This window comes from Oreochromis niloticus, linkage group LG12 (assembly GCF_001858045.2).
Source record: "Oreochromis niloticus isolate F11D_XX linkage group LG12, O_niloticus_UMD_NMBU, whole genome shotgun sequence".
Taxonomy (NCBI): Eukaryota; Metazoa; Chordata; class Actinopteri; order Cichliformes; family Cichlidae; genus Oreochromis; species Oreochromis niloticus.
Window position 1 is genome coordinate 8,909,557 of NC_031977.2, and position 144,179 is coordinate 9,053,735.

Below are 144,179 nucleotides of genomic sequence, written 5' to 3' on the forward strand. Positions count from 1 at the left end.
CCATTGCTGTCTGAATAATGAAGTCACCTAACCCTCTTGGCTGCAGTCCAGGAATAAAAAAAACTACTGTCAGCATCACAATGAGAACGAACGAGGGTCCCAGGCTCAGGTGACTGATGTGATGTCCTTGTCCATCCAGCACCCACCAGGCCCCATCGTTGCTCTCCGCCTCCAGCCCCCACTCAGTCACACACATGGTCCTATACCCTCCTGCTCTCCAGCCCATCACTCACTGTCACGCTGTCATTCGCTGTGAGAGAAAATGAAAATTTGAATGCAAGGTAACCTTTCTTTTCACCTGCTGCAGCATATTCAGGAGCTGTGGTCTGACGCTCGAGCATACAGTGCTCAAATGCTCACCAGGCACACTCACCTGTAAGACAATCAGAGGTTTTTCTTGGTTATGTACACCGAGCTTAATCTCAAACTTTAATTCACATATGTTACTTTAAATGATAATCCACCCAAAATGTGTTGTTTGAGGTGTCACTCATACCTTGCCTGCTCATGCAGAGCTGAGGCTTGAATTCAGAGAGTCACTGAGGTGAGATGATCACGGTCACTTCGCACTATAAAAATCTAAACTGCTATGTCTAAAAGTTATTTTAGGTGTGATAAAAATACCAATACCAATCTCTTTTTATATGCATATGTAAACTATACTAATTCAAATACAGCTAAGCAACATGCAGTACTGTAGCTCTCAATTCGTGCTGTTCCTTGGAGCCTGCTGTAAATCGACCCGACAGGCACAGAGCTGTAACCCACTGAATCCATTCCTTCTATCAGGTGTGGTAACATTATTTTGCAGGTGTTAAGTCAGGGGAAATCCATATTGCTAGAGTTATAACTTCCTGGTTCAGGCTATTTCCTGACATAGGGGCAGTGAAACATTCCAGTGACAATGTATTTGTAACCCGTGTCAGTGACCAGAATAAGATATGACCTTAGAAGGGCAGGAATGGTCTTTGTGCAGAGGACATAGAGATGATGCATTGCTTATATGAAACGATTAGAGGCAAAGAAGCATGACATGGTGGCAAGTGCAGATAATCTCTCAGGGTAAACCAGCTGGAAGAAAAAACTTAAAATAGCTATTTGGAATATGGATGGATCCAACAGACACCTACTATAGCAGCTTTCTATAAGTCACAACTCTAAAAAAAAAATAAAATGTTGGCCATTTCAGCTCCTTTTTCTTTAAGACTGTCCTACCTTAACCTTCCTAACTGACTCTCACTTGGTCTGACTAACCCAATGCCACTAAGCTCTTCCTCTTCAAAGTCATGAAAATGAACTGTAATTTCTTAAATGTATCCATACAGCAATGAAAAAGAATAGAATCTGAAATATGAAAGTGGAGGGCACAAAAGTAAACAGCAACATTTTACAGCAGGATGTCTCTTTTCTGCAAATGTTATGCTCATTACCTGCTTATTATTTCTACCAACAGTGGATTTTTCTCTATACATTCATGTTAAAAGATGTACATGCAGGAAATACACTGACACACAGACCACAGTGGGAAACACGCTGTCAGGAGATACCGACCTCAATGTAGAACTAAAATATTCTTTCCTTTAGTGATAGTGTCTCTTTACACTGTCAGTTCTTTGTACACTTACATACAGCAAAATGGCTTTAATACTCAAAAAGGCAGCCTTATGAGAATATGTTGATACTTTCTTTAAACAAGAAAACAGGCAGTTTTTTGTGTAAGAAAAAAACTCAGCTTTTTCAAATTGAGTAGTCATGCTCCTGCTGCTTTAGCTAAGTGGAGAAAATGAAATTTATAGTAGACACAGGCAGTTTGCTGTACTATAGCAAGTCAAACACAGTTTTAATCTTACTAGAAGACACAAAATCTGTCTGCTTGCCCTCAAACTCCAATTTAGACACAGTCAGAGGTTGAACATCCAAAACTGGCACTCAAGTACTTCTTGAGTCCATGAATATTCATATCCATATGAGTTATTATGATGATAGACATGACTGAAATCTATTGTGCTGAAAATAACATGTAATAGACTGGGGGCTATAACCTGATTTAACTGTAAATAATAAACACTGTAGTAATAAAAACTGTAATAAAAACTGAAGGTTGCTGGTTTGATCCCTGGGTCTATCCTCGGGCAAGATACCGAATCACTGAGTGTGAATGTTTCTGACTGTTAGCTAGAAAGCACTTAGATGTAGTAAAAAGGTGGGCTGCTTGGGTGAACAAGACATGTGTAAAGCTGTTTGAGTGCTCAACCCAACTCTACTCAAAGAAGGAAAACTCTTTATAAGGACCAGTGCATTTACTATTTTCATCATTATGTTGCCTAGCAACACCTACCAATTAGCTAAAGTAACCTATTTTATTTGTGCACCTGTAATGCCTTAAAAAAGCATGTAGCATTTTAATCTTGTGATAATAACATAAATAGGATAAGATAAGAAGTACTTTATTTATCCCGAGGGAAATTCTTTTGTCATGCACATGCTCAGAGGAGCAAGAATTTTTGATATCTCGAAATTGTGATGTTTATAGTATCGATATAGCGTTATGTTACATCATTTGCCACATTAACTTATGAAGTCAAATTTACTGAAATAACAGTATAAAGTTATTTATTTTGTCTCCTTCAAGTATACTTTAGATTTTAGCAGCAAACTGTTGATGATGGAAGGTTCTCAAACAAAAAAACATGTTCAATAAATTTCCTGTATACGTGTTTTACAGAGAACCCTGTAAAACACCATGTATTTGTTACAAGCTACTTTTCTGATGCCAAGGCCATATAAAAGCCAACCTCATATAACTGGAAGCTGTACGAGAGCAGTGCAGACCTTTCTAGTGCTGGTGTAGTCAAGGTATTATAGCATGTTCTAATAGAGACACAGTAAAACCATTTGAAAAGAGACCAGCACCTAAGTCATTCCCAGACGGCTGTCACCTTTTTGCTTACATTGGAGAAAAATGGTAAAGAGGTTACCTGCTGGGCACAATCACTGGAAGGCTTTCTGTGCTCTCTGATAACCAACTATCCTGTGGGTCATTTGAAGCAATTGCATTCACAAGGCTAGAGACCCGATGGTGGCTTGAGGTGGTTGTAAGAGCGGGCACAACAGAAGACGTGATTTTGCAGCCATTGATTGCTTCTGGCCTTCCAATATATAGTAGTAACAGACAAGAAAGTATCAACAGGAAGCCAAAGTTGACACCAGTTTCATAAAGCAAAAAAAACATCAAAGAGGTGATTTGTCATAAAAATGATTTTATTATCCTAATTGTTATCGGATTAAGGATATCAATTTTCCACTGTTTTTTCCCTTTACAATATATTACTATCATTAGACTGTTTTATACATTGTTTTATATATTAATAACTTTCAAATAATTTTGTACATGCTTTTGGGACTGACATTCCCTGGTCAGATGAAGCAGAAAAATGAGACAAAAAGGCACGTGATTGCTCGTATCCACAGTGAGCAATACAGTCCAAAGAAACAAAGAACCGTCGTGGTTTATGTGAGTGCAGTTGAAATGTCCCCCGATCTAATGATGGGCAGCCCCTTTGAAGCCTATTACATGTCTTGCCAGGGCAGCACATTAAGTCCAAAGCAATTTTCCATATCACAGCCCAAAATAATCACTTTCATGTGGCAACTGACAGCAATTATATCTTCTGATTTGCTCCGATTCACTCAGGGAAAAAAAAAAAAAAAAAATCACCCATCCACCCACGCTTTCTCATCTCCAAAGAGCTGATACTTTTACAGTAGAACAATATAATTACTAGAACGTTGAACCACCTTCAGGGGCTGCACTCAGATGACTTGCTCTATACATGTACAACTGTAGCTGAATATCAGAGATGTGGGCCATTTCAAAAGGTGCAGCCTGCCATAAGGTCTGGTATGAATGTGCAGCTCAGTGGAACACACGGATTGATCATATTCTTCTTTAAAACTCAGTATTGGAAAGCTCTGTGGCCTGAGGGAGACCCAGTGTACTGTGTAGTCTGTGGTGTGAAATACCACACACCAGCATCACCGGCGCTCTGCTCTCTCTGAACTGTCCACAGTTTAAGATCTAACTGTGACTTGAAACGCTGCCCAAACTGTCTCAGAGGTCTTTCTCTGGTTTCAGTGCCTGGGATGCTTAATCCAGTTTCGTATCATCCACTTCTGACCAGAGCATCTCTGGACCACAAGGCGAAGGCCAAAGTTGGCGTCTTTGGACATTTCTACCTCTAAGCATCGGCCAGTGTCCCTGCTGATGATCGGCCCATTCTGCAATGAAAACATGGACAAAAATAACAGCAAATTTTTAAAGTGCTTTTAAGGAAAAAACAGACTGCATGCACACGTGCAATCATCACTTTTAAATCCGTTTACACGTTTTCTTCTTACCTGTGTAAAGTCCCAAAGCCTCTGGGAAATCCTCGACACAGCATCACATTTTTTCAGACTGGGAGTACGTCCTCTGCCATCATCAATGAGGCATTTTGTATCAGGCAGGAAGGTGGTGGACCCCAGGGGACCAAGCTGGAGAAGCCCCTCCGTAGAGTACCGAGCCAGCTGCAAACCAAAGGGAATCAAATATGTTACACTACCTAAATTAAAGAGCGCAGTAGAAAACACAGCTTTATAAAAAGCAAACACTTGACTTTTTAGAGGGCATCTGTGGAAAGCGCAAGATGGAAATGTGCTTCATTGAATGTGATTGAATGTGATTTGCAGTAATGTGCTTTACCTACTCTGCTCTACAAAAGCAGACAGGCAGAAATTACAGAAGCAGAAAGGAGAAAATGGGTTTAAAGTTTGATTGGCAGACGGTGTTTTTCCTTCACTGTTATCTGTGTCATCTGCACCGGTCCTGTCTGGAGCATATGTTTGAAACCCTTAGCCTAATGTTTGGGGCACATAATACCACATGCCTACATGAGTGCATCTTTCCCACTTTATCATCCAGCTGTACTCCCGATTAATTCCAAAATGCCCTAGATTATATATATATATCAACTTTAGGATAATTTTCTCTAAATTGAAAGGTGATACGTACTGCCTCTCAGCTTTCTTTGTAAGTAATTTACAGCCTGTCTTGTGTTTAATTAATGTACAAATTAAAAACTAATTCCCACATCGATATCTTGACAGAGAGCATGCTGGGTAGGCATGATGACACAATAGTAATATTGGAAAATAATAACAATAATAATGGGAAATTAATAGAAGTCAAATGAACTGCCATGGCCATTTTTGGGACCCTGAACTCCAGCGTATTTTTTTTCTTTCAGTTTTGATTATAATCTTTTGATATTTAGAATTCTTAGCTTATAGTTTTTTATTCTTGTTTCTGTTATTTTTGAATCTTCATGTTTTAGTTTACTCCAAGCTTCCCCAGTATCTGTTTGAGTCTTGTCAAGTCTTCATTTCTGTCAGTGTTTAGTTTCTTCCTGTTTTATTTTGATAGTCACATGCCTTGTTTTACTTCCTCTCCTTGTTGTTTTACTTAATTTCAGCTGTGTCTTGTCACCCTCCTGTGTCCGCTGTGGATTTTAGGATTCTGTAAATTGTAGACCAGCTGAAATAAAAGGCAGGCTTTAAGTTGTTCTGTCTGTCTCTGAGTCTGTATTTAGGCACTATTCTTGCAACCCTTGGCATGAACAGAACTAAATTCAAGTCATAATATCAACACAGATAGTTTAATAGTTACTTTAAATGAATTGTAATCAACCACAAACTAATTAAATAGCCATCTTAAAGCATTTAAAGCTCTCTCACTATGACGATACATTATAGTGATTGATTTGTCGCATGGAAGCTGCTGCAGTTTCTAGAATTTAGATTTTAGCACTGTTCCAGCTGTTAATTGCTAATAAGTTTTGTATTTCATATACTAAAATAGGCTCTAGTTACTTTGCATTGAAGCCACAGTGCAGCTTATTTATGGTACAGTTTCTCTTAACAACCAAAATTTGATCCCTCACTGTGTAATCCGGTGCATGAAAGCCTCTGTCGTGATACGTATCTATTACGCAAGGATACAGTAGAGATAACATTTATAATTTATGGGAATGATCCTCTCTGAAAAATGAGATCTCAAAGCTAGGGAGGTCTTCACTATGACAGCCAAGCCGCTTTGACTACCCTAAATCGTCAACATGCACGATCTGTCATGTACAGAGTAGGTAGTAACATGTTACGTACTTTATATAACTTACTGTATTTATGTAACTTACTGGAAGAATCGGTGTAATAACAGGAATCAAGATTTCTGAAAAACTTATTTCTTTATTTTACTTTATTCATGTGAAAATAACCCACAACTGCTCTACCAATGTGATTTCAATTATTCATTATTTTCTTTAAGAGCAGCTGCTCTAATGGTCGGGCTTGATGATGTCCATGATAAAAAACCTAAAACATAAGTATTGTTATAAAACTGTTAAGGTAAATGGACTGGTTCTTATATAACACTTTTCTACTCTAAGCACTCAAAGGGCTTCATACAATTTGCCTCATTCACCCATTCTTACAAGCACTTCTTTTTTCTATGCTTTTTCAACATAAGTGCATTAAATTTATAGCTCATATGTCAATACACATTCATACGCTGATGGATGAATCAGAGAGCAGTTTGGGATTAGTATCTTGCCCAAGAAAATTTGGCATTCAGACTGGAACAGCCAGGAATCGAACCACCAACCTTCTGATTAGTAGATGAGGTGCTTACCTGTAAAATGAATCCCATAAAGACTAAAATTCTAAACCTGGTAATGTTTTTGTAGCATTTTGCTTTGTATTAAGGTGCTTTACTTTACTTAATTTTAGCACTGAAATTTTTGCATGTTTGTCTGAGTGGAGGATTTTATAGAGCATGGATGGAGAAACTAGAAATGCACATGCTGTGTCTGTGGGTGATTGTTCATGTGAGAGGGGAGATCCATGTGGATTTTAATCCAATTTTCTGTCATAAAGAAGCACTCAGAACAAACAGGAAAACAATAAAGCACCATATCTTGGTTCACTTGAGGTCTACTGGAGCTGGCTGAGCTGATCACTGCGATACATATTTCATCAGCATCCTAGTAAAATATGCATCCAAATATGTGTATGGAACTCTCATTGTACAAGCGATGACATTCACATGCACATTTGAAACTCATTATTATTTATCTATTTGAAACTCACAATGGGAGACACAGTTTAATGACCTTTAGGCAGAGGTCATTATTGCAGATGGTCTTATTAAGAATTTTCTGTAGACCTCTTGGGTCTTTCAAGGTTTTAATGCTCTAAACAGATTTAATAAAGGTGTAAACTATGACTCGGCACAAGAAAAACTCCATATAATCCCCACTAATACCTGTTTACAGCTTAGTCTGGCAGCGTTTTATATGCTAATACATTTAAAATGAGTCCATAACAAATAATTAACGCGAGGAAATGATTCTGCCAAGCCAATTAACCTGTGGCTCATGCAGCAACATTACACACTCCATTGCGTTTCTGCAATCATCAGAGTTTTGCGGACATTTTTTGGAGGTCAAGCTAATAGCAAGTCTTCTTTGTCACGGTGATAGTGCAACTGTGGAGCAACTTCCTTGCTGCACCACAAAGTCATACCACAGTTTGTCTTGTGGCCAAGTCTCGAAACAGAGCGTGTGATTTTGTTAACATACACCAAAACCCTATTAAAATGTGCTGGCGAAACACTGCGAAAGCCTTTAAAATAGATCTGTTAATTTAAAAAAAAAAAGGGTCACGCCAACTCTATCTGTTGTTTTTTATACTGCATGAAAAGCTTCTCTTTAAGTTCATTAACTGCCTTTAGCCATCTGAAGACAGCAGGACAGATATGTTGATAAATCTGCAGCCTCTTATCAGAGAAGTGTATCGTTATTACACACAGCTGTCCACTCTGTTTCTTTTTATTAAATCACATGCAAATAATACTGGCCGACTATTGAATGAAACACGCACATCACTACGCACACAAGCCTGCTGACAGCTTCATACTCTGCCTGTGTTTGTGAGAGAAGCCAGATTACCAGAGGATCGTGATACAGCAAAGAAAGCAATACTAAAATTTTATCAGTGGACAATAAAATATTGCATCATTTGCTTTATGAAGCTAGATGTGCGCACACGCTAGTAGTGTAATGGGGCCGGCTCTGTGGCTCCACCACCATCCTTGCACTGCTGAACAAAAGTGAGACATTATCCATGATTTAGATTTCCACAGGGAGAGCGTGCAGACACTCACATCTCTGATGCACAGCAAGAAGTTATTCTGATCAATTCTAAATTTTTTTATATCTTAAAAGGAGAAATTCTATAAATGACAACACTGAACACAGCTGCCTCAAAATAATGTCAGTCATCAGTGTAATCTAATGATGCAAAGAAATCAAATTCATTTCCATTTGTTTATTTCTCCCTGGGGAGCAGGATTAAGAGTTGATTGAGCTTTGCATTACTGACCCCATGGAGCTCTTTGCAGGGGAGGCCAGTGAGGTGGTTTGCATCACCAAAAACGAGAGCAGTTTGCAGGAAAGCTGGGAAATGTTTGAAAAATGATGCATGGGTAGCTTTTGCATGCATATCTTGAGAAGTGGATTTGGTTTCACTGTGCAAAAGAAAAATAAGCACAAAAACAGGACAAGGGCCTCCCACCCACAGCACCATTTGTTCTGGTATCTATTCAAGTAAAGGTTGTGCTGAGAAGATGCTTTCTCTTTTTTTCCCAACAGCATCCTCCTGCATATTCATATAATTGTTTCCTGGGAGTGCCCCAGTTTTCCAGTGTTTCCTTCAAATCCTGACCACATTTAAAATGAGTTTCGGATTTAATTTAATACCAAACTCCCAAGAGCTGCATGTTCTCCTCTCTTACCGTTAAAGAAAAATAAAACGCAGCATATTTAATCACATTCTGAAAACTTCTTCACTTTTTGTGTGTTTAAATCTAACCGCAGACATACTGTATGTCAGCACTATAAGTGATTATGTTGACTGATCTTTTCACATTTTTAAATTAAAGCTTGCATATTATCTGTTTGCGTGTTCATGTCATCTCATACTCCCCAGCTTCAACACTCTGACTCTGTTTGGAACCTGCATGGGGTTCAAGAGCTGATTAAGAGGACAGGAGGCAACATGCTGCCTTGTTATGTTTCATTCATTTTAAATGACTGCTGCACATGGATCACTGCTTATACGTATACAGTGTACATTATAGCAAAAAAGTTTCAGTCTGTTGGGGAGGCAGCTGTTCATTCCTGAATTCATTGTGCAGCATAACAACCACCGCCAAAATACAGCAGAATCAGAAAGATCTGTTCAGCAACAAGAAGAGAAACAGTCCCGCAACAGATGGCACGGACCCCACAGAGCCATGATCTCAACATCATGGAGTCTGTCTGGGATGAAGAGACCTAAGCAACTGAAGTTGTCTCAGTATCCAAAAGAACTGCTGCAAATTCTCCAACCCAGCTGCAAAACCAGAGGACTTTGAGTACCTTGACAAAGTGCATGCATGTTTATCAGCGACAATAAAGGCAAGTGATGCTCACAGTACATATGAATTAAACTGAGATGAGCAACATTTAAGGGAAAAATATAAAAAAAATATGCAACAAATAAACAAACAACAAGCAAATACACATTAGTGCAAATATATATATATATATATATGTATTAGTGCTGTCAGTATTAATCTCATTAAAATGACGTTAACGCCATAACTGCATTAATGCAGCAAATCTCCATTAACGAGTTACCGCGGATCACCCCATGCGTGGGGCTGCATGGTGTCAACGCGTCAGCGCGTTTAGCTCATTTAGCTCGTTAACGCGTTAATGCTGTCCAGCATCGTCCAGCACTAATATATGTATAGATAGATAGATATAAAATCCAAAGCCATCAATAAAGCGTATGACACTGCGATGCTGCTTTCATTTCAAGATGTTCAAGTGCATCCATCTCCTCACAGGTTTCTCTTCAGCGTATATATTTTTAGTAGCCTAACTGCTGCACATTCCTTTCATATGTACAAAACCCTAAAAGATGGATGTTGCTGCTCTAAAATTCACCACGTGGAGCCTTGAACTGAGCATTTTAGCTTTTGTCATCAAATTAGCAAAAAGAAAAAAATCTGACAAACGGAGCAAGAAGAGGGATGAGAAACTGAAGGACTTGCTCATACAGTAGCAACTTATCAAATACAGGGTAGCCATGCCCTAAAGCATACCCTACTTTATTGCCTATTTTGCTGTAAATGGGACCATAATTCACACAATGAGCACTGGGCTGTATCTAAGGGGTGAGGGACTTGAAAGTAGTAGGTTATTTTGATAACCTCATTAGGAAAAACTTTCTTACTTTACTTTACTTTTACTTCTTACTTTCTTTTGGTGTAATAAATAAAGTAAGGAGCACGGTCATTTTCTCACTGACAATCCAATCTGTCTTCCTTTTCAACAAGAAGCTGCTGGCCATTAGATGGTATGTAGAGTTTGTAATTATTTGTTTTAGGGCTTTTTTTCTTTGCTTTTAAATAATGACAGTGTCAGATAGACAGAGGGGTGGAATGCTATATATATATCTGTAGCATATAATCACACCCACACAGGTTAATTATCACATATTAAGGCCAATCTTGATTATATAACTTCACCTCTGTTACTTTTAAACTTTCATTGTTTTAGATAACAGGATGTTTAGCATTTGGCACGCTAACTGCCCGACTGCAGAAACTGACAATGATTGTTTAATTGTTGCTTAATAAGATGAACAGAGTGCCACTTATGACAGCAACAAGCTAGTCACATTGATTGGTTGTTAGGCTGTTATTATTAGTAAGCATGCTGTTAACTGACGATGTTGGCAAACTTCAGACAGTATAGTGATTACAGTTTGCTACAGAGGGCTGTGCTAATCCTTTCTGGTGTATCTACTGAATCCAGATACTTTTGGACCGAGCAGGTCATTGCATTAACACTGACGCCAGTAGGAATAGCACTCCTATGCAAATAAAGTCAAGAAATATTTTCAGGTCGAGTCACAGAGATTGAGAAGCTGTAGTTCACGTGGGTGCAGAATTTGAAGCCGAGACACCTTCAAGTCATGTTACATGGTAGGGGCAGAAGATTTCTGAAGATTTATTGTGGCTGCAGGAGCAAATGATAGGTAAACACATCATTTAGAGTGAACAGGTTTTGAGAGAATACTTTAAATATTTGCAGTGTCCAAACATAACTTAATCTTTAAAAAGTGAGAACACCGTGTAGTGAGTATTGGTCTTTCAAACTAGCATTAAGTTCACAGGATGCTACTTCTCCCTCTATGTGTATTCTGAGGTAGACCTCTATTTAATTTAACCATGAGAATATTTGTAGTATATGCATCCCGCATTGCTTAAAAACCTCTAGAAGGGATGTGTGTGGTGGTCTATATTAATCAGCAAGAACCAATGGGAAGAACACATTTCTATTTATAGCATGTCTGTGCCTCACACTTACTATGTAAAACTTGACTTGGATGCTACATTGCCTAAAGGGGAGACTAACTGCACCACATGCTCTTTATGTTTAGTGTTAAAATGCAAAATGTTTTGATTTCTGCTACAGAATTTTCTGTAGGTTTCTGTATGTTTACCTTTTGCAAAGACACCCAATTACAGACTTAAATGAGTAAGAATCAGTATAACGCACTGACAAACAGTTTAATTAATGGCATTACTGACTGTTGAATATCTGTATTGAAGACAGCAGTCAAAATAAACAGGAAATAGGGAAATATCTGGGCTGACCTGGGAGGACATGCCGTGGCAGGGGTACAGGATGGCTTTATCATCGTCCTCAGAACCCTGGTCCAGGCAGTAGCCGCTGGCCTTGCTGTTTCTCACCTGCAAGACAAACAAAAAAGACGTTGTTTCTATCAAGCTGCTGAGAGCTGCAGTATTTTACATATCCAATATTCTTAAAAACAAACAAACAAACAGCTTGTTTCAAATATTCTTCACTTGAACATTTGAGTATTGGGTACAGGAGCAAACACAAAATTGTTCAAGTACATAAGCATCTGAGGAACTGTAGAACCACACAAGTTTACTCTATTCTACATTCTATTTGAGTCTATTTGATTCTAATGGTAGTGTACCCTCAACAATAGGAACGTGTTATATGTATACGGTTAGCATGGTGCCAGATTTTACCATCTCCTGCACTCTGGGCCCTCTGTATTTAAATGCAGCAGAAGTCTCAATGAAACTATTCTCATTTACACATTTTACTGTATGTTGGATGTCTGTTGTCTGAAAATTGGAAAAGTATGAAACAGTGACTGAAATTAAGCTTGCAACACTTTTCCATTGCATGGAAAGTCCAGATATAATTCTTGGAAATGTCTTTTGACAAAATTACCATATACATAAGTTGAGGTTTGCCATGATTTTGGCTGTATTTAGATGTAAAATTATTAGTTTGAGTTATGTCTGGAAGGGAAAATGTTTTTTTTTTCTCTCTCTCTCTCTGATTAATTCACATCGGTGTGGCTAGTGGAGAAAGTTTGCCTACAGGTCTTTCTGGTTGAATGCAATCTTTGCTTTTCTAGTTTTTGAGTTTGCTGCAGTTTGACTAGCTTTAAGGAACAAAACTAATTGTTTAAGTTATGAAAAAGTGTGCAGTTTGTTTAAAATATGTCATTTTGTCATATGTCAAAGCTCTGAACTTGATCTAAATGCCTATGCTCCTATATTTGTGGGATTATCCATGACATTTCAATTCAATTGTATTTGTATATAACCAAATAACAACAACAGTCAACTCAAGGTGCTTTACATTTTAAGGTAAAGACCCTACAATAATAAAAATAATCCCAAAAAATAAGATGACCCTCTATGAGCAAGCGCTTGGCGACAGTGGGAAGGAAAAGCTCCCCTTTAATAGGAAGAAAGAACCAAGCTCAGGAAGGGACTGGAGTGATGGGAGAAAGACAAAAGGACAAAAGTGCATACGTATCAAGTACATAAGGTGTTAAGTACCACAAGGTATATTTTTTTAAAATCAGGAATTTAAGAACATATTTGAGAAGATATTTCCCCCTAAAAAATAGATTAATAGCTTAACTCCATACTCCACCTCCACCCACCAGTGGGGTGCACCTCACTGGTGTATGTGAAAGGAGAAGCTGATAGAGACAAGCTCGCTGAGTATTATCGAGCAGTTTTCTTACTGCCTCTCTTCTCAGCCTTTTCGGTCGGCTCCTGTCTTTCTTTTCCATTTTATTTACAGATTAGTGTAGGTGGGATTTAATTCTCCTTTAGGCACAGTCTATGCAGTGAAGAAGAGAGAGAAAGGGGTGCGAGCACTGCAGATAGTACAGTAGCAAATGCTCAACAAGACAATAGTAATGGCAGCTCTCTGGGACACATTTTAATTTGTCTGTTGGATGGTTATTGTTGAACAACTAATCTTACTCTTCACATTTTTTAGTGTCAATCTAGAAAAAAGTCTAGAAGAAAGTGACTAAACCAGGGAAAATACTTCTTTAGCATTGATTTCAATGAGAAAACAGCCCAAAGACGATCCCTGTGAGCTGAGAAAACTGGGGAAATATGAAGATTTTGTACAAAATGTTACCCCATGAAAATGGCCCAACATTATATAATTTAATAAATTACTGGTTTCACATTTGGTTCAAACCAAAATAATAGTATCAGAGCAGCCTTTCAAAACCTATTATTATTTATTATCTATGAAGGTAGATAATAGTCTCTTGAATGTGAGCCACCATTTAATTCCTCTGTGCATGTCACAATACCTCTGTGATACTAGATCCACTGTGGTTTGTTCACACAGCAGTCTTCACAGAGGCTGTATTTTCTCAAAGCGATGGCTGAGCTTTGATAGATATTATCGGGACGCGACCAGTCCCAGTTCAGTCTCCCCCCCTGTCCTCCAGACCTGCAGATGATGCATTGAGCATGAGCTCCATGTTCGGTGTGATTTGAATGAGTAAGGCTTCATTTCCAGGTTGCGACATGTCTATCATGTAGTTTTGTCAGGGAGGGTTCCACTCGGCTGGTCTGGTCAGCACGGCCGAGCGCGGTGCTGATGCTCGGTGACAGATGAGGCTCACTTCTGCTCTGCCGGCTGTGTGGCTAGACAAGGTAAATGTTACCCAGCTTGTCGACAGATCTGAAATAGTGCCACTTAAGTTAATGCCACTCTGAGGAATCCATCTGGGTGCCAGAGCCAAAACAGGCAGTAGAGGGAACAAAAGGGGGAGTAAATTCATAGGGCTTTGATGAATTGTGAATTCTGATATGCAGCATATTGATTAGGCTGTTCTTTTGTTCCCACCTATTTGCCTGTCCATCTGTCTGTGAGTGGGATTTTGTAAAAACCAGGCCAGATTTGGTAAAAAAAGAGAAAAGAAAAAAGGTTTTAATAATTCAGTCAGACCAGCAGCTTGTGAAGAGGCATGCCAGACAACACCCTAGGCTGTTAAGGGGGCCCCCAACAGTTGTCCTCAGTAGGAAACCTCCCCAAGGGCATACGAAAAATCCCATCAGTTCCAGAATGGGAAAGTGTGTCGCATTGCTTTAATAAGCATTATTGTAATGTGAGGTTTGCAGTTACTACTTTGTAATTTAAACCCATACATAGATGAATACTGCATTATTTATGGTTGACTAATAAATGATTATGATATTTGATCAGACTATTAGCCTTGGCAGTGATCTGCTCTTTTTCCCAATGCCCTTCTAGTTTTCCAGGCGTCCATTGCTGAAATTGATATGAGGTAAACAATGCGTCTCAGCGAACCTCCAAATAGTGTCGGAGTCAGGAGCGTGTTCAATTCTTCAACCTGTTATAATCCTGTTGTCTTCCCCCCACTGTGCTGCGTGCATAGCCAAGCCCAATCAAATTAAAATGGAAAACTAATAAAGTATTTGATTAAAACTCATTATGAGGAACTGGTACAAATCCTGTGTGGTGATGTTGCAATTCCTTAGCAATATCATACACTTACCTTAGACTAGCTACACTCAAATCATTTGTTTTTTTCTAAGATGTACCACTCCATCACATTAAAGCTATCGGTCATCATCACATGTCACAAAACATCCTAATAATTCACTCCTTTATTTCTCTGATTTATTTGTAGGATCAGCCTTCCTGCCTCAGCTTTCACATCCTCTGCAAACTCCAGTGGTGTGAAAAAGTCTTTGCCCCCTTCCTGATTTCCAAGAGTTTTGAACATTTGACACACTTACATGTTTCAGATCATCAAACAAATTTTATTATTAGACAAAAAAAACCTGAGTACATGCAAAATTCTGTGTTTAAATGTTGATTTCATTGATTAAGGGAGAAAAGTTCAAACCTACCTGGTCCTGTGTGAAAAAATAAGTGCCCCTCTTGTTAAATCATGAATTATTTGTGATTAACCCCAGTGTAAATAACACAAAGGCACGTCTCACATTTGCCAAAAAACATCACGATGATCCCCAAGACATCTGGGAATATCGTATCTGGAAAGTTGAACTTTTTGGAAGGTGTTTGTCCCCTGATGATATGGCAAAATCAGTGTTTACTTTCAATCATTTGCTTAATAAATGTCTTCCTCACCTCGCCATATGTGATGGTGTTGTTATAGATTCGCATCTCTGGGTAGACGTGTTCAAGGTACCAGCGGAAACTCCGACATTGCAGCCTTTTCCTTAAGGCCAAGCGCTCCGAGACATCCCCGAAATCAACCCCAGGGTTCTGTCAACAAATGGTACAAAAAAAGACAAACAAAAACGAAAAAAGCCTCTTAGCCAGCAGGCATTTTAATTATCAGAATGAAAGCTGCTTGAGAAGTGGAATATGCGAGAGTGTCGAGGTGCTGAAAAGAAAAGACCAACCTTTTAGTTAAGAGATGGATAGATGCACCTGTCATGAAGGACCTTCATTGTTCTTTCATTACACGTGATCTGTGCCGAGCAAACTCTAATCAGCTGCTTAATTATGAGCCCTCACGGCCATGCCGGCATTACGGAGGTGGCTTCTCAGATTGATTGGGGGAATGCCTAACAGCCGCACTACCTGGCACTGAGGCTTGATTCAGACGCATGCACACACACATGCACACACATGCAGCCATCTACTTTTCAGTCAGTCCGCCCCCATCTGTGTTGGAATCCACAGTCAGCTGCTGAACGTGCTTCCAACATCTGTTAATAATGAATTCTAGATGGAAATATTCACTTTTTGTAGCCACCATAAAGCGACACTAAAAAATGCATTCAATTTCAGTGAGATGTTGTTTGGTGTTTGGACTTGGCGCTGGCCGCTCTGGTGAATCATAAAGCCTTCCCCCACCAAGGTAATTGTGCTCTCAGCAGGTACCTTAGACAATAACGAAAATCAGTGATTGTGTATCGGGGGAGGCTGGGAGGAGAGAGAGGGGGGCAGATGGAATAATCGTAGTTAGGCCTTTCTACTGTACACAAAATAACTCTGCGCCACAGGACAGCCGAGGTAATAACATGCCATGCCACTGTGCTTGTAATTACACTCAAGAAGGGATGTGGTCTGATTGACTACTTTGTCAAAGGTGCTGCCACCCCCAGCTCCTGCATTTCGACTCAACATTTCCAGGCAGCATGCAGGCATCAGCAGCGTGCCACACCAGTGTGTGACTAGCCCACATCCTGTAATTATTTTGTTAGGGACATCAGTGAGCTGTGTTGGACGGCTTTTTTGAGGCCTTCACTGATGTCCTTCACTGACTCTCATCTCATTCTGCATGGCTGAAGAGGCAATTAGGATTCAATATTAAACTCTTTATTAATGAAAGTAGCTGTTTATTATTTTGCAGGTCATCTCCGTAGACTCTTGAAAGCAATTAAATGAAACTGATCCGTATGAAACTAGACTGATTGGAAATGAGGCTCATCTCCTTCATTTGATGTACCTCTCTCATCTGTTTGGAAAGAGCATCTACTGCTTTCTGCCTGTGCTCTGCTGCCAGTGTGAAGGTCAAAAGTGATGAAATCTGAATTTTGAATTTCTATTGACTAGTGTCTCCAGAGGCCCGGGTTGCATGTCTGAATGAGCAAGTGTGACGGGAGGAGACGGGGCAAAAGAGAGCTTGTGGATTTGAATGAGGGTGTAATCTAAGACAGAGAAAAACTTACATTCATGGGAATGTTCCAGGCCATGTAGACGTGGGATTTGTATTCATCCATCCACACCTCAGCGGCTCGCAGGGCATTGCGCTTGGCGTAGTAATCTATGTCATTGTTGTAGGGTTTTTTGGTGCGCTCGATGTGGGCCACTCTGGCGCACGGGAGGACTTCCATGCTCCCACCACACTGCCACACCTACACAGCAGAAAGAAAGAGTTCAGATCAACAGCTACACAGCTCCCTCACTCACTATGTGTTAATAGACCTCTCTGCATCGAATCATATCTGTTATTAATCTCTGTCTCTCTTCAACAGCATGTCTTTCATCCTGTTTTCCTTCTTTCACCCCAGCCGGTCGCAGCAGATGGCCCCGCCCCTCCCTGAGCCTGGTTCTGCTGGAGGTTTCTTCCTGTTAAAAGGGAGTTTTTCCTTCCCACTGTCGCCAAAGTGCTTGCTCATAGGGGGTCATATGATTGTTGGGTTTTTCTCTGTATTTATTATTGTGCGATCTACTGTACAATATAAAGCGCCTTGAGGCGACTTTTGTTGTGATTTGGCGCTATATAAATAAAATCGAATTGAACTGAATTGAATTATAGAGGCCATTTCAACTACAGGCATTGAGGTTTAAGGATAATTAATTTAATTGATACAAAAAATACTGGTTTGCTGGTTATTACAACTTAGTTTTGACTTATGTAGAGCTGGCTATTATCCCTTATTCCCTTGCTCATAATAGATGTCTATATAATCTGATTTCTTTTTGGAAATACAGAAATCATCCCTCACTGGCTATAAAACTCAGATTCTACTACAGAAAGGTATATTTTGTATATAGTATGAAAAATGAAAAAGGAAACTGTGTCGATCAAAGGCTACAATGTTGGACAGAAATGAATTCCACTTCAGAGCAAAAATATTCATTAAAATATGAAGATAAATGTTGAAAACCCACATGCAAACAGCCTTGGTAGAAGCACAAATGAGGACTAAAATAAATGCATTAGATTTTTTTTAATGACTTCTCATAGTGGAGTGAACAAGGTCAAACAGGCATCTTCATTAATTTGTCCATGGTATCATGGTCATACTTGAGCTTGCTGCAATTTATCTCCATCAGTGAACATGCATAAGATACATGCATCGACACATAGAAATCTGCTACACATTTAGGGTCACAATCTTTATCCACTATTCAAAGTGACAGAGTGCAGCATAGGTTATCATTATTAAAAAGGACAAACATACTTGCAATCAGTTTACAGCTATGTTATGTCCTCATCTTCTTGTTTCTAACATAGCACACGTGTTCCCAAAGATGCATTTAGTTGTTACATTATGTCCATTATTTATTTATATTATTTGCTGAAGTGAGCGACAAAATGAGTGATAAATGGATTTGTAAGCCTCCGGCTCATATTGTAGATACAGTCTTCATAGAGGTACCTATGACAACTGGAGAACTCTGATGCCACGGAGAGCTGTGCATATGACACTGAAAAAGAGGGATATACTGCTTGAAGCCAGGCAGTGAAAAATGCTATCTTTAAAAGCATCAATCACAGCTCAGAATACTGATTGATCGCAGACTGTGTGATGTTGTGACCCTCGACTGACATACTCAATGGAAAGCTACAGTGGCAGGCAGTCACATGGGAGTAATGCACCCATTTCTTTCAGTGCCAGAAAAGATTTGAATTTTAAAACCCTGTAAAAACACATCTCTGCCATGGTGTTACAAAGTGCCTAAGCAGTTTCTCATGCCGTATCACTGGAAGGCCACAGCATATGGTATGTCCTTCCAGCCGTACAAAATATCACCGCCTCCACCACCCACAGTCTCTTAATGACAATTGCCACAAAGCGTAACAGATGTTCTCATTCATTAACTTCTCTATGACCCCAAAACGATACCCCCTGCTTGGCGTTTAAGGAAAATGCTGCTGCAAAACTATTTTCTCAATTAAGTGCAGATCTGAGATGATGCCTGTTTTCTGCACATCATGCTTATTGAATGTCATGTGAAAAGATGTGAATAAATTCAGCGTCTGTTTTTTGGTCATGTTCAAAATAATGATATATGATTCAAACTCTTGATCTGTCTTTCCTTCCATGATTCTTATCGTAAGACTAGAAGAGTACTACTGAACTCTGAAGGCACTTCATGATGCCATTTGGAAACCTCAAAGTGCTAGGCAAAGGCTCTTCCCCCAATGAATAGAGTATATTAGTATGGTAATTTAAATATATTCAGAGATTCCTGCTCCCAGTGATTTATTATTAACAACCTGTGACCAGATGCAATCAAGAAATGTTTGACGTGTGTAGCTGGATGTTTATATGTAGGCCAGATCATCAGTGAGTACTGCCAAGTATTGGGGAGATATGACAGGATAGTTAGGTAAAGGACAAGTATGGATTTTTTTATATGAAGTTCTTAAAGTATGTCTCCATTTGTAAACTATCTATCAACCCCTAACCTCAATGGCAGGATACGCAACTCCAGGCTTCGAGTGCCGGTGTCCTGCAGGCTTTAGATATCACCCTGGGTCAACACGCCTGAATCAAATAATTAGTTCGTTATGAGGCCTCTGGAGAACTTCAAGACATGTTGAGGAGGTAATTTAGCAATTTGAATCATCTGTTGGATCAAGGACACATCTAAAACCTGCAGGACAGCGGCACTTGAGGCATGGGGTTGCCTACCCCTGCTCTATGGGATGGTAGCGTCTCTCCCGAGATTGTCCCCACATATTTTAATCCATCCATCCATTCATCCATCCATTCTTCCATCCATCCATCAATCCATCCATCCTGCCATCCATTCTTCCAACCATCCATCCAACCATGCATTCTTCCAACCATCCATCCTTCCATGCATTCTTCCAACCATCCATCCTTCCATCCATTCTTCCAACCATCCATCCTTCCATGCATTCTTCCAACCATCCATCCTTCCATCCATTCTTCCAACCATCCATCCTCCCATGCATTCTTCCAACCATCCATCCTTCCATCCATTCTTCCAACCATCCATCCTTCCATGCATTCTTCCAACCATCCATCCTTCCATGCATTCTTCCAACCATCCATCCTTCCATCCATTCTTCCAACCATCCATCCTTCCATGCATTCTTCCAACCATCCATCCTTCCATCCATTCTTCCAACCATCCATCCATCGATCCATTCTTCCAACCATCCATCCTTCCATATCTGGGTTTGGGCCGCAGGGCCAACAGTCTAAATAGCATAGCCCAGTCTTTACTCAACTGGCAACCTCTTCCAGCTCATCCAGGGGGATGCAGAATTGTGAGAGATACAACCTCTCCAGCGTCGAGGACATGCTCAAAACCCCTTGCCTAGGAGGCATCCTACACAGATGGCCAAAGCACCTGAACTGGTTCCTTTTGACCCCATCAGCATTTTTACCAATCCCTGGATTTGTTCATTAAGGGAAAAAAACTGGCTGTACAATATAATGTAAGTTACGTTTTTGTTATTCTCAATAAATCTAATGAATTGTTGTTTGAATAAACCAAAGAGATGTGTCTAAACAGCTTTTTTCTTATAAAATATTATTCAAGCTGTGGTGTATGGTGCATCATTTTGGGACTAGTTTAATCCACATTGTTCCTTTGATATTCTGGCAGCAAGGCGGAATACGTGGGCTTGACTCAAAATAAACTACTGTACAGTGTTCACTGTAATGAAGAAACATGTCACCCAGGGAAACTGCATGACTCAGTTGTTCTTTAATTGTTTACAACAACAGAGCTTAATGGCACAGGCAAAAAAAGATGTTTTGGGTATGTGCATTCTTTTTAGTGGGCTAAATTCATTAGTGGCTTGTGTAAATTTCAGAATAGGAAATATATGGAAAATTCTCATTTTATGAAAGAATGGATATGTCAGTTCACATTAAAACTACAGACACCCCGAGTTTACACGTTTCCGTAGTGCTAAAGGAAGTCTGTGAGGTTGTGCTTAATTGTATGTTAGTAAGGGCAATCACAGCATCTGTCCTCTCACGCTGAAAACCTCAGTTGCTTCATCTGTATCAATGGTGAAGTAGTTCGCTGGGGCTGACCTGAGCTTAAAAACCTCTATTGACTGACTGACCCCTCTTCTTCACTCCTGATGATCCACAATGACCTTGGCCTAAAAAATCCATTAGTGCTTTGGAGCAGGGTTTACCTGGTTTGCTGCTGCTCATGACAAATGCTGTTTTTCTGCAACAGTCTTCACGGTTGGCGACTTTGTGTGGGTGTGAGTGCAATACCGATTTAATGGGAAGCCTTTAGTCCCTGCAGATCCCGCCCCTTGCCTATGGAAACATAGTAAGCTCTGTGTAATGATGTCTTTCTTTGGTTTCCTGCTTCAAATCGATTGTGTGTGAGTAAAACTATCAGTGTTTTAACCACTTATGAAGCACTCGTGGATAATTGAAAATGTGTACAAGTGAGATTGCGGTTAGCAGCTTTCCTGGCACTGAAAGCAAACTGCTGATCAATATTCCCTCAACCACTTGCAAGGGTCAGAAAGCTGTGTGCTAACTAGTTGGCTAAACAGACTAAAGCTTTATTGCATTACTTTAAACTTTAATCTTTAAGCTTCAAGTAGAGTTTCTTGTCCAAAATAAATGCATTTGTTTGTCTATAAGGAGCGGGAGACAAATTATTTTTTATTCTTTAATTTCCATATTACAAATAAATACATAAATAAATAAAATACACTGAGTACCAGCTGTTTCTCTTCTTTGCTTAAGCATGGCAACAGTAATATACTCCACTGCTCATTATTTCCCTTGTAACAGCCAGACCTTTCATCTTATCTCTATAAGTAGCTCTCATTTTAATTATATTACTGTATATTTCACAGCAGGATTTGTTGCAAATTAAAAAGCCATCTAAACTCCCACAAACTATTAGAAAGTATGTATATAAAAAGATTCTGTTTAACTTGTGCACATTTTTCTTTAATTATTGCAGGTGTTTCTAATTTATAGGACTGAAAAAGACACATTTCAACAAGAGCAACAAAAAGAGTCCTGATCAAATGGAGCTGCTTTATGGTGTTTTAAGCATAACATTTTCTGTGCTTCCTCTATGGTGAAACCTGACAGGCTCTGGATGTTTTCTGCATGCATTTTATCTAATGTGGTTTACCTTTATTGGTAATATCATTTAACCTTAATTATTATATTCATTATTGTTTAACATTATAATTACAATTTATTTAATCATATCAAATCACATTATCATGACAATACAAGTAAATGGAAAGGGAGTAATATCGGTGCCCTAGTTTGAAGGGACCTTTCAAGCACAGGTTTCTAATAGAGTGAACTTCATTTGATCCAACGGCTGCCTCGATTTGTTTTCTGCACAATTCATTTCTATCTGGACTACAATCTTCTCAAAGTCATTTTGATCCTCTATCAATTATTTACTGCATTTGTCAGTGATGATATCTGCTTGTTAACTGCATGCTAATAAAGTTTCCTGCTTCTGAGATTTAATGGTGATAACATTTCAACAGATAAAGGTCCAACAGCTTTTTCACAAGGTGATACTTCAAATGCCAATAAGACAATGAAATATAATTTGTCTGAAGCTAAAACAATAATTGTGTTATTTACAGGGCTAGGCCCAGGATCTTATGATTCTGGAAAGCTTTTGGGGCCATGTCTTTTTTCATGATTCCAAGCTGAATAAAGTTAATCTACCTGGAATCTGACTGGATGATTTAACGTTTGGATGATGATGTATTTACACTGTAGCAAAGCTTAGACTAGGTTCTGGTCCATGCAGTGCTAAAGCTTTTTCCCTTCCCCCATAGGCTGCTTGTTGGGTCTCATTCAAATAAAGTACACTGTCTGGGAGCTCACCTGGTTTAGAAGGCAGCCAATATGCCAAAGGCTACTGAAGGGGTCTGGATTCGAGTCTGCCCTGGATCTTTCATTTCCTTTGTCTCATTGCCCCCACTCTCTCCCTGCTCTCCTGTTTGCTGTCTGTACCAGCCTGTCAGATAAAGGCTGAAACTCCCAGAAGTAAATGTTTAAAAAAAAAAAAAAGCCACTACCCCTTATTCCGAGCAATACACACAAACTCTTGGTCTTGTCTTACTTTTGCTGTCCCTGTTTGCATCCCTAATAACCAGATCTATTGGCTGCTGGTTGTGCAAACAGTCTATATAGCAGTTCGTAGTTTGGGGCTTCCGCTCTGTTCTCACTTCGCTGGACTGAATCAGCCTCTACAATGGTTTTACAATTCTCCCTACATGTAAAATGTGTACCACTGTTGAAAGTCAATTTCACTACAAAAGAGAACATCCGCTTCCAATGTCACTTTTATTCTCTATAGTTAAGACACTATGTGTTGATGTGAAAGAGCTAATCACAAGCCACTAACCACAAAGCTGGTGGTGAAGATGGGGAGGGGGGCAAGGGTACATTTCTTTCTTGATTTAACAACGAACAACCTGATCTAAGGCAGCTGCAGGGAGTCAGCTCTGCTTGTGAGGATCATCAATGCTGATGTGACCTTTTTCAACGCATGAGGAAAACGGTGATTTGGAGGAAAAACAGGTGGTGCTCAACAGATTGCTGGCTAAAACAGTACGTGTTACATTCCAGGACTGCTTATGACTCCATCCTGCTGCCTGTAGGCTCATAAACAAGGCTTTAGTAAAAGCATTCACAAAGCAAATCAGACCAAATGGCAGATATTTTCCTCCGAAGTATAAAGACATAATAAGGATGCCTGTGCACTCCTGCTCACACAGGAAAGCATTAACACCATCCAGAGAGTGCCTCTGCTCATGACAGGGTCTCATTTTGTGTTGCTGTACTCATTTCATTATTGTTGTGCCATATTAAGCATCTTTTTTTTTTTTTAAATGCGCTGCTCTTCTTACTAATGGAATCGCAATACCTAATAATTTAAATAAATTAGCATACAGTAATATTCTCCACACAGACACGGATGTTTGGTTTCATGTAGTATACGGTGAAAACAGAGCTCCAAAAGGGTAGCAGTATGCTGCAGTTACAGGTTACACCTTTAAATATTCATAACTGTGGAAACATAATAAAATCTAAATACTAAATAAGACTGTTTTAATCTATGACATCCCACCCACAGGTTCTCAGGACTAGATTTTTGTGAAGTCCATTTGGAGGTGACCCTTCATAAAACTGCATTCTGCATCATTAAGTGAGAGCACTTAACACAGAGTACTTTGATGTTGTGGTGATGTAATTGCTAATTTAATTTAATTGTCTCTGTACATGCTGTTAGTTAATTGCAGCTGGACCATTTGCGTGAAAAGCTCTACGAGGCTGCCGAAAACATCAGCCATAAAGAGCATAACAGCTATTAACAGCCATAAACAGGCTTATATCAGTGCCATTAAACAATACAGTCAATACACAAGGAAATGCAGTGCATGGAGGCTGATGGTGGACATGTAGACAGAGTTTGGAAATGAGCACTTGCTTTAAATGGAGCCTGCGAGCTACTTCAATCAGAGAGCTCAAGCGGTGCTGAGTCATACACAAATAACATGCCTTACTCTCTTCACGTAATATGCCGAACACACCCTGAAAATTTGGCTGTTTAAGCTGTAACACTTCCCATTTCTTACCCCTTACGTGGCCTGCATAGCTGACTGCTGTTTCACACCCTCGCTGACTACAGCATCACCCAGTAGAGGATAGCTACTCATCCCCAGTTTCCACAGTAAATGCTTATATGCATCACATTCAGAGGGGGAGTGATGAACCTGTAGTCTGATGCCAAATTCTGCTGCTGTAATAAATCATTTCATATATTTTCATTACAAAATGCGGCATCATCGGTGTGGCTAGGTTGGTGTTTCTTTGTAAGGGACCTGATCAACATTTGTACTAGTCAGAACGGAAACTAAACATTGCGGCCAATTCAAATTCAGAGTAAGTTCCAGTGCTGCTCATTGGCATATACCCAAACCACCTGTGCCCAAGTGATTTGGCTTCAGAGTACCAGGCTCAGCTGATTCCCCGAGGTTGTTTTGAGGGCTAACATATCATGCTTGTTCTGCTTGGCTGCTCAACCAGACCAGGTAATAGACATGTGACTTAAACAGTGTAGGTAGCAATATGCAAACCACATAAAAAAACTAAATTGACAAGTTGTGGATGCTGGAAATAAAACAGGTCTTTTGATCAGCCATATCAGTCCCTCTCAAGTCTACCAAACAGGCATGTGATTTGGGGGCTCGCTCCAAATTCCATAGAACTTCCGTACTTTTGTAGCACTCTTTTAAAGTGAGTTCGATTTTAAAAGCACTCCCCTCAAAAAGCTTTTCTTGTCTCTAAGTTTACACATCTGAGATAACCTAGATAAAGCTGAGCTTCTAAAAAGAGTGTAGATATTCATGCTGAGTTCTTTAAAAACGGGGATAACTCTCAGAGTCTCTAGGAAGGCATTCATGGTTGTTTGGACACTCGAACATAATAAGAATTGTGTCACTGTGTGGAAAGAAAAAAGGAATAAAGTGAGCAAGAGAGAGAGTTAAAAACCCTGCTTCATTTCTCGGCTCCTCACACCTGGACGATCACCATGTGACCCATCCAACAAGTACTTCTTCTGGAATACGCTACTGCCTCTAAGCCATTTGAAAATAGCCGCTGACTTTTCAGTCCCACCAGTGCAAGCTTTTCAGAAACGGCAAAAATGACATTAGCCATCAGACTTTTTCTCCATCACTGGTCAAAATGGAGAGCAGTGCAGGGAGAGAGAGCAAGTGTGCGGCTGAGAATTCAGCCTAAGATGATGAAAGAATGTGCCGGGGTCATGCAGACTTTATATTATGTCACATCTAGCTTGACAGCTAACACAGACAGGGAGGAGAATTATCCTGCAGTAGCAAACAGAAGCCTCGGGATTGCCCAAATGAGTGTAGCACTAGCTCGGGGGTCCGTAGGGGTTCATCTCCGTGTTTCTCAGCTATTCTCGGTGCATGACAAAAACATTTCCCGGCAGATTTGAGGGAATATCAGTTTTTAAATGTGATATTTAGATGGCGCTCATGAGCTCTGACAGTTTTGCATTGATTTGAAAAACAAGATATACCATTATGTCCTTTTTAGCCACACAAACACACAAATTCTTCTTCTACTGTGACATTTTTCACAGAGTTTCTCCTTGATATACATACGATGAAATTATGCATATGGATTTTTGTGTCCTACATTTAGATGCAGTTAGGATTCTAGGCAGCAAAACGGACGGAGATGCCCTCCCCACTACTCGGAACTCACTTGGAGGCCAAAATCCTGCATGAGGTACTTTTTAAAAATGCTCATTAAGGACAAGACATGCTGATAGCTCAAATGCTCGCAATGTGCTTGGAGCCTGATCTTTTTCTATGTGTACATTTTTGTTCCTTTTCACTAGTTTACAAATGTATCACATTTACCGTTTCGTCCTATACACTCGACATATGTACATGCTCACGTACTTGGTGTAGTACCCGAAAAAAATCAATGCTTTAGTTAATGGTTTCTTTCTTTGGAAAGTCACAGCCATCACATTATTGACACTTTGGAGGCACGTTGCTAGAGGCGGTATTGAACAGGAACTTTAAGACCAATTCACAAGTTAAGAAAAGAATAACGGGCTCTTGCTTAAAGTGTGAAATTGCAAAGTGATATAATCCAGCCTCTAACTGACAAGTCTACCTGCCTACTTCTTCACCAAATTTGTGATTTTTTTTTCCTCCTCCATACGGAGCTGAAGATAATCACTACTGTGTCGTTGCTACACCGGCAGCTGAGAATTGGGAATAAACTTTTATAAGAGCTTGTCCCTTTACGTTCAGGTGGCTGCGTTTATGTAATATTCCTCTCAGCTATAGTGTGGTGACTTGTGATAAAGGTTGTGATACACTGATGCTCAGTGTATGTGAAATATTTCCACTATAAAAAGCTTGGTTTGTGGGAAAGCAACAATTCAAAAAAACGAACCTATTGACATCCTGCAGTGACAGCTGCGTTCAGATTTTGCACACACATGAATTTATCATCTGTACTTGAGCACACATCCAAGCTGAGTTTGCTCTCCCATCAGCATTTAACATTTATCTAAAATCCCAGTTGTTAGTCTCTCACAAAATCACAACAACACCAGAAGGTCTGTGATTTTTCTGGATTAAGATGCATCATGCAGTATAACATAACAACAACAACAACCAACTTAACATGTATATTTTTCATATAACGTCCATTTTTTCAAAAGCAACTCTAATTATATGTTTATTAATTTAACCATCTGTGACAAAATGGCTTTGATGGGTTTTTTTGGTGGGTTTTTTTTTTTTATCCTGAGGTTACCTGTTTGTGTGTGTGTGTGTGCGTGTGTGTGTGTGTGTGTGTGACATCAGTCTTGAAGGTTTTTACACAGTACTGTTTATTTGTATCTTTCTAGGAACATGGCAAAAACATGCAGCAATTGATTAAAACATATATGGAAAAACAGTATGTAATGCAAAAACTAAGTTTGTACACTTCGAACAAGCTTGAAAAGAATATTTGCTCGGACCACCTTAATTCTTCAACACAGCCTGAAATCTCTCTTCCTTGTCATGTAATGTAATGTAAGTCTTCAGGGATAGTTCTCCAGGCTTCCTGAAGGACATTCAAAGCTTTTATTCGGATGTTGGGTGCCTTTCATTCAGATCACTGTCAAGATGATCCCACACTGCTTCAATAATGTTAAGATCTGGGCTCTGGGGAGGCCAATCCATGAATGACTGATAGTCTTCCATTGTGTGTTTTTCTATGTGTTTGTATTTCCATAAATTTCTGATTCATCACTTCATAAAACCTGTTGCCACTGATTTTCAGTTCAGTTCTTGTGTAATTTCACATAACTCATAACTCATTTCTCCTCGTTTACCTGCCATGAGAATTAGTAACAAAGTGGTTGAAGACACAATCTAAACTCGGTTCTTTTCTAAACAGTCTATGCGTAGACACAGCACTGGTTCATCCCTCGAGTTAGCTGCCTTTCTATGTATAGATCAGTGTTCAGTGGCTTAACAAACAAAACAAAATAATCTTCTGAAAATGGTCAGGTACAAGGACCGGACAGAAAATCAGTTAAATGAGTTAAAAAGCAGCCAGTGTTGAAATAAAAACACTGAAAGGGATTCAGAAAGCTTGGAGAGAATTATTGGCAAAACTGCTTTAAAGATTATAAGAACGTCTGGCTCCTTGGAAGCAAAATGATGGGAAAAGAAATGAGGCGTTCAAAAGTTTTGCAATGTCCTGTATGTGCAGAGATTTTGTCAGTGAAATTGTATCACAACTCTGCACACTACAAACATAGGCTATTACAAATGTGTAGTTGAGATCAAGATCTTGAAGATGGGTGTGATGAGACCAATCTGCTCCTGGACTGTAGCGGGAGAGTACCACAAAGGTGGTTTCACCACTTTGGCAGGCATTATATCTGTCTGCCCATTACAACTCTGCAAGCTACAGTGCGGTATTAGATGATGAAAGGATGTGCTGAGGTCATCCAGACTTATAGATATAGCACATCTATCTATCTATCTATCTATCTATCTATCTATCTATCTATCTATCTATCTATCTATCTATCTATCTATCTATCAGCATTTTCATGTCTCTTACCATTTAATAAATGACCCAGAGGTATACACTTTTATTTTAAGCTTAGAGGGAAAAAACTCCTTTAGAGGTCACTTAATAGGTTAATTGACGATTCTACTTTGACATTTAAGTGTTAATTGCCTCTTTCTTAGAGGGCAGGGAAGGATAAACTGATAAAACCAGTGGCATGGTTAAAAAAGTATACAGGCCTTTAATCCCTGCAGTCTGCACAACAGGCTCCGGTGCCAGCACATTTTAGACAAAGAATTGTATTCATCCTCAGAAATGTGGGATGGATTCTTTTGCCGACCTTTGTCATGGAAATTCTTTGAACTTCACGTGGAATTTTTTTTTACAAATACCTCAGAAGAAAGCTGTGAAATTGCATTCTGTAACCTCTTGGGGAAGTAAGTTGCAAGCACTCAAGCACTCAGTAGCATCTGGGGAATTTTACATGTCTATATTCTCAACAGAAAAGCTCTCAGCCTCAACCCAAGGGATGTCTTTTTGTAGTATATTATTGCAAAAGTCCACCCTATTTCAAAGAAATGTTGATTGAGGGTGCTGGCAGACCAGACGGTGTATTTACAACTTTTCTAATGACTGACATTAAGATTTTAAAATATCAAGGGATTTTCTAAGATGTAGTTTTCTGTCATATGAAGGCAAAACAGCTTTTAAACACAGAAAATTAAGCTTATATTAGCTCAAACTTGCAGCTAACCATTTCCCTTATTTAAACAGGTTGCAAATTATAGAAAAAAATCTAAACCTTTGACCCCTGCAGAGCTGCTGGCTCTGTTTGGGTTCACTTATCCTCTAAGGGTAAGGGGTCACTGCAAATCAATACAACGTTGTTCTGAGTGATCACTTTCATTCTATGAAGAAACATTTCTATCTGTTTGGGAGTAGTCTCTTTCAGGAGGTCAATTCCCTGATCAATAGGGCATGAGGGTTTACTGAGCGGTTTGGTGAGTATTAAGACATGCTCAAGTCTTCACAGTCAGCACATCTCAACCCAACTGAACAACTGTGGGAGATTTTGGACCAACATGTGACACAGTGCTCTCTGCTACCATCATCAAAACAAGAATGGGGGAATATGTTCGGAAGACTGTTGTTGTTACATCCAGTAGAGCTCTACTGAGGGAGAGCCAAGATTGGAAGCATAGAACACAATGGGTGGATTTTCTTTTAATTTGTCACTCATTCATCTATAGCTCTGGTGTTTATTCAAACCAATGCTAATTTCCAGACCTGAAAGCAGTTTCAAGTACCAACACCCTGTTATCCTCAGATAACAGAAGTCTAGCAGGGAACATAGTACTCAAACAGCACGACACGCTTTGCTCTCTTCACACTAGTCCAATATTTCTCTCATGAATTGTAACTTAAAATGATCTCACTGGATAAAGCAGCATGCTTCAATTTCACATCCACATTTGAAGAGTTAAATGTGTGTTAAGTTATTCATAACATATCAAACCCCATCAGCAGAGCAGCATGTGTAACTTTGACACTCTGGCACCGACTACAGCGGTGGCTAATTAGCATAAATGATAAATTCCCATTTTCACAAAATTACATTTATTTAAAAGGTTGACAAGTATTCAAAATAGCAGTGAACAACGTGTAATAAGTTTTTTCCTTGAGCAGCGGACACTTTTGAAAGACTGAAATCTGAGCACCAAGCAAAGCACACCCAGATTCATTCCCTCTGCCTTACCTGATGTTAAGCCGCGCCCTCGAGCCATAATTGGATGTTCTTCAAATTTCACTGATGTGTTGCACCTTGAGTGAACTTTCATCTGTATTTGTTTGTTAAAGGTAATTCAGGTTAATTAATAGGAGACTCACAGAAAGTTTCACTTAATTTCTTGCAGAGAATTACATGAGAAAATCAATACCTCATTTAAGCCATACGCAGGGGCGGATCTACAGGGGGGCAAGGGGGGGCAACTGCCCCCCTGCTGTAGAGCCGGGAACTTTATAGCTAAAAATTGTCTTTGTTTTCTTAGAAGAGATAATGATACAATAAATAGTTTGAAAGTGTTTTTGTTGATATTTTGTTGACTCCATTTACATATAGGGGATTTTCACATACTTCACTGAAGAGGTATGTGCCACCCTGCCTAGACTTCTTGCTCCCACTTTGCTCTCCCATGTAACATTTTTTAGATCTGTCACTGGCCATATGACTAGTATCATATTTATGAAGTATCCACAGCAGCTCTTAGCGTCATTTAGCACGAAACAACTGGAAATACTGTAGCTCCCCAGAGGTCAGAAAAATCCACTTAACATGAAGTATATTTATCACAGCATAGTTTGGTCGTTCAAGAAGCTCACAGTCACAAAGAAGTGTCAACATGCCAACTTTATACTTTGATTCATTTTCAGGTACTCACAGGAACCTCTACATTAATAAGTATTTGCTGTTCTTTTTTAAAATCTATGTTAGTGTGATAAACTGCCCAACTAGGGTCACAGAGGATGGGTGAGCAGCTTGTCACCAAACAACTCCCAGTTTTTAATCACCAATCAGTCTAACATGCATGTCATTTGACTGTCAGGAGAAACTGAGGGACCCAGACAAAATACATGTAGAGTCCACAGCCCATCAGCAAGAACTTTTTTTTTGCTGTGAGGTGACAGTGCCATCGCTGGCATCGTGCCTGCACATCTATAAAATGGAGGCTGTTGATGGAGAGACAGACAGACGCGTAGACCCTTTTAACTACGCCTGTCAAAAGCTAATTCCACCCAGTTGCTGCCCTTCCTCTTTGATATGCCGGCTGATTTGCTGGTGCGGCCAAATCAGTGTGCGCAAGTGCTCGTCAAATACTTTGGCCTTGTCGGATCATTTCAAGTTTTCAGCAAGAGTCTCAGACATCTAACACAAGCAATTACGTGAACAGATTAACTAATACTGAGATAATGAATGGGATAAGCCAATCTGCCTGTCAAGTGTTGCTGTTGTTGTTTTCTGGTGATGAGAGAGCATTTGGATACCTCTCTATATAATTCGATTGTCTTCAATGGTGGGAGGATGCGAAATGCACAAATCTTGTGAAATAATCTTAATTACCTTGTCAGAATGTGTTCAAATTAGGGTGGGGGTATCTCCAGTCACTACTGAAGGAGGTTTTTAATGAAGTTTATGATTCACAGGGATAATAAGTAAGCTGACAGGGCCTGTCTAATTACTTATCCCTCTGGCTCTGAACGCCAAAGTGGCAACTCTCTGAGGTATGCTCACGCCCAGGAAGCCAAGTAATTTTTCCAAAGCCACTTGAAGCAGAGGAGTATGCTCGATGTCATCGTTAAATGCCAAACATAACATATGTTTCTCAAACATACACTCTATTGTGGTGTAAATTATGGACACAGTCTGGATCTATAAGACACCAGGAGACAAGAAGACCATATCAATCTTAAATTATGCATGCACCAAACATGTCGATGCATAAATCCAAATCATCTTTTATAATGTCAGCACAAAAAAGCATACGCAGAAGCTCTCTGCTTTGCCATATGGTGGCAATAAGTCCTTCAATAGCTGCGGCAGTTCCTCTGAAACAATACTCGATCTGGGTCTTGTAACTTTTACTGCTGCATCTATTCTCATTTGTCTTTTCTCCCATAGACAGACTCGGGCTGGAACATACAGTAATGAACCATGAAGTAAGTAAACCTGAGTCCATTAAGCCCCAACAGATTGATTCAGCCCCTGAATAATGCAGGCATTGAAAAAGACAAATGCTTGATCAATATCCAATGGCACTGTTGCTTTCACGTCGGTTTTATCGATGGAGAGCAGATAGTTTCTCACATGTTGTGGCGAGAGAATGAGTCACGCCTTTGACAAGGAAGGGGTGATGAAACAACGCAAGGTTATAGTAAAGGATACCTTAGTCAACACTGGTCACTGAAGAGACCAGAGACAGTGGAAGAAAACAAGTTCTTAAACTGTTAAAAAAGAATTCAACATAAACATCGCCGCAAATTTGTTTATTTTGGTGTGAAAAAGCACCACCATATGGGACAACCATATTGGACACTATGTGATGCTTTGTCCAATAAAGCATTCCTCATTATGGCATTTGTCCAGTAATTCCCCACATTTATCTCTTTCTATTTGCAAAAGTGTAACATGAGAATCCCTCGGAGGCATTAGATTTGTTCTCATCTTTGGAATGACTCACTTTGTTGGAAAGGGCTCACATATGGTGAGCGCCCACTGTCATTTGCTGTTTGATGGACATGAGCACGATGTTGATTTGGAACCTGCCAGAATGGCTGGTGTCCACAGATGGCTCATAACGACATTTCTGTCCTTTCTCAAGGTGACTGCTTTCCGCTGCGGAGGGCTGCAGCCTGGAGGAGGAGTCTGAGTTTGTCACGGGGAATAGTGAAGATATATTCTGTGTGTGATCTGAATATCCCTGAATACTAAATAAAGATAATTCCTAGTGTGACATGTGTTAAAAGCCAGGGAGGGTGGCTTTATGTAAAAGGTAGCTTGCTGTGGGTTTCTCAGAGCTGCCCATGATAGGTCACCGAAACCACAAATGTGATTAACATTTACTATTGTAATCCTGGTACAGATGCCGGATGAAGCTCTTTATTACCATCACATTATTAGATTCTGTGAGAAAGTCGACAGCACACAGCAACCGGATGACTCTGACAGCTCTGTATTCATTAATAATAATTAGATAAACAGTATGATGATAACTTTCAGGGCAGGAAATAAACTGTAGCATTAGAATTTCTGCTCTCGAAAGGAAAGAAACTATTTAATACAAATATTCTCTCACATGAGAAACACAATGTATTGTTAGATGGAAAAATCAACTGATGAGAATCCATGTGTACAGTCATCATATCCTTTACAAACGAACACATCCGGAGGCTTTCTTCTTCCTTTGAATCCATTTGTATCTTCAAATCCAGATGGCTTGTGAGGTTAATCAACTGTGTTAAATTGTCCGGGCTTCATATTTGTATCAGTGGGGCAGATGTTCTCACAACAAACTGAAAGCAACATCTGACTGCATCCACCAACTGCTACGAGGCTGCACCTGTTATAGTACCACCTGAAGTAATGCTTACTGGTTCATCTTGAATTTATATTTTCTTTGTTTTTGTTTTTTTTTTTAGTTTTTTGGGGTGGGTGGGGGCACTGTTTGTTTTCATTAAACAAAGCCACCATCTGGAAAAAAGTGGTGGGTGGCATAAGATGCAAAGCACTAGCTGAGCTGCTGGGTTTATCGTCTGATAATCAGAGTTGTTGCTCAGAATAGGAATGTATTAGACATGCACATTCTGTTTAATATGCTTCTGTAGAAGCAAAACGAAGGGATAAGCCTAAAGGATCAATCTGTAGATTTATTAACCAGCTACAACTTAGAGGTGGATGCCGCTGTCACCTTGTAATGAGTAACAGATTTTAAAACAGTGCGTTGTGTTAAAGAATTAAATTGTTAGCAAAATAGCAAAAGACAAAAGTACATTATCTGTCTAAAGGTTTTCTAAAATTGTGTTTCAGACATTTGAGTTTGTAATAACAATGCACTGTGCTTAAAATGTGCAGCTATGCAGGGTCATAATGCTGAAAGTGACTTTTAGTGACACTTGTGAATAGTGAATTCTAAATATGGATTTGTAAGTAATGAAATTTGAAATAAGGGACATGGCAGCACCGTGGCAAGGTGGTTAGCACTGTTGCCGCACAGCAAGAAGGTCCTGAATTCAATTCCACCATCAGGCCGGGGTCGTTCTGTGTGGAGTTTGCATGTTCTCCCCGTGTATGCGTGGGTTCTCTCCGGGTACTCCGGCTTCCTCCCACCGTCCAAAGACATGCACTTAGTGGGGATAGGTTAATTGATTAATCTAAATTGCCCATAGGTGTGAACGTGAGTGCAAATGGTTGTCTGTCCCTGTGTGTTAGCCCTGTGACAGACTGGTGACCTGTCCAGGGTGTACCCCGCCTCTCGCCCTATGACAGCTGGGATAGGCTCCAGCGCCCCCCGCGACCCTGAAAAGGACAAGCGAATGGATGGGATGGATGGTTAGGAACAGGGAAAGTGTGAATTTCATCCTACTCCTTTTTGAGCACACACATTCTGTAAACATACATATATACATAAAAACTTGATGTTTTTTAAGTTTTGTTTTTGTTTTTTCTCTTGTTATTTCAGTTATATTTGCATGTTCGAAATAAAATTCTATCCATCTATCTACTTTTCTGAGCTCAGCTTGTTTGACAGCCTCAGAACATGAGCAGGTGTTAATAAGCAACCTGCAGCTGACACCAACGCTGTTTCTTGCACTGAAACTAGCGCTGCTTCATCTAAATGCAACCTAGCTAGCTAGCTAGCTATTTTAAAATACTATGTGGTTACACAGTTACTGTGTCACCTGTCACTTCTAGGTTTTCTAAAGTTAGAAGCTATCCATCCATAAGTTGCCAGTCTAACACATAGAGACAGACAACCAGTTGTGCCCACACCTATGGGCAATTTAGAATGACCAGTTAGCCTAACCCCACTAACTGCTTGTCTTTGGACTGTGGAAGGAAACCAGAGTACCCGGACAGAACAGACGCAAACACGGGGAGAACACGCAAACTCCACACAGATGGTGGAAACCTGTCTGGGCATGAGGTGTGATGTCATCAAGGCTAGTTTGTTAGCCCAATATGTGAAAGGCATCTGAATTTAGGACTCACTTAATCTTCAGTATTGTGCAACTGTCTTGAGCAACTCCTTTTTTTATATATATATATTTTGTTGGGAAAATGGTAAACAGAGATTTATTGAAATGTGCAAAAATGTATGAAAATATAGTGTTTGAGGCATAATCCTACAACTCTAATGAGCTAGAAATCAGTATTTGGTATGGCTACCTTCAAAATACTACAGCTATAGCTGAAGAACTTTTTTTTTTTTTAAATAGCAAGAAAGTCTGACAAAATAAAAGCAGGGAGGTGTGACTCAAGACCTTTGCAGAAGACTGAAGATTAAGTGAGTCCTAAACTCAGACGCCTTTCACATATTGCAGCCCAGAGCTAACAAACTAACCTTGATGACATCACACTTCATGTTCAAACTTCCATCAAGTGCTTATCTAAATTTGACAGTTATTACAACAAACCGGGGCAACAGGTCTAACCTGTTATATAGTGTCACATTTTAAATGCATGGGATTAAAAAATGCACTGATCTAAAACCAATATAATACATATACTGGACTGTTACATGCTATACTTTGATCCCACCATAATAACTCTGCTTGGGATACAGAAAGAACCAAGTGAAGTGTAATTATGTCCCATTCCTGTCTAGCTGCTGGTACTGCTACACTTTAATTAGCTCAATTCTCCTCACTACAGAGAGATTATGAGCAGATGCCTTGAGGCCCAGCCCAGGTGGGTACGGAGACGAGGCTTCAAAGAAGAAAGAAAAAAAACGATTATTTTTTGGTTCATTACTCCTGAAAGGAGTTCCTGGTGAGTTTAATAAATGTCATCAAGACAAGCAGGCCACCCCATGAGATCACACTTCACAAGGTTCTTGGACTGATTGATTAGACTGTTATGAAAATGAGACAGATTTCATGAAGCAGCTTGGATGACTTCCTGATGGCAATGTAAGCTCATGGGCATATTGTGTGGGTAAACCCATCTAGACTCTAGACTTTTTCTGGCAGAAACATGGTTGCCATCATAGGTTGGCGGGCAAAAATGTTTACGAATTAAATTTCTACAAGTCATAAAATGGTATGCCAGACTGACTTTGTTAGATTAGGATGTGAGGGGAAGGGCATGACTGAATGTAGCAGTTTTAGTTTAGCATGGCACAAGTCTTTTACTAAATGCATTTAGCACTGTGTGAACACAGAGTACACAGTGCATTTAGGCAGCAAAAATGAGCTGTGAGCAGCTGCATGAAGCTAACAGAAACTATAGATCTGCCTGCAGAGTTTGCTGAATTTGATGAGTTTCCCTGCTTCATAAACTTATAGGGCACAACATTTTTATATATTACTCCCAATGCTTGAATTATGTCAAATTAACATCCTAATCCTTTCATTCCCAGAAGTACCAGACATTTATTTACTCACTGGAAACAGAAATTGATGGAAGTCCAACACTTACATAGCCTAAAACCAAAAAGAAGCCCAGCTGACTTCATTTCAAGTGCTTGAGAATATTCTCACCTGCATGACTAAGAATCTGCACAGACCTTTCTTATTTATATTTATTATTTACAAAGAGAAGTATTTGTGGACTCGGTTTTCTATTTTCCTCTTGCTTTAATGTGGTGAAAGAATTAGCATAAGCATAATTACCACATTTCAAAAGGTTTCTTTTTTCCCCTGTTTCGGTGGAAATAGCAGAACAAGCAGCTGGAGGAGTGACCCCTGGTAGATTTTGTGTAGTATTATATTTGGGAAGTGAGTATCACAGTATCACACAGGAATTTGAAAAATGAAAGGCAGTGTCCAGGTCTACTGGGGCTCTATATCAGCAAAGACTCAGTGAAGCAGGTGTGGGAGACACATTGCAAGATAAATTCATATTGACACTTCTGGCAGAATTCACCGTTACTGTCCCAAACCATTTTTCTCTGTTTGCAAAAGGGGCCTTGTGGTAAGTTCAAACATGCCATCTGCAATTATTTACAAGGGCAATGAAAGATTCTCTGGGAGATTTAAAAAAAAAATATCATTCAGTGCAAACGCATTTAATGCATTCCTTTATTTGTTGTGATTATGTAAGCGAGAGAGTGACATCACGAGGCTGCAGACGAACTCTACGTGATCTTTCATCAGTGTGATTTGCCTCTGCTGTCTCTCTTCATTTACAGGTCCTAGCTTATAAATGATTTCACTCCTGAGCAAACACATCGGTGAGAAACCCCTCCTCCCCAGTTTTAGTCTGTTGTCTTCCTGTCAGAAATGACAGCGCACCACAATGCTATGTGCAGCCTAATCAGCCCCTGCACATCCTTTCTGCTTACAAAAGATTCTTTGCATCCCTCTTAGACACAAAGGAACAACTCACGGTAGATGATAAATATACCATAACCTTTGAATGTGAACCCTGCCTCTCATCAGGATCCTGCAGTCAGATGATCCTGGGCTCCTGTGAGATGCCCTGGCTAATTGTTAAACATGTTCTTGTCAATCAAACCTATCCCAGTGGCAGCTCTTCAACCGGCACTACAATGAGCTGCCTGAGCCGCAGTAGCCAAAGAGGAGTAATTGCAGCTCACTTGCCGGGATCCCAACTCCATTCCATTAAAGGCTGTACATTATGAATGGACGAAGATAGTTGTTGACTGTCGACCCAATCAGGCTTGTGTGTGAGCTGAATGGCCTGTTTTTCCGTGGCATGTGTTTCATTTCCACACACAGACAGGCCAAACAGGAGGATAGGTAATTGCCTTTGTGATGGCACTCTGTTTGCAGACAGACGGTTATCCTTCTCACTTTATGAATGAAAAAAGCGATAGTAAATATTCAGTGAGAAAAGAGAGACAATGAGGAGCTGGTGCATATCAGAGCCAGTGCTCACTGTTAAACTATATCACACAGTTCAATAGAGTTGTTCTAGGTTTATTTAGCTGCTGTAGCTGAATTGATCTCCCCCACGAACATCGTCTAACACAGCTGCATGGTTTGTTAGGTGCATATAAGCAGCGCTGCTGAATGTGAAAACTCTGTAACCTTGGGGGAGGCTGTCAGTGGTTGGCACATAATAGAAAATACTGAGTTATTACTACATGATAATGGCAAAACTATGAGCTAAAGACAGAAGAGGCCAGATCATTGTATCATTATGCAGACGGCAATGAATCATGCCATTTATATAAACAGGAAAAGCCAATCTACATGGAATAATAGAAGGCTCTGAAATAATCATCAGCAACTATAAATGTCTTCAATAAAGCACTGCACAAACACGAAAACATTCTCCAGCCTCTGTTATGTGCTCTTTCAAAGGCAGCCGACACTTCAGAGGTGTCGTTGATGGAATCTCGAGATTTTGAAATGTATGTGGGCATGATGTTAAATGAAGAGTGGGATCTTTCAAGCATTTCTCATTGCAATAAGCCCAAGGAGAGCGTCTAGATTCAGAAAGGTTCCACTTGGCTGGAGAGAAACATTTTCTGAATTTAAACGCTAACCAATTCTTCAGCAAGCCCTTCGCTCACATGAAGCGTTAAATTCAACTCAAAGCAGCAGCCAAAGAGATTTACATTTTCTGTATACAAGCTTTAGAGCCTTTGGGTTGGCTGAAGATTTGCATTAAGGGGATTTTTTTTATTTCCCTCCTCCACTCCCATCTACGAAACTTTGGAAAGTTTAATCATGGTTTCTGTTGATGCCCCTGGGTTTTGTTTCTTAAGCTGTATCCCTCTGGCTGTGAAACATAAGAAAACTTGATCATAAGCTGTTCCAAAGTCTGAATACAGATTTCACAAATCATTCTAACAAGGACTGTTCATCTAAGCATTACCCCTTCAAATATTGGCTCTGTAATTATGGCTCTTTGTGTGGCCTTCCCGGTGTAGAACTTCAGACACAAAACTCTGCAGCTTTGAAGGAAAGCCTCATTAACGTAACTTTTCTCGTAGCTTTTCTCTGAGAAGTTTCATCTCTCTCTTAACACAGTGGCTTCTCATTTAGTTTAAAGAAACAAAAAAAAAGTCTACCTTTAAGGCTGTTTATAAAAGTCTGCATTGTAGCAGCAGCTTGGGTAATAAAATGTGGTCCTTACCCGCATGCCCAGCTCGATGTTCTCACCTCCGTAGACCTCCATGCCAGGGTCCAGCAGACCGATCTCACCAAAGTATTCCCGATCTACCACGAAAGAGCAGCCGATCATGGCTGGAGTTCTAGTCGGGCAGAGTGAGAGACACAGCATGCATCAATGGAATTGAACTGCATGAAACCCACCTTTTTTTTTAAGTCAACTAAAAAAAAAAAAAAGATCAAACAAGAACAAAAAAACTTAATTTAAGGTTTCTTAATGTACATTAAACGCCCAGACAGGTTTAAGTGGGGTTTTAAAGTGAAACTTTAAACCTCAACTACTGCAAATAAATGTGTGTTGCAGATATTCCATGTACATGTCTTTGTATAGCATAGAAAGACTGTTTCCATTAAGGCCCAATCTTACAGCAGATATTGCCAAGAGATGAGAAAGAAACAGCGTCCTACAACAGTGAACCTTTCATGGTTCTCTATTTTCTGGTGTGGCTTTTTTTTAAGAGCAATGTGTAAGGTTTTTTGCAATATATAAGATGTTCTCGTTTCTCCAGCAGATCATCATGCAGGTTAGTTTTTAGAGGGTTTCTATTCTACAGCAGTGCCTGGTAATGTTCGACAAAGACATAGACAAGTTGCTGTTCTCTGAACTTTAAGTAAAACTTTAAAGAAAGTCCGATTATGACCAAAGATCAAACATTTTTGTACATTGCTTTTTTAAATAAAGAGAACACTGAGGCTGGATTGACTGAGGGATGGTATGTAAAGGCCAGAAGGATGAAAAAACAAACAGACACTAGTTCAGTTTAATTTTAAGCACAAAGACTGCGCCTCTGTTGAGTAACCACCTTTGCTAAAGGTGCTGAAAAAGAATGGCTTATATATACCCTGCAATAAAACAGAATTTTTTCAAGCCATAAGACCAAAATTATAAGCTTAAAGACACTAAACTGCTCAGTATTACTGAGGAGAGTGGTAGAGGTGCAGGAGAACTAAATGAGTTGAAGATACCTGATTTGCCTCTGACATGACTCTTTGATTCATCACTAATGAGAGGACTTGAAAGTTCAGATACAACAGGTCCAGTGTTATTGAGCACAAGCAGTTACTAGCTCACCACAGCAGCCACTCTGAAGTACATGCCAACAGGGGTGAGTAAGTTGTTTTATCAGCCATGAAATCTCCACTTCTGCCCAAAATTCTGGGCACCAGCGATCCAAATGAGAGCCAGGTGACAGTTTCATGGTATATTTTGTTTATCTAATTATTTGAAGAAAAAAGTGAACAGCCAAGTCTGACTTTACAGTCGATCATTCTGGCAAATAAATTTCATGCGTTGTAAGACAAAACTATCAATGGTTGCTGTAATAATTAAAACAAAATGAAACACATTATACAATATAAAGAAGAAAATAAAACAGCAAAAATACATAGAATGATTTTAATTCCACCCTAAAAACACTTTTTACTTAAAATCTACCAAAAGTTAGCTGATATAAAACATTTAGAGGATGCATGTTTTTTTAACAAAAGCAAGATTTTCCATCTTCACTAGAAGAAATGGTCCCACTTCGGCAGCTGGGCTACTTTCAGCACTATTATCGGTCCCATCTAAAGTGCTCAGAACAAAGCCCCATTAAGAGCATTACAGTCATACAGGGTCTTGAACAGCATTATTCTTTAAAGTGACCAATGAAAAGCATGAATTTTCTATCTGAAATGATGCCTGAGGTAAGTTCACCATGTATTACACAAACATGCACACACACACAGGCGGCCAGTTACACACACATGAATGTCAGCCACTTCAGTCTGACAGACATAGCAATAGGAAGTACTGTAAAGTGCTTCAAGAGCTGCGTTTTGATTCACGGACTGTATTAAAAGAGAGCATTAAGCTGTATGGAGTGCAAGCCAAAAAGAAAGGTGCTTTTAGGTTTAAACCCCCATATAAAACGCTGACTGAAATATAACCATGGGCTGTTACTTTGAAAATCCTGCACCAGTAGATAAATAAAAATTTGACGCAGGGCTCCGAAGCCCCTGAACCAATATATCGCCAAGGAAGCACTTTCACCATTTTTTTTTTCAGAAATGTCTTTAGAGCTTGACATTCACAGAATATAAGTCTCATGAGCTGTGTCACTTTAATTTAAAATAGCTGAAAATCAAACATAATAAAGAAAACCCAATTTAAAAGTGAAACTTGCTTGCGATCACAGATTGGCAGTTCTAGTTAAACACTCTCGCAGTAACAATTAAAAGTCTATCTTTTTTATGAATCATGCTTGCTGAGTTCTATACTTTTATTTCCTGACACACAGTCTTGTTTAAATTATAAGGGGATGACAGACAGGCTTTCAAGTGCCATCATTTTTTACTGGCTGTGTAGATGAAAAAGACAGACCTGCACACTCTCGGCCTGATTCATCCCATCCTTTCACTTCCCTTGACAAGTGGCCTTCCTGTCTGTACTGCAAACTTTGTGCAAATCTCTTTGAGTGCTCCCTTTAGATTAAGCTTCCTGGCAAGGTAAACGCTGTCTCTCTCCCTCAGAACACTCTCAGCACCTTATTAAGCTGGACGCATCTGACAATGAAATAAAATCCTTGCACGATTGATCGTTTAGCATTTTTCCACAATGTGTAATTTATATTGTGAAACAAACATCCACAAATTGATATGCGAATTTTTGTGGCTTGCATATTTGCATTTTTAAGTTAAGAAAAATGAAAAGAGTAAATTGTTGCCAAGTTTGGTGGCAACATTATCAACCAGGCATTTTATGGTATTTAATTGCATTAACTATCCAATCAAATTAGGCTAATTAGGCCAATATATTCCAACATATTCTTAAGACCAGAGCCTTAACTGGCAAAGAATAATATGTGAAGAAGGAAAGAAAATCATTTATATCCACTGGAATGACACTGACTATGGCACTGATTATGGTAAAGTGCTTAAAATAGTCAAAGGATGTGGGCTAAACTGGTAATTAGAACCCAAGCAAGGGAAACCTGGTCTGATGAAAAGGGACAGCATCCATCCCACTTTGGGTGGTGCACCTGTCATATAAATATAATGATTAATGTATTCATCTTAAAATGTAAAAATAAAGTAATGAGACCACAAAGTAGAGTTGCTTCTCTGAAATTTCCCTTCAGCTGTCAAGCCTCCAAAACACCATAGAGACCGTGTCTGCTCCCTGACCCCCTAAATTAAAGAAACGAAAAGCAAAATCAACAGATTCATATGGACCTAATAAAAATTAATGACTTCTACAACAGAACCAAAAACACAAACCAAGTAAAATTAAATAAAAGAGCATTAGATCTCACTTATGAAAAAGTTGGGAAATGGTTTGATAGATGACCAAGCAATTATTTTATATTATCTCTGAAACCTTGGAATATATCAGCTAACAGCCTGGTTCAGTCATCTGTTCTGCCCCTCAATTCTAAATTATCCAATCCCTTCAACCCAATAACACACATTCCTCTTTTGTTCTCCTAACTATTTCTGGTCCTTATTAAATGCTCATGCTCATGCTATTGGAGAATGATTATCATTTATATTTGCCCAAATTTACTAATGGTGTCTGCTGGACTAAAACATTTGGCACTAAAAAGCTGCTGTTGGTAAGCGGACACAGGCATTTCTATGGCTGGCCTTTTTCAGAGTTTCCCTTTCACAGAGCAAGACTTGGGGCGGACAGTATTTAAATGAACTGTGCGAACACGAGTTATTAAAGTGTGCCATAGGAAATTCTGCTGAATTTATGCTGAAAAAAGGTCACATCTTATTTTGCATCCATGTCTTATTTGGATTCAACCCGAATCTTTAGAACTAAGCTCCACACGTCTCCGGTCCTTATTGATACTGTTATTTTGATAAAAAAGAAAAGAACTGAACTCCAATAGTACTGAATGTATTAAATTCCATACTGGAATGCCTGTTAATGGGATTTAAACATGTGTTTTATGTGTGTTTGAATTGTAATGAGACCTGGACTTACACTGCATTATTTTTGTTAGTACAGTATTTACTTCCACATCAGGCCTGGTTGTTTTCAACCGACCAATTTATTCTGCTCTTCATACAATACTGGTGATCATTAATGGGAACTGGCTTTGCTGTATTTATAAATTACAATGAAGTGAGTAGATGATCCCCCCAGAACTTTAACCTCCCCCTGGGAAATTTTTGCAGTTGCATCATCATGCTAATTTGCTCCTCTTTAGTAAATCTGACTCATACCAAATATTCCAGTACCCCTGTTAGAAACCTTACAATCAGGATTGTTTGTAATTCATACAGTAAACTTATCTCAAGGACTCCTTTCATCTGTATAATAGACTATGGTGAAAATTAGGAACATCCTGTCTCAGAGTGATGCTGAGAAAATAGACCACCCATCTGTTAATTCCAGGTTGAACTACTGTAATTACTTATCAGAGGGATGCACTAATAGTTCTCTTAAAAGCCTCTACCAGATGCAAAAGTGAGAGAACTAACAATGACTAGCAGGACAGATCATTTTTCTACCCTGTTAGCTTCTCCTCACTGCATTCGAAACCCTTCTCACATACAAACCCTTAATGATGCTACACTATATCGCAAAGACCTCGCTATATCATCTCAACAGAGCACTTTGCTTTCACAGTGCAGGCTTTCTTGTGGTTCCCCAAGTTTTAAAAAGCAGAACGTAAAGGACAGCCTTTAACTATTAGGTCCCTTTTCTTTGAAAGCAGCACCTTGTTTGGGTGCTTTTCAGGTGAGGCTTAAAACTTTCCTTTTTGATCAAGCTTATCTTTCGGGCCGGATTAGGTGACCCTGCAAGGTTTCATAATTATATGGGTACAAGCACACGCTGCTGGAGGAACTCCCATAATACACTGAGCACCTTTCCTCTACTCTCTTTTACTCTGCAGGCATTTATATGCCACTATTGCATGCTATTAACCTTGTGTCTTGTTTCTCCTGTAGTTTGTACTTTGTCCTCTGTCTGTTTGTTACTTTCTGGAGATATTTGGGAACTTTTTTTTAGTTGTGGTCTCCCTATGCTCTTCTTTTCTCTCTTTACTTCACCCAACTAGTTAAGGCAGATAGCCTGGTTCACGGGTTACTCTACATAGTATTGCAAGGTCTTTATGCAGTGAAAAAGTTATAGAGAAGAAAAAAAACCATACAAGTTTTCTCCATTACAAGAACATTCAATAAACTCTTATGCAAGGAGGTGAATATAAAACACAAAGAGTCTGGCATTGATTTTTGCTAATATTTTGCATGGGCGAATGACGCACACTTCTATTGCTTCCTTTCAGCCAACGCTGTTGTTGTGTCTGTATTTTGTACCTGAAGGTACACACAACAGAGATCTCCTTTCTCCGAGGTTTGTCAAACAGAGACTTCAAATAAAGTATGCCCTTCAAAAAACAGGAAATCATAAGTCACAAAACAACTTCTGGAGTCCATCAGACACCACAGATTGATGGTGTAATCATCCAGTGGATTTCTCATTTAACGTCACGAGGTTTAGTTATTTTTAGTGTGCAGATGGTCAGCCTGCAGGACTCATCCGCCCCTTGCAACTCTTGTCCTTGTCTCCTGCTTGCAGTGTAAATGTCTGATAGATGTATGCAATGTGTGGCAAGATAAAGACTCCGTTTCTTCCAGATGATGAAATGGAGTTAAAATTCTGCATTAGATCTGGCTTGATTCAAACAGCTGTTAAACAGGTTTTTGAAAAAAAAAAAAAAAAGGTTTCTTTTTGAATCAGTGCTTTTAACTGATGGAGCCACATCATCAAAATACATACTTCTGCCCATAACTCTGTTTCACAATATCTCCAAAATGCTTGCAATCTTCTGTTCTCACAACATGTTTGTGCCTTCTCTACCCTTTTACTCTCTTTGTCGTTGAATGTGTCCAAACAACCAGAGACGTTGTGAGTGAGCTTCTGTTTTTGATGGGTAGAAACCTTGAGGAAGCAAGCAGGAAAATGATTTCCAATAGAAATCCACCCAGCTGACACACTTCAGCTGGCCCTTGAGGCGATCTGTTCATTTTCAGCAAACTGTCAATAGGGAAGACGAACCAGCTTTGCAATGCGTGAATGTCTACTCTTATCATTTCTTTTTATCTCAACTCTAGCAATTGATATTTGGTAATACATGATTCTCATGGAGTTTTGATAAGACATCCAATATTTAGGTCCACACTAGTTGTTTGTTTGTATGAGAACACCCTGTACCAAATGAAATTGTTATTGCTTTTCCAGCACTGGTCTGTGGTAGGTAATGAAACTCTGGCATCCAATTCATGTTTCTGTTGCCTGTGGTCAGAACGGAACAGTCTGTGTGAATGTCTTGGTGTCTGGGATAACGGAAGACATCGTGGCAGTACACATCAGTAGGTTTCATGCTTATGGCTTGGTTAAAATGCAGGGGCCAGGACATTAAGTGATACAAATGAACACATTTACCTGTTCTGTTTATAGCAGCAATGCCGTCTGCACATAGGTTTACACCAGCAGACAAGAATTATTGATTCCTTTTAGCGCTTTACAAAATCAGCACTGACATTCTGCAGGCATTTATTCATCATTGTGGAGCACAGGGTTGTACATTGATGTTCCAGATGTTTTTTCTGTTATGCTGCTAAAATAAATAAGTAAATTAAGCTAATATTTGTGGTGAAGTGAGGAGGAAGAGCTCAGTAGTCTCACAGCCTGAAGAAAGAAACGGCTCCAAAGTCTGGTGCTACGGCAGCAGATCCTGTATCGGTTGCCAGATTCCAGCAGGGGGAACATGCAGCCACAGATCCTCATTGATCAGGCCTTTGTTGAGCCAAATTTAGCTACTTTACTTACAGTATGTGATCAGTTCTACTTTTGATTTTGCTGAATGTTTTTGCCCTCTACTCCTGTCATTGATCTTTCAGTATTTGTTTTGTGCTTGTGAGTATAGGAATCTGAAAACATGGTGCCTTTTCATTTACAAATCTAAGTCTGTTTAAATGTCTGCTTAAATGGGTTACTCCAAGTTCATGTTCATACAGAGATGAAGGCCTGTTGGCGCATTCCACATCTCAGATCTTTAAAAACAACACCCTTTTCCTCCTGTAAATGCTTGTCTTTGTCAACAGATGTATTACTGAGTCTATGCAGTCTGAGAAAAGAGGAAATACTTTTTCTTTAACCACATGAACTGTGTTCAGAGAACACTTCAGCTGGATCCATTTTACTGAAGCATCCTTGAATGGGATAAATAAAAACGCAGCTCGAAGCTGCCGATCTCTTGCTACCGCTGACCCGCACCTCCTTGTGATTATATTTATGTTTATGTGTCAGGATGTGCCATCTTCAGTTCAAGTTTGATGCTCTACTGTAGCACTAGTTGTAAAATTGCAGTGGCAATGCACCAGGGATGCAGCAACATTAAGCAGTCCAGCAGCCCCATAATTATGGAAGATGGAAACCAAGAGCTAAGCTGAGTCAGGTGGCCTTGACCTGTGTGCTTGGTGCTTGCACTGCCTTTGGCCGTACAACACTAAAACAAAACCGCTACATGATTACAGATATGTATTATAAAGCAACATAAGAAAAGTTCAGTGCATTTTTAAAGAGTTCTATATAACACAAGACTATTAGCAAGTTCACTGATATAGTAAAGGTATCAGAGGTGAAATTCACTTGTTTTTATTATTCTAATAAACTAAATTTAAGCAGACTTCTAAACATCATCACAGCTACTAACAATCATCAACCACAAATTTTCTACAGTCATAGGGGACAAATTCAAATTCATCAACAAGTTCAGCTCCTGTCCCCATCCTATCCAAACAGCCAAAACATCTGCAAGAGCAACAAGTTTTAGAGATGCTGATGTGCTACACTCTTTTCTTTCAGTGTATTGCATTCCAGTAGAGTTTTGCCAGGGATACACGTAACCATTTCTAGAGCTATATAAAAACCCGACAGAAGCATATGCTCTCCTTTAATCTAAGGTGGTATATTATAATACCCTGCTCATACTCAACACAAAGTTACACTAATGACACCACACCGCTGAGGCCCTGTGCTTTAAAAATGATATTTTTCATTGTAATTGGAAAGTTTTCTAAAGGCAGCATTTATTCATGTGTTCGTGTGGCATAGTAAACTATAGTATGCCTGAGTTTGATGCCTCTACATATGAATAAGTCATATCCCAAGGCTGTTCATATTTCATCAAACATCCTCATCTATAATGGACACTTTGCACCGGCTGAGGCCCTCACCTGATAGGGGCTGTCTCATCGCCCCTGTCCAGCCACTCTTGTGGAGGGATGATGTACATACACCATAGACCCCAGTTGTAGCCGTGGGCGGCATTAGCGTACTGCTGCACCTCGAACGTGTTGTACTTGATGTTGTCTATGGCGGGCAAGATAATGCGGGTATGATCCTCCTTCATCCGGGTCAGAATAGGTTCAGACCTATGGATAAGAAAAGAGACAGGAGTTAAGAGCTGGCTTTCTGGATTAGGTATGCCGAAGATTCATTGCATAGTTGCAGGAGGTGAATGAAAAGAGTGAGAGGTGTAGAGTCTGCTACAGGGCAACTAACAGATGTGTGCATATATTCATTCTGTTCTGCAGAGGTTTGAAGGATTAATATTGCAAAAATACTGGTCAAAACTGACTGAATGGATGACTTAACTGAATATGAATGTAATGTGAAAAGCTGTGGATGTGTATGTGCAGGAAACCAATGCATTTAAATGTTAAACAAAAAGTTCTCTCGTCAACAGTTAGAAAAAAATGCCAGGAGCAGCTACAGATAGCTGCAGATGCTGTCTCGATTTTTAAACCATTGCCACACTGACATGCTTTTTCAGTGTCAATGCAGTTGGTAAACCAGCATTTATTCAACTTTCAAACCAATTTCCAGCATCTGCTTCCCTCTCCTGTTGATGATATGAAGTTCTTGCAAAATGAATTTTCTGTGTAACGACAAATGATATCGTATCATATTTGATATCGCTCACTCACGAAAATCCAATGTCAAATAGTGACACGCATTACAGAGAGACTCTTGATAGGAGCCTGATAAAACCAACCACAGCAGCTGAACAGAGACTCTCAGTCAGCTCCTGGGAGAAGCATCCACTCTTCCTCTTTACTTTCTTACCCTGTGCGGACGGTTGCAAGGTAGAGTCTGAAACAGCCCTGCTGTGATCTTCATCTCATGACTTTTTTTCTCCCAGGCAGTTTTAGCTGGAACATATTAAATGGACTACACGCTTTCACAGACTTTAAAAATCTTAAGGCAACATCGGGATATTAATAAGTGAGATAAAACCAATTCACAACTATCTTAGTTACAGCATAAAAGAGAAGTTACATGATGAAGCTAAGACTCCAGTATGTCCATCCATCCATCCATCCATTGATTTTTCTTCCGCATATCTGATTCAGGGTTGCAGGGGGCTGGAGCCTGTCCAAGCTATCGTAGGGTGAGTGGTGGGGTACACACTTGACATGCTGCAGAGCTAACACATAGAGACACAAACATTCATGCTCACATTCACACCTACAGTCAGTTTAGAGTCACCAAAAGGCAGTTCTGTTAATAGTAAATGTAGTAATAGTTAATAGTTCTGTTGTTATCTTCAAAGGAAACACTTTTCTTCTAAAGGAAATTAAGACATTTAGAATGATTTGACTCACTTGGTCTATAAAACATAGCACTGCATACCATGCAATAACCTCTCCTTAGCTTGGCCATGGGCAGAACACAATGACAGTCATGTGCTTCTGGCCCTAGTTACATTTGTATAATCTTCCTATGCTGACAGACGATGTCCTCCATATTTTCAAAAGAGCACTTCATATGCTTCATATGCTACTTGGTTATGGGAACACTTTTCCAAATTAAAAAGAAAGAAAGAAAGAAAACAAAAACTGGCTGCAATCATTATTTGATAAATGCATTTCTTTAAAAAAAAAAAAACCCCAAACACTCCCCTCTCCAGTCTTCTGACTGTCAGTTTCTTGGCCCTGACTCATGTCCTACTTCCTCTCTCGCCCTCTTCAAAAAGTGGAACTCATTCATCTTCCAAAAGCAAAATGACTTCTTATCACATGAAGGTAAAGGACAGAAACTACAGAGGGGAGTGATACGAATTGAACTGTTTTGGGTGACAAAATAATCCTTTAATAACTTGAAAGCCTTGTGATTGACTGGCCACCTGTCTGAAGTCTAGCCCACCTTTTGCCCTATGACAGCAGGAATAATCTCCACACCCCCGCGATGCTGAATGGGACAAGTGCTTAAGAAAATGGATGGTCTGGAACATACAGTCTTATCTGTATTTACTCCCAAATTATATTAAGTGTTAGAGAAACACAAGTTCCCTCATTTAATTTGTGACTTTACTGATGGATGTGGGTAAGTCTAACAAAATGATAACGTATTATTTAGCTTTAGAAATGGTGGCACAGACAAAAAAAGCTCTTTCATTTATTTTTTGTCTTCATTTTATTTTATACAAATATATTTTATGATAATATAAACCTAAGGAAACTTCATATCAACAGACATGACACTGGTGTCAGTCTTTTAATTCAGTTGTATTTAATGTAATGTCACAATGACAGTCATTTCAGAGTGCTTTATATTACATTAAATACACAACAGCATTAGAGAAAAGACCCCAGTGATCCCTTATATCCCATAATTTCTTACTCCTCTTGCCTCACCATCACATTTGCAACAACAGTTTTCAAAGAAATATGATCAGATCTCTTGAGAATGCATTAGGTGGTGGTGGAGGCACATGCTAGCACCTTGCTAGCTTGAATTGGTGGGAGCACAGTCAGTCAAGTTTGTTTTCACTCACTTAGGCACCACGGCTATAATAATAATGAAAATAATGGTAGTTTGAGTCAAATGTTTGTCTCTTCACAAAATTAACCCTATAGATTTCAAACTTAAGCTTCCCCAGCCTTTGTTCCAGTGTGACGCCTTTCAGTTTATTTTCAGTCTGATCAGTCTCCTAGCGATAACACTGCATAAGGGAGATGATCTAGGTCATTTGCGCTGTAATTTTTCATTAACTCGCAAAAAATAAGGTGCTCAGTAGTTCAAAGTGAAAAGTACCATTAATTAAATAAAAAATTCTGAGTACACTAAACTACAGTAGACAGTTTAAAAAACAAAAAATAAACAAAACAAAACATTTTCAACTAAATATCAGTTATGCTTCAGGGCCACTGTCTGCAACATACTACGGTTAGAAACTCTTTGTGAAGGCTGTCTCTGACAAAACTGCACACAGTGTTTGTTGGCTTTGGATGATCGTGCGGTCCCTGTCATGGGCTGATACAGAGGAGCAACCATACTCCTGTGTAAAAATATAAACCATAACCTGACTGCCATGCACTGGATCATTCAGATGTTAGAAGTTGGGGTCCATGATGCTGGAGAACACTTTACAGAGCTCGGTCATTTTCATATATTTATTGACTCGCAAACTCTGAAAGTCTGCTGCTGATCTCAGGAAACGGAGCAATGTCTCTTTGCCTATATGGAGAGATGTGGGTCAAAGTGGGGCAAATTGCTGCAGATGATGTGCTGAAAAAGCTTGATATGAGGGAAGCTACTGTAATGGAACATCAAATATGTTTAAATTGCCAACAATTTATGCTCCTGCATATATATATATATATGCACAGCTGGGCAAAGCATCTGTATGAAAAATGACAATCACTAATTTCACTAATTATGTGTGGTGCCTTGTAGGCACAATGATTAAAGCTTGTTAATATTGCATAAGATACTGTAGTAGACATAACATATACAAATCATATAATAACAGACAATGCATTCATGCAGAGCTACATCTTCATTTTGATGACGTACATATGTTTCTACCTCTTCTTCTTTAAAGTATTACAAGAATAAAACATATCTGACAGGTAACAATAACTCTTATGTTCAGTGAAATTTGCATTGATTTTTTTTTTCATTTAAATCATTTGATATTTCCAAGCCATTTAAAGGGTTATGTGTTCAATCTGATGATTCACTCTCCAACTCACACATTTAACCTGCGTGAGTAAGAACAATCTTTTTGAAGGCTCAGATGTGCTGTACAGTGTTTGACTATGTAGTGAAACAAAGGCTTTGCTTTTACTTTGAAGACATTTTTACAGTAGCAGAACGCATGACGTGCTTTGCTTGACATGCTCAGCAAAAGTGTTGCTCTGAGCACTTCCTTACCTTGGGCAGATCTCCCTGTCATTCCAACCTTTTCCATTCATCTCCTTCTGTCCTTGAGCTCCCACAACACCCTAACCCAGCCCGCACCTTCTTTACTGCTGGAATACACGAGAGTGATAAGATAAGAGACAGTGTGGAAATGAGGACACATCTGCTTTTGACAGACGAGGCTGTGTCATCCTCCTTTCTTTATCTGCTATCTCGTGTTCCTTACATTGAGACCGTTATTCATCCACATCGGTCCTAATCCTGCTCAGTTGCAAATAGCAATGAGATTTTCCCTTCTACCAGTAATGACTCATTCAGTACAGCAAATATACATGCTGACAACATCCATCACCGCTGGCTCCACAATGCCATTTCTTATATTCAAAACAGAAGTCCTCTTGATTAATGAACTCTTTGACTACTTGTCTTTCAGTGCAGTCTACACTTTGTGGAGCTTCACACCAGGCTGTGCATGCATTTCAGATATTTAAAAAAAATCAAGGAAACACAATCTATTCATATCTACTTGATTTAACAACAGCAGCATCACAGGATGTCTCATTATCTGTCCTACCTTTGTCCAGAATTGACGTAAAAGCCCCGCAGTCCCCCTTTCAAAGCTGCATTTTTTATTAAAAAATTTCAGATTAATGGATCTCAAATAGGGAACGATACTCAGGCAGAGAGTTATCAGATAATGGGATCTAACTACACCCTAAGAGCAGCAGGGTCCTAAGTGCCTAAAATAAGATCTTCTTTAATTCTGCATTAAACTCAGTGCTGCAGACCGTGTGAGCTGCCCTATAGGAGTAGCTTTTTTTTTTTTAATTCAGTAACTTAAAAAGAAATGACCCTAACAGACCCCTAGCAGAAAAAAATGATCTATTAGCACTGAGGTCTTTAAATCTGCTTTGAGTGAAATCTGTCAAAGTTCTTAAAACATATTTATCTTTATTTTGAATTGTTGTTTTTTTCATAACTGTGCTTTTACGATCAGGTTTCTCACTATTGCCATTGCAAATGCCAGCTGTGTTTTCTTATATATTATAGGAATTTTAAAAAATGTGTATTTCATCACAACACTTTAAAACCAGTTAAACTGACATTGCAGTATGGTACAATTTAGATCTGACAGTGCTAATTTGTGTTTGCTGTGTTATATAGGATAAAGAATCTAAGCCTGCAGTGCCTCTAGCCATCTTTAAGCGCATTAATCTTTAAATGTGCAGCCGTCCACAGTCCTTTCGCCTGGCTGTTTTACAGAGCAGCTCAGACATGCATATGTAGAGTAGATATTAATATTGGGCCAGTCTCCTGCCTCCAATAAAAAAAGATGCAGGATTCAAAGAAGGGAAAGGTAGCCATGCAGAATTTAAATTCATTACAGGGTCGAGGCTTTTTTGAAGTAGATAGCGGGATGCAGAGGCATGAACTGGAAAAGGATCAAGGCGCAATGTTAGATTCCACACCACTTCTAAATGCATTTGCCAAGGACGTGGTTGATATGATACAAACGTAAAGGCAGCATAAAGCCCTGTCTTTTCAGTGCTTTTTGGAGGTTTGCCTGGCCTGTGCTCTGTGAAGCACTCAGTAAGGCTGCAGCCTCCTTTCTCATCTCCAGACAGATATAAACACTGAGCCACTGCCAGACGCTGTGAGCGAGAGGAAAAACATGATTTACTTTATCTAAAAAAATATTTCCCGAGCCTTCAAGACCTCTGGAATTTATGTACCATTGAATTTAATATAATACCACTGCACCTGCATGGCATAATAATAAGCAGAAGGAGTTCTGTGAGATTACCAAAGGAGCCAATATCAAATAAACATGTGGCAAATATTACATAATTAAAAATTACAAGAGGATTGTTTAATCCATTCCTTAGCTTTCTGAATTCTGCCAGTTTGTCTCTTTCTTACAAACACTCACCAGGTCACAGTGCAGAAGAACATTCAACATTCATCAAAGAGTTGCTTTCTGAAGCATGTATTTCATTACAACCTCCCTGCATCAACAACCTTATCTCCAGCGCACACTTACGGGGAGCTGCTGCTACGCTGTTAATCATTAATCGTTAATAATCTGAGATTGCAACTGTGCAAGGGACTTCAAAACCAAATAAATATCAATTTCCTGCCCTCTGCAACCGTTTGGTTGAAGTATGGCATACAGTAGGTTCTAATTACAACATGTTCCCCTTTTCTGCTATCAATCCTGTTTATTTACATAGCACGGGGAAGGAAATTGGTCCTTTTTGGAACCCAATGGACAACGGCTGCCCAAAGGATGGATGGTTAGAAACTACAAGAGAAGATAGACTGCGAGCATTAAGCCGGTGCAAAACCGCATTAACCACAACAACGATTTCATATCCTCATATTAAAGCGGCGCAAAGCCACAGAAATCAGACTCCATCGCTCTTGTGGTGCAAAACGTTTGCTTATTAACTCCTGAAAAACAAGTGCTTCACCAACTTTTTTTTTTACAATCTTCCTTCTACAAAGCTGAAAAAAAGACCTGACACCACATAATTTCTATCAGTCGTGAGCACTCACGGTGGAAGTAAGTAATAAAAAAGCCTCGAATGTGAATTTTAGCAAACTCTAGTTTGTTTTTAATCCCCATAAATCATGCTTATTCACCTGATATTTTTCTCCTGGTCACCCCCCCACTCCCACCCCTGCAGCTGCTTAATGCCCCCCGTGTTTGAGAACCACAGTCATAAACCAACATGCTGTGAGGGAATGGGAAATGACTAAGTGCATGATACAGCATGATACAATTATGTTTGCTTAAACCCAATAACAAGTTATGCGAAGTAGCAATACATTTCAGCTGCAAATGTACAGCACCTCCGGGGAATACCACGCCAATGAATCACAGCGATGCAACTAAGAGCTGGCAGCATTGTCTCTGGCTCTGTATGCATAGGCACTGTGTACAAGGTCATTGAGGGATATTCACCACAACATCTAGAGGAAACATCCATCTCACTTATCACTGTATGTGTCATAGTGAATAATCACATTATGATAAACGGCTTCTCTTCCGTTTGAACAAACAGAAAGTGTAGATACCGCGAGTGAATCTGAGTAAGAGAGTGCATGATGTTTGCAGGCATACAGTAGATAATAAATGCACACACTCTCTCATACACAAAGAAATCTAAGCGGCGTGAGCAAGCTTGTTGAAGTTGGCTGTCATCTCTTCAGTTGCTATATTCCTTTATCCTGCAACTACTACTAAAAAAAAAAATCACAGGCATTCTGCTCTACTTTCCACCGACTTCTGTAAATAACACTTCATGCAAAAAGCAAAAACCGGGGCTGCAAAATAAAACAAAACTAACAAAACTACAGCTGCAGGTTGTCAAAGGAAGACGGAGGTGATACATCGGTGAAGGTGTGTGGAGCAGAAAGAAGAGAGCGTCGCACGGTGGCAGCAGATTGGCCAACATGAACAAAATATGCTGAGGTGGCTTTGGCATGTGGAAGAGGGACGGATGGAGAGGAGGAAGCCTACGCAGAGGTGAGTGGGGTATGTTGCATCAATGACAGGCAAGTCTACTTCTGAGCAAGAACAGATGGGGAAGCAGATGAGGGAACCACTGGGGTGTCAGTTATAATCAGAAATGCACCTAGGCATTGATGCAACTTCCTTTGTGAGTGCTGTTTGCTGCCCGGGTCACCTGCGCCGTGCCACTTCTGGGCACATAGTTCCCATTTGGGCTATAAATGGCCCGTCAAGCTTCAATAACCACGGCTTATCAAGTCATCTCTTGGTAAAGGTCCCTTTGATTGCTGACTAATGTTGTGGTGGGATGTTTATAGGTCAGGCCCACTCTGACCTTTAGTGCTTTAATTTCATCTTAATGAAGCAAAACAGAACATTCTGATTACATTATGCCAGTTTACAGAATAAACACACAAAGTTCCCATGTCTTTTATTATAAAAGTTTTACTTGTGAGCAGAGAAAATTTACTGGTAGTATAATAGAAAGTTAATATTGGAGTTTATATTTGTTCTAAAATAATCATCATACTTCCTTAAAAATCCTTAAAAGCAAATTCATAAGTAAAGCTTAACACAGAATCACATACTGTAGTAGTAAATGAGCCCAAGAAATAAATAATGATTTTTAAATGATCATCAAAATCATCACATAAAGAAAGACGAGTTTTAAAATGCCGTTTAAACCAGAATGACATAGAAACAATGTGCTGCATAGTCGATTGGATAAACGCAAAGATGATCTGCAGCATCTGTGGCAAGTGAGACAAATGGGCCATAACAATAGCAAAAACCCCAAAAAGAAACAAATTCAATTGTAACTTTGGGCACTTTGTTACAGCAGCCTGTCACAAACACACATCACTTTTCCAAACTGAATTGTGAATGTAGATTTTGATCCATCATGCAGTACCATCTGGAAAAGATCTGACTGGAAACAGCTTCATTTGTCAGTGTGACTATGATCCCAAACACAGTGCCAATGCAGTAAAAGCATGTATAACTGGAAAAACACACAACACTATCAGCCATGGATTGACCTCCCCAGAGCCCGAACCACAACATTACTGAAGCAGTTTTGGATCATCTTGACAGAGAATGAAACAGAAGGCAGCCAGCATCCAAGGAAGAACTTTGAATATCCTTCGAGAAGCCTGCTTAAAGAAACTACAAGAAAGATTGTCTACAAGAGTTCAGGCTGTGTTAAAGAATAAGCTGGTCATACTAAATACTGACTGTCAGGCTTGTTAGAGTCCTGTTTTCATCAGTTATGTCTATTATTATGTCAGTTTTCATCTTATTTTAAAGCGAACAGTGAAGTCTGGAGAGAAGAAGTGAAGGAGTATTTACTTGATTATATATTGCTTACATTTATTGTCCTAATTCTGGAAGCATTACAGTTTCTTGAATACAATGGAAATATCTGAATGTCATAATGATAAGCAAGATTTGACTTATCTGGCAAATTTTGGGAGGTTTGATCAACAGTTCTGTTGATTGTAGAGACATGTGCATAATTTCTTTGTGTTTTCTTTTGACCAGTTTATGACTAAGAAGAACTGGTGTGACAACTGTCACAAATCTGATGTGTTTACATTTCTTGCATCTATTTAGCCATAAAGATCGAAAAGCATTCAGAGATGCTGTAGACTCAGTCTTCTGCCATCCTCCTCATCTTCCTCCTTGTCCCTTTCTTGACTCTCAGGCAGCTTCCAGGGAACAAAGCTTCATCTTCCGACACTGACGGCATGACAGGCTCAAATTAGGTGCCAATTACATCTTTTTGAGTTACTTGTTTGCTGTTAAACTTAAGCAGCAGGCAGACATTGGATTGAGACCCCCAGAAGTAATTTCATATCGCAAAATGAGCCCAGAGCCCGCAAGTAAAATAATTTTGAAATGCACAACATTTGAGCTACCTCTTTAATTACACTCACTCTCACATTTCACAGTGTTTGACTCACTCTCACTTGTCGTAAGTGTGTATTTGCTCGACAGGTAAAGCCATATTAGCCGGGCTGTCTTTTTATCCAGCTCTAACCAAAAGTGATTCTTACAATTTAAAAAAAGGAAATGCAAAAAGGCAAAGGATTACCAGCTAGAAACCCTTCTGCATAATAAGCACCATTGTCCTGAAAAACGCTGTCTCGGTTAGAACCTCGCCTGGTGTTTTATCAGAACGCTTAGATCAGACCAGACTGCATAATTGAGTGATAATAAATTTACATGACATCCCTCTGTTCTAAAAAACATAAAAAGCAAAGCACAAAGGTAAAGGTGAGAGAGGACAGAGAAACGGCTTAGACCTTTTCAAGTTAAACATGACCTTACCAGCCGGTGTTGAACTCAACGTGAGCGTCAAAGAAGCCGACGACGGGAGCCGTGGCCGCGTTCCAGCCGTGTATACGGGCCCGGATCAGACCCTCCCTCTTGCTGTTTCTCACAATCTTTACGAGGCCTGGGTAGCGTTTGTTCACATACTGATCCAAGTTGAATTTCAGCTCCACTGGAAGACAGCAGATTAGAGAGAGCCCTCCTTTAAAAGACACCCACATGACAACAGGAAAGCATTAACAAGGTAGCTGTAGTCAGTGATTCTTTGCTTAAAAAATCCCTTCTTTTCCCTTTTAGAGTGTTTAACTTTTAGATTACACCTAAAGAGAAATAGTGATCAACAAAGGTACATGAAAATGCAATCAGTTATCTGTATTACTCACTAAAAAAGCCATTACTTTTCTTTACTAAGTACTCATCAGCAAGAGCAATCAGCAGCATTACTTTCTTAGCCAACCCAGCTCTCATCAAACACACACCTCATCATCTCTGAATTTGAAGCTTTATCCAGTGATTCATGAATGTGTGCTTATCAGTGACTGAGGTTTGCCAGCTCAGTCAAACAGAGAGACACAGAGCCTAACAGAGTCCTGCCCATACCACCGGTAAAGACAACTGATCACCCTCTAGTGACTTTACATGTGGTCATGGTGCCTCCTGGTCGATTAATGATGGGTCTGTCTAGCACAACCCCTCGCTGGAACGAGACAATTCTACTATAACAGCAAAAGCAAGACGCAAGTCACCAAAGTTCTTTGTGTTACTCGTGCACGAGGGAGACCTCTGTCGGACTCTCAGCCAGGTTCCCTGTAGCGCTCCTTTTATTGTGGTTACATGAATATGCATAGGTTCATCAACATATGACATCTTACATAGATATACATGTGAACAGAGAGTACCTGTACCTAGTACAAAGAGTCTGTGTGTACGTATAGGTATGTGTGTGTGTGTGTGTGTGGGGGGGGGGGGGGGGGGTATCAAGATGTGACCCCTTGAACAACTTCCCTAAACCTGCTGGCCTGGAAGTCCAGCAGTTCATCTACACAAGAGGCGCTTATACTAAAACAGACATAGATGTGCTTATCATACCATAAAACAATAAAAGAAGGTACGACCTCTCTAATGACCCCAGGATGTGTGTGTATGCCAGAGTGCTCTGGGATGCACACAGAGTCTTTGCAGACTGCTCTAAGGATCAGACATCCTATCATTATGCAATCGATTATAAAACTAAGCGTATATAAGTAAATATTTCTAAGCATAAATGACAATCCACAATATAAACCTGACAGTTACTTCTGCTAGGAGACCAAAAATATCAGGAAAACATGATTATATACCTCCTTCATAGCTCCAGTGTGGTATGATGTACTACAAATGGGACTAAGGTACCCAGAACAAAGTCTGTATGAGCTGAAAAACTGAGCATAAGTGCATACGGGAAATACGACCCGAGGCATCAACAAGAAGAAGAGGGAAACATCTGGGATCCTGACACTAAATATGTCTACTTGTGCAGCAAGCAGTTTGTCACCAAGTCAAATATCCAGCTGCCAGTTTTAGTTTCCTGTACTCTCCAAGTTAAACTGAAGCATTTTCACATCAGTGTGTACTGGAGTGAAATCTGGATAAATTCAAAAGGCTGTGAAATACATTAGCTTTCTTACAGCTAACTCCACAATGTCCGATTCTGAAACTGTTGGGACCCTGTGTAAAAGGGAAATAAAACCAAAATGCAATGAACTGCAAATTTCATCAACACATATTTTATTCAAAATATAATTCAGAAAACAGATCAAGTCTTTAAACCGAGCAAAGGTACATTTCGTGCTGCCATTCATTTTGAATTTGATGGCAGCACGAAAGTTACGACTGAACTATGTTTACTGTGTTTACCGCTCTCATCTTTCAGCAACAGTCTGCAAGTGTCTGGGAACTGAGGGGACCAGCTGCTGGACTTTTAGACGAGGAATGTTTTAAGCTGGTGAAAGGATCTGACTGCAGGCGGGAAAGTTCAGCACTCAGATTCTTTTAGTACGAAGCCATGTGTTTGCAAAATCTGCACTATGCAGCAGTATGTGATCGTGCACCATTGTGTTACTGAAATATGCAAGTCCTTTTCTTAAAAAATGCTGTACAGCACATCTAGATGCTTTTCTAGACGTGCAAGCTGCCAATTGCATAGGCATTTATGCACCTCCATATGACCGATGAAGGACGCTTCCGAAATAACTGCTGATATTAAGCTGGATGGCCTCTCTGCTCTTTAGTCTAGATGATGTGTGCATGTTTTCCAAAAACACACGACTTCTTCTTTGCATGCAGGGCTTTAACCAGCTTTTTTGAATTTCTGGAAGTGTTCCTGAGCCTGCGCTGATTTCCTCAACAAAATCATGCCTGTTTATAATGTCTCTTGCACACAGAGATTACTCCAGATGATCGTAATCTTTTGATGATATTATGTGGATGATGAGATACTCAAAATTTTTACAATTTCTATTTTGAAGAATATTATTTTGTATTTTCTCCTTAGAAACTCTCCTCTTTAGGAGCATTTACTTCTCCAGCCTTTTGCTGCTCCTGTCCCAACTCTTTGAGATGTGTTTCTGCGATCAAATTCAAAACAAGCCAATAATTATTTTTTCATGAAATAGTAAAATTTGTCAGTTTAAACATTTAATGTGTGTTCTGTGTTCTATTGTGAATAAAATATGGGTTTGTGAGTCTCGGCACTTTCCTATGATAACATCTGCTATAACTACAGCTATCTTGTGAATGTCTCTTTATGTTATCTGATAAATGATATTTATATGAATAAAACTAAACTGAGGTGAATCATTCAGAACTTGAAATAAAGTTTAAAGCTTCACCCAACTTAACGCTTTTGAAAAAAAAGCTCAGTTTTCTTCAGTTGTATTGCTTCCATTAAAGCATCTTTTAGAGGACAATGGTGGATTTGATGTACTCGTTAGAGGCTTATTCAAGAAAATCAACTTGCAGCCATTGCTGACCTGCAATAAAAATGGCTGTGTCGGGATACCAGCAGAATATTGCTTACTTAAAAGCATTGTAGGCTTTCTCAGCATCAAACCATGGATACACTAAAGGTTTCAAAGCAGACAGGGCACAGCAATCTAAAACATTTAGTCTGATAGAAACTTGATCAGTGGAATCCAAAGCGTAATAAGACAGACCAAAAGTGGGTACGCCATTAGAAGATCAATACATCAAGCTTTGATCATTGATACAGAATTTGCAAACCAAATACAGGAAGAATCCAGAAAGTCAAAGTTCTGTCAAAAGAAAAATGTCTGATAGTGGTCTGAGAGGACGAAACACAAAAAAGATCTGCTTCAGATTCCAAATAAGAACAGTAAAAACCCTCTGCTTTGCATCTTTGTGAATAAGGATTTATAATGAAGCAGAACACTGATTCTAAGCATACTAAAAGCATGCTTCCATTCAAACAAAAGGGGAGCATATCAAACACAAGAATACTTAGAAATTCATGTTAAATTTTCCAGTAATTTTTTCATTTAATTAGAAACTGCTGGAAAACATGAGCTTTTCCTTTAATATTCTGTATAGATTTATAAGTACATTCACTATGTTAATGTTGTGTATTTCTATTCTAGTCACATGAGACCAACTTAACGATGTCTATACAAGTTACTGTAGTCCTAAGGCATTCCTCATCGCAAGTCTTTATTCCAACTGGATTATAATATTGTCTCTGCTCTGCTCTCCTCTCACGGATGAGGCTGGCTGTCATCACTGGAAACAAAGTTTGATGGGTAAACAGCCAGTTGTGCAAATTGCTGTCTGTGTTTCGTCGGAGGATAGATGGCTGTTTGAGCTTCTCCTCTGGGTTACTGCTGAGCGCTCCACTTTCTGAGGGAGAGATTAATAAGGAAGCGTGTGGCACATTGGCTCTGAACAGCATCCACACCTAGCTTCTGACTTCAGCTCGCAACATAAATCAGCCGGTGAAAGTATAAAAAAAAATGGCAGTCTAATCCCCCGTGTGTCATTGAGGAGACATAGTGAAGGATTGTCAGGAGTCTTTTTCTAGCTGAAGGTCTTAACATACAGTGGTGACTGCTGCAGGGAGAGAGGGTGAATTTGCTGGTATCCTACTGGCCCTCGAAGAGACAGAAAAAAAGGCATGAGCATTTAACACTAAATTAACCTGTAGTCCCACTGACTGCAGTACCTGCAGACCCCTGAGGCTTTTTTCCATCATTTTAATTTCCAAGATTTTGTCATTTAGTTCCTAATGACTTCATATCATTCGTTTCTAGTTCTATTTTACATATTGCTTTTTAAAAGTACCAGTGTATTGAGGTCCTAGGGGACCCCAGTCAAAAGTATCCAATTTTGGAGATTTAATAGATGCCCCTCATATTTGCCACGGGTCCTAGCTACAAAAGAAAAAAGAAGAAAGAAATCACACTCAGAAGGAGCACGGGTATTCTTTCATTTTGTAGACAGATACAGATGCATTAGATACAACTTTCCTAATAGGCAATTTGCAAAATTGTCTAAGCTAGATTAATGGTGTTGTAGTCCATGTGAACACTACATCAGGTAAGTAAGCAATTAACCAGAATTTGAATGACCATTTATTACTGTAAATGTATTTAACAAGGGTGCCATGGTAACAAACTTTGAAGGCATATAAAAATACTAGTAGTTTATTGAGGCTTTGCCCCTGCTCTTATTTTGACACCATTGGTACTATTATGAGTACTTTTGCCACTACTACAGCTACTACAGAGCAGTCATCTGAAGCATTTTCTGTAAAATAATTACTTTTTAATATTTGTGACTGTGATGACATCTTTTCTGTTTTTGAAGTTGCGGCGGGGCGTGGTCTGCGGTGCCGCTGCAAGGGAGGTAGACACACCTGGACAGCATCTGCAATCATGCCTCGCCGGCATAAAAACCTGTGCTGTCTGTCTGTGGTTGTTGTTGTTGGTGATGTGTGCGGCTAATCTGGAAAGTTGCAGCCGGTGTGTATACAGCAACCAACTTAATAAAGCAAATATGCTGAAAAGCATTGAACTGTCATCGTGTCTGCAGTGGGTCATTTACAGTAGTAAACTGCTTGAGTACCTCCTCTGCTGATGACATATATGAAGTGGTCGTTTAGAACATTCATCCTGACAGGTTAAGATGATGTTGATTAATTTTAGTCAAAATCAGCTTCTACTGTTTGACATTTTCAAATCACTCAAATTAAAAGTTAAGAGAAAAGTCAACGATTTTTTGACTCTTATTTTTCCCCTTTATAATAATAATGATGGGCACCATGGTGGTGTAGTGGTTAGCTCGTTCTACCCAACATCAGGGCCTTTCTGGGTGCAGTTTGCATGTCACGTGTGAGTTTTTTCCAGGTACTCCGGCTTCCTCCCTCAGTCCAAAGAGGTTAGTGAGGTTAGGTTAATTGATGATTCTATACTGGCAATGTGAGTGCAAATGGCTGTCTGTCTCTCTGTTCCAGCACTGCGACACGCTGGCGACCTGTCCACAGTGTACTCGTCTCTCACCTTATGGAAGCTGAACTCTGAATAAGATAACAAATGGATGGATGGAAAAGTTAACGATTAAGGAGGTCCCTAACCACTGCCTAGATAGGTGCTGTCTTCAGTGTATTGAAAGGTTTACTTGCGATACACCCACTCCATGTAGCCAGCAGTTACTGTGCCTGTCATCTGTTGAAGGTTGAATGCTGACATTGACTTTCTGTGGTCTCTGGTCACTGCTAGTCACTTTCTGTGATGATGTCCCTTTAATGTGTCCCAAATGGTAAGAAGAATTCCATCCTGCAAAAGCTGGACTTCGTAAAGTTTGACTTTTTCTCTTTCATCTACTTTTTATCCAGCTCTTTAAAGGATCACAAAGGGATGGATACAGATGAAAACGTTGTGGGAATTTAATAATAACATCACGTAAAATAATTTATGAACTATAAGGTTTGTAGGGTTCATCTTATTGCATTTAAATCAGTCACTGTTAGAAGCTGCATTATAAAGCACCTCAGCAGCTTAGTTCTGATTGCACCCATAGCAGGTTTCGGACCTGTGCAGTGAGGCTCCTTCATCATCAGTCTACCCTGCAGCTACAATACAATAAAAGCTATTAGGGTGTAATAATTACTAGGCTTTGCTGGAAAGAAGAAAAGTTATGGGAGTCTCTCTGATCCTTGCAAATAAAACGCTGGAATGCATCCATCGGAAGAGAGTAATGGAGCTGGGAATACATTTTAAAGTACTGGCAATGCAACATGGCAGAGGATAACTATCCATCATACTATGAATTTAAATGAATACATACTCTACTGTGCAAGGAACACCATGAATCCCTGGAAGTCATGGGAGATTATAGAGTGCTGTGTTAAGGGTGGATGATGAAGTGTTACTGAACATTCCTTTTAAAGCCTGAACATTCGCTCCTTCCTGCTGTCCAAAGAGATGTCTAACTGGCAGTCTATTAAAATTAACCCCCAGGATTTTCTCCTCCAGTAAGACCAGCCTCAGAACACCTCTTAATTATGTTTTTGTCTGGCGAAGTAAAATGATCACCTTCAGAGGAAAGAGATTTACTTGTGCAACACAAACCACAGGCTACATTCTTTTAACTCTGGATTTATTGACTTGTCTCAGACACTGATCCCTGAACAGGCCAGATATTGATCTCTCTCATCAATCATGAGCAGAATAGTAAAGTTACCTAATGGGTAAACTGGCTCACCACAGGTAACGTGATGATGGATTAAATATTAAAAAAGGAATCATGTGCTTGTCATCCTGACACGAAAGCTTCCAGCTGAAACGCTGCGTCAGAGTACAGTACAGTTCTTCACTGTAAGTGGAAAACGTTTTCGTCACACACTTCAGAGTTGCAGAAATGATTTGTGCCGCGGCATGTCAGCAATATTGAGGTCACCCACCTCTCGTGCATTTATTGGGAACAGCATGACAGTAAACTGGTTGGTGTTTGATCTTTTCCTCCTCTAACGTACCTGATCTTAATGTCTGTGCATCTGCTTCATTTAAAATTCTTATTGCTCAACATCTTGCTTGATTTTCTCTGAATAACTGACAGATAAATTGCTAGAGATACTGTAGAGCTTGTTTGCTGCAAGCAATGACTGAAAGCTGTAAAAGTTGTAGCAGGCAAAATGCTTTTTGACGTCGTTAGAGGAAAAAAGTCTGCGCTAATCTTTCAATATATTGGAAGTGAAATTAGAGGGAACTAGAGTCCTGTAGCTACTCTAGGCTCTGAAATCTGGATTTAGAAAGCCTAGCCAGTTTTATCAGCCCAGACTAAAAGGGTAAAAAGGTTAACAAAAGAAGTAAGACGTGGTGCGATGGGCCAGAGTTTCCCCTGAGAGAGCACGATTCCAATCCCAGGTTAACCCAGTAACGCCTGAACCATGAAACAAAGAACAATTCAATTTTTTGAAACTGAATTGTTTCTTGAATCTTCTATTAAAAAATAAAATATTTAAGCATCAATTTGCATATGTGAGTTTTAGTTGGAATCATTTTTCCATGTATTGCTTAAAAATTTATTGAGCAATTTCTTCATGTTTTTGTCACGAAAACAAAAATTAAGCTGATGATGCAGAGGTCTCAAAGACTCACAAAAGATCACGTCTTACACTTGGGTAAGACTAAAGTCAGGCGTATGACTTATTTTAAACAGGAAAAAAAAATCCATTCACACCTTCACCACCATGTATTATTTAGGACAGTTTCATTAATTTTTTTAGGTTCCCAGAACTTAAAATTTTTTGGAAACTTGGTGGTGCTTATTTAAGATAACTACGTTAGAGCGACTTGGCTATATCACGATACAGCCACGATACACGATATATATCATGATGTGTTTAAATAACATTCACAAACAAATAGTGTTTAAAATTGCACTGGTATACTCATTCAGATTGACCATTCCATATTTGTTTTCTACTCTGAATACAAAAAATCAGAATGAATTGAAACATTTTTTAACCATCAGCTGCACACAGATGTTTTCACAAATGGCAGTATTGTCACAGTAAGTCTCTATCTGTGGTTTTAACAAACAAATAGCAACAGAAAAGGACATCAAGCAATAATTCATGAAACAAAATAATATTTTTGCTTGTAACATATAAGAATTATAAAACAAAAAAATGTGGTGACCTCAAATTACAGAAAGAAAGTCTAGATGGTGACATAAAAACGACTGACCAAGAACAATCACAGGCGTCACAGCTGGTTTATTTAACATTTTCTGTGGTGTGTGGGGAGACGTTGATATGCAGAGTTTAAAACAGTGATAACTTTTCAGCTGGTGGAATAAATTTGCTACCTTTTGCAGCAATAGTTTCAATAGAATATAACATGCATGGCAATTTATACTTGACGGTTACAATAAAACCATTTGAACCATCATACGTGGAAAAACTTGCGATGCATCGCGTATATTCGATATATCGCCCACCCCTTTTTCTGATACTACTAGATGCAGTTAATAAAGAAATTGGAGTTGTGCATTGTGCGAACTCTTTTTCTTATTCGTATATTTGCCTGTATAAGGCAGTTTCAATCCTTTGCTGGTGGGAGGAGCTTAGAGCAGAAAAAGAAGAGCTGCAGGAGGAAGGCTGTTTATCTTTCTATTTTTCTTGATTTCTGCTTCCTGCTGCAAATTTAACCAAAGAAAACTCTTGTTCCTTAATTATTTCTTGCAAATGAGGACTCGGTTCCATTCAAACAAAAAGAAATATACAAGAAGGAATAAATGAATTGTATATTCAATTGAATGTGCATTTTCTTCCCGTAATTAATTGTCTGTGAGAGGAATTTCTTGCTCTTTGCTAATGAGCACGCCGTCTGTTCTAAAGCTTAAATCTGATTTAATGTATGCAACGTTTTAAGCAATTCAATATTGACTTGAAATTTATATTACAAGCTGTAATCAACATGGCTTTCAGTTTATATCGTGTTTTCATTATATGAATCATTAAGTTATCAATTTATGGTGGTATCTGCTGGAATTTAATACTGTAGGCCTCATTGAGTCTTTCCTTGCTACTGGTATTATGAACAGCTATGAACTGGAGTCATCCTGACTGACACACACAGCCACAGCTCATCAATGGGGAAGGGTAAATTTAGTACAGCACACTAGAAGCAGTGCTACCTGTCATCAAACAAATGTCACAGTGAAGAAAATGTGTCGCCGAGGCATTGCAAACATGTTTCCTGTGTGTGATTCATTACTCCAGGAGTGGCTGTGCCTCAGTTCATTTCACTGAGTTTTACTTAAATGAGCAGGGACAGTAAGAGGCAGCCACTAAAGGTCAAACAGTCCAGTCCGCATGTTAATTTTCTAATGTCACAGCACCGCAACTCCCAAGACACCGCTCACACATCTGCACAAATTATCATCAGTGTTGGTAAACATACACTAAGAGGAGCTGATGGATGTGATAATGACCTGAAACTGACCTTTCATCACAGATGAATGAGGCAAGTGGTCAATTAAAGCACAGTGCAGTCACATGCTGTTAGTCATGTAGTGTGATGTCTGTAGACTAACGTTAACCTCTTTTACAGCAGTTTTAATTTGTCCGTTTTCCTGCGTAGACGCAACTTTATCGTGACAGTTTTGACAAGCTTCCATTCCTGCAGTGGCCACAATTCTGGGGTGAAACAACTTGGAATGGGATGCCAGCTTTATGTTTTGCTACGTTATGTTTGAGCCAGCATTCATTACTTTTTTGCTGAACCGTGTGAATGGGCCAAAAAACAATAAAGGTGAAGATAAAATCAAAAGAGTGAGTTGAATACAAGTAAAACTCCAGGACTGAGGGGAAATGTAATGTTGAATCCATGCAATGCTTTATCAGTCAAAATGAATGATTATGAATGGATAAAAACATTGTAAACTCATATTTTATTACTTCACAAATACATAATTGATTTCCTCTTTTGTCCTCATTCCCATTAAGGTAATTGCTTCAAAATTAGATTTTTTGAAGGAGTTCTACACGTAGCCATGTACTTCGAAATGCAACCTAATTATGTATTTGTTTTGCAAATGCTGCTGACTGACTGGCTGCATTAATGTGTCCTACCCTCTTTAAATGAGAACCTTAAAGAAGAGACAGCTAACACAGGCAGGTGCTGGACCAGAAACAATCACACTAGACAAAACAGCAAGTGGAGACTGTGACATGACCAGAACTTGCATTATCGATGCCTTTGAAATGGTTACTTTGAAGATGTTGACCAGGTCTGTGACCATTCACCAACATTCGCAGTGTTCAAAGCAACTTTGGTACTTCAAGATGGTGACAAAAACGTAGTCAGCCTGCTACCAGGGCCATCAGTTTGCAATTGAATGTAGTCAAGTTGGCAACTACTTGCAGCTGTTTATAATAATGTAGTAATTAGCTATAATAAATCAGGAAAAGATCTGTGCTGGATAACCTAAGATGCATGAGAAAATGACCAGATTACAGCCAGCAGAGCTGAGTCCCCTACTGCAAAGAAACACATAGAATCTTGGCACAGCTGACTTGGATTTATTGAAATTTTCTGGCAATCTCTCTTCCTCTATAAATTGGACTGCAATTATTTGCAGTCCAAGTCAGTCAGGCCTCCCTGTCTTTCAGCACCGACAGCTTATACGTGTGCATGTCGTCGGGTCGCGCTTTGTGTTTACATCTTTTTGCGGCATCTGTTTACCTGCTCTTTAATCGATTGCTGTTTTAGCTGTTTGGCAGTTGTTAAAATAGTTTTGTGAGCTTGAAGCTGAGATTCTGGCATTTCTGGCAAAATACATTTAGATTTAAAAATCGATTCAGGATTTAATGAATCGAAAAGGCTTTGTTCAAACTAAAATCAATTCGAATCGAGAAATCAATTTTTTAAATCCACCCCTAGTGGTCGCTCAGAGGTTGAGGGCGTTGCATGTGCAACCACTGGGCACCCAGTTGGTTATCGTAATTACTTGCAATCACTTGCTAAATGCAAAAATATTCAATCGAATCACGGGGTAACCACTGATCGCTTCTAGCTGCATGGAGGTTGCTGTCCTATCTTTAGTGTAGTGTGACTGAGCAGTGAGTAGGAAACAAGGTGAACGCTATGAAGCAGGAAAGAATAAAAAAGACAGGAAGCCAAGTATATTTCAAAGGGAAATGACTGCAGAACACATGCCAACCCAATTAGCCCGAGCTTTCGTACTACTAAATAAAAACAATTGTTCTTCGTTTTAAAATAATCCACTGACGAAGTCACTGGAGAGGTTTTGTTTACTACTACAGTCAGGCCGATATAATGAGACATGAGGTCAGACTCCATTCTCTCTGTTCGCTGACTTTTAAAGCCTCCCTTTTTAATGGTCGGCAGTTAGAGGCTTAGTGGGGAATGGAAACGTGCCAGTGGTGACTCCTGGTTTGCCTTCTTTTAGTATGTTATTTATGCGTCCTTTTCTTCTGCCAGCCTGAGGGAGGCAGGCTTGCTACTCAGTGCCAAGTGAAGAAGGGCCAAGCGTGGTCTGGAATCTAGTTCATTGTGACTCGCTCTCCAAACAGGAAAGCTTTGGGGAGATGAAGCTAAGCATCATCAGCTGCTGTGAGCACCGAGGAGTGGAGACCACTGAAGGATTTGCCCACATCGCCATGGAGACAGTAGTACACGGCAGTGTAGATGAGACAAATCCATCCCTGCTCCCCCCACTTTTTTTATGCTATTTTAAAACCTGATGCTCAAGTGTTTACCCTCAGGGGTTCACCATCACCTCAACCGTTACTCACAAACCCAAACAGACATAAAAAACTCAGAAAAGTGTGGTACAGGAACACATAAGAAGATACTAAAATATACCGTAGCATAAACAGACCAACAATTCAGACATGAATTTAAAAACATCACGCTGTTCCATGAGAGAAGACAGCCAGAGAGAAATAAAGTGGCTGTCTCAACTGAATAAGCAAACCATAAGATTTTTTTTTTTAATTCCCTGTCCGAGAATAAACTTAGAGATAGGACCCGATACAAAAAAGAAAAACATGTTGTAATAAGGAAGTACGGCAAATATCCAACATTAGTAACTGGCTAGATTTCAATTAAAGCTGTCAGTTAATGTTAAAGAAAAAAGACTGACCTCAACAGAAAAACAACTATACTGGTATTTTTTAAGAGAATTAAAACTAATTTAAGATATTATATTAATAAAACCGTGAAAGGTCTTACCACTGTCACTGTTGTCATCTACCAAGATGATCTCCTTCAGCAGGTGTGCCGGTGTGTGATTGACCACACTGTGGACGGAGCGCAGGATCACTGACAGAGCCTCATTCACAAAGATGAAGACTACTGAGATCTGAGGAAGGTCCTCTGGGTACGTCAGCTGCTTACACCTGATAAGAGAAATGCAAAAATTATTCACCGATATTAAACCTACGCTGACTTTATTAATTGCATTTTTCCTTCAAAGGATTAATATGAATATATTTGAGAAGACAAAGAGTATATCCAAGAAGCAGTTGCTTGCTGCAAGATAGATTGTGAGTTTTATACATGTATGTTAATGTGAGTCCACAGCAAGGAAAAGTTTGCCAAGTTTGAAAATTGTGGAGCCATCTCAGGGACCTTGGTGTGACCTTCAGGAAGGCTGAAGCTGACACTTTGAAATGTTGTAGCAGGGAAATCACAGGAGTAACTCATGGTATTAATAATGGCTCTGGTCCATTTAGGTGTTCAGGTAAGCAAGGACAAAGTAGCATAGAGACAATGTCATCACTTACAACCATATCAGATGCTAAAATGTTCATATCAGAGATGTTCGTGAGTTGAATGTGTTAACATCGGGCTCATTGTTTGCTTCTGCTGGTTGGATTTAAAAAAAGATGTTTTTCCCTTGAGTGAGTAAAATGCTCTGTAAAAGAGGAATTTTCATAGTGCAAACACTCTTATATTTCTCTCCGATGCACAGCTGTTTTTCAGAGGCAGAAGAATAATACATATTATAATTTACAAATGACCCAGTTTTCATCTGCAAAAGAAAAGAAACTCAAAAAAATAATGATAACAAAGAGACCACATGGAAAAACACACAGCACAGCCAGCCTACCAGAAACTGTAAGTATGACTTTGGTAACATGGAGGGTAAAGTTTGTTGTTATAGTTTCCTTTCAGCGCTAATCGTACGATGAAGACAACATATCCTAGTAGAAGCAGGCAGCGTTTTATCTTTGTTGTGAGCAATGGGAGAGTGTGTGCTGAATGTGAAGAAGCCAAATACATGAATAATAAAGACTCAATAATAAAGATTGCTATTCTGTGTTCTTCTCAAATGTAAGGCCAAATCAGATTAAAAAACAACATACACAAAACTGAGATATAAATGCTAGAAATACTAAGCGAAACAACTATTAGACAATTTAACAAACTCTTTGACGGCCATTTTCAGGGAAAGTAAAAGGACCTACTCTGGAGTGGGTACTTCTGAGAGTCCCTGAAAAACTCAGTGTTGATTGCTTTGACTTGGAACATGTGCCATTGTGGAAAAAAGAAAAAGAAAAAAAAGCTACCTACTGGAATTAAGATAAAGAAAAACAGACTGCTGCTCATTCAAACATAATACCATCTGCCACAGAGGTGGAGAAAAAGAAATAACATAAAATGAATGCCAGGGTTGCATCTGTCACAAAATGATTACATCACTGTGTGAGTCAGACGGATCTTATACTGCACAGAAAAGGCTTACAGGGCCAATCAGGGTGTCTGCTCATGGTTCCTGCAGTAGAAAGGCTGCTGATATGTTCGGTGTCCTCCTCCCTCTCCCATTCAGCCTCCTTTCATCCTTCATAACCGCGGAGGCCTCCCTATCCATTTTCAACTTTCTGCCTCCTCCTCACACAGACTCCACAGTAACCCCTTTTGTACATCTGTGATTAGAGTCCTACATCGTGCCGCTACCGAGACTGACCCAATTATTAAAATGATCTGTGCGCTAGCGTCACTTGTTCTAAGTTCACACATTCTGTCACGATGCTGAGACTCTCCTCGGCTAATAATAGTTGTTTTCAAGTCTGGCAAACTTCCCTGTCATTTCCGGAAAAATACAGTATTCTCTGAAAGACGCACTGCGAGTTTGCAGTAAGAAATAACAGTGTTAACCGGACAGAAGCACTTAACTGATTCCTATGGCAAGTGTGAATACACGCAGTCAGCATCTTGCGATTGCCACCCCCCCCACCCCTGCCACACGGCCCCAATTAGGCTCAGAATTCAATGCCTGACAAACACATTTCACTCACATCTGCTTTTATTTCCCCATGTTTTCACGTCCCTAATTCATTATGCGGGGATAATGAGGTGGCTATTATAACTGCTGTGGCTGAATTATTTACAAGAGCAGGAAACACTTGTAGTACTGTTCTGCGTCTGAATATTGATAGAAATGAACTACAGGGTAAACAAAACTAGGATTCCCATTTAGCTTCAGTAAATCCTTCTCAGCCTTTAAAGTGTTTTGCTAAATACGAAGACGGAGTGGCGCCAACACTGCTGACATCATCCTTACTCGTAAAAACAGTAATGGCAGTGGTGATATTTTCAGTTATCACTATACTCATGTAGTCAGACATATTACGACAGGCCACAAAAGCTGGGATCTCCCAGATCAGCCGATCTTAGTGCCAGCTCACATTAGCCGATGGCTCAGCTGATGCATCCAATTAGCAGACCTCATCTAGGGTGCACTATTTAAGTTGTTTACCTGTCTTATCTGTAAGCTGATTACGCCCTGCTCTTCCCACTAGATCCAAATATAACTCACTGAAATGGAAATAACAATTTTCTATTGGCTGTAGTTGTCCTGACTGAAGTGTTGTAGCATTGATATGAAAATCAACACTCTGGTGTGTAAACTCTAAAAAGAAAAGAAAAGAAAAAAAAGGTATGTTTGCTGCTCGTTCACTCTTCCTGTGAGCTACCTCTCTGCTGGTGCTCGGCTTTCTAATACCCCTCTGAACCAGAATGTCACTTTGACTCAGCAGCATCCGTGGGGTCAGGCCACAGAGGGATGGCCACATAGCAGATGGAGCCCGGCATGGTGCTATAGTTACATCCTTGTTCCACCCAGTGGAAGACTCCTGGTGCTCACTGCACAGCCACTGAGTGTCTGTGTGTGAGCAGGTGTTTGTGTGCGTGTGTGCACGAGAGTGAAGAAATTTCTCACCTTTTAACAATGAGAACTGGCAAAGGAAGAAGTAGCAAATATGTGGGATGGCACAGCAGATGGCATCTTATTTACTTGTGAAGTTATATAGTAAATGCTTTCCATATCTCTCTAAAATAAATAAATAAATAAAAATATAGAAAAGCATTTCTGAAAGGTTGTCTTCTATTTGCCTTCATCCACTTTGCATTTTTACTTTGCATATCTGTTGCATGCTCTCCGTATCACATCTTAGTATAGCGAATATGAATTTTAGACAAAATTAAACTTTTTAATGCCTCTCTACTTTAAACTGCAAGTTTGAACTCCCTTTTCAACTGAAGTCTAAGGTCTAAATGCAAAATATCGCATGTGCTATCACTGGACACATAAACTGTTAAGCCACGGCATTAAAAAACAGACATGTTTTATGAATGTTAACTATCTTGCTAGATTGTCCAGCTGGCAAACTCATTATTCATGTGACACCTACCTTTTTATTTTTTTTATTTAACCTTTATTTAACCAGGAAGATCCCATTGAGATTAAAAACCTCTTTTTCAAGGGAGACCTGGCCAAGATAGGCAGCAGTTACAGTTGTCTCACAGTTACAGAAATTACTCAATTAAACACATACAGCAACAACACACATGCAAAAATAAATGAAAAAAAAAACAAAACAATTAAGGTTAATTAAATTAAAAAATAAAGTAAGTAAAATTCAATAAAATTCAATAAAGTTCAACAAAATTCAATAAAATTCAAATAAAATTTTTTATCTAATTGAAACAGTTGCATGTTTTGGACTTGGCCTCAAGGATTCTTAGTTTCGATTTAAAAGCACTTAATGAAATGAATTCAGTCATTTTCCAGTCGCTGTGCAGTTTGTTCCAAGCCAATGGTGCTAAATGGACAAAAGCTCTTTTACCAAATTCAGTTCGGGCAAATGGAACAGAAAGCAACAAGTAACCATGCGGACGAAGAGAATACCGACCAGCATGCTTCATTGCAAGCAGGGAACATATATAAGAAGGTAGCAACCCAAGTAATGACTTATATATAAAACTGTATAAATGAGAGTTCCTCCGACTTTCCAAAGCAGGCCATCCTACCTGAGAGTATAACGCACAGTGATAAGTCTGAGATTTACGGTTAGTGATGAACCTCAGAGAAGCATGATACACAGTATCAACCATTCAAAGACATGGAGCAGAAGCATTCATATATAGAATATCTCCATAATCCAGCACAGGCAAAAATATTGCAGCAACAAGCCGCTTCTTTGTATTAAAAGAGAAACACAACTTATTTTGAAAATAAAATCTCAGTTTTAACTTTAGATTTTTTACAATATTCTCTACATGTGGTTTGAAGGTGAGCGAGTCATCAGTCAAGATACCAGAAATTTATACATGTGAACCAACTCTATCTTATTACCTTCAAGAGTGGTTACTGATGGGATTGTTTGGGCCCATTTCCTTGATTTAGAAAACAACGAGCTTTGTTTTGTCTGCATTGAGAACAAGTTTAAGCGGAGGTAATGAGTGCTGGACAGCAAAAAAGGCTTTCTGCAAGGAGTCAGTGGCTTTCACAAGAGTTGAACCACAGCTGTAAATAACTGTGTCATCAGCATAGAAGTGCATGTTTGCATCTGGCACATTTAGATCAACAACAACAACAAACTTTATTTATATAGCACATTTAAAAACCAGTGGTGTTCCAAAGTGCTTAACATTCAAAAGGGTGAGATGAAATAACAGGGAGAATGAGGACTATGGTAAGGTACCAAAACGAGCTGGCAGGTTGAATGGCATTAAAACACACAAGGCAAAAGAATTGCATATAAAAGCATAAAAGAAAGCAAAACAAAATGTGAAGGATAAAACAGTCAAAATTAAAAATGAATTTAAAATAATTAAGAATAAGCCGAAGATAAGAAAAGCGTTAGGCTGACTATCAAGCAAGGACTAACTGGTAGAAAAGGCGAGGCTAAATAGGTGGGTTTTTAACCGCGATTTAAAGGAATGGATGGAATCAGACTCGCGTATAGCGATGGGGAGGTTATTCCATAAAACGGGTGCAGCCAAGGCAAACGCGCGGTCACCTCTAGTCTTCAACCGGGATCTCGGGAGTACCAAGAGTGACTGGGAAGATGATCTTAACGCTCTAGTAGGGGTGTATGATCTAAGTAGCTCGGTAAGGTAGCTTGGTGCTATATTGTTGGCAATTCGGTAAGTAAGCAGCAAGATTTTGAATTGAATGCGGATCAAGATTGTTTATGTAAATGATTAATAGAAGGGGGCCTAATACAGAACCCTGTGGCACTCCATTGTGCACTGTAACAAATTCAGAACATAGACCGTCGGATTTTATGCACTGAGACCTGTTACTGAGGTAGTTTGAGAACCATGCCACTGCTCTCTCAGAGAGTCCTGACTGGAGGAGTCAAAGTTTTAAAATACAATGATCAACAGTGCCAAATGCTTTTGACAAATCAATAAAAAGGGAAGCACAGTGTTGTTTCTTATCAAGTGCAACAGTAACATCATTTACTACTCTCATTGCAGCTGTGATAGTACTGTGATTTTTCCTAAAGCCTGACAGATATTCAGATAAAATGGCATTGGTGTGTAAAAACTCCTTTAACTGCTCACACACAACACCCACCTAAACATTTCAGCAGGTACCATCCACAGTGATGGTACTCCTGGACAGCAGCACCATCACCGCGTTTTAGCTCTGTTCCTTGAATACAACCCTCAAGGGTTTTGACCCAGCCTCCCCAAACTCCCCAGATCCCAGTCCAATCATGCTTTCACTGGATGCGTTGGAACAAGCCCTGTTCACTGCCAATTTCCCAGTGACAGACACAACAGGATACCCCATGAGGTCCCAGTCAATTCCCTCATGTGTCACGGCTGTTTTGGCTGCACAAAAGAGACCTACACAATATCAGGTTCTAATATTGTGGCTGATTGGTGTAGAAATAAGAAAGAAATAAGGGACAAACATAGAATAAGACTAGCTTTATGTCAAAAACAGAGATATGTATAAAGATGGGTAACTCACTCCCAGCTTGTCACATGTGGATGCTGCTGGGCATGACATATAAATGTACAGGATACTGTTGAGTGCAATTTGTGCAGGATTAATGTTGGGAAGAAGCATTTAGAAACTACTTTTCCTAAACATAACAGAGTCGTTTTTAGTGATGAAAACTAAACCAAACAGCCAGTGAAAATGAAGAAAAAAAAATTAATTCGCCGGCATGATGTTGGATTTTTTTTTTTTTAATCTGGGTTTATTAAGTAACTATTTGAGAAGCAACTGTAGTCTTTATGAGATGTTTTTCAATACTGATTTCTTTTTATTCACAGGAATTATAACCAGCTGTAGCTTCTAGCTGTTTATGTTTGCTTCTCTTGACTTGTAAAGCTTGACGTCACGCTCTGTTATCAGCCACACCCATTTCCACAGCCTACATGTATTTGACAGCAGAGCTCATAAAAGGACAACCAAGCCACAACCAAGCACCCTGTGTATTTTTATGCTTTAAGCTAGATTCTTGTTTTGCGTACGAGTAAATGCACGAGCGTTTTGATTGATAACCCCTCCAGTGTATCATTGCAGCCCTTCCGTGTGCATTTGTGCTCTCCCTCAGAAACTCCTTTGTTCCCTCTCGCAGCTTTCTCTATTGCCTCTCTCAGTCTTCCCTGCCAGGTCTATAAATACAATGACAAATCTGGCAGTGAGTTTGAGGAGGGATCTTTTGCGCCGCAGCTCTCCTTTGCAGAGACACAATTACAGCATGACAAATTTGCAAAACAAAGTAATGTATATTTCCCCTGCCAGTCATATATGCAGTGCAGAGATTGTGTTTAATGAACATTACCAGAGTAATCTTGAAAATGTCACGGGCAGCATGGCTGCTTCTAGTTGAGACGTGGTGTGAGAGTGGATTTCAGTGTCGACATCGTAAAGTGATATTGTAGTTCCATTGCCCTAGTTACTGGATCCAATTTAGGGCATCGCTCAACCTTAAATTTGTACCTGTCTAGAGTAGCGGGGAACCCTTGTAAAGCCGTAACAGGATGAGCGATCGACTCATCTGTTAGTAATGGGACTGAGCTCACTGGCCAGCTCTCATAATTTGACCCGGAACAAGCTTTGACAGAAACAGAGTGCCAGATTAAGATGTATTCCTATCACACCTCCCCCTTTTCTCCTTCTCCAGCAGCCTGCAGCCCCAGCCACTCCATCTGACTTTTTCCCCGCTGGCCGCTCTTATTTGCTGTGTAATTTCACATTAACCTCCCATAACCCGCGCATTGCAGGCAACACCAAAGCAACTTTCCAATCTGCGAACACTCCTCCCTGAAAGATAATAGTTTGCTTTGTCATTTTTCTGCCCCCCACCAACACTCCACTCACGCCGACCCCCAGCCGCCATCCGGGCGATAAACTGTAGCACTGGAAAGAGCATCAATTTGCAGCAGGAGCTTGTGCACCGCGGAGACCTTATGATCCCATTCTGCAGTATCAGACGCTTAGGAGATGAGGTAAGCCTGTTTCTTCAGCCTCCCTTGCTGGTTATCACCCTCCCACAGGCGGGCAAACGCAAGACGTGGGGTCCTCAGGGAAGAAGGGCACGCGTTACGCTTCGATACGGTTTTAGCTTTAACAGCTATTTTGACAAAACAGAAATCAAATCAGCAAAGTGACAATAAAGATAGAGGTGAGATTCGGAGTAAGTGAATAAAAATCCTCACGTATAACCGGAGGGTGAAAAGCAGATTGGATGCTTGGAATTGTATTTTCCGATTTGTCAGTGACACGAGTTACATAAAATATATACATATATATATATATATATATATATATATATATATATATATATATATTTATACATATATATCTATATATTTGTTTGTTTTCTGGGCATCAGTAATCTCTCTGGCTTGTCTGCCTTTATCGCTTTGTTCTCCACAGCCCAATGAGCTGTTATACTTAAGCCTCCCAAGGACAGCGAATGGCAGGTACAAAGTCACATAAAATAGATCCTACTTAAGTCCTTTGGTATTTCAGTTAAGAATGTCACTTGCAGAAAGAAGGGCAGAAAGAAGAAATACAGACTAGCAGGTGGCGAGCGGGGATTACAGGTTTTTGTGAGAGACACAAACGCTGCTGTATTATTATGAATTGGTTTTGCTGTCGACAGGCAGGTTTAAAAAGAGAGGGCTTGGAAATGTGTAGATTCTTTTGGTTATGGTGGTGGACTTTGCTTCCCTGTAGTCATCAAAGTCCTCTCTGCTCAATGGCTTCTGCTCAATTAAAAGCCCATTAGACAGGAGGTGCCTGGTTCCTGCATTTAACCTCACGTCGGTACTGCGGCAGTCACCTTTTGCCGGCAGGATATAATTACTGAATCTGAATTAGAAATCAGAAATATGTAACTCTCTTGCACACGGCTGGTGCAGCCACCTAAAGCAGGAAGCCAGTGGTCCTTTCTTTAATAGGTTTTTATACCTGAACCTTCCAATATATTTCTGTGAGCTTTCCTGATGCAGCAATCACTAAACTCTCTGAAACGGACAAACTTACAAACTTTCTCACTCTGACAAACAAATCTGTTCAGCTTCCTAGGCTTAATCAACACCTCTCAATTGCTGTATAAGAATTGTGCTTTGTTTGTGAGCAAGTTTCATCGAGACAGAACGAGTGAAACAAAATATTCCACCAAGTGGACCTGGGAGGGAAAAAGACAAGAAGCAAGCAGTTCCTTCAGCAATATTATGTTGGGGGAGAAAATGTGTCGGCAAAGCTGCACTGCACACACTACAGTACAAGCTGTGGTCCAATGTGGATTTAATTTTACATTTTAATTTAATAAATTCTGAGTGTAAAAATTTATAACTTTCCATAACAATAGATAATTTGAAAGGGGATTTGAGAATCACATAGATAATAGATCAGACGATGGGTGTAGGAGAGGTTGGAACTAGAAAGACCTCGAGGAAGCGGCCTCTATGTTTATCTCTTCCAATAAATTGCAGATCATCATTATAATAATACGGCAACTGTTTCTCAATAAGATACACAGACTACAAGTTAACTAAGATGGAGACCTTCATGCATTTATACATTTTGTTCATGATCAAGTTTGAGAAAACTGGTGATTGAAGCAATACGTCTTCACAAGTGGAACAGAGCCAGTGGGTGCTACATGGATAGTTGAGAGTGTTCTCCCTTTAAAAAACAACCTAACAGGTCATTTATTCAATCAAGTTATTATAGCACATAATTATATTCATTGAGACAGTACACAAAAGCAACCATTATAAATATGGTCAGCGAAAAGAAGGTGAAGTGGTTACACAACCACAGAGTCCATGTAGGGAGGATACAAAGATGAGGTTACAATGTGTTGTACTTTAACACAGGAGACCCTTGAAACTTATTGATCGCATCTATAAAAATGAAAGTCCTGTATTTTCACTGTATTCTAATCAACCTAATGTATATTGTTTTTGAGTCTGTAACCAAACAGAAATTAAACAGATACATGAATATTATTCCCATACAGTATTTCCTAACATTTGAGCAATATAGTCTACCACTGGTATGATTCAAGGCATCCTTCTATTGTGACAGGTGACTGTATGTCACAATGTCACTGTATGGCTAACCATATGTCACGTTACTAATATAGTCAAAAGAAGTGATATGTGTGTCAGTGTTTAGACAGTTTTGCTGAAAATGTAATTTCTGTCATAAAAAAACCCCTAAGCATGCTAAACTTTACTGCTTCATAGGCTCTGTCCTCTAATCCCACAAGCTCAAGAGCTGCAAATGCAGTGAAAAAAAAGATTCAGCATTATTCATTATCATAATTATTGCATTATTAAACTGCAACTCACCCTTCAACAACGAATAACAATTACCAGGTAGAAACATGAGGGAAAAAGTCTTTTATCATAATATTAACATTGGATAGTTTCTAGGTGTTAATTTTTTTTCATTAACTGTAATCAGACGCTGCTGAGAAACAATAAGTAGGACAAAAGCACGTACTACTTTCTGATTTGCGGATTGACGTAAACATGTTTTCCAGGTCACTGCTTATATAAATCTTAAGAGTTCATTAGATTTAGTGTACATTACAGCAACTGAAGTCTTAGTCATACATTCAGTTCTAGATTAGCTTTGGTGTCACACCACTTTAAAAGGAGGCTAGAACAAGGTCCCTGCTCTAAAGCAGTGCAGCTGTGTAGTCTGAGGCAGAAATCTTCTCAAAGCCTTAAGAGCCTTAAAAAAAACTGAAAACTTCTGGACGAAAACACTAGAAAGACAACGTGTGAAGGCAACAAAGAAATCCACAACCACTAGTGCCACAACAATGCTGGCTGTTGCATTGCTGTGTTGATTGCACATGCAATATTTTATTCCTCCAAACAATTCTTTCACATGCTCAGAGCGCCACTTCGATGTTTCTATTGTTCTTCAAAGTGCGACTTCAGTGACATAAACAGAAAAGGAAAAAAAAAAAAACTACATTCACTTTCCACTGTATTGATTTTCATGCAGTTTCTAAAGAAAAAAAAAATGACAAAAGCTTTATCTAGTTTGACATTGTTTATTTATTTTTGGAGTCTGAGAATGTCTTTGTGGATATGGGTATATGAGGGTGAAGAATTGTGAAAATACATGCATTAATATATGGACACATAAACACAGGTAGAGAAGGAGGAAAGCGGATGAAGAAAAGCTGGCAGCATCTGGTCAGTGATGGAAGTAGCACAAAATCCAAACACCAATAAGCATCTGAATACTAACACTAATAAAGGCAGCATCATTTTAAACTGGAAACCAAACCATCCACACACACACACTTTTTTTTAAATCTTGCAGCCCTCCAACAACCAGCCAACCCTTTTAATTTCTCTACTAAAATAAAACCTTTCATAAAACCTCTCTATTCCAGAGGCTGTCCTAGCTAACTTTATTAATTAATAAGCTCTTTTTAACCCAATCTCCTCCTTCCCGTTCCACCTTTGTCTAATTTTTCTGGGCGTGAAAAAGAACTTAAAACAAAGTAGCATGGATGAAATGATTAGCTATCCACACTAAAACCCTCTCTGGGCTGTCAAATTTCTTCTCTGTGTTTCTGCCTGTCACCATTGTTCTTTGACATTGTGTGATATCAGCGCCACCGACAGCCCCGATTATCCCCCAAAACCCAAGCCATTTCCTCCACCTCCTATTGTTTCATAATTATAATTCACTTTCTAAATATAAAATTTAACATCAAAAAAGGAAAATTAAGGCTCAATGTTGGGTGTCTGCTGGGTTTCTTTTGCAAAGAAAATAAAATCTACATTTTAACATTAAAACAGCTCAAACGTTGCTTTCATCTTATGCACTTCCTGTCATGTTAGGCATGTCTAGCAATGTGCTTTCATGTCACTCCCCATAAATACAGTAGAAATGTACTTTTTGCAAAATTATATTATATATTATTAGGAAACAAAAATAGCTGGATTATGAGGCTCCTCATTTAAATTTAGGGCAAGTTTACTACATGCCATGTGCTAATAGGACATTCAGTGCAGCCAGTGCAAAATTAATGATATAAACCACAGGAATTTCTCCCGCTGGTTGCCATTAAATTTACAAGAGTGACATTAGCAGTTTTCTATTTAATATGAAAACTGGCATGAGACCGTTTTTGGCCTACATGACATCTCATCAACTAGCCTACAGCAGGTACTGAGTACAGTGGGTCCAGTGTTTTGTGGAGGAATTTCTGAAAATACATAAAAGTACAGTTTGAGGGAACATGCTGTGTCTCACCTTAAGCTTATACATGCATGCTGGCAGTGGAATTGGCTTTTTATCTTGACATGATTAGTTAGTTTCTTTCCAAAACCTCCTTCAATTCCTAATATTAAGCAAGAGAAACTACCGAGGGTTAAAAATGGTCCAAATTCTTTTGACTCCAGTGAAATGATCAATGTGCCATTTTTTCCTGGTGAAACAACAAAGCATAATGTCCAGGCATGCACTAGCCAGATGTTACGTCAGCTAGCTAGTTGACATCAAAGATGATATAACGTCACATAACAAAACAAAAAAAGAAAAATGTACAGCACTGCTACATCTATCGATCTAAAGAAAATATGAGCTAAAACTATGTAACAGCATGCTATAGAGGCTTAGTTAAGTTTGGCTAGTTGATATATAATGATCTGTTACCTCATTGCTAGCTTCCACAGACTCTATGCATCCATCCATTTTCTTCTGCTTCAGGGTCACAACTGGGCTGAGCCTATCCCAGCACTCATTGGGTGAGAGGTATGGTACACCCTGGACAGTTTGCCAGTCTGTTGCATGACTATATATAAAATCTGTGTAATCTACAGAGCTATTATATGGCTAATATACATTTACAGTTAAATTGCTCTCAAAAGCTGAAGGTCGCTCCACCTGGGTGCCTGCACAGCACAGACCAATACCATTTTATGGCAGGAAAAAAAGACACAAAACAGGAAAAACATCAGCTAAGACTAAGGTAAAGATCCAGGGGTCAGTATTTAACATGTGGAAATGCTACAACTTAGCCTAAGACTGTTTCTTTCTGAGGTGTTTAAATTTTTTATGTTCAGGACAGAGTGAGCCTTGAGGCTGTAGTGTACACTGTGAGCTTTTAAACCCTTAGCTTAAAGACATGCTACACAGAAATACTGCTGACACAAAGCTGTCTATTCAAAAACATCTAAAACAGTGGAGGCCTGCACCCAGAAGCTGAGTCAGAACACATCCACATGTGACTTTCTGACTTTAAGAAAGTATTACAAAAACATGACTGTTCCCTGCACTTTTGACCTCACCTGAACCTGCAAGAAGCTCTCGCAAAGTCCACTAATCCTTAGCCCCAGGCTATATTTATACAGTTTATCAATTCTAACACTACTTGTATTGCAGTCTGTTTCAACTTTGCACAGTAAATGTTGCAGAGGATAACCAACACACTGGTTAAAAAAAAAATATATATATATATGTGTATATATATATACATATATATATATAAATAAAAGAAGAGGACAAGGAAAAATGCACAATACACTCAATGATAATGTAAGTTCTGCCTTACATTGCATGCAATAAAAAAATAAAGCCGACCAAACCTAAAACGAGTCTTTTTTGAAGGCTACAGAACCAACCACAGGGGGAAAAAAACAGGTGTTGAGCTGTAGCTGGAAGAAGAATGTACATGACATAAAATGAGCAGAAACACAGGCAGACATACTTCTTAGGCCTGTAGTCTGGGATGCTCCTGTCCAGGGAGATACGATCACTGAGCTGAGCATTGTAGCCATACTCCTCATACTTCCTTTCGGCATCGTGGCTATCTTCTCCCAGAGTGGCAGCAGCTCCCCCCTGGCCGAGGCCTCCGGGCCCTTCCACCAGCCCCATGGGCTTCGCTAAACCTGCCAAGAAAATAACACACGCGACAGACAATTATACAGATGTAGCCATGAATTCCAACACACACATACAGACACAGAGCAGACATAGACAGGTGAGAAGAGGGGGCAGGTGATTGACATTGCCTAGCAGTGTGAAGAAACTGGTGCATGGCAGCTCTGAGACCCAGCGGGGCTCATCTATAGGGTACCATTATAGTGTCTGTCAATGAAGAAGCTGCAAAACACCCACACCGAAACAGACGTCACAGGGAAGAGCAAAGAAGAGCGACACAGTGAGAGACACAGTGGCAGAAGGCCAACTCTACAACAGACACCAGACAGAATTTATAGTGCACAACTTTAGGTCACATATGGAACAGCAGGCATGAAACTGTCAGTGGTTAATCAAGTGTGAAAGGAAAAACTCTCTGAAACCCACACTGAGAAGGATAATGATTATAGTTTTACCTGGGTTACCGATGCGTTTTGTACGGGTTACCATTTTATTAATGCATATCACTTTGATGTCATCAAATCAAAGCTCCGTATTATAAAGCTAGATATGCATTGTCTTTTTGTTTGTACATTCAGATTAAAATGTTCCTCCTTTTATTGTTAAAAAGCTCTCGATTCAGTGTTTGACAGACAACAAAATAAATAAATAAAAACCTAAAATTACTACTGCAGAGACAACAGAGTTTAGAATTTTGTGAATAACTTTCACTGGATCAAAATATTGTGTGGATGCCTTTTTAACAACATCCAAAACATAATATGCTCCAGATAAATATGCAGGATGCACTTTAAAAACATCAGCACCACATCATAAACAACTTTAAAAAAAATCATGACAACAAAGATGTTGGGACCTCCTTGAGACTCCAGTGAGGAACGCAGTCCGCAAGTCACTTTCAGATACTTGTTTCTTAGCTTTTTAAAAACAGCAGGACTTTTAATAGTGTTAATTTGACCAAATTCGTGTCTTTAAATCCCTCACATCTTAGAGTTCCGGGATTTCTTTTCAGTTATTATAAACTATCAATGGTTTTCACGCTTCTTGCAAACCATTGCATTAGTCTGTGGTTTTCAGACTTCAGAAGCATTCCTTTTCCTCCCCATATTGCATGAGAACTCTAAGAGGGTTTCCTTTTAATTAAGATCACAAAGATGGCAGACTAATTAACAACTCTGTCTGAGGTTGATACCAGTTATCTGAAATGATACGAGAAATAACAGAAGCAAAACCGTCACAGGAAGAAAAAAAATCTTGCAATCCTACTGAAATATCGGCAAAAGACAATTTGGGACAAATTCAAATCTGGCATGATCACCGTGGAGTCGATGTCAAGCCGTTACACTCGGTTTCCATCTTCAGCCTGACATTCCATCCGGTCTAAAGCTGGAGTTAATCTCCATTGTGGACATGTGTGTGGACTGCTGTGAACACATCACAGAAGCATTTGTTCTGATTGTACTATTTTTAATTTGCTTAGAGAACACACGTGGTAGCTCACGGCTTTGCAAGCATGTGTCAAATGATTGTATGCATGATTTTATATATGGGTCTTCACTGTGAATCAGCTGAACAGCTGGTGGTAGCATAGATGTAAAAAATGCATTAATGATGCTATTTTAGAAACACATTCGTAGTTTTTTTTTTCTCCATAAAAAAATCCATCAATTTGTATAAAAAATATTCTGATTTGATCATGCACAACTTTACTGTCTTGAAGTCTTAGTTTGTTCTTGTAGATTTAAAATGACTGATTCTTTCAGAAACCTTTGATTCAACAAGGCCACACCAGATGTTGCACTGAACACCTAATGGCTCTATTCAGCTAATTATAGAAGCATTCTGGGAGCATGTGTGCAGCAGTACCACGACCGTGGAGTGGTTATTCAAACAGCGCTTGTTCCATGCAGGTCCTTTTATCTCACAAAGAGCCCGAAGAGTGGCCAGATTGCCTGGCTGCGTGCTTAGCAGTGAATGGGAGCCCGTTCTCGCTCAGCCTCAGTCGTGTTACAGTATGCTCCTTCGGTCTAACACAGCTAAATTCAGCGCCGGACTCAAACCACCCTTCTGCTCTTATTAAAATGACTCATGACTGTGTTTAACGAGCCGTCGCTTTGGTGCTGTGACACTGACATTTTCAGAAAGCGATGGAGAAAAATGCGGTGCGGTGTCAAAAGTGAAATCTCGGCTGAGGGGGGAAAAAAGTGCATGTTCAGACCTCCACAGTACTGTAAAATACTGAGGTGGGGACCGAGGTTCTGACTTTTGAAAATCCAAACCCTCCTGGGTCACAAGCAGCTGCCCTGAGCCAGCTATATTTCCACTTCAGCCATTACTAGAAGCATTTTGGCTCTGCTGAAAATCTGTCATCAGGTTGGAGAACTCTGCACTGTACGTTTAATTGCACATAGTAATGCTTTGATGGCATCACAGGAAAAAAAAATCTTAATATGAGGACATGATTATCGTCCTTATTTATAGGCTTACAAACACTGCAATTTTTATGGTGCAAGCAATCTCCATGTTTGTAAAATAGCGATTTTTATATTCAGTGTTTTTCTCGGGAGAAATACAATATAAATCTTTGCCATGGGAAGATTAAAAAGCCCGCATTGCAAAACTCCCATTAACAGCGCCCACCCTCCAAAAATAATTTTTGTGCAGTGTCTAAACTACAAAGAAACTGTTATAAGGACATGTTGTCATGCGTCCGTGCCAGCTTTCACTATTGTTTGACTATTTAAAATTCCATGAAACTGTGGGATAATGTCAGATAATTGTTATGCGAGCCAAGCTTCCACTGTGGCCTCCACAGAATAATCGAGCTGCGTCTGTTCTCCATATCAACAGATGGACACACAGACAGTAAGCAAACAGCGCATACCGATGAAGAGCTCAGCTCTCAGCTTCACCCCCTCCAGGAACTGAGGAGTAATCACCATATTTGGATGGCCTCAAATCCTCGGGTGCGACTGAAGATTTGTAATTGGAGCTGAATGGTTGCAAACCGACTTCTCCCACGAGAGGGATTTAGCATGCCCGACACCAGCCAATGTGGTGGCATTTTGACAAGTATGGGTGGGGTTCACGTCACGGACAAGCCATCTGTCATAGCTGCCCGTGTCACACAATAACACAGATCGCCTCCAGAGCCAGAGTCTCAAGTCTGGAGGGCCTCTCTGTCTCTGCGTGTGTCTTGGAAGCAGGACAACTCCTGCCAGCTTTGTTTTCTGGTCACTGCGTTATTTTTTGCTTCCCTCCTGTCTACAGCTGCCTCGGTCTGATTGAAGGTTCCTTTATGGGATGAGACCTTAAAGTCTGATCCGCTTTTGTCTGTCTGTTAGCGTTTCAGCAAAAGGTTGGATTGCTGACATGTAAACTGTACAGCAACAAGCTTTAATGATCTTTATTGAAGATTTTCTTTTTAAATGTAGCTGCTGTTTTGATGTTGCTCCAGAGATCACTTCATATAGTAAAATAGCTTTCATTGGCATTGATTCATTCATCAAGTTTTCTAGAGTTTGGTGTCTATTCGTGTAAAATTGGTTTGGAAGAAATTACTTGAATGTGCATACATTTATCAAGGGCAAAAGCCACATGCTTCTGTTGCACAGCAAATTTTCTTTCCAAAAATGCACTGCTTTCAGATAGAAAGCTTATCTGAAAGAAATACCTAGACTGTTTGTCTGTGGGTAGAGCACGGTACCAACATTGTGAGGACTAAAAGCTCTCCATCCACAGCGTCTGCACAAGTTAAAAATGTATGTACACATGATCCTGCAGGGTACTTTGTATAAAAGCATCCAGCTAGTAGGCTCTTGTATTCTGGTCAAAAAAAAGGAAAAAATGACAATGACTAAAAGCTCACAACACAATGTGAAACTCTTGTGAATGAAAACTAATATTCCAGCATAAAAAATTAAATTTCACATTTTCGCGAGCTTCTCTCCCATTCACTGTTTCTGAAGCAGTAGTAGCCCTTCAAGCAGCGCCGTTGCACTCTCACCACTTCACTTTGAGGCAATTACAGCCCAGCATCTGCTTCTCCCACTCAGGCCTCACTCCCACCCAAAGGATCAGCGCAATGTGGCTCATCTGCGACGACATGCGCCGGTTTCAGTCTCATTGTGTCCCAGCTTGTACCCGTCTCTGCGCTCTTTCCTCGCAACCCGTTTGTCCAAAACCATCTGACATGACACAGTAAGAGCCACAACAGTTATAAATTATCTAACAACCTTCAGAATGACTCCAATGTGGCCTTCACAAGAAAGAGTCTCAAATTCAAAGATGACCCCATTTTTAATAAATGATTTAAGAGCATGAGTGGTTTTAAGCGTGTCCAAAGTGATGCAGCAGAGTTCTAAATATTGATGCTGAGGGGAGGTGGAGGATTTCAGTGATCTCTTGAAGAGGAGGAAGATAACTCATTCTAAAGAGATTTAAAGTCTTCAAAGGCCAAAACAAATCTATGAAACACTGAGAGCTGGGAGAAGCACTGGTTTAAATCTGGGAGCCAGGCATCTTAAGAGGATGAGAACTCCGATTTGGAAATTGATACCAATTAGACCACTAAGTTATCTCTAAACATGCAAAAGCACTGACGATAGCTCATGTACTCCAGATATAAAGCATAAAATAAATCTTTGAAAGTTTCATGTTTACTGCCGCGTTGGTCGGGTTAAAAGTGTGCAATGAAATGAGGCAAGAATAAGGTCGTCGATGGAAAAATAGCAAAAAGTCTTTGAAGTGTGTCAGAATGTTACAACACTGAGATGGGACCCAGTCATGAGGAGCTCCTTTCCGTAGGATGTAGGAGCTGTTCTGCATCAAGAAATCATGAAGAAAATTTACATGATCAGTTATCCAGCCTGGCAAACTGGCCTATGCCCTTCAGTCACTGGATATCATCATTAAATGTTGGTAATGTAATCACTGCATGACTCTAAGCCAGCAGTATAAATAAGAGGGATGCTCGCTCCATCTGAAATTGACATTAGTGTCTGTGGCTGCCTGCTGATTGTCAGGTGAGCCGCTGAATTTGTTATCGTGATTCCTCAAGGCTGAGCAGAATTGATTGTTATCTGTTTCTGAGACTGTGTTGTCAACCAGCGCCTCATCTACATATCATTATTATAATATAATTCATTTCATCAGGATTCATCACGCAGAGATGTGATGTCCCTGCAGCCACCGCCATTACACGCTGCAAAACGTATATGCGCACCATGATACGTATCATTAAAATTGAGTTTGAGCGCCAAGCGCATGCCAGCGTGGAGGGGAGCGAGAGGGCTGTTTCTCCATCCTCATCAAGTCTTTGTTTGAGCTGGCTTGGCCTATAAACAGCGTTAGATTTTTCCCTATAATTGGGCATATAGATAAGAAGCATATCTGGTGCTACAGCTGGACCTGTGAGGCTGCCATCCCATCAGCTCCTACGCAGTGGGGAAAGGCAGGAAGTGACATGCATGGCTGATGACAAGCGCCTCAGTGTGCCTGTAAGTTTTGGGACAGCAGCTGAGCTTAAACAATGATGCTTGCAGTGGCGGTCAGAGGAAAGCAGTAGACACAATAGCAGTACATGGGCTCTCTAACACCAACCTCTGTTTTTTTAAGAAGTTTATTTTTAGAGCAGTTCTGCTCTAAGGTGATAAAAGAAGAGAGGCAGCGAATCAAATGGCTTTCAGGTACTTTCATTGGTGTCCAATCCAAGTAAGTTCAAATGTAAGACAATCAGAATGAAAATAACCAAATATGATTTATTGATGTTTTGTATAAGCCTATTTTTAAATACCTTAATCTTGCAATTGCTGACTGACTATAACCCCTCTGGGAACAATAGTTATCCAAGCAGCTTAGCAATTGTCAAGCTCTGGAAATCTCCCCACACTGAACCGCTCTGTACGGGTTTATGTAAAAACACAAGTATGTTTGAATGTAACAGCTGAAGCTGTGTGTTTGTTTTGCAAAATATAAGCTCCTTTTGTTTGCTTTACTTGATACCAAATATGACCAAAAGTCGCTGATGTCACAGTACAGAAACGTTTTACTTAAAGTCACTAATGATCTTCTACTCAGAGTTGGCTTTGGTCTGCTCAACATTCTCGTCCTTTTGGATCTGAGCCTTTGACACTATCTCTCACTCCATCCTTCGAAACAGACTTTCCTCTCTTGGCATCTCCGACACACACCTAGCCTGATTCCAATCATATCTCCTTCCACTCTTGTTTATTCCTTGTAACTTCTGGTGCACCCCAAGGTTCAGTCTTCCCTTCATAATAAACATTTTTCCTCTTGGTACCATTTTCCTTAAATTTGATCTTCACTTTCATTGTTTTGCTGATGATACTCAATTATATCTCTCCTGCAGGCTGGATTCCTCCCTCCCACCTTCTTCTCCCACTGGACTGACAAACACAAGCATACATTCATACACGTCACTACCAAGCACTTATCTGAACAGTCTCATACACACATACACGAACACCTTCGTACACCAAGTTACTTTTTGCACAGCACTCAGTCTTTTGCACATTTCTATTGCACTGTTGTGTCTGCACCGTCTTGTGTCTGTTCTGTTCTGTCTGGTGTTGCACTGTCTTTGTTTTGTTTATGTAGTCCTGTGTCAATTGTCTGTTATATGTCATATGTAGCACCATGGTCTTGGAGGAACGTTGTCCTGCTTCACTGTGTACTGTACCACTGCACATGGTTGGAATGTCAATAAAGCCACTTGACCTTGACCTTCTCTTACAGAATGCTTATGCAAATTAAACTTCTGGTTCAGTTCTAATTTTCTTAAGCTCAATGAGTACAAAACTGAAATTCTTCTCATCTGCAACAAATCCAGCTTACTGATGGCAAATCATTTCACTCTCACTATTGAGAACTCCACGGTTTTCCCTTTACCTCTGAATAAGAGCCTTGGTGTCATCCTTGACAGCTCACTATCCTATAAAAATCCTAACATCAGTGATCTCACCTGTTCTGCCTATTTCCACCTACGCAATATTAACCAGTTACGTCCATTCTCTTTCCATCCAGTCTGCCTCCATTCTAGTTCATAGCCACATTACTTCCTACATTGACTATTGTAATTCTCTCTTACATGGTCTCCACAAAACTCCCTTCACAAGCTTCAACTGGTTCAAAACTCCGCTGCCTGCATTATTACCAGAACCCCCTCCTACTAGCACATCATCCCTATCCTTCAGGAACTTCACTGGCTCCCTGTGAAATTCCGAATAGTATTCAAGCTTCTTCTTTTCACTTTCAAGGCCCTTTATAACCTTCCTCCTCCTTACCTTTCTGACCTGTTTAGCACTACCTCTTCTGCCCGCTCACTTGATCTTCTTCTTCTATTCAACTTGCTGCACTTCTTTCCGCCTCGGCACCATGGGAAGCAGAGCTTTCCGTTGCTCTGCTCCCAGGCTGTGGAATTCTCTACCCCCGGATATAAGAAACATTGGTTCTCTCCCCCAGTTTAAATCTCAACTAAAACTCTATCTGTTCAAATCTGCATATTCACTGTGACCTTATTGGTTGTTTATTTTATCTTGTTTTTATTGTTCTTCGTTCTGTCTTTGTTCTATTATGTGTTTTTACTCTATTGTTAAGTGTCCTTGGGTGTCTTGAAAGGCGCTTTTAAATAAAATGTATTACTTTTATTATTAAAAATTTCAAAAGACACCATAGACCAAAGTTCACTGATTAATTCAGTTGTTGAAATAAGCTAATGTTTCACCAGTGTCTTCCTCTGCCTTCAAAAAGCAAAGGAAGAGACATTTTTTAAAACTGTTGACATCTTCAACTGCAAATGAGATCAGATTTACTATATTTTTTTAGAACTTTATAAGATCTCAGGCTTTTTTGCAGTCACAGAACCTGGACACCTTACAGTGATTGAGTCCACCATGAGTTCCCGTGTATATCCAAGTATTCTAATGATTCTAGTGTAAACAGTGATCCCAAGCACAGCAGGAAATCTACAGCAGAACGGCTGAAAAAGAAAATAATCAAGCTGCTGCAACGGCCCAGTCAAAGTCCAGACCTCAACCTGATTGAAGTGCTGTGGTGGGACCTTAAGAGAGCTTCAAACCTCGATGAACTGAAGCAATGTCGTAAAGAAGAGTGGACTTAATACTTTAAAACTCAAAACATTACTTGAAGTTGTTGCTGCAAAAGGCGGTTCTACAAGCTTCTGAATCATGAGCTGTATTTAGCTTTTGACACACAGTTTTCTCAGAACATTTTTTTCAGACTACTTATGCTGACAGTCCTACAATACTGTGCACTACATCTCATAAATGCCAAAATGATGTAGCATGTGAATGGGAACAGTACATAATTCAAATTAGTTTGTTTTTGCAGTTGTTGCAGCTGTGCCAAAACTGACATAGAATATCAATCAATCGACGTTTCTTTCCCAAATAAACTTTGAAAGTCACAGTCAACTTTTCCACTGGATGAATTAATCTTGCAATCATAGAGTTTTTTTCTCACTACAATTACTGAAAATTAGGACTTCATGATGGATGTCTAACTCTAAAGTAAAAGATTTCCATCTCAATATTGAGCAAAACACCCCAAACAAAACATTTTAACAGTGTCAAAAGAAAATCTCTAAATGACCAACAATATCTGGGTGTACTGTGCATTTAAGTCAGTAAGACTTAGAGGGCTTCAGCAGCTAAGTACCTGCAAGGAAGTATTTACCGGTGCTAATGTTGTACTTAAGTCGAAAACACTACTTCATAAGCTTGTTAACAAGCTTAAAACCTCTCATCTGATTACTCAAAGCTGGTGGCATCCACAGCACAGCAATGCTGCTGATAACCCTCATGTTACTCATTTCTGCACAGAATGGGCTGCTGGAAAAGCTTGACCGTTGTTTTCTTGTTGGGAGTCTAGTGCTCGTTCTTCAGGCAACCATGAAATAAGAATTCTCAGAGTTTTTTATGTCCTTCAAATCTAATTGGACTGTACTGCATATCCCATGGCATGCCATAGGTAGGCAATAAACAACAGGAGGAATGGGCGATTACTTCATATCGCTGCTGGACATGATAATAGTTATTGGCGCGTTGAGTCCACTCACCATAGTTATCCCCAGTGGCCATAGAATACAGTTTGTGGTCTCTGCACTGTTTAGAAAAAAAGCCCAGTGACCTGGGATATGAGGGTATGATCAACAATGCCATTATAGAGTGTAAGAAAAATCATGCAAGGCCTGTGACAGTCAGCATCCATCCACTGTGCGCTCCTGCTTCTGCTTAAGACAAATGACTATACCGAAACGGATTGATGTTTATGATTTGGACCGCATAGAGATTATTTACAAATAATACATCTGCATTTGTCACACTGTACAGCTGCACTTTTGCAGTTGAATTCAGCAACTTGTCATGCGAAGCTCCATTTGAAATTCAGTGTAACAGCCTGACACTCAGTGTCATTGTTAATCAAAGAATTTCACTCCAAGGTCAAAAAAATGCTTTCGTTCTGTCATATTTTGTATGATACCTGGCAGGCAGGGAACTGTGCCAGCTCTGCACTTTGTGGTTTGTTCCCCTCTTCAGCACACTTGTGAAAAACCTGCAAATTGTGCCCCAGCTACTTGGACTCAGCAGTGCAGCAGCAAAGACAAGTCAGGTCTGAGAATATTTTATGAAATTGATGTGACTCTTTTGACAGCGCATGCCTAGCATTAGAGGAAACACGCCTTACAGGACATAGTCGGCATTCAAAGACTCAAATATGCATCGCACTTATGGAATAAGACAACGTACGTCTCGTACTTTTTCAGCTGGGACAGCAGCTCATCTTTAAAATCTGAAAAATATATTTTGTGTTGGTATAAAAGCCTGTTGTTTGACCTTGAGTCCCGCAGTCAACAAGATCTGTGCAGACACTGTGTGCTCAAGCCCAGTAGCAGTGATACTCCGCTGTATTGACTGTCTCGCTTTCATCCTGTCTCCAGTGGGGGAAATAATTATTTGATCCCCTGCTGAATTTGTAAGTTTGCACACTTTCACAGAGACCTTAACAGTCTCTCATTTTTATTGTTGTTTCATTTTAATGGAGAGAGAGCGAATATCAACCGAAAATCCATAAAACAGCACAATGCATATTTATCATATCAGTGGGTAAAATAAGTATTTGATCCCTTACAGACTATCCTGAATTCTGGTTCCTATGGATTGGCTGTGTGTCCCTGTGGCACAGAGATTACAATGAATCAGTCCATTACAGATTCTCATGATCTCAGCTCCTTATATGTATAAAGCACACTTGTCCACAGAACAAATTTCTTTCATTCCAACCTCTCTACCACCATGGCCGAAACCAAAGAGCTGTAAAAGGACATCAGGGACAAGACTGTGGAGTTGCACAAGGCTGGAACAGACTACAAGGTGTTGGATTAGCACAAAACTACACGGGAGGAGCTCAATGATGTTGGGACCACAGTCACCAAGAACATCCCTGGTTATGCCAGATTCCTAGTTATTAGAGCAACCCCTAATTCTTCCTATGTTGGTTCATGGAGTTTATTTCTTTCTACTGTTTTGCCTCCAATAAAAGATTGTTTTCATTTTGATCCCTACCTCCATCTGGGGTCCTCATTCACCACCTAACCTGACAAGTCCCTCTGCATTCATGAAATACCTGAAAACTCATCTCTGAACATTAAAAATATATATTTAGATTTTTTTCCATGAAAATAACCTCTTTATGCCTTGAAATGGTCTTGATGTAATTCCACATCATTACCTCATTTTGTATGCACAGTTTTATGAATATGCAAATTAATTCCCACCTCACACTCCTGCCACAGCATCCACTAGAAAGCCCTGTACCACTTAAAATGTTTGCATGTTAAGCAGGACTGGGGAAGGGAGAGGACAACACACTTATGCACATTGCTTCACTTGTACATCAGGATGTTCCTGAACACAGCATGGTGTTAAGAGAGGACAAACTAAATCATATAAGTGCGTCTGAAAATTCAAAGTGCCTGAAGCAATGGCTAGGTTCTACCTATTAAAATTTACTAAAACAAAACTGTGTCCCTGTTTTGCTGTTCAAGTTGCACACAGAAGCAAAACAGAATGTGGAGCAGAGAGAAAGTAGCAGGACCGCCAATGACAGCAATACTCACACTTAGCTTAAATAAAATCAGTACACACAGGTAATTATCAGGCAGTTAATCACATGTTGATAATATAGGATAAAACCTGTTCCAAATCACTAAACACTGTTAAAAAAAATAATATTCATTGGTGAGGGTCTTTAAGGAAGCAGTCCAATGGATTGCCCTACTTTGTCTTCTTAATCTTTCTCCATAGAGTTAAGATAAAATAATGCTACTTTCTTCAAATTGTTCATGTCTTTATTGTAAAGTTTCTGGGTTAAACGGCTTTCAGGAGGCTGAACTATTAAAAGGTTATGATGAAATCTCTGCCCTCTATCATTAAGCCTTAGCTATTGTGTCAAGAAACAAATCAGTAACTCAGTGTAACAGTCTACTATGCAGCCTTCTCATTATTTGGCTTGAAAACAAGAGCCTTTGTAGATGAGGCATCACTGGATCAAAAACAGATCCCTCCTGTACTAGTGAGAGAAAAGGTTGCCCAAATAACTGTGAATACAGAGTTCCAAACTGGATGCGCTCTTCAAAAGGCTGAAGTTTAGCCGTCCCTGAGTCATCATCAAGTCAGCTGCATCTGGTACGGTTCATGACGCAAGGTAGAAAAGCACTCCTGTGGTAATCACAGGATGCGAGAACATATTAGTTGTGATCCCACTTATCCCTTATTATGTGAGTGAGCACTCTGGGGGGGAAAAGCATTTAATTCAACAAATCTGTTTCTTTCATTGCAAAAAAAAAAAAAAAAAAACTGCCAAAAAATTATTTAGTTCTGAAAGATATTTTTGGTGCAGAGTCACTTACAGGAATGCGAAAGACACTGGATATTTTAGCTAAACTCGTTTAAATAGGTTAGACGTGTGGTTGCTTAACCTTTGACCAAAAAGCCCATTGACTTCTCCTACTTAACATTTGAATCAGAATTGCAGAAATTCCCTTAAGAAAAATGATGCTCATAAGAATAAAAAGTACTGGTACAAAGTGTGCATGTATATATGAAGTACACATAAACATAGAGGCTGAGGCTGATGTAGTCATGCCTCATTCATTTCAAGAATCTTCTGAAGCCCACTCACCACGACCTTCTCCTGCTTAAAACACGTAGATGTATTAAATAAAACAGTAAGGCAGAGTAAGACATAACCTGATTTAAAAAGATTTCTGCTGTGGTCAAGAGACCAGATCTGACCCACAGACTAATGCCCGTGTAATGAAATCCTGTAAAAGTCTGTCATTGTGTTAGAGGTAGAACATTAGACTCTCCTTCAAAACGCAGACTGCCAGTTAAATCTGACATATTCACCAGCGATGCTTCCAGTGAAATGGCAGGAATGCTGCTGGCGTACAGACTTTCTCCAAGTGCGATTCTGCACCGACCTCGATAATTATTAGAAATTCATGTGAAGTTTACAAGAGGTCAGTGACAGCACAGGGAAGTACATTAACACCGATATAAATTGTGCTTAAGCACATGCAAAAAGTATACAATGCATAATTAGCCTATTAATGCGCAAGTCTGATACTATAGCCATTAATTTATGTGACAGCGAAGCGCTTTTAATAAAGAAATTATGCTAGACTGACAATAAATAAATAAATAAACAAAATGCATGAGTCACGGTCCAGGTCAAACTCACCTGAGCGCATCTTATTACCCGATAAATTGGCTGACAAGGACTCCCTGTGTGCTAAATATAAAATGTTTGCTTTCATAGATCACGGATTTAACAACTAAGAACTTCAAGCAGTTTCCTACCGTTTAACTGGTTGTAGACCACATCCTCCAGCCTCTCCAGCCTCTGGAGAATTGACTGCCTGTCCACCAAGTTGGAAACTTTGCCATTCCTGGCTCGCAGCCTCTGGTCAGAAATACGCCCTATCTGGATGAGCTCCTCGGATCGGTCCTGGATCCTGCAGTACACCGAGAACAGTATAATCCCCACAAACACTAAGATGTTGACGGTCAGCAAAGTTTTGATTTTGCGTGCCACAGCCATGAAAGGAGAATATTGTCTGGCTGACTCAGTCAAGCCCGGCAAAAGCTCATGAGTGGTGGCCTCCTTTGTCACCTTACAGTGTGTCTTGCGGCGGGGTGATTTCTGTGCTCGCTGGGGAGAAGGTCAACTCGTGGAGACCCGAAGGGCTGGCTGATCCGTTCAGGACCACGGACAGCTCGGGAGGCTCCGTAGTGGGACACCGCAACGGTCACATAGAACTTACAAGGTGGGAAATGTTAGTAGCGTCCCCGGAGCTCGGCTCCAACCACTGAGCGATGCTTTATGAGCTTCACTAGCCGACAAACAGCTGCACTCGCTTCACCTACATATTACAAGCGAGAAATGACGCCAGGGGAGGCATTCATCCTCCCGAGCAGCCCCCGGCAGTTGCAAAACATCTCTCGTCCGCAACGTGGTAAGTCGCCAGTTCCTTAGCATCAATATGTCTCGTCCATCGCGCAAGAAAAGCCCTGGTTTTGAAGCGTCGCACAGCTCTCACCGCTCCTCTGTGGCATCTCCTTCCTCAAAGGCGTTGTGGTCACCCGATCCGTCCCGCTCTGCAAATATGAATCCAATGTCCAACAAATAAATAAATATATATATATATATATATATATGCGTGTGTATGTATGTGCGCGTTTCAAAAACAAAGCGGCGTTTCTCTTTCTCCCCTCTCCCTTTTCTTCTCTCTCTCTCTCTCTCTCTCTCTCTCTCTCTGCCTTCGAGTCTCTTTCTGTGTTTGTGTCCCGTCAGACCATCGCTGCCTCCTTTGGCGCTGCACCGTGGGATGAGTTGAGAGCAGATTTGCCCTCAAATGCAGTCAAACGACGCTCGGTGTCGATGGGAGCGATGCATACGGGCTCTGGCATGCTGTCGCTCCTCTCTCAGCCTCCCCGCTCTGTCAGGGAGGAAGAGCCACCGCTGCGTCCTGACGTTTAGAGGCACACAATCATGAATATTCACAAGCAGTGTTGTGTCGGAATAAAATAAATAGGAAGCAGCGTGTACTTCCACTTGGTAGAGCAATCTACACCACCCCACCCCACCCCCTGTACAGGTGAGCTGTGGAAATCTGTGTGAAGATGTGTTAAATGGTTTCTCTATGTTATTCACAAGGCCGAGCCTATAGGTTAACCAATTCGCACAAATGTTTCAGGTTGCATGCATGCACTCCTATACATACACGCTCTGCTTCAGAAGTAGGCTATAGGGATCATTTCACAAATCACATGCTTGACTACAGTTTTAACACCAAGCTAAACAGAATAAATGTGTATATGTTTGAATTAGAAAGGCATGTAACATTTGTTTATTATAATACAAATCCACTCTCAGGAGAGAATTTGAGGTTTTGCCAACCAGATAAAGAAAAGAAAATCAAGCAAAACCACACACTGGTGACTGAAACTCCACATTAAACCCACAGATATTGAAGGACATCTGTTTTATAGAGCCATCCAGATTCTAATCATTACTCAGTTCAAATTACTCCTACTCCATACTGTAACCTGCCATTGCCAGCTCCTCATCTCCAATTCCAAATGAATTATGGCTCCAGTAAATCACGTACAAAGAGCTTCGGGCTCTCTGTGTACTTTTACTTGATTAGGCAAACCCAGACACGGTAGTGGCTGCCCGAAGTACTTTGATTCCACTTCACACCCACCAGAGGATCTCAGATCTGTGCTCTTCAGTTTGTTTGCTGCTTCACTACACCGAGATAGTGCCAGGGTAGGTAAAGCCTCTATAGTCTGCACATTTCTTTGTCGGAGGACATTTGGTATGAACGTGAGCTTGTAAGTTATTTTATACTTATACACATTTCTTGATGGTGCGTGTCTTCAAGAGGGAATCGGTTCTGATTTTCTGAGAGCAGATTTGAGGGCTTTTATTTTTAGTGTTTTCAAAGAACGAGACCTTGTCATATAAGTCTAGGCACAAACTTCCTTGAGAGGTTAATTTGTTCCACAAAGCTCCTGCAATCCAAAATAGTTTTTCTTTTTAAGAGGGTAGAATAACAAAGCTTAGGCAGAGCTCATACTGTTCCCTGTGTGGTCATGATACTGATGATGATGATGATGGTGATGCATACTTCCTATTGCCTTACAGCTCCCAGGTCTGCATAACAAGGACATTTAAAAGGATTTTCATTGTATAGAATGTATAATAAGGTGCACACAAGGTGCTGCTTTGATTCATAGTTTGCAGAAAGAGTCTGTGGGGAAATCATTGTTACAGACACCTCAGGCACCGTGCAGGCCTAAGCACAGCTGCTTATACAGCAGCTACAGTACTGTATATCAGCTCCCCGCGCTCCCCTATAAGACTCTCTGAAGACTTGTTTTCAGCATTCAGCACCCTGCATGCCTCTGTAACTGCAGACACTGGCACTCAAGTGTTTTAACCATATTAACCTGGGTCACTGCAAACTGCACCACAGTCATCCCACTCAGTGTCTCTGCATAAGCCACTCGAACATATTCAGAGGGAGAGCATGAGCTAGACAAAAGAGTGTGAGTCTAGTAGCGCTGTTAAGAAAGCCATAAATATCTACTGCTTTAGTTTCTGTTTTTATACGATAGTTAACACCTCATGAGCCCCGTGAATGCAGATCACATGAACACAATTTCAAACGTGCTACTTAATCTGCTTATCAATATACTTTCAGTCTGCTGGTAATATAAACACATGCTTTTAAAGAAAACTTTCACTCGTGCTTCTATAATTACTTAAGAAATTTAATTTAAAGAATATTTTTTCATTACTTAAAGGGAATTAAATATTTCTGTATTATTATAAGACATTTATGACAATGCACTGAAAACATCATCAGAACATTTTATGTTCAGTTTAAATATATGCTAGCTAACTAGTTTACTTGTCTACCTTTCAAAACTAGTGACCTTTGCCCACAGTGGACATTTGCTACAACAAGCAAAGGTGCTGGATAAAGTGTAAGGATACGGTAACAAACAAGACAAGAGTATTAACTTGAAAGTGGTTTGGGGTTTGTTCTTGTTTTTGCTTGAATCATAATTGCCACAACCTAATCAGCAAGCAGTACCACGTTGAGATATAAGTATTGGTGATCTAGCCACTGTAGGTGACCATGTTTATGGTCCTTTCAGGTCTATTGTGGTCTTAGAAAATACCCGGCATTTCAGCAGCTACATTTTCAATTGCAACTTTGTTTGTGAACCTGCTGTGCACTATTTTGGGCTGTCTTCCTAAAAAAAATAAAGTTACCTCATGCATCTGGAAATCGGGTAGGAGAAAACCAAGGCCACCTAAGTAATGAAAAGAATGATGCTAAAACAGTTTAAAGAGCAATAATTTCCTGTGTGTCTATCATCATGACTCACACCTTTCACTTTCAGCATAACCACTTGATCTGCTGGTTATACAAAAACACTAACCAGAGCAGCTTTAAAAAGAAAAGGAAAACACACTGCACTACAGAAATCTCGTGGTGAACGCAGGCAAGGTTAAGCCTAGATATATTTTTGCTGAAAAGAAGATAGCAACTACTGTAAAACACAAGGCAGTAAGTGCTTTGTTGGGGGCCATTTAGTTTGCTACACTCCAGTGACTTTAGTACATTAGGCATTCTTGTCAGTTGAAGCTGCTCTTCTGTGTTTGGTTCACAAGGCCAGGCAAAGAGAATGTGTTCAGACAAGATGCTACAAAGCAAGGACAGCTGGAAGTCAACACATCACACATGTCCACGGCAGAGGCAAACATCACAGTTACTTCTTGTCAGTTTTCAGGGTGCTAATGTGTTTATGTCAGATGCGGATTCAAGCTAACAACATGCCAATTCTGTGTTGCTGCCATTCTAACAGTATGCAAAATGGATTCTTGACAGAATCCAATGAACAAGAAACCTTTTTCGGATTTCTTTAGAAGTAAAGTAGTTTGTATTCAGTGTAATACAAGCTCAAAATTGCTAGTCAGAATTAGCAAGCGCTGAGCACAAAATAAAATATGCAGCATTTTAAAAGTAAACTATTAAGGCTAATTTAATTCAAAACTTTCTCCCTAAAAATGCAAATGTGTTTTCCTAAGAGAAAGGAAAATCTGTTTTCCTTTCCTATTCGCGGTGGTTAATATGCATACTGTTTTGGCAAAGGCACAAACATTTCAAATAAAGGTCAGCGTGACCACTGTGCAAAGGCATTAAAAGTAACAAGTGGCAAATCTGATACATGAGGAACATGAGTAATTTTATGGCACGGCAAGTAATCCACATTTGTCCCTGACTGGCTGGCATGCAAACTTGCCGTGTCACTTTCAGAGTAAAGCGCCCACTCTGAGACACTCGTTGGTCACTAATGTAGTGCTGTCTGCTGGCCTGCTGGAGCTAAGTTCATACATTATCACTTTGACCCCGAGGCTAACAGCTAAGCCCCAGTTCTGTCTGCCTTAACTTAGCTCATTCACATTCCACCTCCAGCAACCTCTCCCTACTGTGGTGCTACGGGAGCTGTTGATTTGCCTAATGCCTTAACTAAATTAGAATGATAACCCTGCGGACTGGAATATGTGATGTTCAGCTCGAGGCAAGTTTTTACATGTTTTTTTGTACAACAGAGATGAGGCAACACTGGGGGCTGTCAGCCGAATGTTTATCAGAGCCTGGGGCCTTATTAAGACACAATGTGCTCCTTGACCTTGGGAGCCAGCTATGGCTGTACCATAATGCATCATTCAGCGGCATCCCAATTGCAAATGCAAAGTGCCTTTTTTTTTCCAAGTGGAGACGCGGCAAATCTTGACCCTGTGAATAACATAAAGAAAGAAGCAGATGTCGCCTCTGTATGCATGCTTTTGAGTAAAACAGAAGCAGCAATTATCAGTGTAAGGACTGCTAAGACGCTCAGCTGGAGATTGTGCATATCAAATATCAAAATGTCAAAAATACTGATTAGATTTATCAATATGAGCATAAGCCTGGCTTCTCAATGTTTTTGTATTAATGGAGCAGATACTCTGGAGACGCCCCCAAATGTTTCTTGATTTATGGCAGAAGCAATTACATCGCGCCAGTGTACCGATGCTTGATGGGCGAATCGGTGCAGGTAATTAGAAAGAATAATGAAACAGGGAGTCATGGGAATTTATCCCTACATCAAAAAAACTAATCAAAGATAAATGGGCTATCCATATTACCCAGTCATTATGCCGGAAAGATTATTGTTTTAAATCCCTGTGTGCAGCAGCTATGGACTCGTTCTCAAACAAAATCCATTACTCTGCTGACACCTCCGACTTATTTGGAGACTGATTGATATTCCACGGCCTGCGAGCATTCCTCCAGTTTATGTTTTCAGTTTTTTGGGCGAGACGGTGGACGGGAGAATTTCTTAGTGAGAAAAATGACTGTTGATGGATTTACAAAACATTGCAGAAATGAGAAATTTGATCCATATACATAGAGACACAGACAAACACACAAGATCCATCTTTTGATGACTTCAGAGGGATAATTTTTTTTAAAGTCATTCAAGGCTAGAACTTATTCATAATGACGTTGAGTGTTTTCAAGTAGACCAAAAAAGCCAAACAAAAGTTTCATAGTAAGCAAAGGAACACAGCAATACAATACATAAATGCAATTTAGGATTCAGAACCACACTAAAGTTCAGGGTCACAGGGGGCTGTAGCCTATCCCCGCTGTCATAGGGCAAGAGGCAAACTGTCACAGGACTAACACATAGAGACAGACAACCATCCACACCTATGGACAATTTGGAGTTACCAATTAACCTAACCCTAATAACTGCATGTCTTTGGACTGTGGGAAGAAGCCAGAGTACCCAAAGAGAACCCATGCAAACTCCACACAGAAACACCCAGCCAGGTGGTGGAATCGAACTCCGGACCTTCTAGCTGTGAGGCAACAGTGCTAACCACCGTGTTGCCCAAAAGACAAAATCGTGAATTAAAACATGAAATTATAAATTTGCTCTATGGACCTCGAGTTTTTAGTTTAATACTTTTGTAGAATAATATCATGTCCTTATTCATGCTGAAGTTTAGTTTGACTTAGTTCAAAAAGTGAAAACGGAGAAAAATAGACTTGCTCTACTCTACTAAATGAATGAATACAAATCAGCCTCCTCTGTGCAAACACACACAGATGTACTAATTCACATAAATAGATGGATAGACTGAGAGACAGATAAATGATAGACTCTTGCTTAGAATTAAGGTTGAGGTTCTGGCCCTGACTTCAACCCTACTGAAAATTGTTAGACTATGTATAAAAACAGTGAACCAACCAATTTAAATGAACCCCATTAATTCTGCCAAGAAGAGCGGTCGAATGTTCAGCCAGAAGTCAAACCTTTTTGATGGCTACCAAAAGCATCTGGTTGAGGAGCAACTTGCTAAGGAACATTTAATGAAATATTAGTGGGGGTGGATGAGAGGCAATCCAAAATAAATTCAACCTCGTGCCCCCAATTCTTGTTTTTTAAAGTCATTGAAGATATATACTGTACAATCATTTCGCTCTGGAAACAAACAGTTCAAAGAAATCATTAAAAGCTGAAAATTACCATGACATCCATGCCCATGATGAGTTTATACAAGCTTTTCACCACAGCTGTGGACAGATAGATAAAAATACAATACTTTTGGATGGCTATATATTTAGCATACAGAGTGACAAGTGCATCAAATCAATCGTCTTGTGAAAGAACATTTATGTGCATCAGGCTCATATTTGAAACAACAACAGCATATTTTCCAGCTTTACTCTACAGACTTTCATTAGTTTTGTTGTTCTATCCAATAACTAAACAAAAATACACAGAAGAATAGCTTGTATCACAGTCTAATAGCAGGATATTAGCATCCATTCTTCACAAAGTGAGTGACATAATAGCTACGGATGAGAAAAGACATTGTATCAGCTTTCATTTCGGATGCTTTATTTACAGAGCAGGGCTACACTGAGCTTAGAGTTAGACAGAAAACCGTCTCCTAGAAGGTGGCAGACTGCAATCGCTGATTCGGTCCGGCTTCTTGTTCATTTGTGGCCAATGAATCAGCAGCCAACATCTCAGCCAACACTCTAATCACAGGCTCACAGCAGCAATCACAGATCTAGCCGCTAATCAGTCACAAACACGTGCGCACAAACAAGCCTAAATGCATCTGGTGCAAACCAGTTCCTGCACGTATGGTCCAGCAAACACAAATCTATTTAAGTTAAATATATTTTAGCTTCGATAGTTCTCCTGCAATCTTCCTGTAATGCAACTTTGTGTTGCGTGAATGCATTATGTGAAGACATGCTTCATAACCTACAGTACAAGCTAAGCGATGCCCACACTCTCCTTGCACACATACAAATCCCCACCGCTTGGGTTTCCTCCAAAGGAACAAAGTCTTCACTGGCAGCAGGGATCAAAACATGCGGATGGCCAAACTGGAATTTAGGTTTATAGCAGAACAACATGCTGGCCTTTAACTAACATCACAACCCCAGAAAACAACAACAAAATTAAACAAAAACAAAAAAACCAACAGATTTGTATCCAAATTTTTACAATCTGCTTCGCACAAAGACACCATGCTTTACATCTCCTCGCTGTCAAGGAATATGATGCTGGGTGTTCAGCAGGGTGGTGTTGACATGTAAGTGCTCTGCCATTTGCCTGGGAAAAAAAGCAGAGGGGCCAGCAGCAGACAACATCAAAGCAGCATGCCTGGTCCCTCCTGTTAAAGCTCTCTTTTGCTTGATTGTAATTAAAGATAGAGGCGAACGCGAGCAGTATGTCTCCCAGAGAGAAAAATTATGTGGCTCTTCCGGTGAAGAGGGCAGGCGGGTGGTGGAGAGAGGAGAAGAGGGGAGGGGTGGTGGTGGTGAATGAATGTTAAGCCGTGCAGCGGCTGAGGTGTGTGCGTGCGTGGAGGCAGGGAAAGCCACAGGGGACTGCAGCGGTTGAGGTCGAAGCGAGTGCAGAGGACTGTGGGTCATCGCTCCTTTTTGCACTGCTCTTCATTCACAATCCCTGTACACATGCTCACACACTGACACACACAATCCCTGATGGCTGATTAGAGGGTGGAACGAGAGAAAAAAGATAGAGAGAAATAGAGGTTGGGGGTTAGGATGTGCATGCACGGATGCCTTTAAGACAGCTTTCCCACCAGAGGCCGATCGGGATGTAATGTTAAACGGAGGCGAGGGTGAAATGAAGTCCACTAGTTGAAGATGCAGATCATGCGGCTGCGAAAGAGAATTCAGCGCGCCTAATTTTCTAAGAACCATTCGTTCAGTGTTCTTGGCACCGTACCAGGTAAATATCATGCTCACTACAAAATCCCAGCACACACTCAAGCTAATTTCATGTGCTTGTGGCTTTGATTTGTCATTGATGTTTTTGCAGCATAACAAGATAGTGGTCCATGAGAGTAGCCATAATGAAAGTGCATCCAGATAGTGATCCATGATGGCCAACAGTGAGCTAGTGAAGCAGGATGGTGATCCATCAAGCAGGCATCATCCAGCCTGGATAAAGAGAGATTAGAGCTCGTCCTTCTCATGTTGCATACTACAAATTTAAAAAACAACAAATTCTAAACCTGCACAGCATTTTTGTAAAACCAAGCCGCGCCTTTTTGTTGTACTAATTATTTGCCATTTGAAGCTAAGAATTGTTTACTCAAGTGGAGATTATTTAACACTGTTGTCAAGCTATGTGCCCTTTCTTTGACTCCAAATGTAGAGGACTGCTATGTTTTGTGGCTCTTCAATCAGTATAAGAAAACTAATTTAATCAAACAACACAGCTTGTCTACTTAAGTGTTCTTTTTTCAGAAGCATAGAAAAATATTGTCTTGACTTGGCTGTCATATTGTGCTTTTCTAATTTATAATTAAAGGCTTGCTGCTTCAGTGAGCAGCAAGCCTTTAATTGTAACATTGTTGCAACGTTACCATGATTTGAGCACTGGCACTGCTGTAAGGCTGTAGTCCAGAAAGATTTAATCAAGAATAAATATGATTAAAGTTTGAATTCAAAGTACTTATTGTATTGATAGCATGTACCAGACCAAATATAAAAATTAATTTATTAAGAAAACCGTAACAGTGCTTCCCTGGTGACATGCTGAGTATACAAATTTTGCAATAAATAAATAAATAACAACAACAAAATAGGAACAAGCACCTGGAATGATGGTTTCAGCGTGGTGACTTGTAACACCCATTTACTCATAATAGAAGGAAAAAGAAGAAGAAAGAACCATTACTGAATTGGTATGTATTATATGATATCATGGCTGGTTTTGCTCATTAGAAAAGAAAAGAAAAAAAAAAAAAGAAAAGAAAAAGACAGTTATTTGCTGCTCCCTTGATTGACATTATGGAGTTTTAGCAATGCAATTCCAGCATAATTAGTGTCTCTGCAGTAGGTTTTAAAGTCAAAGCCTACTAATGACTTTAAGAAGGAAATTTCTGTGTATATTGACTGTGCTTTCAAAAGAGGTTGAATAACAGGATTCCCATATATGCTGAGTTTTATGGTCTACCTACATTACATTGATCTACTACTCCTTTGCCCAGCTGTGGCAAACTTTTGCCTACTTTTTAGGCGTCTTACAGCACTTGTAGCTACAATTTGATCTCAAACCCCCGAGCAGAAACCAGTTTATACCAGCTTAGTGTATTCATCAGATACAACTCATTACACATTACAAAGATACTGCAGTACAGACACAGATTTACAGTGTAAATTTATTGAAATGAAACACTCTCCAAGAAATCCCAGAATATAGAGACAAATTCCCTGCTACTAAAAATATTACCTCAAAGATCACCTTACTCCTGCAGTACTTATTCTGAAAAGTGACCCATCTTTAAAAAAAAAACAATTCTATGCTTCATCTGACGATATTTAAATGTCATATGAGAGAGAGTCTTGTTCAATCTGATAATGTATTGTGCCCATTATACAAGTGTTCAGATTCCTCAGACAACGTATTTTAGATCCACATAGTGGCAAACACGCTCCTTCAAATCCTTCGTTAGCTTTCAGACACATGTTTTTTATATATTAAAATATGATTATGTATATTTCAGACAAACAAAGTATCCTTTAAAACTGTGTATAACTGAACAAAAGACTGGAAAACTACACAGACCATGGACACCTGTAAGTCATCACACGCAGACAAACCACGACTCTGCGACATCTGAGTAACAGAAAAAAAATCTGTCTCCTAGAGGCAATGACATCATCACCTCACCACTCTGCAGGTGAATGAGAACCAAGTATGTCACATTTTCTCTCATTTGAAATAAATTTATGCTTATAACTAAGTTTAGATTTGAATTCTTGTTACTTGTTTCTGACTTAACGTTAGCCATCCTGCTTACATAAAAAACCGTGCCATTGTGTTTTCTTGGAGCCGTCGTTCTTTAACAAATGTAGACTATGTCCCTGTATATTTAGGGGTTCTGTGTCTCTGTTTCTACCAGGCCACTGGGGGTATGGTAGCTGGACATATGCTTACTCTCAGTCTTTGATTCATTATTCAATTAATTTGAAATCTTGTCCAACCAAATGTCCAAAGAGAGTTGTACACACAGTCTGGGCTGACTATAACTGGTTGCCAAATGTCATTATCCAGTCTGACTTTGAAAACATAGTGGTGTGGAAACTTTAGTGTGCTTGCACAATAAAAGGCTGTTAATTAATCAATCCCTGCTGACCTTTCAAAGGTTGCTGTTATACAGCTGAGAAGAAGTTGCTCTTTGCTGAAGGATTTACTGGATAAATTTAGCTGGTCCATTTTATAGTGTGACCAGGCCAGTATTGCAGGGGGTTATGTGCCTAACTGTCAAGTCTGAGCTAGTCAGAAGGTAGGCATTTTTTTCTTTTATTCTAACACAAAGCTTTATGCTAAGCTAAGCTATTAAGCTGCAGGCTGTAGCCATACACTGTACTGATAACTCTGTCTCATTCCCTATACATAAATGAGACTGATATAAATCCTCTTATTTAACTCTCAGCATGAAAAAAAATACCTTTCCCAAAATGTCCAACTGTTGCTTTAAATTCATCTATGGGCATTTAGCAGCAAGGATAACATGATGGCAAAAAAGCAGAAAAATGTAGCATTTTACAGATGTGAAAAGAAAATCTGCCAAAACCACTTACAGATTCATTACATGAACACTTTGCAGTTGATTAGTGACAACAATCCCATTAACACAACTGTCGACATTCATTAAAGCATTTTAGTGGCAGGTTTTACTTCCTTTTACCGGGAAAACATAAAAGTTTAAGATCTATACAGCACATAGAAGTTTTTTCTTGACTTGACTTGACTAAAAGGGGGAAACAAAGGAGTACAATGGATGTTCAAAAAATACAAAGATCACCAATCATCTCCCATTATTATGCTCTCCATTGTTATGGAGAATCCTCATTGAAATAAAAGCACTTCTGGGCCTCTTTTATTACTTTGAAACACAAATGAAAATTGAAGCTCTTCCATCGTTTCATTTCTTTTTCCTTTTTTTGACTGTCGTGACAAACTTTGTCTTCAAATTAAAGATTGCTTGCTCACTCCATTTTTCAGCCATGGCATCTATTTTATGCGGAAGGATAAGAAAGTCAATTGAAAGTTAATTCCAAAGCATTTGATTAATGGGCACTGGAGGATGCACTCTAATCTGCGCGCTGTTCAACTGTTCTATTTCAAGCCACACACGAGTAATTATTCCCTGCTTTCTCCTGGAGTAAATGTTATTGTTGCACATTCCCCTCATTTGACAAAGGTTGTCTTGTTTTCAGGCATCCTCCAAATACGGTGTAGGGTAAGTAATCTGGTAATGGTTTATTTTGTTTCATTTCAATCGTGATTATAAAACAGACGGAAACTTTGTAATGAAAGATTTAAATACATGCACAGTGGATTCTGCAGGGCATGCTGGGCTGTTGCGTCATCCACAGCAGATAAGACTGGAATTTTAATGCAAAGAAAGAAAAGAAAACGTCAGTAGCCTCAATATCCTGTACTCTAAACAGTCCGTGGGAGAGTGGACACTTCAGCAGACTGACTCAAACAATCATTAAAAAAAGGTAAAAGAATGCTAGAAAAAGACAGCATGTAATTTTCTTTACTGCCTCGCAAAGTTCCCATGTCTTTCATGACTCACAGTGAATGAGAGAAATCTGACTTTTCCAATAATTCTGTTGAATGAAATCTTGCTATAAATTTAGCAGAAGCAAAAGGAAAATGTAAAGTTTGTATTTGCTGATAACACAAGAGGTCGCATTTAGCTGTGCTGGTATTTTTTATTGAAAGATAATGGTTGGAAAAACATCAAAGCAATGTGACTGAAAACATTAAAAACCACATCTTTAATTATTGAGAAATACTATAATTAATTATTTTTAAATAAGTAACAATGGAATTGGATCTAACTTACTAAGTTATTTATTTTCAGTACCGTGCAACAGTCGTAAGCCACCTCTCATTTCTTTATACTTGTAATTAAAGCACTACTCTAAAGTCTGTCTGTAGCAGATCTAGAGTCTCTGAAGTAATAGCACCTGAAAGTTATTCTCTTGAAAAATAGGAAAAATCCAACAAAGACTAATTGATCCAGCTACTGTTTGCTGAAGCCTGTTCAGAAATGTCCTCAATGGAAATGAAATGGGGAGAAAAGGCTAAGGTTTGCCAGATTGGGCAAAAACTGGACTGAAAATCAGTGGCAGTGATGAATCTAAATTTGAAATTTCTATTTCAAATTGTCATCCTTATGTAAGGAGGAGGTTAGGAGAGAGATACAATAGTACATGTCTACAGACATTTCTAAAAAGAAAATGCTTGAGGCTGGTTTGGGACTTATTTCAGTCACTGATGCTGGGGATCTCGTCAGAATTGATGGAAATATGAACACAGAGAACTTTAGTCAGATTCAAGAAGCCTGGACAACTATTCCTGAAGACCGCTTAAAAATGGCAGGAAAGCTTTCCTAGGAGAGTTCAGGCTGTGTTGAAGAATAAACGACCTCTGTTTTTGCCTTATATGCTGTATTTTCATGTGTGTTTGCACGTATTTCAATAAATTGTATTGTCATGTGCAAAGTGATTCATCAGTGGAGCTGCAGTGACCCTGTGTGTGACCATTACCATACAACAACTGCTTGTATATTCATGTACATATATACAACATTAACTAGTGACATAGCCAGTTACAGCACTGCAGGCACGCTACATCTTCAACATGTGGAAGAAACCTTTAATTCTGGGGCTGTTTCACTGTCGTTCTTTCATCAACACCTTTCAAAGGGATGCATACTTACCCATCCTAACAAAGAAAACTGAATAAGCTGCTGCTTGAAATGTTTGGCACAATTCAGCAAACCAGATTAGATGGTTACATCTCCATATAACTGCACTGTTTTTGGCATTTTTGGAATGTGTCAGCAATTCAGTGAAGTGAAAAAAAAGATAAGATATGCAATACACACATACTTGAAATGTCACAAACGTAAGAAATGAAAAAAGAAAATCTGTGGATTTAAAGCAGAGCCTGGTGCTCAAGTGTGTACCCCACGTTGTCTAGGAGTGAGTTCAGTTCAGTTCACATCCTTCAGGGTGTACTGGCTCAGCTCTCCAACAGAGCCTTGTCTTTTTCACCAGTTTGCTAATCCTGTCTGCATCCTTGCCCTTGACGTTTACACCCCTGCATTCATCTGCAAAAAACAGAGAGCTGGCCAGCACTGATTGGTAGAGCGTGTTTAGGTACGTGTCCATGAGCCCTCTAAGGAAGAATTTATGTGGAAGACTGCACTGACTTGATGGACATTGAAGAGAGTGACCTGAATTCTGTTTATTTCAATCCATAGTTTGTACTGATTTGGCTTGCAAAATAATAATACAGCACATCGAGTGACCTTTTTTAATCCAAGCTAAGTCATCTGCCTGAAGTGCAGATCAGTGAGTAAAGTTCAAACTACCCTCTAGGGTGGGGATCAGATCAGATTGGCTTTGACTGTCCTCACTAAACATCTCTCCAAATAAGCTTTTTTTCCATCATACTCACTGCCTGTTTTTGACACTCAAAGCTTGAGCGGCTAAACCAAGCTTTAACAAAGAGGATGATATAACAGTTATTTTGTCACAAACATAAGAGTTAATTTACCATTTGGCTAAAATCATCCAGTCATATCAATAGCTTTCCACTAATTTTATTTCTGTTATTTGTTATCCTGTCAATGCTTCCTCATAGTGAGCTGATAATAACGATGGTTCCCTACAGCAGAACATGAAAAACACATTTATTTGCTCAACCATAATAAAGCAACGTGAGCCACTGTGTTGCTTTTCTAAAACATGACATGAAGATTCATCAGCAGTGGGGCTGCTCTCTTTCCTGGTTTCATTACACTGAACACATACTAAGAAATTGTGGATGCCTCCATGCCAGTGATGGTCCACATTGTTCATCCTTTGTCCCATTCTTGGGAACTCAGTATCTGCTAAAGACTGCCGATTTCCACTGGGGATCAGTCGGCAGCTCGGAAGCAGCGAGTGTGGAGGTGAGAGTACGGGCATCTTAAATTTAAATGACTGGTAAAAGGAGAGAGAGAGCTGATATGACAAAGAGAAGGAAGGCAGATATGTTGTGTATGAAAGAGATCAGGAGGAAGGGAAGCAAGGACAGGAGCACTGGAAATGATTCAAACTGCTCCACAATGGTGTAGATAGGAAGAGAAATGGAATAAGTCTAATCTTAAAAGAAGGTGGATGGAGATGATGGAAGTGCCAGACAGGATCATAAGTTTGAAGCTGGAAGTTGAAGGGGTAATGTTGTACGTTGCTCTACAAGTTTTATGTGTCACATAGAGGAGAAAGATGAAATCTGGAGTAAGGTGGTAAATATTGTCTCTAGAAGGGAGAAAGTGGTGATTGCTGCAGCAGACTTCACGGGGCATGTAGTAGAGCCAAGGATTCAATGGTGAAGTTGAAGAAGGAAGAATGTTGCACAGAGTTTAGGGAGGGGTTGAGGCAGGCGCAGGAGGTACACGGAAGTATTTAAAGGAAGACGTTACCAAAGAAAACGTGGGATAGTCTGGAAGAAAAAAATACCAGGTGTAGGCCAGGTGTACAGAAAAGAATGAGGCAAATGAAAGGTCTATAGTGAGCTGCATGTGAGGGTGGACACTTAAGAAGAACATATGGACTTGTATTGATTGGCTAAACAGAGAGATCGAGCTGAAAGGGATGTCCGGCAGATTAGAGTGATTAAGGAGAGAGATGGAAATGTACTGAAGATTGAGGAGAGCCTGCCGTACTGCTGAGACAATGGAAGGAGTGCTTTGAGGGGCTCATGAATTGAGAAAATGAGAGAGAGGAGAACAGATGGATGAAAGTTAGCAAATCAGGAAGTATAGAGGTTAGTAAGGAGCAGTTATGGAGAGTGGAAAGGCAGATGATCCAGATGACCTACCAGCGGAGATTTGACGATGTCTAGGAGAGAAGGCAGTGGACTTTTTAATGAGACTGCTTGACATAATCCTGGCGAGTGAGAGGAAGTCTGAGGAAAGGACAATGTGATTCTGTTTTTTTAAGTTTATTTTATTTTGAATAGATCGTTGTCCTTAATGTGGCATGGTGCAGGCACTTCTCGACCTTGTGTTTTTGACTGTTTGCATGCATCCTAATTACCCTTGGGTTTACCAAGCACATTTACTTTATTTTCATTAATTGTTTTTTTTATTGTACTTTTTCTTTCTACCTTTTTTGTGCATCTTGTTATTGTCACTTGGACTTTGGGCCCCTACAAGCTTTGAATTAAAATGTGTCTTTTGTTTTGCAGCCTGCCTTCTGTGGGCTGCATTTGGGTCCTTTCATGTACATCGCTCCCCACACAACAGATAACTGCAAAAAAGCACCACTACCTCTTTGTGGAAGAGCACAGGATGTTTAGAGGGTACTGTCTCCTGTTACCACTATGAAGAAAGAAAATACTTAAAAAGCAGAGGAAGTAAGAAAAAGGAGAAAAAAACAGCTTTCAAACATAAAAGACAGGCAGCTTAATCTGTGATAGTTTTCCCTTTACAAATGTGCCATTTATCTCAGCATGAAAGGCTTAGTTAGAATTAAATTACCTTAAAATGTTTCTCTAGAGTTAAGGCTTGATATATTTTGATATTTAGCATTCTGGCAAGAGATTTACATATCATGGAGAGATAACCACTATTTGTAAATAATTATATTTTCTCTTGCAAAAACACCTCACAGAAAAAAAGAACATCACAAGTAAGTAGAGGCGGTACAAGAAAGGTAGCCAGGACTGATTCGCCGCCATTGTCCCCCACAAATAAAAGAAGCTGATGAATCATCAGAATTTCTCTCTGTGTATGGACATGAATAACTGAATAACTGTTAATATGATAGAGGCAAAATGAATAGAGACAGCAATGATTGTGAGAAACTGCAAACAGACGTTCAATATCTGAAAAAAGTATCATATAGTAGCTCACAAAAGATACATCAATGGTGTCTTATTGTATCTCTGGGATACTAAGTAGCAGATGCAAACTGACCACAAAGACTAATAAAACAACCAAAGAGACACAAAATGAGTATTTGCACCTTTATTGACATTAGCTCATAGTAACACATTCCAAGCCATTCATTACTGTGTCGATTCCTGTTGTGATTCACATAAACACATATTTCCTTACTTCTGTTCCTCTCTCACCGCCTCTTGACACCAAGGTCACGTGACACACACAGAGAAAAAAGTGTAACAGCAAAACTATCAGAAATAATTCAGTGGATGTCTGAAGAATCCCCAGGGTTTGAGCTGTTTGACACTTTCTGCACAGTCCAGGTCAAACGTGTGAGGTGCAGTTGCGTTCTGTGCTATTTCTGTGTTCCTGCCAACTGAGGCAGTATGAACAATTTAATATAAGCCTCTCAAGCAGAAAAAATGTGTGAGGTCAACCACATTTTTCATGCTAACTAGATACAGATAAATGGCAGTGTGTGCTTTCGTTGGGATTGAAATGTCAGGGATGGTGGGAGTTCCTTTTGTTCCTGCAAAGCTGTGCTTGAGGTCTGCAGCTAGCTAGGTCATCGGCTAATAATATTTAAACCCTTTCTTGCACTAGACAGTGGATCAGAATAAAGTAACCGGATGTATTGCCTCCTCCTAGCTATTTTAAAGCGTTCCGCTGTATACAGTATTGGCTTGGAGTGACACTGCACCACCCACACAAGGACATCAGTTTCTTTTTTGGAGCAGCTTTTGTGACAGATCTGTTCTGCACTGTCTTTTCTATAAGAAAAGTGTCAGAACACTGTGGTGCAGGGACATTTTGATAGGCATTGTATTTGTTGCTAATCCTGTGCACCCACACCATCGCTGCTGACTGAGTTTTACACCAAAGCGAGTGCCCTAAATGTTGGTATTAACTGCACATTATTTAAATGAAATGGCTTAAAATAACATTGCCACGAGGCCATAAATAGATTTCATTTAACCATTTGTTAAACTTAAAACGAGATGAAGCGGAGCATGTTTAAAATTTCGATTTTCATGAATGTAATTTGGGACTCTAACATTTAGAATGCAAAACCAAAACAAATCCCCCCGAAGCTCTGCTGTGTATCAAATCAGGATAAGTACTACTAACAAACTGTTGCTGAATAAACTGCTTTTAAATCCCTTTTTAATGGAAAAAAATGATGTGTTAACATTTTTATTTCCAAATTCTCGTCACATTGCAGACCTTAGAAGACATGAAGCGCATTGATCCCTGCCATAAGACGCAGCCGACAGAAATCAGCAACCTTACCTGATTGCTGAACTCCTCTTAAAGTAGCTGTACTGCATGAAACTTGTCACAGCACATATTATAATGTATTTTTAAATATCAGTCATTTTTAAGCTATAACGAGCTAAACGGTTTGCATACTTAGTGGAGGTTTCTGTTTTACCATCACTTGCCGCGTGGGTAGGTTAAGAAAAATATTGGGAAGTAACCAAGTACAAATACTTTGTTTCTGTACTTAAATAAAATTTACAGGTACCTGCACTTGAGTAGGGTTTTTTTCTGACAACTTTCTACTTTTACTCCCTAGATTTTTAAACAAATATCTGTACTTTCTACTCCTTACATTTTAAGAATTGGCTCATTTAAGAGAGATATTTTTATTTCCCGTCAACCTTCAAACATCAAACCAATTTGAGCCTAAACAGTAACACATGAAAGGCAATCCTGTTCATTCATTAATCACCAGGTAATGATGCATAAAAAGAGATGAAGGGTCACGATCATGTGCTATTGTCAGGGGCTGAAGTGGGTTGTTTGCTTTTTTTTTTTCCTGGCACAACAGGTGTTCATGAGTTGCAGTACTGTAGCTAGCGCTACAAAAGATTAGCAAGAAGTTTCTATGAGCTCAACAAACATCTGCAAACACACAAACTGTTTGTGTGCAGTTTGTCCTACAGTGTCTTGCTAGCTAAAGGTCCAGCTGCTGTACAGGGGGAGAAAAGGAAGAGAGCTAACTTCACTCAGAGATGGAGAAAGATGAGAAAGATGGGACAGCAGAGGGAGATGAGAGGTTAGGTTAGATTTAAAGGTGTTTGATAAACTGGAAATTTAAAGTTTACATCTAAGTCCTCATGTTTTAAATTAGATATTGGTTGTGTACATGTGACATTGTGTTTTTTTATATTGTGAAACATGATGGAAAACTGAAGTGGACTGCGTTATTTAAAGGTTGCATGAAAACACTCTGCAGGTAACTTCAGGATAAACAGGTTAGTTTGCTGTACTGTGAGGGGTGTGAAGAAAAAAGTTAGCATAAACAGCATACTGTCAGTGTAAAGAATGGAAATCAGCCAGGACAATTTACATGTTCTACATGTCATGAGAGGACTGTGTGCAGGCAGGAATGGTGGACCCAAAGTGCAGACGCTCAGAGGCAAAAGGTGAACTCAAAAAAGGTAACAAAACTGAGACTCCAAATAAACTCAGGCAAGCAGACAGAACACACAGCATAGTAAACGGTAGATCGCGACACGGAGGAATCAGGGAATGAGTAACAGGAGGGAAACACAGCTGGGGCAAATCAGGCCTAACGAAACAGGGGAAGCAAAACCAGATACATTAACATAAGACGTGGACCTTCAAAATAAAACAGGAAACATAACACAGACTGAACTAAAGACACAGACTCACACGCAGGCACTGCAACAGAGGGAATCGAGACGTAAACCATAAGACAGAACACAGACAAAGAAACCAAAGACTAGAAATGATAAATAATATAATAAACTAAAACCTCTGGGTCAACGACCCAGGCATCCTAACACTACATTACTGATTCAAGCTGAATACATTTTTTAGAATTAAAATTTAGACTGAAATAAAGTTTCTATTACCATCTACTGATATTATTTGATTCTAATGGGAAATTTGCATTAATATAGCATACGGTTCAGTTAGCTTTGCACAAAAATAGCTGGTAGAAACATCCTTCAAATATCTACTTTTTACTTTCTTACTTTGAGTACATTTCAGAATCTATGCTTTTTCACTTTTACTTGAGCAAAGACTCTGAATCTGTACTTCAACTTTTACTGGAGTATTTTAGGAGCGTTTAACACTAGTATCTGTACTTCTACTTAAGTTCAGAATGTCTGTACTTTTGCCACCTCTGGATTTGGGTTAAAATACCAGTTTTTGCAACATAAATCACTTCATGTTAAAGAATTGTGCTGAGATGTATCCAGAAAACTCAAATGTTCATGGGGTTCAAGCATCCATATGTAAATATTTGGATGTGAGACAGATTATTTTTAATTAAACTGAGAGTACCATGGTAGTAATGTGCGGTAAATGTTTTACGGTAGCAACCAGATGAAAACCTGACACCCTAATGTCAAACAAACCACAGTCTCATATGGAAGGATCATGATGAGCAGTGATGTAAACTTATATAAATTCATGTGTTCCAATTTGTGCTTTAAATTTACTTATATTGGTTTGAGTAAATCATTTAATATAAGTTTAATATAAAATGATCAAATTTTGTACACATTCCAGGTTAACTAACACTGCACACAAAACAGGTTCTGAAAAACCCATTTTGTTTTATGTTTGTTTGTTCTTACTTTGTTCTGTTCTTTTAATTCTGCACAAAAATTCAATGCAAAGTAAAAAAAAAGAAAAATTGTCTGTCCTTCCTAAACAGTCTACAGCCCACAGCTGGACAGCAGCACTGCTAGTCTGTCCCCAAAAGGCCCCGAACAGTCAACAAGATCTCAATTGAAATGGCAGTTGGATACCCTCTCAAGCTGATTGAGTAAAGCTCATTATCTTCAGTTGCCACAATGAATCCATTTCATCAGCTCTCCATATCAATCATCGTAACATATCTCATCCAACTGAATTTCACACAGACCCTTTTAAACACCACAAACCTTGATGTCACAGCACAGACTGTCACAACATCAAAGTTAAAGGAGATTAACATAACATTCTCTTGAAACCTGTTATGCCTGCTCTACCATGACCAGTTAATCCGCTGACTGTATAAAGTAAATAATGCCAAAAACCTACAGAATATGACCTTTGGGAATAAACTATTCAATGTATAAAATAAATCAAAGTCAAATAAGTCATTCGCTGTAGCAGCTAAGCTTCATCTAGCTCTTATGTCATGAAGCTGCAGGCACAACCACAGCAATAGCCCCCCCACCCCCCCTTTTTTAACAGTGAAATAATACGTTGGCACTCTTGCATTCCCTCTTTACCCTGACAAGTAACATCCATGTATCTGTAGCCCATTTGCACCTATATAACAGGCAAGGACCCTACATTATTATTTAAATATATTAAACTGACTGTATTGAGTAAACACATAAATATGAATAGTGAATATATAAATGAGAGAATAATTTATTCGTTCATTACTGTTTTATGTCTTATTTACTTTAGATGAGTGTCCATACTTAAAACTATCAAATTTGGGTAGCAAAAGTAGCAAAAGTAACACATACTTAAATGCTAATGTAATGCTAAATCACTAATATACTCTAAACCTAGTGCCTATGTAATAAAAAGAATAATAGAACACCACACTGAAATGGGTTTCAGAAAATAATGAACTATATTAAACTGCTTTGAAAGGTTTTTGAAAAGATCTGAGAGCCAGTAACGCTCTGTAGCACTACAGTGAGCGCTGATGTTAGAGGATTGGTGTCAGTACGTACAGTGAAAAGCTTCCAAAATCAATAATCATGGAATTGTTTCAACAACTGCCCTCTTTGAGGGACAAGAATTCTGATTGATGAATGGGATAGCTTCTTTCACAGGCGCTGAGTTTCTGGTTGGAAAATGCTATATGCCTCAAACCTTCTGGGTGTTCCTGATATAAAACAGCGCCAAGGCCACTTATGCCACAGCCAAGACATATGGCTTTTTAGGGTCTGTGAAAGCCAGAACTGGAGCATTAGGGAGGCAGTGTTTTATTTTCTTAAAGGTTTAGTGCATGATTCATCCATTCTGGTTCCAAAGGGCTCTTGTTCATCCAGAAAGGTGTTCTTTCTTGTTTTCTAAGGAGCTTGGAAAGAAAAGCGATTGGGCGTTGGAAGTTTTTTGAAGACGTTTCACTTCTCGTCCAAGAAGCTTCTTCAGTTCATTTAATTAATTTGTCAATCTTCATCTCAGAATTTCAATGAGGTTGTTAAGTAAATCCTGCAAACATTGATTTTACTTCTTTGATTTTGACATTCAAACTGTATATCTCAGAGAGTTTACTTTCCCTTGAGTTTAACATGAACAGTGCATACTGACAAGTTCAATTTAGCTTAGAAAGTTTCACATTCCTGTTCTATGCGAATTTCATGCAGTAGCTCAAGGAAGTTTGTGGCTTTGCATTTCCTGCACCTTTAAGTAGCTCCTTGACACATGCTTTATTTATAACTCTAACCCTAACCCCAACCTCATGTCTTTTGATAAGCAACATTCAAGCCTCCTTAAGATTTAAGTTATCTCCTGACTCTACCAGTCCAAAAGCACTTTTAAGAGCTTCCAAACACTTTTCCTGTGTGATGTCAGGTTCAGATAAGGACATAGCTTTTATCACTTCCCATGTGGGTCCTTTGAAACTTCACTGACTGTACTTTAACAGGAACATTTGAATTACTTTTTCTCTGCATTAACAAACAACTAGTACTTTATCTGTCGCTTCATCCAGCATTCTCCCTCGAACATAGCCAAGGCACTTTATGGATTGTATTTATTGAAGCAATTGCATTGCATGAGTCATTCAGTGCTTCCCTCTACACTTCATGTCTACTCTCTCCATTCCTCCTTGAGTTTAGCTCATGTGGACAACTACAGGTTCTCGTTTCTTGACTTAGTCAAAGGTTAGGTGGTTACAATTACATTTTTATCTTGTGATCAAGTTCCAGACGGTTACATGGCATTCCAAGTTTCAACATAACCAGGCTGCAAACGTGTGGAGAGTTCTGGTTTATGTCACTGTCATATGGTGCAGCAAAAAACATACATAAAAATAACAAGTGTGCCCCTCTGCCTACAAAAAATGCAAGCAGTAAACCTAGTGCTGACACTGTTTCCAATTACTATTGGACAGAAAACCATACAAGAAGCAAAATGCCAAGAGCAAAGGTAGAACTTTGAGGACACCAAACTGGACATCCATGTTTATGAAATAAGCAAAAACCAAAAACGTAAGAGTGGCTTTGCAGACAATGAGAACATGCTGAGAATCGGCTTATCTAGTACATTAGACATTATGTCATAAAACAAGCTTTAGGGTGATAATGGTGAAAATATGCACACTCACTGTGCCTGACTTTCTAGACTTAACTGTGACTCTTCTGATTACAGCCACTTAAATAACAGTTTTCAGTATTTTAAATGCAGTTGTAACCTGTTTTTAGCCTCGTTGATACTGTCTGAGTGTTAATATGCAAGTGCCAAGTGTAACCATTATGACAGAGGCTGACCTTTTTCAGTTTGGCATTGAGACCAAAGAGCAATCTAAATAAAACCTTTTCATGATATATAATGAGCACCGAAAAAATATTTAGGAGCCATCTTACATGTAATGTGATTTTTTTGGCCACAGACACCACTAGGATGAAAGGCTCTTTCTCAAGGAATCATAAACAGATAAATATTGATCAGTGAACACAAGTACTTCCAAAACCAGATGCAGGCGGTGTTGACCTTGATCGATCCCCTGAGCATCACGGCCTACAAAGGCGTGCTTTTCTGCCTTTTCTCTCACCCGCATTGTTCTTACAGGGATGTGTGTGGAATGCGTGGGCGCTGCCTGCCAGGATTTGTCAAACTGACTCCAAGATCCATTTACACTTTGATCCAGGCATACACCTGCAGTCACCAGCACGATACAGAGGACCAGCTCTGCTGCAGCTCATGTATCATCGTTATGATCAGAAGAAAAAACAACAGCTCCAACGAGTCACTTCACACCATACTTGCCTTAATAAGCTAATTCTATAAGTTAATTTATAATGTGTAATTGTCAGATGGTCTATAGCAAAAAATAAATGATTTTTAAAAAACCACATTTGGAAGGTGGAGGGCTAGTGGAGGCTTAATCCATTCAACTCCCAACTATCAAGCTTGACTTTACATGTTTCCATCTAGACTGATCTGTCATCAAGAAGCACAGTTTAAGAATATGTACTAATATCTTAAAGCATGTTGCTTGAAGCTAGTGTCATTTCAGTCTCTGCTCTCCAAATCTTAAATGCTCTTTATCCAACCAAATAGAGACTAGAAGCATTATGGGAGATTGCATAATGAAAGCAGCCTCGGATTTCTTGGTAGTTGGTGGGGAATAAAAGCCCCCGCTGGGCTTGCTAATGAGTTTAACTTGAGTGCTCAGCCATTTTCTTCACCCAACAATATTGTGCAAATGGGTATTTGCTACAGAGGCCCTAGTGAATAAGAACACTACACGCTTCCCACATGTCCAATTTGCTGTTATCACACAGAAACATCGACCATGCAAAGGGCCAGCTGATTTTCTGAGACTGCCTCATCCATGACCTGTGCAAGTGTTACATTTTATTTCATTTTCCCATTAGAAATGAAATGACAAAATCCAATTGGCTTCAGGCCGACACCAAGCTGCATGGCCCCACATGTGATAATAATAATCAAGTAATTTACCCCCTAATAAAGAGGTAAACAGCCCTCTTTCAAATCGTTGTCATTTTTTACTGGTATAGATATCTCTTTATCTTACTTGTAAAGGCTCTGAGCTACACACAGGCCCTGGCTCTGGAGGGCAAGATCAATAGCCCAGTAAAGCCAATAGATTTCTCTAAGCCTCCGTGTTGCGCTTGGCTTTTGATTGGTTTGCTTTATGGGTTTAGCTGGGTGAGAAGTAGTAAACTAATAGCTCCAAGGTTCTAAATATTACAAGGAAAGGCAGAGATAAAGATTTTAAGCTCCAGAGTGAACATTCAGCTGTGGATGGCAGGTGTCCACTCAGCATAGCAAAGTGTTACCAGCATCTCTGACAGATGGGTGAAAATGACACCATCAGTATCAGTCTATAGGAAATTATATCCATTCAAATGTGTCCTGTAAGTGATAGCTACAAAATATTTTACCACATAGTTTTAAAGTGTTGTCTAACACAGCCACTACTGCGATGCTTTCTACATGGCCCTGGTTTGAAGAAATTATCTTATTGTTGTAGAAATGTGTGTCTCAATGTATGTAGTAAGTCTACTTGTGCTTCGGTCCCCAACCCCTGGGCCACGGACCGGTAGAGGTCCATGAATCGTTTGGTGCCATTTGGTACCGGGCCGCGATAGTTGAGGCTCCGGTGTGAAATTTATGGTTTTCAGGGTTTTTATCGTAATTTTTTTTAATCATTTTTATCGTTAACTCTGTTTCCCCCTGGGTCTTTTCCCATGTGTTATGAATAAATCTTCTTTTGGTACCGGTACTGGTTTTATTTTGTTGTATTTATCAGCGACACCTTAAAGGCCGGTCCGTGAAAATATTGTGGGTCATAAACCGGTCTGTGGCACAAAAAAGGTTGGGGACCGCTGTACTAGTGTAACTCACAATATGTCAAACTGTAACTGTTTAATAAATCCATTTTGCTGTAGAGCCATTTTTAATTACATGGAAAATAGTAAATAAAACACGAAAATAAAACTACAAATACATTTAGGAATGAGCTTGCATCTCATAAATGATCTTTATTATATGTAGTACAGCACATGGTGGATTGGTGTTGATAATATAGACACAGTTTTGGGTGTTTTTACACCTAATTGTATTCATGGGCTAAATTAATAAAATTTATTTTGTCACAGGTTTAAAACAATTTTAACTGCATCACCAGTTGTGAACTCGGGAAAAACTAAACACTCAAGTCTTCATTCATTCATTTCATGGGCAAAATGAAAAAAGGGCTTTAATAAAACATTGTTCACGAATGCCAATGTGTTTTTACCAAGCTCATAAAAAACACATCAAAATTCAAAGGAGCAAAACATTTGTCTTTGTTTTTTCATTGCTGCAGAATGACATGTAGCTTTTTAAAATGTTAGTAATGCCTTCACTCAAATATTAGAATCTGTTTCTGCAACGCGTAGGGAATATCCAACGAGGAGATCCTTAAAAATGTATGGTATTTTTTACCTTCACCGAGTTACTGGGAACTGGAGCTGCAGTGCAGAATGTCGAACTCCTGCTACTACCGCATGATGAGCATCATCATTTATACAACTTTACTCAGACTGCTATCAAAGCCAGTGCACAGCAGGCAGTAGCTGAGCACAGCACGCTGCTTTTAAAGATATGTCAGGCGCTTCCCCCTTCAACCTGAGCTCAGCCTTCTTTTGCATTGAGGGTGAGAGAGGAAAAGAACTAAAACAAACCTTCACTGATCCATTCTGATTCCAATCATTTGTCACCCTCAGTACTCAACTCTTAAAGAGCATCCCCCTGTGAGTTTTTAATATTCAAGAGACGTGCCATATTTTGCTGCTATTGGCTGTGTGCTTTGGCTCAACATGTTAAACCCATTTAAAGCAAGATAGATGGAAGGTGGCCTGTGCATCACCTGGGGAACACCTGGCACCAGGGTGAACTATGGGTAGAAGGAGACCAGCAGAGGGAGTGTGAGGCTTTGGGCAGCTGTCTTAATACTTTTCCTGCTAAACTTCTTCTATAATACCCCTACCCTTCTTAAAGTTTCCAGTACACTTTTTGAATCTTGCACTTTTTATTTACAAAACCAACAGAAAAAAAAGTCTGGCTGATAGTTTAATCAGTCAGATTTATTTGACCTGATTCAGTATTCTTTGTTTTATGTCCTAAATCTTTTACTCCTGTATGATTTGCACTGTGCATTTGTATTTTAAGGATGTAGTGGAAAATTGAATTCGGTTGTTTTTTGTTGTTTTGTATTCCTGCACTATACCCCAGCATATGATCGACCACAGACTCTGCTGTTACAGATGTACTCCCACGGGACAAATGGACAGCCTGAAAACTTGTTCTGTGGTGCAAGAATTCATTTTTTTTGTAGCTTCGCCCCCGGGCGTGTTGATCGATTTCAGATGCTGATGTTATCAAGAGCCAAGCTGTTGAGCAGCTCGACAGATACAAATACCTGGGCATGTTTATTGATGACAAATTGAGCTTTGACCACAAGACAGAGGATTTACAGGAAGGGACATCACATATTATTTGTATTACATAAGCTCAGCCACTCTTCTGTCGATATCAGCCTTGTGGTTTTCTTTTTTTAGCACAACTTCAGATCGAATTCTTTTGAGCTGGCTGTGAATGGCAAACAAAACAAGTCAAGCTTAAAAGAATCCATATTTTTTGTGTAGATGGGTGAAAAAGAACTTTTTATGATCCTGTCACTTCATGTGTCATTTGTTACCTCTTGCCAAATGTAATCGGCTGAATATTATGTGTAAAGAAACTATTAGGGAATGGAGATGTGTCTTGTGAGAGGTAATAATTGTTAGTTTACCTTCTGCCCATTCGTTGGATTTACTTTTAAAATCGATCAGCTATGCTGTTGATGTGTTTTTTCATATATCAGTTTGTGGCTTTCACTGTTTGCAGAGTTTTGATTTTTTTTTTTGTAAAATTTATTTATTTATTTAATTAATTTTTGGGTAAATGGATAAATTGTCTGTTAGTCCAAGGTTTCTTTCCTGTAACTTCTTGTGTATGTACAGTTTTTCAGTGGCTCCTGATTCTCTAGCTCAAACATTAACTTGAGCACAGTTATTATTTTTTTTAATATGCTAAATATGTTCATTAAGACTTTTTTGTTACCTAGTCACTACCACAAAGTTTGCCAAAAACCTTAAAGGTAAAGTACGTAAAACCTCTGTAAAAGTTCTGGTTCCCAGTTCACTTGTATTATCCTGTCTACGGTGGCTGCTGTAGGACAAACTCTGGCCACTGATCATCTGTAGTGAGTGTAAGCTGTTAGTCCTTTGTTTACTGCAGCTGTCAATATGTGTCCATGTCTATTTACTTTTCTGTCTGTTAGCCAGCGTTGGTGAGACTTTCTTTGAAGTCGACCTAACTAAATAAGCTCTCATACAATGTGAGAATCGAACTGTTCATCAGAGGTATAACAGATATAATGATAGCTCATAACCAGCTGTTGTTGTTGTTGTTTGTTTAGCTTTTTTTTTGTTGTCAATTCTCTAGCAATGGGGTGGTTGCATGTCTAACCTGCTGACAATAAATAACTAAATAACCATGTTTATGTGTGTTTAGTGTGTTAGAGCCCTGACTTTGGTTCAGGAGATGAGGCTAGAGGTGAGGAGGAAGAGGATAACATTGATGTTTTCGTTCACATTTTTGCTTCTTTGGTGAAGAGGAGCTCTTCTCAGATGATAAAACAGAGGTACAGTTCTTCATGTCTTGTGTCTGAAGGTGCAGACACAACTTAAAATTTGCCTCCACTGACCATAAATCTTTATGGATTCTTTTCCTCTCCACCTTTGACGTACAAAACTTGTGGCTGGTCTCCAGCCATAAACATAAAATTTGATTAAACAGAACAGTGATGTCCGTCTTGGTCACTGTTTTTTAATGGATTAATTCTAAGGGGCTTCGGGGCCTTAGCTCTCAGCCTCTTTAAATATCAATAATAACACTAATTCTAGCTGATGTTTTTTAATTGAATTCAAATATCAATAAAGTTTTACATCCTCTCTCTATTCTTCATACTCCTACTGTGACTTCTTGTGACTGAAATTTTCATTATAGAAAATGACACCTATTTTACAGATTATTCCCCGTGGGCTCTAATAGTCAGGAAATGTTAGCAGCAGAGTCAGAGATGAGAGTGGGAGTGTGAACGTTCGTCTCACAGGTTGCTAAGTCACAGGGACAAAGGAGCCTAAACCCAAGGCACAATTCTCTAAGATAGTATCTCCGATTGATGGGTCACTGCTGTGGGGGAAACCTGTCTGTGCACATGTGAGGACATAGTATGTAGAAAATGTATTGTTCATGTTTATAGGCTTTGAAACACATACCAGCATGCTCTCATATTAATGCACATAAGTGCGCATGCACCCACAGACTTCATGCTGGGACCTGAAAATGAAAGACAGCATATCTGACAGGTGTAGACAGTTGGTGACAAACACAATGGACTCTTCACAGCAGTCTGGCAATGTGAGAGCTGATGTTTTGCCACCAGGCCACTGCTCTGCAAACAAATGGGAAATGATGCTGACATTCCAGCCAGTGGGTCTTCCTAAAAGTTGTAGGTAAATCTTATAATGTATTTTAGCAAACAGCTTTGTTACCTGTTAAGTGATCCCATAAAATATTAAGGATCGAAATATTTGTTTTGCAGAACTGCTCATCTGTCACGTTGTTTGTCATATAAAACACTGTGGCTGGAGATTAATATGCAACAGTATTGTAATCTAAGGATTCGATTACCGGCTGTATTTTAGTATTTTAGAAAAACTTCACACCGCTATTTGGAACTGAACGCAGAGTGGCACAGTGTAGGCTCTTTAGTTTTGCTGATCAAGATAATTACATAAAAGAAGATTTATTAATCTCTGCATTCAATTAGGTTTGTATGTACTTGGACAGTTCCATATTTTAAAATTAATTATACATATCACAGATATATCATTTTAATTAATTTTGCCTCTGTACACCACCACAGTGGATTTTAAATCAAACATTCAAAATTTAATTGAAGTGCAGACTTTCATCTTTTATTTAAGGTCTTTAACATTAATCTTCTAACTTTTTAGCTATTACAGCCAATTTTATGACTTATTTTCAGAAGCTCAACAATAATTGGACAACCTAACATAATTTTCAATATGACAACAATTGTTCTTTTGTTAAACTCCTTGAATTAAAGTTGAGTGTCTATTTGATGGCTATTTGATTTTAAATCCACTGTGATGTTGTTGTGGATCTAACTGTAGCTTTCTCTAACGTCCACACAATCACATTTAAATTACCTACTGCCCACTGATGTTAGTTTGTTATTAATCTGACGGCGTGGGAAGTTCATTTTTAATCTTAAAGTACGACCCAGACCCTCTGCAAGACTCAGGTATGATAAATATGGGAGAGTGCAGCACAGCACTGATCTGCACAATGAGCCAGTTATATTGGCTGTAACTGAATTACACGACATGTTAATCATTTTACTGGTCCGAGAGGATTACTTTATGTGACAGGTTTTATAAAATAAATTGATGAACTGGAGTTTATGGTTGATGTGTTTAATTTGAAAGGAAAGGCATGAGCGTTTACAGAGAATAGTCTGTTGTAGTTTCATTCATTAGGCTTTGCATCTGCATGGTGCTTAGCCACATTACCGGTGACTGGCAAGGCTGTTCAACATGCTTGTTTTTAACTGGACAAAGACAATGTCTTACCATGTTTGTTATAGAGATAACGGGCGTTTGGGGTATTGACTGTGGTCATCTCCAGAATTAAACCCTTTCAGACTGAGTGTAGATGTAAGGAAGGGAACATGGAAAAGCAGAGTATTTCATGTGCACACGTGTATCAGGCATATTTTGCGGCGTGTGCAATACATGCAGTGTGGGTAGTCAGTAATTTCCCTAATAATCTGAGCTTATTACTGACTGCAAGCTACTGGTTATCTTTTGAAAAAATAATTATATATCGCAATCCCTAATGTGCAAATCTGGCTTCCATTACAGTCAGTGCCTCCACAGCTGCTAACTGCACATTGATGATACCGGTGTCATTTTCAGTATGTAGAGATATTAATATCTATAATTCTGTTTTGTTTTGTTTTTATTGCTGCTTTTCTTTTGTTAGTGACCTAAATTAACAAAAAAGAAAATATTTTTTGTTATGATGCTACCTGCAAACAACATACCATGACCTACCATGACATGTCCATTGCCCTATGGACTTCATTTTTCCATATTAAGCTGCTTTAACACATTTTGCATGCACTGTAGCTTAAAAAGGTATATTTTATTCAATAATAACAGATGCCGTTAACAACGTTTCTCAGGGGCAACAGGACAACATGCACCCACCCGTTCTACCAAATGTTTTTCTTTAAAAAAGCATGGTAAAAAAATGGGATCATCTTACAATCATGTAATGTGCAAGGTCAGGTAGATGCTGAAATTTACAATACTGTCTTTGATCTTTTTTCTTGCTTCTAGTTTGTTTGACTGGAAAGTCTCAAGTGTGAGCTTTTTCAAGGAAAATAATGATAGTGCCCCTGACTTCTGAGAACTGTTTTCATTTTTGCTTCCATTTAAAAAGAGTCGTTAGAGAAGTAAAAAGCTCAATATCATAGTTTTCTTTTGTTTTCTTTTCAGAAAACAGAAAAATACTAATTAATGAAACTGTTTTCATCACTCATCTCAGTTTGGAAGAACTGATTAAAAAAACAGCTAAATAAATAAATAATGTAATAGAGTGCTTACATTCAAATACCAGCAACAAACATGGTTAGTGAAGGGAAACATAGTGATGTGACATGCACATGTATCTGGGGTAAAGAAGGAGAGGAAGTTGATGCTTCCTAAACACGTGTACAGTATGTGGACATGAAGAGCTCTGTTTTATAGTGTGCACATGTGTCACCAGTAATTAGTCATTTATCTTTGTTCCATTTCTTTCCCTTTTCTGCTGCCAAGGAAGGCGATGTAATTCTCACCGAGTAACAACAAGCGTGAGAACTAGGATCTAGGATGGGTCGGCATGGAGCTGTGGAAGTTTTTCCACGTAGAACAGTTTCTTTGTTTTTATTACTTTTAGGCCTTTACAGAGGAAAAGAAAACTGTTTTTTGGTCACACACTATATAATATGTTTTTAAGGGCTAAGTGTTGCTTATTTCTTTAACATTAATGAATGATCCTTTCTAACAACATTGAAATTACCCCTGAATTTCTCAGAAATCTTTGCTGTCTATCCAACAGTCCTGAGGCTAAATCTCTCAAGATGGGTTTTTTGACTGTTACTTCTGCAGAAGATTGAATTATATTAATGCCACGTGCACGTGCCAGGGGTAATGTATTTCCACCAGCCTGATTGTTGCTTTCCTTTAAATTCATATGGCTGTGCAAAGTGAGCTCATCCCCAGAATTAGACTACTATCAAGGTAGAGTACATTATTATCTGCTGCTGCTTCTCCTTTACGTCGCCATGTCTTAGTGCACCTTTTTATCCCTTCATACTAATAAACCTCGGTAGTAGGCAGGGCAGCCGGCCTGTCTACGTGGACCACCATGCTGCTGAATAAACCCCAGTTATTGATGTGGTGAGGAAATCGTGTTTTTCTAAGCCTGATGGCGGATGACTGTGGAAGTCACCACTGGATTAGAGGTGGCAGAGGGGTTGTGTGAGTGAGAAATGAAATCCGATTTCCTGGTCTGTTCCAGGAATATTTCAAGCAAGAAAAACAATCCATCTTGTGAGTCTGAGGGAAGGAGAGAATCACCAGATTCGTTTTCAACATTTCCTGCCTTACAGTGACATAATTCAAGGTTCAGGCCATGCTAGCTGATGGGTTAAGAAATCAGTTTGTATAAGGGTTAAGATGCCTTTTGATTTGAAGTCTCAAGGGCATGCCACAAGACTTGTTCCATCTTCTCTACAGATTACCCAGAGTGCATCACAGTTATCATTATTCCTCACAAGGAAAAGAAAATGGAAAGGAGAAAGAAGAAAGAGACAAACAACGAGGGGAGAAACAGAGACCTAGAATAGGCTTCGGTAATGGTGCCAGGTTTGCAATTGTGAATCCATTTGCGTTGCAATTCAGTCACCACAAAACTCTGACCTCACAGAGGAAGATAGAAAGCGGAGAGAACAGTTTTCTATCTCTATTACCAAACAATTAGAATACACTGACTGTTTGGGTTTTTTTTTTTGTTTCTTGTTCCTGGTGTCAGCTCAATCTCAAGTGCTGAGAGGGCTAAGAAGGAGGTGGGTGTGCTGGCATGTGGGCTATGGATTTGGTTGACCCAGAGCAGGGATGAAGTTTTGACTTTGAGTTACAGAGAATCCTGTTAAACCTGACTGCTTCACCCTGAACCACATCAACCCGACTTACTTTGTCCAGTATCCTTGGTTTTCAAGGACAGGCATCAGTTCCGCCTCCCTGTGTCACCCAAAGGTGAGGCAGTCCACACTGAGTGTGGAGTGGTCAACCATAAACACATCACTGTATCGTCTATAGGTCAGGGTTTATACCTGCAGTGCATTTTTTTAAGTTGTTGCGTAAAGAGTTTGAAAAATAGTGAGAAAATCGGAGACGAACACTAATCTTCATCGGTCTGACTGTTGTGAATTACATTACAAACACCTTATGACAAACAGCCTGTATGTGCACATAGTAAACAAACACACGAATGAATGAAAAAACTAACTCTGTTGAATGTGGAGAGGAGAGCGTTTTGCTGGCATGGTTTATACTGAGTTGCCCCCTCAGAGTTATTCTGAGTCATCCCCTTTATCATATAATGAAACATTTTCCTTCTGATGGGAGTGATTGCATTCATGATGATAATGGCCAACCTGAGGGCACATGTACAGTTCCACATTTTTGTGGAGTCAACACCAAGGCGCACTGCAGCTCTTCTGGTGGCCCCAGACCTTAAAAAGACCTTTGACTTCTCTCCTGTCTGTACATATATATAACAGAAAAGCGCATTGTTAAAATGTTTAAAAAGGTTTTTTTCAGGATATTCAACAACAAGTAACTGAGAGACAGAATATAAGTATACACTACACAGTGTTTCTAATATTGAGGTGTGCAAGCTGGGTTTATAATTCTCTTTCAGGTTAAGCACAGATCACAGTCAGTGAAGGCAAAAGGGCCAACAAGTGCTCAGCATCTCTGGGATTTCCTTCAAGACTGGGTTAGGGCTAGGGTTAATCATTTAATAGGAACCTGTCTAATAAAGTAAAGCAGGCTAAAATATCTCAAAAAGCAACACATCATGCCACGATCTGAATAAACACCTGAGAAACAAAGTCAGTGACATTTATCAGTCTGGAAAGGGTTACAAAACCATTTCCCAGACTGTGGGACTCCAGTGAACCACGGTGAGAGCCATTATACACAAATGCAGAAAACTTGAAACAATGGAGAAGACCCCCAGGAGAGACCAGCCTACCGAAATTATTTCAAGAACACGTTGACAACTCATCCAGGAGGTCACAAAAGAACTCGGAACAAAATTAAAGAGGTTCAAGTTTCACATGTCTCAACAATCATGACCTGACGAGACAAAAGTTGAACTTTTTGGAAGGTTTGAGTCCCATTACATCTGACATAAAACTAACACAGCATTTCAGAAAAGGAACATCATATCAATTGTAAAATATGGTGGTTGTTGTGTGTTGGTCTGGGGTTGTTTTGCTGCCTCAGGACCTGGAAACCTTGCTGTGGTAAATGGAACCATGAATTCTGATGTGTACTAAAACATCCTGAATGAGAATGTGCAGCCATCTGTTCATGACCTCAAGCTGAAGCCCACTTGGGTTCTACAGCAGAAGAGTGACCCAAAACACACCAACAAGGCCACCTCTGAATGGCTTAAGAAAAACAAAATGAACACTTTGGATAGGCCTAGACAAAGTCCTGACCTGAATCCGATTGAGAAGCTGTCACATGACCTTAAAAAGGTGGCTTGTGCTCAAAAACCCTCCAGTGTGGCTGAATCACAACAATTCTTCAAAGATGAGTGGGCCAAAATACCTCCACAGCTCTCCACATTGATTGCAGCCAACCAGTTATTTAGCTTTAGGTGGCAATCACCTTTTTTTACACAGAGCCATGTAAGTTTGGATTTTTTCCCCCTTAATAATAGACACCTTCATTTAGAAACTGCCTTTTGTGTTTATCAGAATACATATTTTACTTAATTTTGCATTATTGCATTAAATTAATCTAACCTTAATCTTAAAACCGTAGTTTTAAGGAGCATGCTAAGTAACCAACATTGGATTCTGAAACAAACACCTGCCTGGATTTATTAATGAACCCTCTCACAGTACTTTATATTATTAGAGTAGCTCCCAAAGTCTGGAGAGAAGTGAAAGAATTACTCAGGTGAGATAGAGATTCACCACAGATAAATTATAACTAGAAGGGTACTTGGAGAGCACATCCTCCTCCAAGGCCAAAATAATTTCTTGCAGTTTCAAAGAAAGTGATCTGGAAACTCACCAAAATTCAGTGGATTCTTCCTCAGTCACTGTTTCATCTATCCACTGTTAGATTTGTAATGTTGATTGTCATTTATGCTTAGAGATATTTACTCATATATGCTTAGAAGTATATAATCATTTGTAGATTGAAAGAATGTCTCATCCTAGGAGGTCTGTAACAACTCTGTGTAGCATGAAGAGGGGAGTGCGTTCACTCCTCTTCAGAGTGTTCTGGCATAGATCACACACCTCCTAGGAGAGGTCGTATCTTCTCCTGCTGATATATGGTATAGCAAACACACATATATCTGTTTGAGTGTAAGAGCCTTTTGTTTAGATGGACGGCTCTGGGGAGTCTTCCTGGGGTCACAGTTTGACCCCACACACACACATATACACACACACACACAAGGTATTCTTTGTTCACATGTATACCTATGTAAAGAGGTCATATGTTAATGAACCTATGCATATTCATGTAACCACAATAAAAGAGCAGTGTTACGGGAGAGCGGACGAGAGCAACTGGGGTCAAGCGAAGGAACGGCGCCTGTCCAGTTCTCTCCCGTGCACATGAAACATTAAGAATGTTGCCTACTCGGGTCTTGCTTGCTGTGTAATCACATTGCCTTCAATGTTCCAGCGAATAGGTTCAAGCTACAAACCTATCATCCACCAAGCTTCCCGAAATTTAGCCTGGTACCAGATGTACCTCTGCCAAGATATGACAATGAAGACAGAAGTTGTTGGAAACAATGTTACACCAGAAAGTGCTTTGCAGACATGTTATTTAAAAAATAAATAAATAAAACCAAGGCAGAAAAAAAAAACAAACAACAACATAAAAGCAAAGCATCAAAGCAAGCTTTGAATAGACTGGCACATGAAAGGAAGTCAGCCTAAGGATGTGTATGTCTGTAGCTTTAACAACGAGATAAAAAAAATAACTCAACTAAGCTCAATTTACTCACTTTTTTAAATTAAGAACTTTTCACCTTTTTCTGCTGGCTGACATAAATCATAATTGCCTGAGTTTATAATTGCATTGCTTTATGATGTTAGTTTATTCTCACTTAAAATTACCACCAGGTCCCTGGACATAATACGAAGCCCTTACGAAACTCAGACGTTAAAATCAAATATTCAAGCTCCTAATTTTTTTCAATTACATTGTACATAAGATATTACACCCTGATTTTATGTCCTTAGAAGTTTTATTATATCATATGAAATAAATTATCCAGTTACTCTAAATTTGTGCAAGTTTCATGAGGCAGGGCATTTACACTATATTAAAAAGTTATAAAACAACTTCTCCCTTAGTTTTTACCAGACATTTGTTTGCTTTAGTAAATGTGTTTTAGCATGAAAACTGGTAACAAAGCTGGACCTAAATATTAAACTGTTCAGATGTACATTCATTGGATTTTCAGTTTTCTATTTGGGGATGCATAGACACTTGGTTTTCTGATAGATATGTAATATTTGACATGAGAAAAGTATTCTCTAAAAGATGTTGCCTCATTTGGGGTTTTGATGATGTTGTTTGAGGGTACTGATGGATCAGTTGGGATGAATCTGAGACTCTGGACTGTAATATGATTTGAAGTACAACGTAATAGGACTGTGTGATTCTATTATTGCTGGGGTAAAGAGCTCATGTTTTTGATTTAATGTGACCTCTGTCTGAGGACAGGACTGTAAATGACAATTGAGGAAAATGTGGAGAACATCAAATTTTGGTGCAGTTCTATATCAATTTATTTAAAATTGAAAACTAGAGCCTTTAATGCCCTCTTGAAGCTCCATATCTAATTTTTCTAGTGAAATATTTATTAAAAATTGCCCTTGAATGTCTGTTATTTGACGTCTTGCCTTTGGAGATTTTTATTTTTTCACTTTTTTCACATTGATTTGTTGGTACAAACCCAAATGATGGCATAGTTGCAGGAGTTGCAGGATTTTTCTATGTACTAATCCACTGCTCTGTTATACAGCCAAAATACTTTATTGATTAATTTCAATACTTACTAAATGAAATACCAACTGTAGTGCTCAAATTTTTAAATAATTTTCAGTGGTGAAGATCTTTTAAAGGTATTTTTATTGGCGTGGATTCTCATCACTGCAGAGGAGAGGCTGCTAGGACTAAAGTCTTTTAATTAATACAAAGTGTGGCACTTGAGATAATATTATGCTTTTTAATGTCACCACAGATCAATAACATAAAGGACTATTACAGCAATTCCAATAGCATTAAGTCGCTCCAGAGATTAACAGACTCTTCCTGTCCCTTTGTTAATGGGCACTTATCTGAAATTTCAATGACAATCAAAAATGTAGGACAAAAGAGGTAAAGTGAAAAGACAAAAAAGAATCCCTCATGGACAGAGCAGAGGGCGGTCACTGGGACTTTTTCTGTCTTTTTCCTGAACATTTTGTTGCTACATTGTGGCAACTTTTTCATGTTTCATGACTTAGGCAGGAACAAAAGCTACTGAAACTGTTTACATGAACAGAAAAATAACATTTAGGTATGAAATAGATAAAAGAAGAAGATAAAACATACAGAAAAAATAGGTAATGGTAGGTGTAACCTTAGCTTGGATTGTTACTTTGTTGTGTTTTTAATTAATACACATGGTAAGAGTTGTTTCATGCTTTCATTGTGTTAAGAAGTAATTACTGCTTTTCATCAGTGGCTTCTTGTTATTTTCTTGCTGCTAACATAATTGGGCATCATTTGTAATTTACAAAGTTTTGTTGTAACACTGAATAGCGCATTAATTATTGAATTTCACACACAAAAACATATTAAACATCCAAAATGACTTAGATAGTTTCAAGCTTACCATTCGTTTTTAACTATGCTAAATATTTCTGTAAATCGTGTTGAAAACATTCTGAAATAGATTTTCTGATCAGTTTTATAATTAATTGTGTCATAATTTGCACATACAAAAGCAAATATATGAAACATACTTATTTTATTTAAATGTTTTCCAGCAAATATTTTAATATCAAGAGTAATCCGAGTAGCCACCATCAAAACTGCACTCCACTTAGTACCTGTCAGCTACAAGTCAACTGCACTGAGGGTCCTGCTGAGCTTGTTAATGAAATGTCTGCTGATGGAGAGAATGGCCATCTGCTGGGACAGTCAAGATCTTGTCCCTGTCCCTAAATGAGTCAAAACTGTTTGCCCGGTGAAAAAATAATCATGATTAAATATGTGAAATCTTTTCACAGACTGAGACACAGGCTTCTTTTAAATGATCCATTTTTGCTTCATTTTGATTAATTCGTTTTTTGAGTTTTTGTGATATTTCACAGTCCTTTGACCTAACTAAAACCTAACTCTTTTGTTTTGTCCCATGCATAAGATCACACAGCACACATTTATAACTCTGTATTTTGTAAAAATGTAACTTCACTGCTGTCTTGTTTCTTTTTCTGATTTATTTAAAAGTCTCACACATATTTATGCAAATTGAATTGCACAAGATAGGAATTTAGGGCGTTCTTTTACAGTGGTGGCAAGATCTTGACAGTTTTTTCTTCAGTCTTCAGGCTCAGAATACAGACTCAAGGGGTTAGGACAAGAGGTGAAATTCACCTGAGAAGACTGTGTGTGTTTGTGTGCGTCACAGTGGAAGCCAGTTTCTGGTCGGATGTCACCATAGTCAAAACACATCTTCTCTCTGGAGGCAGCAGTATGAAAAGAGAGAGCGTGAGACAAGAAAGGAAGCTGTGATCTGTCTTTTGCCTGACTCAGATCAAAAAGTCTATGATGATCCTCCCACATACAAACACAAACACGTATGATTGACAATTAAACACATCAAAAAGCTTGTGTCTCACAGTAAAATGCAATTATAGAAATGCACAAACACAGAGATACAGATATCACATACAAGAAGCCTAAAGATGCTTGCATATTTGCCAGATATCATGACTGATGTTTCAGATCATCAAACAAATTTCTATACACAGATAATCTGTGTAAATACAAAATGTTATTTTTAAATGATGACTTAATTTATTAAGGCAAAAAAGCTACCCTGACATATCTTCAGTTTCTTATTTAGTTTTTATTTGATAATGTTTAGTTTTTATTAGTTGCACTGTTAGTTTTAGTGTTTCTTAGTTATTATTGTTGAGGGCATATCAGATACAAGATTTAGGAAAACTGCTACAGATATTACAATGAAATCACAGAACTTGTTGAAGGCAGTTGACTCAAACTGTTGTAGACCTTCAGTTACAATAAACATGTTTATCAGTGCCTCATTAAGCAAGTTGTAGTATTATTTTAACCAAAGTAAAAAATACTCAAACTAAGGATATTTCCTCTATTTTTATTTTACTGTAGTCTTCCAAGTTTCTAAGTGTAGATATGCACAACTGTTAAAATGGCATATCTACTACTGTCATAGTGATTGTAAATAAAAGCAAGTTCCAGCATGTCAAAGGTATCCCAGATGGCATATCACATTGGCAGAAATTCCAGGCAAACCCCTTAAATTTCCTGCATCCAGGAAAAATGATGTACAAATCTGATTTGAGTAAGTGGACAAAATATAACAATAATCCTCCGCATAGAACAAGAGGCACAGTGTAACAGCACAATATACCTGCCAGTGGATTTACTGTTCTTTTATGTTCCTTTTTTATGGGAACTTCATAAAAGTGAGGGGGTTTGGTGAGGAAGACAGACTCCATCAAAACAGGGCACTGTAATGCCTTACAGTCTTTTAGTATGTGTTTTAGAGTGCGCTGCTTCACCTGTCTGACCACGTTACTGTGGACAAAACAAAACTATAAAGTATTCTTGAATCTAAATGCTGTTAATAAATGAGTTTTGCACATATATCAGAGCTTCCTTCACCCATCACAGTATCTCTACTCAAACCCTTGATCCCAAAGGATTACATTTTGCAGAAAATCCAAAAAAAATAATACGATGAAAAAAATAAATCTTTACAACACAGAAACACATGAAAGCCTTGTGGAGGAGAGAGAACAGAGAAGTAAAAGAGAGGCACTGAAAGGGGGAAGGAGAGGGAGAGGCAAGAATACGAGGAACAAAGACTGATTCAAGAATAAAACTAATGGATTAAAAATAATGTGAAACTTTTACATTTCATTTTCTCAATACTCCCAGAAAATGTATTTTAGCAACATGCATAAGTACTGATATTAATACAGTGAACTGTGCTATATTGTGATGATGACAAGATATATCATTTATAGGATGGACTGTAATAGACAGAAGGGTGAAGTGAAACAGTCTATAGAGTTGTGAGGGAGCCAACAAAGTATAGTAGAAAGTTCCAGAATGCTTAAATCACTTTGGCTTTATGATGTAAAAGCAGAAAAGTGCACCTCTCCACAGGCATGGAGGGTGGGGTGTGATAGGAAAAAGGCCATGGAGGCTTAATAATCCTGCTCCTGTAGTGCAACTTTTGAAGCGCTGAGAGCAAATGTACGATAGATAGATAGATAGATAGATAGATAGATAGATAGATAGATAGATAGATTACACTAAAATGAAAATTTTGTTTTGTCTTGTTCAAGAAGAACTTGAAGACTGTTAGAGTCTGTTTGCTGCTTGGGAGTTTGAAGAGTGCAAGATCAGTTCTTTCCATGGCAAAAACTCTTAAGAATAAATAGTTATAAATTCAGGGACAAGAAGCACAAGCAAGCAGAAGGTCTGAATGATCAGTCAACTGATTTTTATTGGTAAGGCACCAAATCACAATAAGTCAACTACACAGAGCGAGAGAGAGAGTTAAAACCCTTTGAACACTCTTGCATAGCTTTTTTTTTTACATGTGTTGCTACACTGTAACTGAAGAGTCTATGGCAATGTGGTGCTGGCTCAATTTGTGGAAGACACACACATCTAGCGACATACGCACAATACGGTGGTTGTTGACTCAAAACTGGGTTTCCTCAATGTGTCCCTTGAGACAAAACACATTCTCTGAACGTTTCTCAGTCCAGAAAAACTGATCGATCAAGGATACTTTAACAGCTTGCCCTGATAGCTGGCAAATAAAACGCTCAGCTATTCTGATCACCTTTACTGTGCCCTCAGAAGGAATCTTCAGCCCTTCTTTGTTTTTCAGTGTGAGTAAGTCATAGCTCGGATCAGACGATGCAGGTACAACATCGGTCACTAAACTACTGTGCCACACATCACAAGACAGTCTTTCCAATCTGATGTTATAATGACAACATAGTTACCATGGTAACACCGATACATACAATTAAAAGCAGTCTATCAGTCTTACCTGTGAAAGGGATTCCCATGTGATCTGGTTGAATAATTGAATACTCTATCTCACCTTAAAGCGTTGAAACTCTCCTCAGCATCTCCTAAAAGCAGCACTGAGTGTTTTCTTTAAACTAGTAGAGTGAGTTTTAACACCAGGTGCTGCAGTGAAGACTGTTAGTGGTGCTGAAAGCTTCGTCACTGATGCACTCACAGGGACTTAGGCATCAAATGAAGGGACTTCATCAGGTGCTGCCAAACCAAAGAGTGAAAATGAACACAATATGCATCAAAATGTAAACCCAAACCCCAGAGGACGAAACCCTGGACCTAATCAAGCACCTTGGTAACATCAACCCAGTCCCCACTTTATACCCACTGTTGGGCCGTTACAACTGGAGGCCAGTCTCAACTTTATACCCATATGATGGCAGACCTCCATCTAATATGAGAAATGAGATCATGTGCTAAGATTCTAACTGCAGGAATCTCAGCACATGCAGCAAACGAATCACTACAAAATGCAAACTACAAGGCTGTCGAGTGCCAAACACAGAATGATTGGCTTTGCCTGCAGTTAAAGTGCACAGACCAGGCCAGCGTTACCAAACTGGAAGTTTCTGAGACCCAAACTTGAGACACTGTAGAAGAATCTGCAAGAAAAAAGAAAAAGAAAAAAAAGGCCAGTGTTCCCAAGCAAGAAAATCCAGAGGTCCAGGATGAAAACATGTCAGAGGAAAAGCCCAAAAAGACAAAGAAGAAGTTTAACTGGCTCCTTAGACAATTCGGTCAACTGACTTCAACTCTTTCTCCTTTAAAATCACAGTTATATACAACTAAATGTTAATAGTAAATAACTGTATTAACCAGAGAGTGCCTAAAAAATCCATTTTAAGGCATTTTTGCTTTAATATTTAGTCATATATAAATTTGTGCCCCCTTAACCAGTCGCGGCAGATGGCTGCCCATCTCTGAGTCTGGTTCTTCCGGAGGTTTCTTCCTTTTTAAAGGGAGTTTTTCTCTCCACTGTCGCCACATGCTCGCTCGTAGTGGATTGTTGGGGGTTTTTTTTCTTTCTGTTCAGTTCATTTATATGTAAATACTGTTGAATTGAATTGAACTGAATTAAAGATTATTTTTAGGAGACAGGGTCGGTCACTGAGGGAATCAGAGTATTATAATATCTTAGCCATAAAAAAAATGACCATCAAACAAGCAAATAAAAAATTGGCATTACCAAAACATCTACAGTGTAAACATTTAACTTTTAAAAAGTATTTAAAATGCCAAATTACAACAGCTTAAAAGCATAAATATATATGCTTACAGTCTGGTTAAAAACATTGTTCTGTGAATAATTTCTACTGTTAATAGTTAATTGAACTATTACCGGTTAAGGCTGCTTACGTGATTAAAATACTACAGTTTTATGTGTACTAGCAACCCCTTGTGTTACACAGGGGAGAATCAGAACATACATACTTTAGCAGCAGGTATCCACTCCTGAATATTGGTTGTAGGCACTGGATGGCTACTCTCCTCCTAAATCTCTGTCTTGTCAAAGGTCATCCTGCTCCACATCTGGCTTGCAAAGTGACCATCGCTTATGCACAGGGTGTAAGGGTGCACAGAAAGACACAACAGTAAGTAGTTCTGCCCTCAGATGAGAAGAAGGTATATTATTATGTTAAAAATATGACTCGCCATCTGGTCCTCATAATGTGGAAGAGCCTTTCGTCCACTTACTCAGGCCCTTTGAGTTTTATTTGGTTTATATCTGTCATCGACTTGGTTCTGCACAGGCTCTTTAAAATGGGTCATGAGAAACATTAAGCCAGGGAAGCATAATCTCCATCACCAAGCATGAACCATCCTGACAGAGGAAGATTCTGCTCAATATGAGACATCTCAACTTCAGATTGTAAGCTGTGACCCAGGTAGGACCACCTATTACAGGTGAGACAACAGACATGTTCAGAAAGTATGCACTGATTAGGTCACAGATTGCCTGTAGCTGAAACGAATAGAAATATGTTCAGTTTTTGTTTGTTTGTTTGTTTGTTCCTGAGGTGGTGACTGCCAGAAACATGAGTGGCTTTAGGTGATCCAGTTTCAATAGCCTGGATTTACTCCTCCGATGAAAAATGCACCATCATTTATATAGATACCCACGATGCCTGCAGCCACTCAAGAGACTACAAGGTCATGTCCAAAGCATCTGTGGGGTAAGAGGAAACAGTGGCTAGCCAGTGTAAGATAACACTTACCTCCAGTGCTGCCCCAACCATAGACATTAGTCTGCTAACCGGTAATTTATTAATTTGCTGTTATGTCTCTATCCATCTATTGGTATAACATGTACTGATATTTATAAAATATAAATATGCAAAAATGTAAAGTGCAATATACTGTGCACAGACCTATAATTTATTAATAAGGCAGCTACAGGCATGGGATACATTATCAATATGGAGCAACTGCTTTTACAGTAATAATGCTAAACCAAGAGAGGCGTACTCCTCCTCTTCTTAGTGTTTGTGCATCAGGAAATGGAAGGAATTTATCAGCTATTCTGTACCCGTACAGTAATTTTAGCATACGGCAAGCTGCACAGCAATATTTATTATCTGTGAAGGGGTATGCAGTGCACAGTGTGTGTATGTAGTATGTAGCCTGCAAGTGCACGTGGAATAGTAAGACAGGCATGTCAGAGGTTTGTTTACTTTAATGTACCTATTTTTTCACATTATTATGGTTATTAAGAATAGTTCTTCAGTGTTAATCAATTCATCCATCCATTCTCTTCCATTTGTTAGGGTCAGCAGGGGGCTAGAGCCTATGCCAGCAACCACAGGGCGAGAGGTAGAGTACACCCTGGACAGGATGGACTGGACTAAATTCTTCCTGAATACTCTATCCCTATATTTCTTTTGGAAAACATTAGAACTAATGTGATTAAATTGGCTTTGTACCTTAAAGAATTAGAGACACAATGCAGTAGTGTACAAGGCATGCACCATTTAGTTGGTCCTAAGTGACGTGTCCACATGTCCATGTAAATTTATATATTTTGTATTTCGCTACAGCTGAGCAGCTAAGAAGCCAAGCCGAAATTAGCGGTGCACTCTCCTCTGGTGTTTGGTGGCTCACTCAAAAAGCTGAGCTGCAGCAGATGATGTATGTTCTCATGCTTGTATAGGATTAGCAGGAAAAGCAATCATGCTCTATAAAGAAAATGTCCTAGTAAACGTATGAATCCCTATAGCGCCACCTTCAGGTTTATATTTGGGGGTTTTGTGTTATTGTATCAATTTCCAAATAAAAATGATTTGCCAAAAATTTGCCAGAGACATTCATTCGTTCTGAGGAAGAATCATTTTGGTTATACCCTGTTATACAACAGTAATGTTTAACCATTTAATTTGTTCTTGTTCTTGCTGTTTAATCTTAAATAGCAACATCTAATTAAGTAATAACTACTTTCCTTAAAAACATGATCAAAATCTCCCTCCAATCAGCACTGTGGTAATAAAACAGTCACCTGTCAAGAATCAGCTCTCACGGGTATACTTAACCAGACACAGTTTTTCTTCAGCTGCCTGGTTTCCCTTCCCCAACCTCCCATTCCCTCCCTTCTCCTCAAACCCATGAGCTCCGCGTAAGCCCTTCTCCAGCACAGAGTCAAAGAGTTCACTGATGCCAAGCTGAGTCCCTTAATAACCCCACAGCACTCTGGCCTGTTCCCAGTGCCAGCCCTGCTGTGAATGACAACTAATATGATGGTGGGCCCCGCAGAGACATGCAGTCCATTTCCTGTATGACTAAGGAAGGAGGGACTGGTCAGATGTTGGCTATCAGTCATACCTGTGGTGAGGAAAGTCACATGGAAAAGATTGGGTCCTATTAGGAACTTGCTGGTATATCTCTGCAGATACATGCAGGGGAAATAAGCATTTCTTTTCACCACATTAGACAAATAAGTGTGATGTTGCTGTATATTTTAAAATACTCAAGAATACAGAGGACAAAGCTTTGAGAGAGTATGCAGCATCGTGTGTTAGGGTGGTATCAGTGATTCTTCTTGTTTTAATCACATAAAACTCAACAAGGAGTAGAAATAGTTTATCACTAGAGTTGATTGTTTGGAGTTTAGTCTTAGTACTTTAGGTAAACAGGCCCTATTCATAATTATTAGTATAAATGGCAGAAATGAAGTTGCTGAAATCCAGCAACACAGTAAAAAAATTAGTAATGATTAACCCTGCTGGTGTTATTCACAAATAATCCAATCTAATGCCCTCATAGTCGTGATGGAGCTGAAGACTCAACATAAGCGCTGGCAAAGTTTAACGATTGACTGTAAAAATGCAACTGTGTATGTGTATAGATTGCGAATTACAGTCAGGTCCTGGACAATTAATGAATAATTAAGTAAGTCACCGCTGTTGTGCAACATGGATAAATGTGTGCAAGACTGAAAGAATGAACTAGACCCCATAGCCCTTTTCCCTTTTGTTTTTAGGCTTATTTATTCATTAAAAAGCAATAATATTATTTTATAGACAGCTCTCTGTGTGTAACTTAATTACACTTTCTACTGTTTATGGGCCAGTTTATGTGCTAAAATGAGGTAAAAAGCCTTGTGTTCAGACTTTGTTCAGGCATCACTCTGTTTACATAAGAGCCTGTTTAACTTAAGTGTTATTTTTCTGTTTCTGTTTTTGGTTTTATTTTGTTGCCTCTGCCAAGGAGGTTATGTTTTCAGTAGTGTTTGAGTGTGTAAACACAATAAGACTTTGTAGGCGTGTAGACTGGGGTCATGTTTGCAGTGTTTCTTCTTCACTCACCTTTTCTGACATGTGGTGTGTTTAAACACCACTCTGCATTTAATCATTAGTTTTTCCTTCCCACTGCCATCAAGAGCTTGATCATAGGGGTTTATCTGATTTTGGGGGGGGGGTTTCTCTATTGTTGAAGAATCTTTAACGTACAATATATATCACTTTCAGGGAACTGTGGTGATTTGGTGATAAATAAACAGAACTGAATTGAATTGAACTGAATGTTAACAATCCATTATAATTTGGCTTACATCCACCAAGGTCTTTAAGGTCAACTTGATGATTAATTGGTCAAAAATGGTCAAAAAGCATGAAAAAATGTATGAAGACAAAAATATCGTGTCATATTTGACCTCTGACCTCTCCTTCAAGGTCAATAATTCCTTGAAGGAGGAGTTGACCTGATAGTCAAAGTGATTATAGTGCTTTATCGATCTATTTAAATGATAATAGGTTTTCAAACTGGCGAGAGCATGCTGGCATGGAATACTTTTGCATTTAGTTGATTCATTTGACTCATTTTATTTCATTTACTTTGTTATGTACATTAAAGTTACAGGTTGTAACTGTTTACATACCTGTATTTCTGTATTGTCTGGTTTTGTCTGATTAGGCCCAGCTGTGTTTCCCTCCTGTTTCCCATTCCCTCGTTACTCCTGTGTGTATTTAAGCGTTGTGTTTTCCTCTGTCCGTTGTAGTGTTGTACGCCCTCATTGCTGTGTGTGTTTCTAGTTTGCAGTTTTTGCATCCTATGTCTGAAGTTTTCTCCAGCTGATAAAGCTGCCGTTTTGAGTTCTCCCTTTTGTTTGAGTCCTACGTTTGCGTCCTCATCCTGCCTGCCACACAGCAAAACATGACATGTACAATATTCTTTAATATTTACATGGGTTTCAACAGGGCAAATAACAAAAGCATACATTTTGCACTTGCTTTTATTGCACTACAAACTTCTTAAAGTACATTTAAAAAGAACAAAGAAAGCAAAGCGGCTCTTAATTGGTCTGAAACTTATTTGGCCAGTGTGATAGAGTGAGACACAAGGTGAGAGTGAAGGTTACCAACATCATTGAAAAAGACTTTAAAATTTGTGAAAATCTTCATGACTGGCACTTTACAGTCATGAGGACAAACCTTCACTGGCACTTGCTGTGTGGCTTTTGTCACTACATGCATTCTGTTAAGGATGAGAAAGGACTTACAACAGTGCTCATTTGTGTGAGGTTACTGACGGTTCCAGTGGTTGCACAAATGGGCATTTTGAAATCTGCCACAATGTGATGCAGTACAATATCCACACTCTTTATCTTTCTTCTGTCCATCCAGTGATCCTGCTCTTTCACCTCTACTTTCGCTTGCCCATTATAACCCCTTGTGTTCATTACATATGATACCAGCTGAGCACAATTCAGCCCAATATCCCCCTCACCACGCTCTGTTTGGCCCCGCTGAGGTCTGGTCCCTCCTCTTTGCCACGCCACTAGTTTCCTTCTCTGCACCTCAGTGTCGCAATTGGTCAGGGGCATAAAATCAAGCAAGTATTTAGCAGCAATAAGGTCACATGTCAACACCACAACACATTTCAAACTTAAAGCAAGTCAATAAAAGAGTAATAAAACAGTCGAATCACAAAGTCATCCCACATCATGAATGCCAAATCATAATTATGAAAGAGAAGTTCACTGAAATATCAGGATTTATCTGGTGGTCATAAAACACAGGTGACACCAGGTCATGGAGAGTGTTTGACCTGACCAGAATTAAAAAG

At 39.3% G+C, this 144,179-nt stretch overlaps 1 protein-coding gene across 1 annotated transcript; it reads right to left on the reverse strand.

Annotated features, from left to right (window-relative positions):
- Positions 1–3,674: 3,674 nt before the first annotated feature.
- On the reverse strand, positions 3,675–97,472 carry galnt9 (polypeptide N-acetylgalactosaminyltransferase 9). Its single transcript, XM_003445562.5, has 11 exons — positions 96,315–97,472; positions 83,240–83,420; positions 69,963–70,129; positions 57,706–57,880; positions 47,891–48,088; positions 39,621–39,738; positions 17,183–17,368; positions 15,630–15,767; positions 11,804–11,899; positions 4,399–4,566; positions 3,675–4,278 (listed from the first exon to the last, which is right to left on the reverse strand). The coding sequence occupies exons 1-11, from the start codon at positions 96,553–96,555 to the stop codon at positions 4,132–4,134; spliced, it is 1,815 nt and encodes a 604-aa protein (XP_003445610.1). The 5' UTR covers positions 96,556–97,472; the 3' UTR covers positions 3,675–4,131.
- Between the last annotated feature and the right edge of the window lie 46,707 nt (positions 97,473–144,179).

What these genes read in the sequence shown, in the direction of transcription:
- galnt9 (XM_003445562.5), bottom strand. Translation starts at nt 96,555, where the DNA reads ATGGCTGTGGCACGCAAAATCAAAACTTTGCTGACCGTCAACATCTTA. An exon ending in AGATGACAACAGTGACAGTG is followed by an intron (nt 57,881 to 69,962) that starts GTAAGACCTTTC and finishes GCTGTCTTCCAG; the next exon opens with TGGAGCTGAAATTCAACTTG. An exon ending in GATGAGACAGCCCCTATCAG is followed by an intron (nt 39,739 to 47,890) that starts GTGAGGGCCTCA and finishes CTGCCCGACTAG; the next exon opens with AACTCCAGCCATGATCGGCT.